Genomic DNA, 144,179 nt, shown 5'->3' on the forward strand with positions numbered 1-144,179 from the left:
GCCTAGAGCTGATTGCTCAATTACAATAACTCAGAAGGCTACAACTTTTAGGGAAGGTCTACTGCCTTACAAATTAATTACAATGAAGAAATACAAGAAATGAAATCTAAAAATAGAATGTAAGAATGGAAAAATGAGTTTCGGTTAAGTGCTTTTGCTCTATTTTGCCCTGTTTATGGTCTCAAGTAGCTACTAGATTAAGAATGCACATGTGGAATTGTTCTACAAATGATTCTTGATCACCACTCACTTGCATACAATCGCATCATTCCACCAAAAACATCATCCACACCAAGCTCATATACTAACAATCACAAAATAGATCATTTACTATGTCGGCTTGCTAGTATAATGTGTAGTCTCATGTCGGCTTGAGCGGATCCAAATAATAAAATAATTTGTCTATGTTGGCCCAATCACCCCAAACATGATTTAATACACCACAGTCACCGAAAATCTTCTAGAGCGAAAATTCTTTGTTCATCCTGAAATAGTAGTTAATAAGCTATCGATTAACATCCACTTATGGATAAGAAGAATTACAACCACTGGATCAAATCTCCATGAAGAGTTTCCATCAATGACAACCGTAGATCATTAATCAGCCATAATAAACTATGAGGAACCACTGCATGAGTGTTAATTTCCAACATGATTCCCTCCCATTCTCTCTCAATATCCACATTTGCACCCTCTTTGAGATAATGTTCTTGAAGTTGGGTGATATAGAGTTGAGGACTTTAAGGTAATTATTAACTTGGGGTAGGGTGAGCTAGTCAGATGGAAAGAGTCACATGAATGGCCTCCTAGAGGTTCAAAGGAGGATAGAAAGGCTCTAGCTAGGATATTGGCTGAAAGATTTTGTAACTCCTTGAAAGGGGAGGATATCCTTGGTTGGGGCCCCAACACTAAGGGGAAATATTCTGTGGCTTTAGAATATTTTATGTTGGATACGTTGACCTTTGGGAAGAGGAATGTTCAGTGGTGTAATCATGTTTGGAATAGACTGTCTTGGCCTAAGTGTAACTTTTTTGTGTGGTTAGTTGTGTAGAAGAAATTTTTCACTTGGGAGATCTATTTAAGAGGGGGTTTCATGGGCTTCCAATTTATGTTCTCTATCATAAATGTGAGGAGATCACCTCCCATATTTTCTCCCAATGCTCTTTTGCTAGGATGATATGACATCTTTGGTGAGAGGCTTGCAAGAATACTTGTATTCATGCCACCTCTTTGGTGGATGTTTTGAATAGTCTTGGTAGGCTCTCAACCAAGACTCCCTTCCTTCATATTTCTTGTGATATTGGACCATGTTTTAGTATTTGATAGCTATGGTTAGAGAAAAATAACAAGATTTTTTAAGAGGAATTTTTTGGTGCAACAAGTATGGTTGTGCATTATTCATATGGTCCAAGAAACTCTACAAGCTAACTGTGATCTTACTATGGACGTGGATCCTAGTGACTTGTATATTGTTAAGAATTTGGATATTTTTGGACAAAATCGTGGTGTTTTTTCTTGGAAGAGACATGTGAGGAGTTTCCATGGGAAGAAGAAGGCTCAGCGGGTTGGTGAGTGGTCCCCTTTGCATCCTATAGTTATTAAGATCAACACTAATGGGTCTTCTAGAGGAAATATTGGGTACGCTAAAATTGGAGGGGTTGGTAGAGATAGTGGGGGAAATATGATTTTCCTTTTTTCTATGTATAACGGCCAACTGAATAATAACCTTATGGAGGCCCTTGTTGTTCTTCTAGCTTTGCAAAGAGGTTGTTCTCTTGGATGGAGAAGGATTATTTGTGAGTTTGATTCCTAAGTTGTTGTGGACATGCTGAGTAAGAAAAAGTTTGATGACATGGAGTGGCATTTGGCCTTAGTAGGTAGTAAAATTCATAGTTTGGGGGAGTCTTTTGATGATGTTTATTTTTTCTATATTTCTGAGGAGTGGAATATGGGAGTTGATTGTTTAGCTAAGTCGGATTTTGATTTCCTATATGGATGGGATATTAAAGAGTGAGGCCAAATTCCCCTAGAATGTGCTCAAGAAGTTGAAGATATTATTAGGAAAGAACTGATAAATTAGCAAGACCCTTTCTTTGGTTTCCTTGATCATTGTTGCTTTTGTTTGTCCTACTTTTCTTGTCTTTTTGTCCCTTTGCTTTGTTATAGAATGAACTAGAGTTGGTGCTCTTATTTGCTTTATTTGGTGTTTAATTGAGAAGGGATTTGGTTATTCCTTGGGTTGGTGCCCTAAAAGTTTGTAAATCATTTCAATTGTGAGGTCATATTACGACAATAGATCCTAGTGACATTTCTCACTGTGGTTTTCCCAAACTAAGATGCTAGGAAAAATCTTGTGCTTTGTGCTCTTGTTGTTGCACCTTTTTCAATTTCAATTGAGGGAGCTCATTGAGTACCGGGGAAGTGGTTGCTTCATTGTTGGGCAGAAAATGTGCTTGTCTCACATGTTTGTCTCAGAAGAGTAGATGATGAGGAGTTTGTGGTGACTAGAGACAATCTCATGTAAATATATTTTGTCTTATATGGTCTCATGTTGTACAATGTCTCCACTAAAAGGAATTTGTAAGTTTAAACTCTAATATATTTTAACATTTGAATTTTTTAGTTCTTGAAAATTATTAGAAATTTCTGAATTTTGTCATTTATGGAAATTTGAGTCTTTACAATTTTTAATAAGTTGTCTTTATTTCATAACCTTCAACTTTAATCACAATTTTAAACATTTCTTTTAAGTTAAATTAGAATGATTGAGAATGATTTTCTTTACAAATATAAAAGCAAATTTTTTTCTTTACAAAAAGATACTTTTAAAACTAAATGTTAAAATATTTATTGTAACTATTATATTTCAAAATTGAATGTTTGTTTTAAAATTATAAAAGAAATAGAAAAAGAATAGTAATAAAAAAATGCATATTTATATTATATTTAAGGAAAAAATGTTTTTAATATATATATATATATATATATATAATGGACGAAGGGAAAAATCATGTATGAAATGCATGAAGAAAATAAACATGCATGAAATACATGAAGGTAGGCTTTTTAAAAGGGGGATTTTTCCAAATTAAAAGTAGGAGAGCATTTCATTATTTTTGCAACATACTTTCTTTTACTAACGAAAGAACCAGGAAAAAATTTAGAGAACACACTCAAGATTTGGGAGGCAAAAAGCAGAAAACTTGAAATACATAAAACCATACAAAGCCTCTATATGAAACACAATTTGTTCAGGAGAAAGGAAAACATAGATATTCAGTTAGACAACGAACCATGGAGGAGACAATGAGGAGGCATTGTTTGCAGTTCCTCGTCATGGAAAAAAATGAATATAGAGTGTGCTAAGAAGCCTTTGATAGGCATATCTGGAGGTCATTGATCCTTTACAACATTCTGTAATATAAAAATTAAAGTTTAATCTTGTACTTTTGCAATGTGATTATATTCGATTCATTACCCCTTTCCTTTGTAAATTGTCACTTTAACCAAAATCTCATTTACTTTTACATAGGAATGAAATTCGTAACCTTTCTTTGTCTTTTGAATTTGCATGAAAGTTTCTAAAGAATTTTTAATAAATCCATTTTGTGTATGATTTTTAAACCATCATAGTCCTTGAATCTTTCCCATGGTTTCCTATCTCTGGTTTTAAGGTGTAAGCACTAGTTCAATGGCCCATGGTGTAGGAGCACCTAGTTTACTTGGTGAATTTTTGAAATTTTGGAGTGAATGATCTTCAATTGGATAAATGAGTGAATAAAGGACCATTGGTAGGTACAAAAGTGTGTTTTGAGTTTATTTGTAGTTTGTTTGTCTCTAGTGTTAACTTTTTTTCTCGGTTTTGGCCAATGTTCCTTTGTAAGCCTAAAATGGCATCATTTAGCAAAATTGAGTAAAACTCCTTGTAAGGCCTCATAAGGATTTTGGACATATTGGTTTGATATTAGGGAACCATCCTAGGAGGTTTAGAGTGAGTAAATATGTACAAGTTTCAAAATTGCATGATGGAGCAAAAGTTGTTATGTTTGCTTGACAACGTTTTACAACTTTTGGAGCAATTTTAAAAGTCTTTTCAAATGATTGTAAAAGGGTTGGAAGATGCAAAGATAAAATTTTGAATAACAATTTGAAGCAATTTCCAGATTTTGCATAAAAACTTGTAATTTTCTTATAGCAGTCTGTTAGTCCCCCCTCAATTTTCATTCAAAATGTCTAAGCTTGTGGGTTGCCTTTTGTGTTTCTTTCGGGTCTTTTGTATTTCTTTGCTTTGAACTTAAGCCGTTGAACCTTTTAAAACAGTTCAATTGGTACAAGGTTCAAGGTGCATTTTGAGCAATGTTATTAGCGGTTTTCATCTCAGCTAAAGCAAGTGCGTTGTTGTTATGCATTTTGAAATTTGAACCCATGAACCTTTTGGTTTAAGGTTCAAAAAGTCCTCTTTGTGTGAGTCACGGCTATGTAATATTATATAAAGAGCAAGTGTAAATATGTTTAAGACGGTATTGAACTTGAACCTTGAACCAATTGTCTTTTCAGTTCAACGGTTCAAAGTTAAAAGTCCTTTGCTTGTTAGCCATGATTATTGCTCGTTCCTGATGTTGTTTTGAGTCATTAGTTCACTGTTGTTCATCCCAAATGAACTTGAACCACTGACCTCTTTGTGAGATGGTTCAAGGTTCAAAAGGTTCATTTCAAGTTGTTTCTAAAGACTTTGATGATGTTGGAGGTAGCACGGTAAAAAGGAATATTCCCGGCATATAACAATTTAAAATTATAAATTTCGAAAGTGATCACGAGGACATTAACTACTTGTGCGAAAGTGATGGGCAATTAAGAAAGTGTTAGGTTTTCAAGTATATCCCTGTTACTTCACACACTTGAATGAATCATTATGAAGTGTGTGAAGTTTTTCTCAGCTTTTTACTGTTTGTTTAAAAAGGATATATGAATTCATCTCCATAATTTATAAGGGTTGCAGCTACTATAATTGAGCAAATTGGAGGCGTGGAAGGTAAATTCAGCTCTACTTTCCTGAGAGGGTTTTCATGGATTCATGGTTGTAACAGGTAGGTTAAGACGATTTGCCCATACTGTATTTCTTTAGTTTTGAAGATTTATCAGTGTAGGAAGAAAATTTTTGGTTTGTTGGAAGTATAATTCCACCCTATTTTAGAATTGCTTAATTAAAGTTTAGGTACGCAGTATGAGGCCGATACTACCGAAACTTGGTCGAACGTCATGTTTAGTGAGCATATTACCAGAACTAAATGATACATCCTTGGATCATGCCAACTTAGGGGATTTCTTAGAAAGAACCAAGAATCCTGAAGCTGGTTCAATAATGGATAAAATAGTGAAAAGTGGTCTCGTTGAAGCCGCTACATTTCCACTTGCTACACTATGTCCAGATTTGGTAGTAGCTTGTATGAATAGGTGCATAAGAACTAGTAATGGTGAGTTATTCATTGGCATCAACAGGGAAACAATAATGGTGGCAATGGGAATTCCCCACAAGGAGTCATATGAGGACTGGTCAATTTGGACTTTGTATGTATAAAAGTGTAATTGCAAGAAATTGGCTCTTGAAAGTTCAAAAGGGTGGGTCAGGACTGCTGAAACCCCTTACCAGAGAGCACTTTATCATAGAAGTGCAGGACATTGTTATACTATTAAATAGGCTAAAGGGGAATTCACAATCCTTGTATTGGGAAGATTGGATACATTTTTATATTCAGGTGCTTTTATCAGGAGACATATATCTTGATTGGGCGCAGGTAATTACAGAGAGACTCCATGAAGGTTTGAGTAATTTTGTGGGCATATTGAGTTTTTATATGTCCTCTTATCTTTTCTACATATTAGCTTGTACAAGAGATTGGCATGGCTTGCTCAATGAACCGTGGGTGGATGGTATGAAGGTTTATGATTACTATCCCTTATTACAATAGTAGAAACATGTAGAACATATTGACAGATGGAATGGTGTCTTCGTAGGAAGACTTGCTTTTGAATTACAGGGTGATGTGAACAAGAGAATGTCAGATGAAGCGATGGAGTTGGTAAGTATATATGACAGTTTCTTCATTCAATTCCCTAGGTTCACCTATCTTAGAGTAGGTGGTTTTGAAGGTGAACCATTCAAGCTACCTAGATATGCCTTCGATAGCTATGTACTCATTGAGGTGAGTAGGCATCTAGCTCATATTGATAAAAAGATAGGGGCAAAAGGCGTGCTTGGAGTTGTCTTTCCTGTTGAACTTGGATACTATAGCTGTAAGTCTATGTCTGATGCTTTAAATTTGGAATTAGAATTTAGAAAGATGAACCTGTAGCCCTTTGTTGCCAGACGTAAGTTTGATAGGAGAGGCTATGTCATGGAAAACCTGAATGTAGATGGTCACTTTTGTCATTAACTCTAGTTGTAAGATTATTGTGAGAATTGTAGTGATGAACATTAAGTAAGGAGGAGACTATGGTCAAGATTTTCTCTTTAGCAGATAATCACCATGAAGCTTCCTATTAACGTATCTGGAATACAGGAGGAAACAAAGGAAGATTTTTGGATCCTGAATTCAACAAAAAGGTTCAAGGAGAGCCAATCCCTGAGATTGATTGAGAGCCAATCCCTGAGATTGATTGAAATAAAAAGGAAGATGATAATATTCAATCTAGGACTTTTAATGTTGTAAGGAGAGCTAAGAAGTGGTTGAGAGACCATAAATCTAAAAAAGGGTCCCTCGTGTCCTCTCATGACCTAAGAGTTGATTCACATACTGTGACTCAACTTCCTATTTCCTCTACTAATGAAATTGTTGATATTGCAGGTGGTTCAAAAACAATTGTTGAAAAAATCCAACCAAGAAGATAAAAAAGGTCACCGCCAGGTTCTTCAGCAGTCCAAGTAACTCGGTCAAGGAGCAAGAAAAATAGAAAAGAGCCAACATTGAACCAGATCATTGTAGACTTGGATCCAAGTGAAGAAGTTGGAGTAATAATGGATCAACAGGATTTGAGTAAACCCGTGGTACATGAAGCAGACATAGGTCAAGAAACAGAGGATGAATTAAACCCAATTAACACTATTGTTATGGTTAATTCGCCGAGTACTCAGAAAACTCATCCATCCAAAGTACCTACAAATACATCGCAATGGTTAGAATTTGTTGTTGGTAATAAACACAGTGTGGTACCAATTACCATTCCTATAGAAGAAATGGTTAGCAAGTGTTTTTGAAAGGTGTCCAAGCTGAAAAGAATCAAAACCCAGACAATACTTGAGGTAGATGAAGCAATAGGTCATTGGATAGTCGAGATAACCAAGCCTATTCCAGGTAGAGACTCAGACAAAGCTACTAAAGATGACTTCATAGTAGAGAAAATTGATTTGGGGGTTTTTTCGTGAGCTGTTGATGTCAAACACTTGGAGTCTTCTATGAAGAGAATAATTTATAGATCATGGAAAGACGAAAAAGATAAGAAAGAGTTGAAGAAGATCATCACCCAAATAGCTGAGTATATTAATGCCATTCATAATCCAAATCCTCAACCTTTGTCACAAGTGGCAGTATCATTTGATCCCAAATCTGGCAAATCAAAGGATGTTAGATCAAGTTCAAAGAAATAGAATGATCGCAGAGATTTTCAACGAATGGCTCGATCTCATAATACAACAAGGTTCAAACTATATTGTTAGTCTTGTAAAAGTATATGAGGACACTGTAATAGTGAGCAAGGAATTAGAATTGGAGGATAATGCTTGGGAGAAAGAAAGGACCAAATGGGTGGCAGTTCTTGCACAGATGAACATTATACAAAAAATCGGTATGATGAAGTTCTTGGTTGAAAAACCCGTGCAAAAATTGGATGAAAATGTATTGTATGTATCGAAGAAAAATGTGGAGTGGCAAAATTCAATTATCACACAGGGCCACAAGGAATCCACCAAGCTTTTAAAGGGATTGACCAATTTAATCGATACGATGCTAAAAGTTCTTAAATGCATTGACATTCAACCTATGAAGGATGATGGTCAGACAATCAAAGCTACTACAAATATGACAAAAATCTTCCACGAAAGGATACAGTTCATTAGGATGACAAATTCCTTGACTACGGATGATTTCTCAAAAGTGGCTAGGATTGAGTCTATGCTCACACTCTACTCTTCATCTGGAAGCACACAAGGCAAAGGCGACACAGGTTAATATGGGTAAGGAGGTCTAGAAGCAACAAATTCAGTATATTGGACTTGATACTAAATATTTTAAGTACATATGCCAAGCTAACAATATGAGAGGGGGGGGTGAATCATTCAAACTTAATCTTTCATAAAAACAACAAATTCAACCTCAATAACCTTGTCAGAAAAACAGTAAAGCATGCAGACCCATAAATAGATAAGATCACAAAACATATAACACCAAATTTAATGTGGAAACCCAAATAAGGAAAAACCACTGTGGGATTTTGGACCCACTAAGAAATATACTCTTCTAGAGTATGCTTGGTTAAAAGCAAATCCTATTAAAGAATACAAACACATTGCTAGATGTGACCCGGTTAAGGGATTTCCCTCAGATCTGTTAGGATCTTCACCTTGTTAGAAGCGACCTTGTTAAAGGATTTCAAAAACTCAATAAGAATGTCACCTTGCTAGAGGGTTTTACAAATAAGACTGTTAGGTCCACTTGGTTAAGAGATTTTTTGCTACTTCACAAAATAACAGTAATAAGAATATATCTGCAACTTCACATCTAAAAATGCTGAAGCAGATTCTTATTTGCTCAATACAATCAATTCATAGGAATTATCTTGTCCCTCTGCTGGGCTCTATATTTTGTTAACAAAATAGATCTTCAAGCTTCTGTGCTCGATAATCACTATGTAGCATCCCTGTGCATACACTTGCCCGCATACATTGTTTATCAATAATTTCCTATTTATAAACAATCTTCCAATCGCTTAATCTCCTTGATCACATTTCCCATGATCAATCATAGCCATCAGATCTTCAATCTTGACTAGGTTCAATGTATCCTTCGATCTGAAAATGTTTTACCTCACCTTGGAACTTGCATTTTCTCCTTGGAACTTGTGCTAGGGTATTGTGGTTTAATCTGAGTTGTAGATCTTCCTGCCACTCTTTAATTGCCATAGATCCTTAGCAATCTTCATACACGGCTTACCAATCATTTAATCAACTCCAGCTCATTAGCTTCCTTCATTAAATAATTCTTTTATTCATTCAATGCATTCTGTTATTACTCGGTTGCAACTCGATAAATACTAAACTTCACTCGATAGACATTCTGCCTTCATTAACCGATAGCGATAACCTTAGGTTTTACTGACTAGGTTCCTTAGGGTTTACTGACTAGGTTCTTTGCTCAGTAACATAGTATAGTATTAACCTTACAAACAATAGCATATGTAGGATATCAAAACAATCTAAACATCATGATCTCATCATTGTCTAACTCGGTAAAAGTTGCCCATTGAATAACTTATTTCTTCCCTTATTCATCACATTCTTTCTGTGTCTTTTACTGACATCTTTATACTCATCAAATCATACTTCTTAAGATATGGCAACATCATACTAAGTCAGAAAATCAATTTCTTGACATTAATGACAAAATAATAATATTGAGACAGTGAACATCCTTAATCAGTTGTATCCATAGTCATCAACAACCTTCTCAATATCCTTATTGAAATGTCAACAATCTCTCATTGTAATTGGAATGCCAACAATCTCCCTTGTCTGTTATAATGCCAACAATCTCCCCCTTTGGCATTGATGGCAAAACCAATTGATTTGACCTTATTGATTCTGAGTCATTAGTCTTCTCCCTAGTTCTGAAATGTAATCTTCTCCTTCGGTTAGTAGACTTCTCCCCCATACACTAGTCTTCTCCCCCTTTGACAACAATGCCAAAAAGTAAAGAACTAAAACATAATTTCTTCCGCTGAGAAGTGAATTCCTTGCTGTTATGTATCAACTCAGTCTCAGTCAGAGCATTTTGTCTTCAATCTGTTCCCTAGTATTGTTTCCTATACACCTTTAGAAAACCCCCTAAAGTGTGTAAATCAGCATCAACTCCTAAAGATATTCTGTAGAGTCATCGAATTGATGCTTTCACCGAACTCGGTCAGTGAATGGAAGATAGGGGTAGGACCCCTAATTGACTTCTGAGATACTCAAAAATGTCCCTTGGCAGTGGCTTGGTGAAGATATTTGCTATTTGTTCCTTTGTGCTAACATACTCCTACACCACTTTCTTCTCTTGAACTTCTTCTCTAAGATAATGATATTTGATAGAGATGTGCTTTGTCTTAGAGTGCATAACAGGATTCTTTGAAATGTTTATGGCACTAGTATTATAACAGAATATAGTTACTGGCTCAGTAACTTGCTCATTTATGCCTTCCAACAGTTGTTTGATCCATGCTATATTGGTGCAATTCAGTGCTGTAGCAACATATTCAGCTTCTGCTATTGATTGTGAAACACATCCTTGTTTCTTGCTAAGCCAACTCACTAGTCTTTCTCCTAAAAAGAACGCTCCTCCACTTGTGCTTTTTCTGTCATCAATGTTGCCTGCCCAATTAGCATCAGTATAAACTTTTAAATCAAAGACATTTCCTTTCCGATATATTAAGCCATAATCTTTAGTGCCTTTTAAGTATCTGAAAATTCTTTTGATTGCTGTCATGTGTGTTTCCTTGGGATCTGCAGAGAATCTTGCAACTATACCTATTGCATGTGCTATATCCGGCCTGCTGTGAACAACATATTGCAACTTTCCGATCATGGATCGGTAAAGTGTCTCATCAATAGATGCAGTTTCATCATTCTTTGATAGTTTACAGTTGATATTCATAGGAGTACTTACAGGTTTAGAATCCTCCATTCCAAATTTCTTCAAGATTTCCTTTATGTACTTGGATTTTGTAATGAAAATCTCATCCTTCATTTGCAGTATCTGTAAACCTATAAAATACTTTATCTCACCGATTAATGACATCTCAAATTCTTTGATCATTTCATTTCCAAAGCTTTTGCATAGAGAGTCATTCCCACAAAAGATAATATCATCAACAAATATGGCTGAGATCAGTATTCCATTTTCATCATTCTTCATGTACATATTGTTGTTTTCACTTGTTCTTATAAAACCAATTTTGATCAAATATGAGTGCAATCTCTCATACCATGCTCTACGTGCTTGTTTCAAACCATATAAAGCTTTGTTCAATTTACATACCTTATCATTATTTTCTCCTTCAACAAATCCTTCAGGTTGTTCAATGAAAACTTCTTCTTCTAATATACCATTGAGAAATGCAGATTTAACATCCATTTGATATACCTTGAAATTCTTGTAAGCAGCATATGCCAACAATGTTCTTACTCCTTCAAGTCTTGCCATAGGTGCAAAAGTCTCACCATAATCTATTCCTTCTTCTTGAGCATAACCTTTGCAAACTAGTCTTGCTTTGTTCTGAATGACCTCACCCTTTTCATTTAGCTTATTTCTGAAAATCCACTTTGTACCAATTAAATTTTTGTCCTTCGGTCTTGGGACCAGTGTCCATGTGTCATTCTTCTTGATTTGATCAATCTCTTCTATCATAGCACTTATCCAATCTTCACTTGTAAATGCCTCTTTCACTATCCTGGATTCAAATTCAGATATCAAACATGTGTTCAATCACATACTTGGTGCATGATTCCTTTTGACATACTTGGCTAATACAAGCTCGGTAGGCTCTGTATGATCTTCTTCATCACCCGATAACTGGGTATTCTCTTCATTTTCTTCAGCAATCTTTGCGGTAGGACTTCTCGGTTGAACATAGACAAATTCTTCGTAATCTTCTGGTTCTTTGGAGTTTCCTTCATCATTTCTTTCTACAAATTCAACAATTTTCACAGTTGCACTTTCTACTATTTTGTTAGATGATTTGATTAGACATTTAAATGCTTTGCTTCTAGTAGAATAACCTAGAAATGTTCCTTCTTCACTTTTCTGATCAAACTTACCAGTTCTATCATCTTTGTGTACATAGCATCTACTTCCAAAGATTTTAAAATAACCTACATTAGGTTTCTTGTCATACCAGATTTCATAAGGTGTCTTCAAAGTTTCTTTCTTCAGTTGTACTCGGTTTAGGGTGTAAACTACTGTGCTTATTGCTTCTCTCCAAAATGTTTGTGGAACTTTCTTTTCAATCATCAGGGTTCTGGCACAATCCACAATAGATCTGTTTCTTCTCTCAGCTATTCCATTTTGCTGTGGAGTTCTCGATGCAGAGACTTGTCTTTTTATACCATGATCATTGCAGAATAAGTTTAACTCATCAGAGGTAAACTCTCCTCCTCTATCTAATCTAAGAGATTTCAGTTGTCTTCCTATTTCATTTTCAACTCTTGCCTTGTACCATTTAAACATTTGAAAAGCTTCTGATTTTTCTTTTAAAAACATTACTGACATCATTCTTGAGTAATCATCCACAGATAATATGAAATATTTATCACTATAATAACTCTGAGCTTTCATAGGACCACAAAGATCAGTATGCACAAGATCTAAAATTCCCTTAGAAGTGTAGGACTTACTTGTAAAGCTTGATCTTGTCATCTTTCCCATCTGGCATGCTCGACACATAGCATTCTCAGGTTTTTCAAGACTCGGTAGACCTCTTAATCGGTGCTTTTTACTTATTTTGATCAAATTATCAAAATTTACATGACAAAACATTTTATGCCATAACCAGGTATCATCTATCTTTGCATATAGACACTTATTCTGAGTTGAGTCAAGGTGAAATGTGTTACCTTTTGTTTGTGTCCCGGTAGCAGCTAACTTTCCATGCTTGTCATGAACTTTGACAATTCCTTTTTGAAACTCTATTCAGTAGCCTGTGTTGTTTAGCTGTGCTACACTCAACAAATTGTATTTCAAACCTTCAAAAACATCATTACATTTAGCATTGTCAAGAAGTGTTATGGATCCTTTACCTCTTACCAAACATGGTGCATCATTACCAAATCTTACATAGCCTCCATCATAATCATCTAATTTAATAAACTTGTGTTTATCACCTGTCATGTGATGTGAATATCCACTATCTATGATCCAAGAATCATTAGTATTTATATGCGATATTAAAGCTTTTTCTTCATACCTTTCTTCATCTGATCCATCTTTAATAGCCACATAAACAACTTCCTCTGTATCAGTTTCATCTATTTTATCATCATTGGATTCCTCATGAGCTATCAGGCATGTCTTTTTATCTCTTCTCTTGAAGTCTTGGTGTCCTCTGTAATGATTATCTTTCTTTCTGTCATCTCGGTAATCTCTCTTTTCACTGGATTCTTTATCAGGACAATTAGAAGCCATATGTCCTATCTTATCACAATTGAAACATTTCAAAGGTAGCTTTCCTTTATACTTACCTTTTCCTCTCAGTAACCTTCTGGCTAATAGTGCTTCAAACTCTTCTTGCTTCTTGATTTCCTCATATAGTTTGTGTACCTCCTCCATGTTTTTGCAAAATATTTCACTTGCTCCACTGTGATTTCCTTCAGAGTACTTATACTTTCTATCATTGTAATCATCAGTTTCATCAATATGAAAAGAACTAAATGCAGATTCAACTTTATTTACCGATGACCCACTATTATCAAAGTTACTTAACTCAAATGCATGTAGCTTACCAATGGTAGCATCTAAAGAGACTGGTATATTGGGTACAAACCTCAATTCATTGATTACAGAGACTCGGATGGTGTAGGTAGATAGTAGGGTTCTCAGCAACTTACTTGTTACATCCTTTTCTTCAATGGTTCCTCCTGCTCCTTTGATTTGATTGACAATCTCCTTTAGTCTTGTACTGTAATGGGTTATGTTCTCACCTTCATTCATCCTCATAGATTCAAGTTGTCCTCTTAGACTATCCACTTTTTCTCTTTGAACATGTTCATCTCCACCATACACAGATATGAGCTTATCCCACATTGCTTTAGCATCAATACAACCTTCTAGATCATTGAACTTTGAGTCGGTTAGTGCAGATGTTATTTCAATCATTGCTTGAATATGTTCTTGTTTTGTTTTTATTTCTTCCATTGTCAATGGATAGGTGCTCAGTGTTACAAAATTATTCTCCAGATAATAGACAACATATTCTTCAATTCCTGATAAATGCAACTTCATCCTTTTCTACCATGTAGAGAAACTTGACTTGTTCAGCTTTGGTGCATCCCTCTTATACATCTTTGGATCTTTAACTCAAGTGCCTTTAAACTTTTTCTTCTAGAGTCCAAGGCTCTGATACCAATTGATAGTTCTGATACTAAATATGTTAAGTACAGATGCCAAGCTAACAATATGAGAGGGGGGGGGTGAATCATTCAAACTTAATCTTCCATAAAAACAATAGATTCAACCTCAGTAACCTTGTCAGAAAAATAGTAAAGCATGCAGACCCATAAATAGATAAGATCACAAAACATATAACACTAGATTTAATGTGGAAACCCAAATAGGGAAAAACCACTGTGGGATTTCAGACCCACTAAGAAATATACTCTTCTAGAGTATGCTTGGTTAAAAGCAAATCCTGTTAAAGATTACAAACACATTGCTAGATGTGACTCAGTTAAGGGATTTCCCTCAGATCTGTTAGGATCTTCACCTTGTTAGAAGTGACCTTGTTAAAGGATTTCAAACACTCAATAAGAATGTCACCTTGCTAGAGGGTTTTACAAATAAGACTGTTAAGTCCACTCGGTTAAGAGATTTTCTGCTACTTCACAAAATAATAGTAATAAGAATATATCTGCAACTTCACATCTAAAAATGTTGAAGTAGATTCTTATTTGCTCAATACAATCAATTTATAGGACTTATCTTGTCCCTCTACTGGACTCTATATTCTGTTAACAAAACAGATCTTCAAGCTTCTGTGCTCGGTAATCACTATGTAGCATCCCTGTGCATACACTTGCTCGCATACATTGTTTATCAACAGTTTCCTATTTATAAACAATCTTCCAACCGCTTAATCTCCTTGATCACATTTCCCATGATCAATCATAGCCATCAGATCTTCAATCTTGACTAGGTTCAATGTATCCTTCAATGTGAAAATGTTTTACCTCGCCTTGGAACTTGCATTTTCTCCTTGGAACTTGTGCTAGGGTATTGCAGTTTAATCTGAGCTGTAGATCTTCCTACCGCTCTTTAATTGCCATAGATCCTTAACAATCTTCATACACGACTTACCAATCATTTAATCAACTCCAGCTCATTAGCTTCCTTCATTAAATAATGCTTTTATTCATTCAATGCATTCTGTTATTACTCGGTTGCAACTCAGTAAATACTAAACTTCACTCGGTAGATATTCTGCCTTCATTAACTAATAGCGATAACCTTATGGTTTACCGACTAAGTTCCTTAGGGTTTACCGACTAGGTTCTTTGCTCAGTAACATAGTATAGTATTAACCTTACAAACAATAGCATATGTAGGATATCAAAACAATCTAAACATCATGATCTCATCATTGCCTAACTTGGTAAAAGTTGCCCATTGAATAACTTATTTCTCCCCTTATTCATCACATTCTTTCTGTGTCTTTTACCGACATCTTTATACTCATCAAATCATACTTCTTAAGATATGGCAACATCATACTAAGTCAGAAAATCAATTTCTTGACATCATTGACAAAATAATAGTATTAAGATAGTGAACATCCTTAATCAGTTGTATCCATAGTTATAAACAACCTTCTCAATATCCTTATTGAAATGTCAACAATCTCTCATTGTAATTGGAATGCCAACAATCTCCCTTGTTTGTTATAATGCCAACAGGGCTCCCCTATTTCCAAGTCATCCTGAGATTCTCGGCAACACATATAGAATGGCGTGGCATGCATAGTTCTACAGAAAAGATGGAAAAAATAGTGGCTCCTTTTGCCACGGTGGAGTCATGATCAATTAGGGGATGAGTTGTCAGCCTTTCTGTGGCTGTTACTTTAGTTTCTTTTGTTTTAAGCAAATAGTTTGTTTAACTAGTTGTTAAAGTGAAATTTTAGTTTTTATGTAACAAACTATGAGCTTAGTGGCTATTTAAGTTAGGCAGTAAGTTTATTTCAGGGTCTGGAAAAAACAGTGTTTTTTGGAAGGAACAAACAAAAATCTATTTTCTATGAATTTAAAAAAACTGGAATGACTAGTTATCAATGAAATGTTATGGTATGTAGTCTTTAAATTAGTGTGTTTGAGGAATTGGCGATCTCTGTTGAGAAATGTGCTAATGTGCATAATATCATTTTGTTATCAGTTATCCCTGTGTTTTTCTGAATTCATTGTTACCATTTTTTTTACAAGAAAAATTCATGGTGGATTGAGTTGTGCTGATCCCCCTTGTCCTGTGAGACACAAGAGAGAATCGAACAGTGTTCATACTACTATGCGTTTGTTTTGCTTTGAATTTATAAATTGAACGTGTGGGAAAATAGGAGTTTATGAGCTCCTAATTTGAAATAGGTCTTCAAAAATATATTCTTTCAGTTTTGAAAGCATTCTTTTGTGTTGATGACTGAATGCTAAAGCCCCCTTTTTTACGCTTTCTAGTTAAAAGTTTATTCATTTCAAAGTTGTCTGCATAAAAAATCATTGCAAATCTTATGAGGAGTTTCCCTCTAATGCAAAGGATGAATTTATAATTGGTTCATCCAATTGTTGGTTTATTTGTTTTCCTTTCATTAAGGGGTGTAAAGAGTCATATTATATTTCAAAGAAAACAAACATTGTAATTCCAAGAAAGGGGCAAATCTATTAACCAACAGATTTTTGGCGACTTTGCTGGGGAGTCGGATCACTAGACTGGTTGCCTAGTTGTAAGACTGGAGTCAAGATGATATACAAGGTCCCAAAGGTAGGAGGGAATAGTTGATTCTATTTTTCAGGAGTTACAAAACCTAAATTTTCAGCCCACTTTTTCATCCCAAAGACGAGAAAGAAGTAGACCTCCTTCTCCATCTCCTTTGATTCCAGTATCCTCAGTCTGTCAAGCTCTAGCCTTGCATGGTATTTATTTACCTAACATAATTAATACAACTCCTCTAAATATCATTCTCCCAATGGTAGTAAATAATCCCTGGGGGGCTACAGTAGGTCCATTGAACTTGGGTTTAAATTTGAATCCCTTACCCAAAGGAGCAAGATATCACTTGCCAAAATTTAGTGGTGATGGGAAAACCACTGTTGATGTGCACTTGAATGCATTTAATGTTGCCTGTGAGATAATAATTATTCAACACGAGGATGTTGTTGTGAGATTGTTTGTTCAAACACTAACTGGAGTGACTGTAGATTGCTTCTATCACCTGCCAAACAGTGTGATAACAAATTGGTAGGATTTGAGAACGAGGTTTGAGGCAAGATTCAAAGTGGCTAAGGATGAACACTCTCTTTTGGCTCAATTGGCTGAGTTAAAGAAAGAGATTCCAAAATCTATTAGGACTTTTGTAGAAAAATTTGATAAGATTGTACATAAAATTTCAGTCAATCAAAAACCCTCGGATGACAATATGAAATGTTTTTATATAAATTCCATGCCTTCAAAGATAGGTTTCTTGATCCGTAGGCAAAGAGTTGTAAACTTAGGTGCTACCAAAACACTCACAGTCGAGTTGGAGGATGATTTTATCATAATGGGGAAATAGAAAAGAGAAGTACAGATATGTAATGCTCAACCCTCTACTTCCTTAGACCTTGTAATCCAGAGACTAATGAATGATGTAATAACTCTTAAAATACAGCTACCTAAAGACAATACATCTTATTCATCCCCTTATCAAGACATTTCTAGAAGAAATGCAAATCAGTATTTGGGGATAGGAAATAAACCTTTACAATTACTTCCTATTCAACAAAGATTGGCTATTGAAGCTCCACTACCCAAAGGAAGTATGTGTGTTTTTCATCTTATTGATGAGCATGATGGTAATTTTTGTCCTAAAATGGTACATTATGCACAACTGCTGAATTCAAAAGAGATTTCAAATGAATTGAGTAAAGAGGAATCTCTAAAGCAACCTGGCGACTCTGAAATTCATTTCCTAGAGTATGAGTTAGATTTTGAAAGAGGAGGTGACATTTTGGTTACTTTGGAAGATCTTTCATGTGCTATGCTAACAAGAAATCAATAGAATATAAGACGTTAAGGTATACCTTCATCCCCTACCATGAATTCAAAGGGAAAATAAATTATTCCTAAATTACATAATAATGACCAAAAGCCTCAAGAGTTACCCTTTGTAAAGTCCATTGAAAAAGAAAGTTCTTTTGATATTGTTGAATTTTGCAAATCTTCTCAAATCTAAATTACACCTGCCAAGTATCTTAAATTGAATCCCAAAGAACTGGATAAATTGGTGAGATTTGTAAAATGAGACAATGTTATGCAAGATAATGAATCACAACGCTCAATAAATGCTATATTGTCTTCTCAGAAGGAAGTATTAGCTCAACCAAATGTTCCTAACTTCTGAGATCACTGCCCTTCAATTTGAATATGCTTTGTCCATTAGTGAGTCAAAACCCAAACCTTTTTATATATCATTATTTATAAATGGTCATAAATTGAATAATTGTATTATAGATTCAGGCTCATCAGATAATATAATGGCCTCTATAGTAGCCAAAGCCTTAGGATTATCCTTGACAAAAACCTTCGGCAAGTGTTATCCAATGGACTCAAATCAAATACCCCTATTAAGACAGATTAAAGATGCTCAAGTAGTTCTTTCCACTCACCCAAATAAAAGAATCAAGCTTACTATTCTAATAGCCAATATTCCTACTAGTTATGGGGTCAGTGCAAGAAGATGAGTCCACTTTTTGGCCAAAAAGTGGAAGTGTTTTCCCTGTTTTTCAGATTTTGTCTCACTTGAGCTTAAATTTTGAAACACTTAGAGATTGAATCTTGGAAAAAGTCAGTAATATAAAAGATAGCTCTCTAAGTGTACTTTTCAAATATATAATTTATTTTAATACCCACATAATAAAAAATAACTTTTTGAATGGAGTTCTAAAAACTATGTTTTAAAAATGCCTGTTTCAGGACCATACCATGCATGTGTACGACCCACACTTTTTGACACAATTAAAATTATTTTCTCAAACCGTTTTGGGAAATGGTTTGTAACACATTGAAGATTGATGAGCATATTTTTTTGTAATTTTTTTTCAAATATTTTTTTTTAATTAATTTTTTAATGGCCGTAATTATCTTTTTAAAAATTTGACGTGTACGACCCACATAATTTGACGTAAACTTAGCATTTTTTTAATTTTTATTTTTTTAAATTGAAAAGAATTTTGTGTAGATTGATGACATATAATTTTTTTTTCAAAATTCATTAAAATAAAAAAGTTATTAAATTAAGAAAATTAGTTAATATTTCAAATTTATGAACCTGATTTAGTATAAATTAAATGAAAAATAGTTAGAATAATCAATTTTTAAATTAATTTACATATTTAGAATCTAGACAGTATAATCTGAAATGGGTTTCAATTTCGTATAAAAATTCTCTGATTAGAGGCACGTAAACTATTTCATTTCATCATATTTGTGCTTTCATTCATGGAGCTTTGAATTTGCAGGTTCATGTTTCAGGTGTGGCCATCCCAGGCCTATCCTGGGCCTAATCCTGAGGCAAGAGGCGGGTTGTGAATTCAAATTTTGCATAACGGGGGCCCATTTCATTTTTTGCCCGTTAGATTTAACAACGGGCCCCCGTTTTAAAAACAGGGGCCCGTTATTTAAATAACAGGCCCCCGTTTCTAAATAACCGTTACTGTAAAAAAGAAGATAGATTGCATCGATTTACGACACTATCATTGAAATCCATACTGACAAAGATTTTTTACATCATTTGGCAGTACTTTTTAATATTTTCTACACGATTTTTTGAAGAACTCAGTAAAAAGATATTATTTTTTGAAGACGAGTTTGTAAAAATGGGTTCTAAGCAACGTCAAAAGAAAAAAAAGAGGACAATGACAGTGGACGAAATTCAAGCACAAAGAGAGAAGGAGGAAAAATGCCAAAGAGATCAAAGATCACAACAACGACAATTGAATAACACTTTTGAAGCATCTAGTTCAATGCAAGCACTTAATTATTAAGTCAATGAACAAACTACAACTCAATGAAGCTAAAAAAGTGATGCAAGCCTATTTTTAAATATCCCAATTCCTTTCGCTGACCTAATAATTTTAGTGGCAACCATTTTAAAATTTCGTATTAATCAAAGAGAATATTTTAGGGAAAAAATGCAGTGTTGGCACTTTATGAAAATAAAGGTTTTTAAGACTCTAGAGACTTGTTCATCACAATATTTTATTGTTTAATATGCAAAATTTTGAAAGATTTTGATATGTACAGACAAATTAAATTTTTCATATAATTAGAGGTGAAATAAATTTTGAATTCTACCTCAATGATTGAGGGGATCTTACAATTTTGACTTTAAATATAGCTTCATTTAAACTCTTTCATAAATAAACTAAAATAGAAGCTATAAAGAATTGCTAAATTCTAGCAATATATGTGTATGCAAGCAAGCATAAAAAATCAATAAAGGACTTAAACTATGAATTTCAAACCACTATGCTATGCATAAGTACCACCTTTAGATCGAGTTAAAGGATAATGTATAAAAGATGAAAGACAATAGTATCTCAGAAAGAAAACTCTTGTTGTAGCTAAAGGTTGATGGCTTCAAGATGGATTTGTGACCAAGATAGGATGTAAGGTGCTTAAATTGGCAACATAACATTGCATTACAAGAGTTCTTGAAAATAGCTCATATAATGATTTATTTATAGTCATGAAGGATAGAGGATTAAAGACTAAGATTGTTTTGAGAGATCAATGGAGTAGATTGATTGAAAGGATTGTGTGCACTAGAAGCTTCCAAGTGGCAACTTATGTTTGGTGCACATCAGGAGTTCATGATCCAAGAAATTTTTGAGGAAAAGGTCTTCTTAGGGGCGTATACACCAAGATGTTGTAAAAAAAGGTAGCGAAATGACCAAAAAAAGATAAACATGAGTGTGTTATTGGGAAATTCATTTAACGCAATTGAGGTCTTTTTTGTAGTGATTTTTTCTTATACTATCCTAGGCTTGTTTACACTATCGTATGTTCATTAGGACTATCGTAGGTTCATTAGGATTGTCCCAAGTTCATTATGGCTTTATTAGGCTCATTAGGACTTTCTTAGGTTCATTAAGACTACCCTACATTCATTAGGATCATTTGAGGCTCATTGGGACTATCATATGTTCATTGTGATTGTCCTAGGTTCATTAATTTAATTCGTGTGTTCATTAGGACTATCTCACATTCTCAAATAGCTTCAACTAATATCTTAAATTAACTATTTAAAAAAAAAAAAAGCTCCTTAACAATTTAATATTATATACAATCGAATATGATTTCAACTTCAAACCTTGTGCACCCTTTAAAACCAAAAGATGTTGTTAAAACCATTCTTCTAATATTAGCTTAATCATAACATAATCTAATAAATCTTCCTCAAAATATCTACCAACTTCAAATCATATATCAAATCTTTTATAATATAAATTACATTCTAGATATACCACTATACTTCTAAAGATATTCAAAATACTTCTTGGGAATTATATTTTTCAAATCTTTCGGATGTATATATAATTAGCACCCCATTTAGAAAACTCATTATCAATCAACATTATAAATCAAGAATATTTTTTATTTTGTATTAATGAATTATATATTTGGCATATTATCTTCCTTTATGAACCTATGTAAACCAAACTCCAATTTTAGTAACTTATCTAGCTTTGCTCTAAAATTGTGTCCATAATTGATCCTTTTATACCATCACATGACATAATAGGACCATAATAGGACCTTTATGCCATGACATGGCATAAACCTAAGCCTAAACTTTCATATCTAAAATTTGAAGAGTAATGTTAATTACTTTTAAGGTTATACTAATTTAGTGGTAACTTTTGTATTGCATAAAGAGGATTAAGAACAATTTAGGTACATATGTTCAGTTTTATTTCAATTTCATTTTTGAACATTTTTGTTTTGTTTCCATTTCATTTTCGATTTTTTGTTTGTGTCGATTTCGTTTTGTTAATTATCTAGGTTTGGTTTTGGTTTCTAAATTTGTTGATTACGGTTTAGGGTTAACTGTTCAAAAATATTTTAGATCAAATTCAAGAATTTACAAATATAAAAAATAATTTATTTATATACTACTATAAAAAGAAACTAAAATAATAATAAAAAAAAACTAAATAATACTTAAAAAAACAAGAAAAATATACAAGAAAATTATGAAATGTGAAAATAGATGACCGAATGTGTACCTGGGATAGTGGTGGAGGCTTGAAGTGGAAACCACAGCACGGGGGCCTGTTTTTGATCTCTTCTTGTCAACTTACTGTCACAGTGAAAATGAAAAATTGTCCAAAAAAATGGTAAAAATAGAATTTAAAAACGGGGGCCCGTTTTTTAAAAACGGGCCCCCGTTTTGTTTATAAACGGGGGACCATTTTTTAATAAACGGGGCCCATTTTGTGACAAAATGGGAACCCATTTTATTTAGCTTCGGCACCCCGTGACCTTTCGGCTCGAGAGGCCGAACCATTAACGGGCCCCCATTTTTTGAAAATGGGGGCCTGTTTTGTGGAGCGTGTTTTCCAACGCACAGACTTCCACGAATTTGTGACTCATTAGCTTGCACATACCCTATGGCATGTTATTAAGCTGTATATTCTGTAGAGACCTAGCGGGTGAGATAAAAATGGATTCATCTCAAGCCACAATTCCAATGGGGAAACGAGTCATTTTGCAGCCTGAACCTAAGTCTAAGTTCACTATTTTTCCTTCTGATGATCCAAGGGCACAAATTCTGTATCATGAATATCAATTTGGGAATTACATGATTTTATCAAATAATGAAATAGCAGGAGGTGTATCATGGTCAAAAGAAAAAGAAAATTTGTGGCTAATGGAGTTTGATGGAAGTTGTGCAGCGTCTGGTTCAGGTGTGGGAGTAGTACTAATCCCACCTTCTGGTACTCATATTCCTTTTTCTTTTAAATTGGAATTCAAGAACACAAATAATATGGCTGAGTATGAAGCTTTGTTATTGGGTTTAGCTGAAGCCAATAAAGAGGGAGTAAAACTTTTGTGAGTCAAAGGAGATGAGGAGTTGATTGTGAAATAGGTCAGAGGATTGTTTAATGTAAAAAATGAAAGGCTAACACATTACCGAAATAGAGTTTGGGATGAAATTGAAGATTTTGATGCATTTTCTATTGAGGCTATTCCTAGAGAACAAAATTCAAAAGCAGATTCATTAGCTGTATCAACTTCCTTATTGATTCTTGATCCTGAATTTGTTGATGATACTTATCATGTGGAGTTAATATATCGGCCTAGTATTCTTGATAATTCAAAATTTTGGTAAGTTTTTGAAAATGATAAATAGATTAATAATTTTATGTAGTTTGTAGGAACATTTGCTGCTACATATTTTGAAGGATCAGATGCAGAGTGTAAGGAATTTTCACTAGAATGGGCTAAGGATTTGATTGATGGAGTGATGCAATTAAAGGGGAATAAAATTCCTAAAGGATTGGTTTCATTAGAACGTCTTTTTGATCATTATGATACCTACAAGAAAAGTAAAAGTGATAAGGTTCCTGAAGTTCAAGATATTGGAGGCTACGAGAAAATTAACATTGGCACTGAAATTGATCCCAAATACATAAATCTGGGAAAATGTTGCACACCTATGGAGAAAGAGAGGTTCATTAGTCTCTTGCTGGAGTTCAAAGATGTTTTTGCTTGGTGTTATGATGATCTAAAGAAATTTAGGGATAAAAAATTTCAACATCACATTCCCTTGAAGCCTGGAGTAAGTCCTTTTCGACAAAAGCTTAGGAGTTTCAATCCTAAAGTAGTTGAAGCCATATTTCAAGAAGTAGATAAAATGTTGAAGGCTAGGATTATAAATCCCATCCATCATTCTACGTGGATAGCCAACATAGTTCCTATTTAGATGAAGAATGGAGAAATAAGGATTTGCGTAGATTTTAGAAACCCGAATCAAGCCATTTTGAAAGATAACTATCCATTGCCTACTATGGATCATACTTTTCAAATAGTTAAAGGTTCCCAAATGATGTCTATTCTTGATGGCTTTTTGGGTTATAATCAGATTAGTGTTTCAAAAAGTGATCAACATAAGACTGCCTTCATTACTCCCTGGGGCACCTTTGCTTATAACAGAATGTCGTTTGGTCTAATCAATGTAGGGGCGACATTTCAGCGAGCTATGGACTTATCCTTTGGTCATTTGAAAGATAATATAATTGTTATATATCTTGATGATTTAACTATCTTTTCAAAGAGGAGGAAGCATCATCTAAGAGATCTAAGACAAGTGTTACAAAGATGTCATGAACATAGAGTGTCCCTAAATCCAAAAAGGTCAGTATTTGGGGTGATAGAGGGAAAATTGCTTGGCCATATTGTCTCTAAAGAAGGAGTAAGAGTAGATCCTGAAAGAGTAAAGGTAATTCAACAACTAAGTCTACCATCTAGTAGAAATGCAGTTATATCCTTTTTTGGACAGGTAAATTTTCTGAGAAGATTCATTCCATATTTTGAGCTTCTACACGGATTTTGATGGCGGCCTAGATATATTGTAAATTTGATGAGTGAGAAACAAGCTTTAAAATGGAATGAGGAAGGAAAGAAAGCATTTGAATTGATAAAGGAGGCTATTGGTCATGCGCCTATTTTGCTCAATCCAAATTTTAAAAAGGATTTTATTATCTATTGTTATACCTCAGAGCATACTATGTGAGGGATTTTTTTGTAGAAGAATGAGGATAATGAAGAAGTTTCGTTATCTTTTATGAGCATTCCCTTGAAGAAACATGAATTGAAATATTCTTTGATGGAAAAAAAAGCATATGCAGTTGTGAAAGTCATAAAACAGTTAAGGTACTATATTATTCATTCCCATGCAGTTGTTTATGTACCTCACTCTGCAGTCAAGAGCATTTTGGCACAAGAAGATATAGGAATGAATAATAGGGCCTCATGGGTGTCAAACATTCAAGAGTTTAATTTGGATATTAAACCTACAATGTTGGTGAGAGGACAAGGTCTGTGCAAATTGATTGCTAAATGTAAGGATGAAGTAATAGAGGAATCACCTTTAGTTTTATTTGTTGGACTTCGGGATTCTTGGTTTGCAAATGTTGCATAATATTTGACCTATGGAGATTTCCCAATACATCTTACTTCAAAAGAAAAATGGAACTTGAGGTTGAAGGCTGCCAAATATGTCATTTTTAATGACGTATTATATAAAAGGGGTTTGGGTGAAACTTTCTTGCATTGTGTAGGTAAATAACTTCAAGAGTCACTGTTGAAGACCTTTCATGATGAAGCCTATGGTGGCCATTTTTAATCTACGGTAACTGCTTACATGATTTTGAGAAATTTCTATTATTGGCTAGGAATGTTCAAAGATGCATATGTATGGGTAGCCAAGTGTGAGAAATGTAAATTATTCACAGGTAAGCCACAACTTGAAGCATACTTGAAGCATTACCGCTTCGGCCAGTGATTGCGGATGAACCATTCAAACAGTGGGGTTTAGATTTTATAGGTCCTTTGACACCAACTTCAAGTGTAGGGCATACACATATACTGTTAGCTATAGATTATTTTACCAAATAGCTTGAATCTATTCCAGTGCGGAAAACGTCTTTTGAGGTTGCTTGTAACTTTCTCAAAGAAAATATCCTGGTTCAATTCAGAGTTCCTCTAAAAATTGTGGCTGATAATGCAACTAATTTCTCTTCTGCTAAGATTTCATTGTTTTTCTATGATCATGGGATATCCCTCACTCATTCTTCTAATTATTATCTTCAGGGGAATGGTCAAGCGAAATCTAGTAATAAAAATCTTATAAATATTATGAAGAAATTGGTGAGTGAAAATTTCAAGGATTGGCATAAGAAATTATATGAAGCTCTTTGGGAGGATCATACATCACCAAAAATAGCTATTGGGATGTCACCATTCAAATTGGTCTATGGTGTAGGAGCTCAAGTAACACTTCCTCTGGAGCTTGCAACAACTAAGTTACAGACTGTCATTGAAGATGTCTATTTTCAAGATTCTCTGGAAAAACAGATTATGCATTTTATGAATATTGATGAAGAAAAGTACAAGTTGGTAGATCAGATAACATAACATTAGATGATGGTTAAGAAGATATTCGACAAGCGAGCCAGGCCACAAAAATTCATGCTAGGTGATAAGGTTTTGCTCAGGGATAGAAGACGAGAGCCAAAAGGAGCACATGCAAAGTTCGAATCGCTATGGAAGGGACCATTTGTGATTCAGGAGGTAAAAGGTCCTAACTCTTTCAAAATTGCATATCAAGATGGTTATGCTCTTCCCCTGACCTATAATGGCCAGGATTTGAAACTATATCAGTTGTAATGAGAGTCCCTCATGGTCTCTATACATAATTTTTGGTTTGTTTAGTCTCTAGTTTCTTTTCTGTTGTTGTGTCTGTTTTGGTCTTTAATAAAGCCTGTTTGCGAAACCAGAGATCCTTGAGTTCATGTCTAATTCCCTTACAATCCTAGTCCCCAGTTACATCCGATGTTAGTGCCCCCTCAATTTTCATTCAAAATGTCTAAGCTTGTGGGTTGCCTTGTTGTGTTTCTATTCTTTCGGGTCTTTTGTATTTATTTGCTTTGAACTTAAGCCGTTGAACCTTTTAAAATAGTTCAATTGGTTCAAGGTTCAAGGTGTGTTCAGAGTAATGTTATTAGCGGTCTTCATCTCATCTAAAGCAAGCGTGTTATTATTATGCATTTTGAACTTTGAACCCGTGAATCTTTTGGTTCAAGGTTCAAAAAGTCCTCTTTGTGTGAGTCACGGCTATGTAATGTTATATAACGAGCAAGTGTCAATATGTTTAAGATGGTATTGAACTTGAACCTTGAACCAATTGCCTTTTCGGTTCAATGGTTCAAAGTTCAAAGTCCTTTTCTTGTTAGTCATGATTATTGCTCGTTCCCGGTATTGTTTTGAGCTGTTAGTTCACTGTTGTTCATCCCAGATGAACTTGAACCATTGAAGTCTTTGTGAGATGGTTCAAGGTTCAAAAGGCTCATTTCAAGTTGTTTCTAAAGACTTTGATGATGCTGGACGTAGCGCGGTAAAAAGGAATATTTTTGGCATATAACAATTTAAAATTCTAAATTTGGAAAGTGATCATGAGGACATTGACTACTTGTGTGAAAGTGATGGGCAATTAAGAAAGTGTCAGGTTTTCAATCGTATCCCTGTTACTTCACATGCTTAAATGAATCATCTCCATAATTTATAAGGGTTGCAACTGCTATAATCGAGCAAATTGGAGGTGCAGAATGTAAATTCAGCTCTACTTTCCTGAGAGGGTTTTCACAGATTCATGGTTGTAACAGGTGAGTTCAGACGATTTCCCCATATTGTATTTCTTTAGTTCCGAAGATTTATCAGTGTAGAAAGAAAATCTTTGGTTTGTTGGAAGTAGAATTCCACCCTATTTTAGATTTTCTTAATTAAAGTTTAGGTATGCAGTATGAGGCTACTACTGCCAAAACTTGGTTGGATGTCATGTTTAGTGACCATATTACCAGAACTAGATGATACATCCTTGGCTCATGCCGAGTTAGGGGATTTCCTATAAAGAACCAAGAACCCTGAAACTGGTTCAATAATGGAGAAAATAGTAAATGGTGGTCTCATTGAAGCCACTGCATTTCCACTTGCTGCACACTGTCCAAATTTGGTAGTAGCTTGTATAAATAGGATTGATGTTGGGAATAGGTGCATAAGAACTAGTAATGGCGAGTTATTAGTTGGTATCAATAGGGAAACAATAATGGCGGCAATGGGAATTCCCCACAAGGAGTCATATGAGGACTGGTCAATTAGGACCTCATATGCATTCTTCTCTGAGAAGAAAAGTATGTATAGAAGTGTAATTGCAAGAAACCGACTCTTGAAAGTTCAAAAGGGTTGGTCATGGCTGCCGAAACCCCTTTCTAGAGAGCACTTCATCATATAAGTGTGGGACATTGTTATACTATTAAATAGGCTAAAGGGTAATTCACACACCTTTTATTGGGAAGATTGGATGTATTTTTTATATTCAGGTGCTTTTATCAGTAGACAAATATCTTGACTTGGTGTAGGTAATTGTACAGAGACTCCATGAAGGTTTGAGTAATTTTGTGGGCATGTTGAGTTTTTATATGTCCTCTTATCTTTTCTATATATTAGCTTGTACATAAGATCTTAAATGCATTGACATTCAACTTATAAAGGATGATGGTCGGACAATCGAAGCTCCTACAGATATGAAAAAAATGTTCTAGGAAAGGATACAATTCATTAGGAAGATAAAATCCTTAACTACGGATTATTTCTCAAAAGTGGCCATGATTGAGTCTATGCTCACATTCAGTTCTGATCATTTGGAAGCACACAAGGCAAAAGTGACATAGGTTAATATGGATAAGGAGGTTTGGAAGCAACAAATTCAGCATATTGGACTCCCCTATTTCCAAGTCATCCTGAGCTTCTCGGCAGCACATTTAGAGTGGCGTGGCATGCATAGTTCTGTGGTAAAGAAGGAAAAACTAGTAGCTCCTTCTGCCATGGTGGAGTCATGATCAATTAGGGGATGAGCTGTTAGCCTTTCTGTGACTGTTACTTTAGTTTCTTTTGTTTTAAGAAAACGGTTTCTTTAACCTGTGGTTAAAGTGAAATTTCAGTTTTTATGTAACAAACTATGAGCCTGGTGGCTATTTAAGTTTGGAAGTAAGTTTATTTCGGGGTCCAGAAAAAACTATGTTTTTTGGAAGGAACAAACAAAAATCTATTTTCTATGAATTTCTGAAAATTGGAATGGCTAGTTATCAATGAAATGTTATGGTATGCAGACTTTAAATCTGTGTGTTTGAGGAATTGGTGATCTCTGTTGAGAAATTTGCTAATGTTCATAATATCATTTTGTTATCAGTTATCCCTGTGTTTTTCTGAATTCATTGTTACCATTTTTTTTACAAGAAAAATTCATGGTGGATTGAGTTGTGCTAATCCCCCTTGTCCTGTGGGAAATGAGAGAGAATCGATCAGTGTTCATACTACTATGCATTTGTTTTGCTTTGAATTTATAAATTGAACGTGTGTTGAAATAGGAGTTTGTGAGCTCCTAATTTGAAGTAAGTCTTCAAAAATATATTCTTTCAGTTTTGAAAGCATTCTTTTGTGTTGATGAATGAATGCTAAAGCCCCATTTTTTTACGCTTTCTAGTTAAAAGTGTATTCATTTCAAAGTTGTCTGCATAAAAATTCATTGCAAATCTTATGAGGAGTTGCCCTCTAATGCAGAGGATGAATTTATAATTTGTTCATCCAACTGTTGGTTTATTTGTTTTCCTTTCATTAAAGGGTGTAAAGAGTCATATTATATTTCAAAGAAAACAAACATTCTAATTCCAAGAAAGGGGCAAATCTGTTAACCAACATAGTCCATACTAGATGGATTGATCTTGGCATTGTTATTTCATGGTGGCTTATGATTCATTGTTGTGATGATCTTGGCATTGTTATTTCTTGTTTGCACTGCTCTCAGCCTGAGCAAAGGGATTAAGACCCTAGGGATGGATCCAACTTGAACTCCCATTGTGTTTTCTCAATGGCCCTTGAGATTCAAGTTATGGAGAGTGTGTATAGTATAAATATTTATTTTAATGTCGTGGAAGTTCCATTGAAGCAATTTGCTATCATGACCTAGGCGAGCTCTGTCATAGCCCGACTAGGGAACATGACTGTTGTTTGCATTATTACTTGTAGGGATGATCAAATTTTATTGATCCAAGTGTTTGGCATGGAATATGGTTTTATAGTAGAGCCTCAGTGTGACTAGGGAGGTGTGACAGGGTGTGGAGATCAGTAACCCCTATTGGTGAAAGCTCTTAATCCTTAAACCCTTAAAAAAGAGCCATTTTAGAGGTCGTACCTGTATGGACGTGTTAGAAAATATAACCTCCTAAAACTCAAAGAGTGTAAAAAAGGGCATTCAGATCACTAAAGCTTTTAGGAGGTCTTTTGGAAGTTTTGTGAGTAATTGAGAAAAAACCGTGAAGGTAGGGCTAAAAGGGGCTCATAGGGCTACTAGGCCTTGAAAATAGGAACTTGTGAAAGCGATGAAGAAATGAAGGGAAACAACCCACAAACCACATGTTAGGAGTTGTTACACCATCTCAACATACTCCTAGTCCTCTGCAAACAAAGGTTAAAGATTTGGCATCCTGGAGGTTAAACTTACTCTAGTGAGTTCTAGCCTTGATCTTGAGTAATTTGAGCAAACTAGTTGGTAGAGAGTTTCCCCGAAGAATTTAGGTGTTGTAATTGATTCAAGAGAAGAGAATGGTAAAAAAAAACATGGAAGCCCACTATGACACCTCTTCCTAACTTTCTAACCTACAAACCAAATTGCAACTCTTTTTGTGAGAACCTCTCTATCAAAGTGGTATCAGAGCAAGTTAAGATTTGGGAAGGAACCAATTGATGTTAGAGACTAAGTCAGTGGGTAAAAATAGCCTCAGGATGGTGACCAATGTAGAGTTATCCAAAAGAGTAGAAGACCAAGAGGAAGAGAAGAGACTCCTTAGGGAAAAGTTGCAACGATTGGAGAATAAACTAGGTGAAGTAGAAGACAAAAATGAGAATGTGACTATCAAAATCAATGAAGAAAATGGTAAAGAAGTGGTAGAAGAGGATGGCACACCTGGACCATATCCTATTTTTCCTAAAGAAGCTTTCCTTAAAGCCATCAAAGCCTTAGGAGGTAAGTCCCTAGAAGGAGTGTCACTTTTTTGTTGAAAAATGGAACTAAAAGTGGTCATGGAGTGGATTGAAGGGTTAGAGAATCACTTTGAATGTGATGGAATTAGTGAAGCATAAAAGGTGAAGGTAGAAAAATCTAGGTTGAGAGGATCAGCCTTGACTTGGTGGAAGTTCATCCAAGAGAAGATACAAAAGGAGGGTAAGAACCCAATTGCCACTTGGAAATTAATGCTAACCAAGGTGAGAGAAGCCTATATCCCTGAAGACTATGAAATTCAATTACACAAGAGGAGACAAAATTTGAGACAAAGAGAACTACATGTGAGCAGCTACACTGAAGAATTTCAGAAGTTGTGTTTGAGATCCAATTTGGTATAAGATGAAAACATCAAGGTTGTCAGGTACTTGAATGGTTTGCGGTGGAATATCCAAGAAGAGTTAAGTTTGGTATGTCCTATTACTATCCACAAGTGCTATCAATTGGCACTCAAGGTGGAAGAGAAGAGTAAAAAGAAACAAGAGTGAGGTAATAGAGGCAAAGGTAGGGGAGGAGATGGCAGAGGTCATAGAGGTAGCTATGGTGGAAGAGGTGTAGACCAAAGATCCCAAAGGGATTCCAAGTTGGTAGAGCAAAGTGGGGATTCCAATATCAAGAGAAGCTATATAGGAAGGGGATCTAGCAACTCTAATAGAGGAAGGTCTAATGGATTAGGAAGAGGGTCCTATTTCTCCATAACGAAGTGCTACAATTTCCATCAACTTGGACAACCGGCCTATAGATGCCCTGAGAAGTCTTCTTCATCCCAAGGATGTGAAAGGAGAGTAAGTTATATTCAAGAAGATGCAGTAAATGTGAAGACATCAGAAGTAAGATTAGATTCTAAGGTTGGAGAGAATCTCATGATGAGGAGAGTTTTGATCAAAGAACCGGTAAAGGAGGAACCTAGTCAAAGAAGATCCTTGTTTAGGATAGAGTGCAAGATCATGAGTAAAGTGTGTAGAGTGGGGGTGGATTTAGGATCCACTAATAACATAGTGTCAGAAGAAGCAGTAAGAAAACTCAAACTGCAAAGAATCCCACATAGTGATCCTTATAGGGTTACTTGGCTCAATAAGGCGCAACATGTTTTGGTGTATGAGAAAACTTGGGTGGAGTTCACCATAGGAGGCTACAAAGACAATATTTTGTGTGATATCTTTCCAATGGATGCATGCCACTTACTCTTAGGTAGGCCTTGATAATTTGATAGGAAAGCAATACACCATGGGGTAAATAATTCCTATACCTTTCAAAAAGATGGAGTTACCTATAAAATTCAGTCCATAGGGAATCAAAAAGAGATCAGATCTAAAGGTTCCAATGTGCTATTAGTTGGTGAGAAGGAGTTCATAAACACTCTCAAAGAAGGAGAATGAGTGGGGTATGCTTGTCGTGAAACCAAAAGAGGAAAAGAAGGACAAGAAGTTTTTTATTCTTGTTGAAGTGCAAAAAATACTCAATAAGTTCAAGGAGATCATAAGTGATGGAACACCTGCTACTTTACCTCCTCAACGAGCCATAAGTCATCAAATTGACTTCATACCCGAAGCCTCATTGCCTAATAAATCAGCCTATAAAATCACATCGGAGAAGAATAAAGAAGTGGCTAAACAAATCCAAGAACTTTTGGACAATGGTCTGATAAGAAAAAGCATCAGCCCATGTATAGTTCCCACCATTTTGGTACCTAACAAGGGAGGTACTTGGAGGCTTTGTACTAATTCAAGAGCCATCAACTTGATTACAATCAGATATAGGTCCTATTCCAAGAATCAAAGATTTGATGGATTGTTTAGGGGGTGCTAAGTATTTTACCAAGATAGATCTCAAGAGTGGCTACCACCAAATCATAATCAAGGAGGGAGATGAGTGGAATATAGCATTCAAAACAACAAAAGGTCTTTATGAATGGCTTGTTATGCCATTTGGACTCACAAATGTCCCTAGCATATTCATGAGACTTATGAATAAAGTGCTCAAGGATTATATTAGTAAATTTGTTATTCTTTATTTAGATGACATCTTAATTTTAGTAAGTTTAAAGAAGAACATCTTAAGAATACAGAGATTGTATTGAAGCAATTATGTAATGAGCAACTAACTATCAATTTGGAGAAATGCGAGTTCATGAAACAAGAGTTGGTATATCTTGGGTTTGTAATCTCAAATGGTGATTTGAAGATGGATACTTCAAAGGTGGAAGCCATAATCAGTTGGCCTACACCTAAAACAACAAGTGAAGTGAGGATTTTTCATGGTTGGGCACAATTTTACATGAAGTTCATCAGAGTGTTCAGTGAGATATGTGCACCTATGCTTGATACAATCAAAGGGGGTGTAAAGACTAAGTTTCAATGGAAAAAATAGGCACAAAAAGGATTTGAACTCTTGAAGACAATGGTGGCTACTCAACCTATTCTTTTTCTCCCAAGCATTGACAAACTCTTCACCATAGAATGTGATGCAAGCAACATAGAAGTTGGAGTGGTTCTAAGCCAAGACAACAGACCGGTTGTATTTTTCAGTGAAAAGGTCAATGAAGCCAAGAAAAGGTATTTTTCCTATGATTTGGAGTTATATGCACTTGTTCAATCATTTAGGAAATAGAGGCATTACTTATTACCTAAATAATTTGTGGTCTATACTGATACCATGCTCTTAGTTTCCTCAACTCCCCAAAAAAATTGAATCATAGGCATATCAAATGGGTAGAGTATTTGCAATATTATACTTTTACAATTAAGGATAAGAAAGGTCAATGGAAGAAGGTTTCTGATACATTAAGTAGAAGGTTGCTAATAGTTTAAGAAGTGCAGCTCAAAAGCATTGGAGTTGCTAGTTTCAAAGGGCTATATCAAGATGATGAAGATTTTGCTGCCATCTACATGGTTTGCCAAGAGTTTAGGAATCATTTTCATAGTGGATATACAGATTTTACTTTGCAAGATGGTGTTTTATTTAAAGGAGGACATCTTTGTGTGCCAAGAGGGTCCATGAGAGAGAAATTGATGCAAGAGAAGAACAATGGCTGCTTAAGTGGTCATTTTGGATTGAATAAGACTTTGGAACAAAACTGGATTTGATAGTATCTATGTTGTGGTAGATAGATTTAGTAAAATGACCCATTTCATTCCATGTAAGGTGACTCATGATGCTAGTCATATTGCTCATTTGTTTTTCAAGGAAGTCATTAGGATTCATGGTCTACCAATCAATATAGTGTTAGATAGAGACACCAAATTCATTGGTCATTTTTGGAAAACTTTATGGTAGAGATTGGGCACTAACTTGTCTTTTAGCTCAGCATACCATCCCCAAACTGATGGCGAAAAAGAGGTCGTAAATAGGAAACTTGGGAACCCTCTCAGATGTTTGACAAATGAGTATGGAAAATCTTTGGATTGGATCATCCATCAAGCTGAATTTGCTTACAATGACAATGTGAATAGATCAACTGGTAAGAGTCCTTTTGAAGTAGTTTATGGGATTCATCCAAGAGGTGTGTTCGAGCTTAGATAAATTGGAAGTATGGTGCAGAGGAGTGTCCACATGCTATTGACATGGCTCAGTACATGAAGTAGATTCATGAGCAAGTTAGGCAGGCTTTACAAGAAAACTCTCAAAGAATCAAAGACAAAGTGGATGAAAAGAGGCAGAATGTACAATTTGTTGTTGGTGACTTTGTAATGGTAGACTTGAACAAAGAAAGGCTTCAAAAAGGTGTCCCTAGAAAGCTTCAAATGATAAGGATTGGAACTTGTAAGGTCTTGGCTAAGTATGGGCAAAATGCTTATAAAATTGATCTACCCGGGGACATAGCTTTATCTCCTATCTTTAATGTTGTAGACTTGGTGCAGTACAAAGGCACACTTCCAAAGGAATGCAGTAGAGTCTCAGATATCTCTAAATCACTTTCAGACCTACCTTTGCCACCTCCAACCATGCTACACACTGAGAAGGTGTTGGATTCAATAATCCTTAAAAATACTAGGCATACCACCTATATGGAGCATTTGGTTAAGTGGAAACATCTTCTAGAATCTGAGGCCACTTGGGTACTTGAAGTGGACTTTCCAAAGTGTGGGATTTCCATCTCTTTAATTCCTAAAGGATTCACTTGACTTATTTCTCATTGGGGGAGTATGGTGCAGGTGCGCCTAGTTTTCTTGGTGAATTTTCACAATTTTGGAGTGAATGATCCTCAATTTGATCAATGAGTGAATAAAAGACCATTGGTATGTCCAAAAGTATGTTTTAAGGTTATTTGTAGTTTTTTTGTCTCAAGTGTTAACTTTTTTTCTCAATTTTGGCCAATGTGCCTTTGTAAGCCTAAAATGGCATCATTTAACAAAATTGGGTAGAACTCCTTGTAAGGCCCCATAAGGATTTTGAAAATATTGGTTTGATGTTAGGGAACCATCGTAGGGGTTTTAGAGTGAGTAAATACATACAAGTTCAAAAAATGCATGATAGAGCAAAAGTTGTCATGTTTGCTTGACAACTTTTTACAACTTTTGGAGAAATTTTTGAAAAAAATGATCAAATCAGTGGTTGGTTATGAGTGAATACGCATATATAATTCTTTTAAAATGATTGTAAAAGGGTTGGAAGATCCAAAGAGAAAAATTTGAATAAAAATTTGAAACAATTTCCATATTTTGCATAAAAACTTGTAATTTGCTTATAGCAGTCCATACTAGATGGATTGATCTTGGAATTGTTATTTCATGGTGGCTTAGGATTAATTATTTTGATTCTTTAGAAGTAATTGTACTTCTTCATTGTGTAGGTTTAGTGTTATGTTTGAAAATTTTCTTATTTGCACTACTCTCAGCCTAAGCAAAGGGATTAAGACCCTAGGGATGGCTCCAACTTGAACTCCCATTGTGTTTTCTCAATGGCCCTTGGGATTAAAGTAATGGAGTATGTGTATAGTGTAAATATTCATTTTATTTTCATTGAAGTTACATTGAAGAAATTTGCTATCATTACCTAGGCAAGCTCTGCCATAGCTCGACTAGGGAACATGATTGTTGTTTGCATTATTACTTGCAGGGATGATCAAATGTGATTGATCCAAGTGTTTGGCATGGAATATGTTTTTCTAGAAGAGCCTCAGTGTGAGTAGGGAGGTGTGACAGGGTGTGGAGATCAGTAAACCCTATTGGAGAAAGCTCTTAATCCTTAAACCCTTAAAACAAAGCCATTTTGGGGGTCGTACCTGTACGGACGTGTCAGACAATCTAACCTCCTGAAACTCAAAGAGTGTCCAAAAGGGTATTTGTATCACTAAATATTTTAGGAGGTCTTTTGGAATTGTTTTGAGCAATTGAGCAAAAACCATGAAGGTAGGGCTAAAAGGGGCTCATAGGGCTACTAGGCCTTGAAAATAGGAACTTGTGAAAGAGATGAAGAAATGAAGGGAAACAAGCCACAAAACAACATGTTAGGAGTTTTTACACCATCTCAGCATCCTCCTAGTCCCCTACAAATGAAGGTTAAATATTTTGGCATCTTGGAGGTTGAACTTACTCTAGTGAGTTCTAGCCTTGATCTTGAGTAATTTGATCAAACTACTTGGTAGAGAGTCTCCCAAAAGAGTTTAGGTGTTGGAATTGATTCAAGAGAAGAGCATGGTGAAAGAAAACATGGAATCCCACTATGACACCTCTTCCTAATTTTCTAACCTACAAACCAAATTGTAACTCTTTTGTGAGAACCTCCCTATCAACCCATAACCAATTTTTCTTTGGACCCAGTTCATATCTTAGGTATGGGAAAAGGTGAACAATCCATGAATCGGGCCTCTTAATACATCAAGATCTATATTTAATGGAATTAAATTTTCATGTATATTCTATCATATCTATTATGTCATAGCTCTCAAAATATCTTCTCATTCTTATTCAGGTTGACTTGCATTTAGTAGCTCATAATTATTATAACTATTATTCTTGATGAAAAGCATTAACTTCTCTAGTCTTTAAGTCTCAATGTTCTCTCTCTTTTTTTTTTTTTTGAAAAAAGGAGTAAAGATTTATTTAAAAATCACATAAATACAAAGAACAGGCCTTAGGCCCACCAAGACAACAACAAAAATGAAAAGGATCCTAAATGAACCACCAACACTACCACCACAAAGTCAAGTCACCATAACATTAGATCCGACCATCGGATTTCAAATGAAAATACCTTTATTAGTCTAAGTAATCTACAAACCTAAGAAAATATTCATTTCTCCAATCATAGAAATTTCAAATTCATTCTTCATATCATGAACAAATTTCTTGCATAAGCTTTCTTCTCCTCAAAAAATGATATCAAGAAACTGAAACACAAACACTCAATAAATAATTAGGGTACCTACAACTGAAACTAAAATACAAACACTCAATAAATAAATAATTACCTGCAACCTGAGTTGTGAGTGTGAAGTAAGGTACCTGCAACTGAAACACAAACACTCAATAAATAATTACAAGCATGGTTAGTAAATTGAAATCAAATGAAAGATAAACCTTGGCAAAGCGAGCTATCGCCTCCTAAGAGATGCGAGTGTGGATTTGCTCTCAGATCTAGATGAGCAATCCCAATGACTTGACTAAACCAAGATGGAGGATTTAAAATGATATGATGTGCAAGCTAGATAAATGCATGATTAAGTTAGATTGATCGAAGAACCTAATTATGCTAATGATATGCATTATTATGCTAAATGATAGATGCAATCAAGCTAGAAGATGATCAAATTAAGCTAAATCTAAGATGCAATAAATGATAACAATGATAAAATAGAATATAGAAATGATATCCCTATAATAACAATGCTTGAGATAGGATCCATTGTGATCCAAAATGGGGGATATTTATAGGATTTCCAAGGCCAGGGGTGAGGTGGTAGGAATTAACGGTCAAGATTGTGTCTGAAGATATCAAAGGTAAAATTTGAGGAGGTTGGACAAGAGGTTGGAGGGAGGGACACTTTTCATCTATGTGGTGACAAGTGTCAAGGAACCTTGCTCATAAGAGGGCAAGTGTTCAAGGGAGGAGACATGTGGCAAAAGTTCCATGTATCTTAAGGGGATTATATCCTACCCATAAGAGGTTAGGATACAAGAGGTTAGGATGTGCAAGAGGATAGGGTTAGTTAAACCAAGAATTAGGTGGAATGGGTTAGGTTAGGGGGTGGTTAGGTTAGGTGGTTAGAAGTTAGGAGGCATGTGGGGAATTTGAATTGAAAAATTCAAATAATAGGATTAACTTTCAACAACTCATAAATTGATCTGTTTTAATTAATTAGGGGATTAGAAGAAAGAATTAAATGGGTCGGGGATTAATTAATTTAGATTATTTAATCAAAAGGGACTATTGAAATGAACTTATTAAATAAATCCTTAGCTTTATTAAGAAGTAGGTGAATAGGAATTTAATCAAATTGCTAATGAATTGAATTAAATTGGGGAGGGGGATTAATTAAATAATTGCATATTTAATTAATTATCTTCAGACCATTTTTAGGTGTATACATTTTTCCCCTCTTCGAAGAGAGGTGTGATGACATGTTGATTCAAAGAATTCTCAATTCGATGATGTTGATGTAATATTGGTTTGATGGGATTCCCCAACCATTGATTTCTAAATTACGATATGATGATGCCCCCTTGGGAGATCAATTAAGATAATTGACCCTTGGAGTGTTTGAATTCTTCTAAAATTGATTTCCTGATAGATTATTAGTTGATTCCTGCCACTATGGTTGATGAAAGTGCGAGTTCTTCAATCACTTTGATGTGATGCTTGATTTGATGATTGATAGAGTTTGATTGAATTGATAAGATTGCTCAGATTGATAAGATTGATCAAAACTGATGAGATTGAGATCAAGACTATATCAGACAAACATTATCAAAGCATCTGGTTTTAGGAATGATATATCTTGTATAAGGCTTGATAGAGTGGATCAGATGATATGGATTGATAGAATTGATACGATTGATTTGATAAAGAACTGAAATTTTGTTGATATCCCATTGCTAGAAGATTCAGATGTGCTGATGTTGGTACATTCGTGGGAGTAGCATAAGATTAGCTTTGGGTCAACAACATCTAGAGAGAGATGAGTCATCATTCTGATTGTGTATACACCTATGATGATACATTGATGATTCTTGTGATAGATTTGGCCTAGGATAAGATGAGATTTTGTGATCCTATGCAAGAATGAAATTTGAGCTAAATGGAAATACAAATGGAAATGAAATGCAGTTCTATGATCAGACCAATCACTGGGTTATTGCTTTGTGGCATCATTGAGCGAAGTGAGTGCAAACATTGATGATATAATTGAACCATGATGACCTGAGCACTACTTTCCTAGATTTTGATATTGCAAGTTAGCACAAGCATCGAGGTATAATTGAACCAAGATGACATGAGTGTTGCTTGCATAAAACAGACAGTATTAACCATTTCTATATGCAAATAAAAAATGTCTTCGATGATACTCTGATGATCATGTCCTGAGACAAATTTGCACATATTAATGATTAATTTACAGAAATCAGACAAGAAAAATATCATGTTCCTTCCTTGTTCCTCTAGTCAAAGACATCTTGGAGTCACTCAGAAATCATGATAGCAAAAATCAAGATAGATAATTTTTTGATTAAGGGAAAATGGGTTTTGAGGGGACCGAAAAATCCATAGAGCAGGTTTTTAAAGGGACCCAAAACCCCCCAAATTTTTCCAGGATATGGAACATACAAAGAAACTTCTGCTGGAAAGATAGGAAATTAAAATTAATAGACTAAAATAGCAAAACTGGGTAGAACCTTCCAAAAGCCAGCACAACCAAAACCAGACAAAAGCCAACACCAAACCTACTGGCCTCACAACCTAGAACAATAGATAAAGTCGATAGACTCCGACATCCAAATATCAAGGTTTTTCCGGGATCCCCTACCCATATTCAAAAAAAATAGGTAGAAAAAGGCTAGCCTAGCCCTTCAAAACTGTCAGCATCCAACCAAAGATAAGAAAGAGGGTTTTGAAAGGATCCCCTAACCTTCGAATTGGGTTTTACAATGGCTCCCAAGACCACCAAAAACTGAACCATACCATGGGGAATTTGAAAGACACCCTTAACCTTTGAAATGGGTTTTGAGGTGGATCTCAATGCCACAGGTTTGATGCCAACACCCTTAAAGCATCCGATAACCGCACCTCCAACAGTAAAGCATCTATCTACCTCTATAGGATAGAAATACCTAGGCTGCACCACAATAGCTAGGTCCACCTCAATAGGAGGGAGGTTAACTCCAAAACCATCTATCTCCGCTGACAGAGAAGGAAGGGCCACCTCAATAAGGCAATCTGAACAAAACCCAAGTTGCAGAGAGAAGGTAGGCCAAGAGATCTTACATGCAAAAACACAACTCGACCCAAGGAAAACAACCCATCATTAGATCTTCCACCATGCTCCACGGCAAAATAGAATCCAAAATAACTAAAAGAAACCCCAAAGGGTCAGCTAAATCAATCAAAAGAAAGAGGGGAAAGGGCCCTAGAAGCAAACAATGAATCCCCACCGTCATGGCCTTAAAGCAGGGTTCAAGAATAGTCAATATCGCCGAAAGAAAGAACAAAGGAACATCAAACAATAGATCCCATCCCAAGGGTAAAAGGTAACCCAAGGGGAAGGGAGAGTACACAAACTCTAGGAAAACCCCATCTACAGAAGATCCATCTAGGTTCCAAATCAAAGGGAGGGCCTTCTGAAAGAAGCAACATATCAAACCACACCAAGCCCAGAGACAACAAAGGCAACCTCTATGAAGAAGGACAACATAGTGGAGGAGAGCAGAAAGGCAACCTAACCAACAAGGGTGAGTAGCTAAACCTGAAGGGGCACACCTCCAAGCGTAGGACACACCAAGATCTCCATCACAACTACCACCAACAGGCTCTAAAAGAAGGAGCAAAGACTGGCAACTGACAGAATAGAGACCAAGAGAGGCAACGAAACCATTTGAGATCCACGACAGACCATCATCCTCCACAACCACACCCACCTCCTCAACTGATCCATCACCATCCTCCCCATTGGCATTCCCTACAATGCCATCAATAAAGGAAACCCTACCAGACGACTCGCTCCCACCTGACGACCCGGTCCCACCCGACGAACCGCTCCCTCTCTCGCTCACCATCTAGGATAAAAAATAATCAAGATAGATATGTTGAATGAAAGTTTTAAAATCATTAGTCAAAAGATATCATCCATTGATATGTGTTTGATGTACTTAGACTGACATGTTATAGTTTGATGGTTGATAATTTGATCTAGTGTTCAATGTTGAATGTGTCTCAATTTTCGCTTGGCAAGTGTTGGCTAACAGTTGTTCTACCTGCTGGATGAAGCTCTAAATAATGAATTTTTTTGCCCCTAGCTAGGTTCAGGATTTTGCCCCTAGCCTAGAAACAAATTTATTATGATATACCCAATGATCCAAACCATGGTGAGAAATCACCAACAATGCCTACATATGTACAAAGGATTATTTATGGATATGAACAACATTGATGGAAAATGAAAGACAAGCTGAAGGATGCATGATTTAATAGATGGAAGAGTTAGTTGATAGATAGCGTCCGTTGCCAGGTTTTCACCATCTATTTCTATTGCGCTTTTTCTCATATTTGATTTTTTCTCTGTTTTCGCTATTTTCTGATTTTTTGATTTTGCACTGTTTTTGGATTTTTTGCTTTTCCACTATTTTTGGATTTTCTTTTTTTTTATTGCTTTTGATTTTTCTTCTTTTTTAGACATAAAATTTTTTTAGATGCATGCTATTAATGGGTTCTTCAAGCTAATCCCCATCTGGTGTTGATAGCTAATAGGCTCCTAGCCCAAATACTATTGTGACCATAAACCAACCCAACCCGTTTCATTCAAACTTCCCTTTCTTTTCTCGAGCTGATTGGTTTTGTGTATTTTCCTTTAGTACTAGTTCTCCAGCTTGAAAGGCTCTTGGTTTGACCTCGTGATTATAACTTCGGAACATTTTTTGCTGATACACCTTTAAATGATCAAAGGTATTTTGTCATCGATCATGGATCAATTCTAACTCTTGTAGTCTAGATACTCATTGTTATTCATCTAGGATAAGCCCTTTTAATGATACTTGTAGAGAAGATATCTCTACTTCTATTGGCAGTATTGATTCTAATCCATGGACAAGAGAGAAAGGTGTGGTACCTATTGGTGTGTGGATACTGGTACAGTAGGCCCATAGAGTAGGGTATAATTGAACTTGACAATCTCCACCAACATCATTCACTATCTTTTTCAGGATTCTCAAAATTATTTTGTTTGATGCTTCTACTTGTCCATTCCCTTTAGGATAGTAGGGTGTGGAGAATCTGTGTTGGATCTTGAATTTCTCACAAATCTCTTTTACATCCAGATTCTTGAACGGTCGCCCATTATCAGTGATAATGGTGATGGGTATGACATAGACACAAATGATGTAGTTCAAGATAAATGCATAAATTTGTTTTCCTCTGTATTTGTGAGAGGTACTACCTCAGTTGATTTTGTGAAATTTTTTGTAGCTACAAGGATGAATTTGTTACCATTGGATGAAGGAGGATGTATCTTTCCTACTAGATCAAGACCCCATTGGTAGAAAGGCAAAGATGTTGCCAAAGCATGTTGTTCTTGTGTTGGTGCATGAATTAATTTTCTATGGATCTAACATTGTTTGCATGTTTTAGGTGTCTAAAAAGAGTCTTGTTCCATAATTGGCCAATAATAGCCCAAGTGTATGAGTTTTTTTGAATGGGTAAGACCACTTGAATGAGTTCCACAAATGTCATTTTGGACTTCATTTAAGGCCTTCTTGTATTCTTCTTGCTCGAGACATCTTAAAAGAGTACCATCTAGATCTCGTTTAAAAAAGGATATCTGCGACAAGAGTATAATGGGAATATTGGTGGACGAAAGTTCTCTTTTGGTTATTTGAGAAGTTAGGAAGGAGGATATTATCTTTTAGGTATTTATAAGTTTGACCATAGTGGGAGGAATCATGCCCAACAAAGTGATAGATAGTTTGGGAATCAAGACATTTATATGCAGGGTAAAACAACTCTTCCACCAGGAATTCGTAATGCTCTTGATTTTCCTATGTCTGAGGTAGAGAAGCAACTATTGCCATGGTATTTTCTTCTTTGTTTTCATTCCTTGGAATCTACTCAAAATTTATTTCGACAAATTACTTCTTGACATCATCAACCATCTTCTTATAAGGCATTATCTTTTCATCATTTGTAACTTGATAATTTCCATTGATTTGGTTGATCACAAGCTGAGAGTCTCCAAAAACTTGAAGTTGTGTAATATTTTATTCTATGGCCATTTTGATTCCTATGACCAAAGATTCATATTCCGTTGTGTTATTGGTACATGGAAAGCTTAATTTGCATGCCTTTGGAATTATATAACTTTGTGGCGTGATGAATAGAATGCATGTTCCTAATCCATGTTGTGTATATGAAACATCAAAGTACAATTTCCATGTCTTCGTGGTGACTGTTAGGATATCAACATCTAGAAATTCAATGTGTAAAGGAAGATCATCTTGAAGCGGCGCCTCTGCTAGTTGGTCTGTAATGACTTGCCCCTTGATATCTTTTCTGTCCACATACTCAATATCAAACTTGCTTAGGATCATGATCCATTTTGCTAATCTTCCTGTTAATGCCACCTTGTTGAGAAAATACTTCAATGGATTCATTTTAGCAATCAACTTGATAGAGTGAGATAGTAGATAGTATCTCAATTGTCGAGAAGCAAACACTACCACCAAGCATGCTTTTTCTGTTGATGAATAGTTGAGCTCATATCCCACTAATTTTCTATTGATATGGTAAATAGATCATTCTCTTCCTTCATTATCTTGTTGTACGAGTAGAACTCCTAATGATACTTATGTGGTTGATACATATAGTAACAACTTTCCTTGAATTGGTGACATTAGGACTAGTGGTTGCATGAGATAGTCATTGATCTTGTTGATTGCTTCCTCACATTGATGGTCCCACTTGAAATTAACATTCTTGTGCAACAGATGTGTAAATGGTTGACAATTATCCGCCAACTGGGCAACAAATCTTCTAATTGACTACAGTCTTCCTTGAAGTGACCTGATTTGATTGATATTTCTGGGTGATGCCTTTTCCATGATTGCTTTAACTTTGGCCGGATCCACTTCCATACCTCTAGCTGAAATAATGTATCCCAATATTTTTCATAGAATTGACACCAAAGGAACATTTCTTTGGATTGAGCCTTAGATTGTATTGTTCTAACCGGTCAAAGATCTTTTCCAGTATTTCTAGATGTTCTTCTCTGTTGTATGATTTTGCCAATATGTCATCTACATATTCTTTCATGAATGTATGCATCATGTCATGAAATATCATTGTCATGGCTCTCTGATATGTAGCACTTGCATTCTCTAATCCAAATGGCATGACGTTCTAGCAGAAACTACCCCATGGACATGTGAAAGTTGTATTTTCTTGATCTTCTAGAGCTATTTGAATCTGATTATATCTTGAGAAACCGTCCATTAGAGAAAACATGAAATGTCTAGTAGTTAAATCCACAATGGTGTCAATATTAGGCAAAGTAAAGTCATCCTTTGGACATGCATTATTGCGATCTATGAAGTCTGTGCATATTCTAATACTTTTATCTGGTTTAGATACATGAACTATGTTTGATACCCATTGAGGATATGCTACAGGTTTGATAAATCCTACATCTAGTAATTTCTTTAGTTTTGCTTTGATAGGAAGAGCGATATGAGGATGCATCTTCCTTAATTTTTGTTTAACTGGTTTGGCTCCTAGACTGACAGTTAAGTGATGCATAATAAGATTTGGATCCAACCCTGGCATGTCTACATATGAATAGGCGAAATTGATTTGTCATTTTTTGATGAATTCCAAATATTCCTGCTTTTCTTGTTTTGATAGAGAAGTTGTTGGATCTAGAATCATTGGTTGCTCTGTTATCCTAATGTTAACTGCCTCTATTGGTTCAATCAATATGGATGACCTTTCTTGATAGTATTTAGGTAAGGTGTCAAATCTCCCATCTTCCAGAGCCTCGAGGAGGTTTTCACCATTAGATGCATCCTTTCTTTTTACTTTTTCTTGGTCTAATGGTGCCAATAAATGGTTTCCAATAGTAGACCTAATATTGTTTTGTTTATTTTCACTTTTGCGACTGAGAGATTTGGCACCCACTTGATTGGAAGATGCGTTGTTGAAATCCCTGGTGAAAGTTGTTGCAGGTTTGATTGCATTAAGATATAAGGATATGGCATGGTCATTAGGAAAGGTATCAATGACAGTATGTCTTTCATTTTCCTAGTCAATTAGTTCAGGATGGATTAGGGGTAAGGGGTCCTCAGGTTGAGATGCTTTAAAGGTATTAAGGGTCATGATAGAGATGTCAAAGTTTTCGATACTTATTTCAATGTCTAGAATGATATTCTTGTCAAAACGACCTCTCACAAGTAGCTCCTGATCGTCCTCGATTAAGTCCAAGTCAATCAAATGTGATTCTAATTCAAGTGGGCTAGTTCCTAACGTTTGTCTAGTATATGCATGAACTAGATCGACACCTACATCTTCTTCAATGAAAGTTTCTTTAGATGATTTTTGAGAATGATAGGAATCCCATTCCCATTCATTAGAATTTGTCTCACTTGCATCTTGCAATTAACAAATCTGTTCATATAGTGTTTGATTTGTTTCTTCTATTTTTCTTACTATATCTTTTCTTCTCTCATATTCAGTTTCCTCTGGGCTGATGTTGAGTTTTGTCAACCTTTCTATCATCTCTCCTTGATTTGTACCAACTTCTTGTCTGTTTTGATTAGGAGTTAACTCTACTTGGGAAGTGCCTTTAGTTTGTTTTTCCTGTTGATTATAAACTTTCTTCTTTTGTCATTTTATGTTTTCTTATTCCTGTTGTTTGGTAGATGTTTCTTCCCTTTCAATTGCAAGTTTCTCTTGCCTGTTATCATGTTCATCTTTTTGTTGCCTAGGAGATGTGTCCTCTTGTAGAGTAACTTGTCCATACCCTAAGCCTGATTTGTCTATAGCCTACTGAGTATGAGGTTGTATAGGTTCTGAGATACCTTCTTTTATTTTTCCTACAGGACCCATTCCAGTGTATCCCATTTTTTGAAGAATGTTAAATCCTTTTCCATATTTTTCTGTGGGTATTCTGACGTTGTTGATTTTCTTCATCCTTATATAGCCACTATAGAACATCTTTGTCTTTTGTTTTACTTAGATAACGTCCCAACACTGATAAATGCCATCAAATATTGGAAGATGTTTCACAATTGTTTGTTGTTTAAAGTTTGATGGTTTTCCATAAGATTTAGGAGAAAGCGGTAATTGTGACAGTGAATATTCTTTGTTCCCTCGATCTCTTAGATGCACTTTTTTCCATACTTGACAAAATTGAGGAAAATAATTTTTCCTTAGATTGTGTGTTTGAAGATGATGCCTCCCTATTATGAGGAAAAATGACCTCTTGAGCCAGTTTTAGATTACTACAGTACTAAAATGGATTTGAATCTGTTGAGATCATGATTTCCTGCCCATTGTATGGAAACTTCGGGCATTGATGATATGTTGATGGAATAGCTTTTATGTCATGTATCCATGGTCTTCCCAAAAGTATGTTGTATGATAAATCCAAGTCTATAACTTGGCATGTTGTGTCTTTCTGCAAGGGTCCCTCTCTGAAGGCTAATACCACAATTCCTTTGGAGGAACGCTCTTCTTCATCATTTTCTTTGATTGTGATATTTTCCAGGGATCAAATGCATCTTCAGAATAACCTAGACCATGAACAAGACTTAATGAGCAAATATTTAGGCCAGCTCCTCCATCTATTAGGACACATTTAACACATGTCTTATGAATGAGGACTTCAATATGTAAAGGAGCATTATGGGGATGTGGCAAGGACATGTCATCTTCTTTGGTGAATGATAAGTAGTGAGGGGTTATGAGGTGTCCCACCATGCTTTGGAATTGATCTACATCAAGATCTTTGGACACTGTCGTATCTACTAATTCTCTTTCTAGAATTTCTTTGTGTGTAGGTGAAAGCCTTAAATGTTCTAAGATGGATATTTGCATGCAAGTTTTCTATAGTTGATCCACTAGACTATATTATTTTGAAGTGGATGACATGTTAGTTGTAGGACCTATTGAACAATATATTTGAACTTAAAAATCTTCCCAAAGGCGTGAGAGCTAAAAGATCATTAGCCAAAAATATCATGTCGAGCATCTCAGAAAGAGTGTCACCGAAAGAATAGTTTCATCGAAATAAAGCATAAAGTGTAAAACAATAAGTTAAGATGACTTTGGCAAAATATCTCTTTCGGTAAATGAAAGAGACCACTCATCGATATTCCAGTTTCATCGAAAAGTGAAAGGCCAACAAAAGGTGAAGTCAAGGAAATAAAAGTGCCGAGGAGACTTAAAAAACATTCGTCAAAGAACAAATCTTATCGACAACAATATGTCGATAAAAACAGAGGGGTTTCATTGATAAAAAAAGGACATCGAAGAAAAAAGGATTTCAGAGGCTCACGTGAACTTTCACCGAAGAATAAAACTCATCGAAATATGATTTCGATGAAACTCATGAATAACTCATCGATAAAGATTTCATCGAAGAAAGGATGACTTCAGGGAGACTAGAAGATGGTTTTTCGACAAGGGCCATTCACTGATAAGGTGATATCAAGGAAAGTGAACTTTTGATGAAAGATTAAAGCATTCAATCGAAGACAAGGGTTTCATCAAAAACTTGATTCACAATCATTTCAGTTGAACAGTACTTCCCGCGAAGGAATTAAAAGCTCAAGTTGAGGATGTCACATTTGCAATTAAGTTTAAACATTTGAATAGCCGTTATAAACACAGAGACATTAACTATTGCATAAGTTGCTCACACAATTACAGCTGAATTGACCGAATTTTCATAAGAACCAGATTGTTGCCAAAAGACAGAAAGTTACGAGGAGTTAGCTGAAGTTCGTAAACAACAGTTAGAAGAGCTCGACAATTCTCCAAGTAAGTGTGATTTCTCACATTGATTGAAATTATGGAACCGTGGATGTGGCTTTCGCAGAACTGATTGATGTAATCATGGTAGTATACCAAGATGACTTAACTGCATACTCAAAAAAAGCTGATGATCATTGTGAGCACCTTGAAAAGATATTCAAGAAAGCCTTAGAATATGGGATTTCCTTGAATCCTAAAAAATGCCACTTTGGTGTCGAAGAAGGAAAGTTACTTGGACACATAGTATCCAAGGAAGGGGTAAGAATTGACCCTAAAAGGGTGGCAGCTATCAATGAGATTCCCATTCCCCGAACCATCAACGCCATCCAATCATTCTTGGGACAAATAAATTTTGTAAGGTTTATTTTAAATTTTGCAGACATAATAAAACCTTTAGTAAGGATGTTAAAGAAAGGAGCCCAAATAGATTGGACTGAGGAAGCAATCGACTCCTTTATAGCAATCAAAAGAGCAATTTCTGAAGCACCAGTATTAATCTCTCCAAATTTTAGCAAGCCTTTTATAATATTCTCATTCACCTCCTGTCACACAATAGGGGCAGTGTTGCTACAGAAGAATCAAGAAGGGTATGAGCAACCCATTGCATATTTTAGCAAGTCTTTGGGCCCCTCAGAAATAAAATATGAGTTGAATGAAAAGCAAGCTTATGCCTTGGTCAAATTAGTAAAATAGTTTAGACCATACTTAGTAGGGGTTGAAGTTATAGCATATGTTCCCAATGCAGCAGTGAAAGATATCTTCAGACAAACTGAGGTCATGGGCAGAAGATGTAAATGGATCAACCAAATACAAGAGTTCAACATTGAACTCAAAATTTCATGAGTTATCAAAGGTCAAGGATTGGCCAAACTCATGACAAGAACTGAGATTGAGGAGTCTTGTGTAAATCAAGTAGGGTTGGAAGAAGCCAACTTCAGCATTGAGAATACAGCATGGTACACTGATATCATGTATTACCTTAAGCACTTGAAATGTCCGGATGGTATGACTGATAATCAGAGAAGAACTTTAAAGTTGAAATCTGCAAAATATGTGATTGTCAATGGGGACTTGTATTGGAAAAACAGAGATGGGATATTATTATTGTGTCTAGATGACTACCAAGCAAAGAAAGTTCTTCAAGAAATGCATGATGGGGTTTGTGGTGGTCATTTTTCGGCTAGGACTACTACACATAAGATATTGAGAGCTAGATACTTTTGGCCATGTGTTTTCAATGACTCTTACAGATATGTCAGAAAGTGTGAAGCTTATCAAAAAATTTCAGGCAAAATGAAATATCAAGGATCACTCCCATTAAGACCAATGCTAGCTGAAGAACCATTTCAGCAATGGGGAATAGATTTCATAGGAGAGATATCAGAAAAATCCAGCGGAGGACACAGATGGATATTGGTCGCTACAGACTATTTTACCAAGTGGGTAGAGGCAATACCCACTAGACAGGCTACTAGTAAAGTGGTAATAAAATTCATAATGGAGAACATTATCACTAGATTCGGTGTTCCTGCAAAGACCATCTCAGACAATGGTATGTCCTTTAGGTCTAAGGAATTCAACATTTTTTATGAAGAATATGGCATCAAAATATCTCATTCTTCTCCTTACCACCCTCAAGGAAATGGGCAAGCTGAATGAAGCAACAAGAACATCCTAAAGATCATTAAAAAGATGCTAGGACACAACAAGAAGGCATGGGATTCAAAGTTGAGTTTTGCATTATGGGCAGATAGAATAACAGTGAAGAAATCTACGGGAAAGTCTCCATTTGAGTTGGTTTATGGCCAAAGAGCCAGATTGCCTCTGGACAATCTCTTGCCTGTACATAGATTCATGACTCAAGAAGGGATAGATATTGAAGATCCCTCACAAGAGAGGATGATGCAGTTAGTGGAGCTTGATGAAGTCAGAGCAGAGGCTCAGAAGCAGAATATCAAAATTCAAAATCAGATGAAGAGGTTGTATGACAAGAGGACAGCAGATAGGAAATTTTGTGTGGGTGATTGGGTTTTAATGTGGAATGCCAGGAGTCAAGACAAAGGCAAGCATGGCAAATTTGAGGCTTTATGGATTGGACCATATGTGATTATGGATAAAAAAGGAGAAGATTCCTACCTTCTACAAAATACAACAGGGGAGATCCAAGAATTGCCAGTACATGGACAATTCTTGAAAAACTTCTTTTCTTGATATATTCTATTATATGTACAGTAGATTAGGATCCACTTCCATTGTAAATACCATAACTTGTCAAAATGTATCCTCGCTAACCAGAGATTCTGAATTCTTGAAGACATACACAATATGCCTCCATCCTTACTCAGAGCCACTGTTGAACAATATATTTGAACTTAAAAATCTTCCCAAAGGCGTGAGAGCTAAAAGATCATCGGCCAAAAATATCATGTCGAGCATCTCAGAAAGAGTTTCACCGAAAGAATAGTTTCATCGAAATAAAGCATAAAGTGTAAAACAATAAGTTAAGATGACTTCGGCAAAATATCTCTTTCGGTAAATGAAAGAGACCACTCATCGATATTCCAGTTTCATCGAAAAGTGAAAGGCCAACAAAAGGTGAAGTCGAGGAAATAAAAGTGCCGAGGAGACTTAAAAAACATTCGTCGAAGAACAAATCTTATCAACAACAATATGTCGATAAAAATAGAGGGGTTTCATCGATAAAAAAAGGACATCGAAGAAAAAAGGATTTCGGAGGGCTCACGTGAAGTTTCATCGAAGAATAAAACTCATCAAAATATGATTTCGATGAAACTCACGAATAACTCATCGATAAAGATTTCATCGAAGAAAGGATGACTTCAGGGAGACTAGAAGATGGTTTTTCAACAAGGGCCATTCACCGATAAGGTGATATCGAGGAAAGTGAACTTTCGATGAAAGATTAAAGAATTCAACCGAAGACAAGGGTTTCATCGAAAACTGGATTCACAATCATTTCAGTTGAACAGTACTTCCCGTGAAGGAATTAAAAGCTCAAGTTGAAGATGTCACAACTACAATTAAGTTTAAACATTTGAATAGCCATTATAAACACAGAGACATTAACTATTGCACAAGTTGCTCACACAATTACAGCTGAATTGATCAAATTTTCATAAGAACCAGATTGTTGCCAAAAGATGGAAAGTTATGAGGAGTTAGCTGAAGTTTGTAAACAACAGTCAGAAGAGCTCGACAATTCTCCAAGTAAGTGTGATTTCTCACATTGATTGAAATTATGGAACCGTCTTCTTCTTCTAAAAAGAGTAGGAAAGGAAAGGAATTGAACCCTGAAGAGAAACCCAAATGACAAAAAAAGGAGGGTAGAGCTTTAGCTCAGGATCTGTTAGACCAATGCCCGACGTCCAGTGTGAGGTCCAAAAAAATCAAAAGTGAAGAGGAAGGGCTGGAAGATAGATTTGAACATCTAGGAGACATATGGACTAAAATTAGAGGACATGAGTTGTTCTTATTTGGTTACAAGAGAAGGGATGCTCCTGAGCCCGTGAGTAACTTGTGGAAGAGAAATTTAGGGAAATTGGCAGTTCCGAATGTATTTGTGGATGTCGAATTAATGAAAGCCCTAGTAGATTGTTATGATCCAAAAACCAAAACCATATGTGACTACCAAGGGATTTCTATGGTGGTAATTAACAAACAGACCACTGATATGGTGTTCGATCTAGACTGGGAGGTAGAAGAGAAAATTGACATACAGAAACTGTCGCAAGAGTTCTTCAATTTAGAGGACATCTATAGGACATGGAGACTACCCATTCACTAGCCAAAAGTGGGAAGGTCCTTAGTTCCTTTCAGTAAAGATGACAAGGTGCCTTTTGATGTCAACCAATTTCATCCATATTTCAAGTATACATACTATGTTGCAGCCCAAGTATTAGGCTTAGAGGCTCATCCTCTCATGGATATTGGGGTTATGGTTCTATGTGCTGATCTACAATCAAAAGACCCTAGGCCGTTTGACTATGCCACTTATGTTACGGAAGCCCTAAATCATGGGTTGGAAAAGTTAAAAGGAGACCTTGTAAATGTTCATTTCTCATTGTATTCCTTATTAATGCACATTATTCTTTATTGTGGACAAGAAATCAATTTCTGGTTAGACGATTTTAGCATCAGAGCTTATGATAAAAATGGTTTGAAGAAACTAGTCCAGTTGTGGGTTTCTGCATGGGATCAAAGATTTATGAACAACCAATATTGGCACTTTCAGGAGTATTTTGTAAAACCACTTAGTGCAGCCTTCGGACAACATAGAAATTATACTTTGTCTCCTGAAATCAAGAGATTCCTCAAGCCAAAAGACTTCTCTCCAGAGTCTCAAATCGATCACAACTAGGGTGATTGGTATTGCCACCTTAATCATATAGAAATTAGGGTATTTGGGTATGAAGGAAAGCCATACATGCTTCCAATTATAGTGCCAAACAGGGTGGCTAGTCTAGAGATTATAAGACAACTGTCTGCTGTTAGTGCCAAACATCTCACAGATTTTGGTAAACAATCTATTGTTCCAGGGTTATTGGTGTATTTTGATTTCATTGTTAAAAGTTCTAAAAGTTATCATTTACTTCAAAATAAGTTAGATTATTATGGCATGACTCTGGGTGATCCTAGAGAGAACTTTGATCCTGAGGGATATATAAGAGCTGCAAGGGCATCACAGAAACTGAAAGCTGGAATACATGTGGCTCAAATGCCAGACGATTTAATTAGGAACCTTGAAAGGGAAGAGGCCAAGGCTTTGAGAGAAAGAAGTGAGATGACTTGGGAAGCTTTCAAGTGGAAAAGAGCAAGGGGGATGGTGGATGGAGACCTACTTGGAAACCTCCAAGATCCTTTGGAGATAGCCAAAAAACTACTTCAGCATGAGGTAGAGATTATGCATAGAGTACCCCCACAGTTCCTCCATTTTGTCAACACTGAAAAAGATAGTAAACCATTGGCTCACATGTCACCGAAATCAGTTGCTAGTAGCATCCCTCCTGACTCCCCTAGAGAAGATTATCCCCCTGGTTTTGAAGCAGAGGTAGATGTGGACACTGGTGAATTTAATATTAGAGATATAGTTGATATAAGGATGACAGAACATGAAGACTTTGTTGCGGATGACAGATTCGCTTCTTCAAGAGAATTCCTTTCATTCTTATACCAGTACAAAGGGGCTCATGTGAGATGAAGTATGGCTAGGAGATCAGAAGAAGAACAGATGAGAAGGCTACAAGATGAGATAGATGCCCTCATGAAAGACATGACCCCTGAGAAAGGGAGGAAAATATTAAAGGAGGCTGGTGTTATCATCTTTTCAGGTTGGGATATAAATTCAGCACTTCTGTTTGATGGATTCTTGAAGAGGCAAGAACTAAATCAATAGGTATTGCCTCAAGAGATAGATAAATTGTTCATGGGCTCAAGATATGATCCCGATCAAAAGGCTCTCTTACAATGGGCACTGTATCCGGGAGGAAAAAGACCAATTATTGTGGATGTTGAAGAAACCTTTGGACACCTTATGATCCATCAAGTAGGAAAGACTGACGCTAGGGTCACTGCAAAATTAAACTTGGATGTAGCCAAATTAAATTTGGATCAAACAGAGTTTTTGGTTAGGGAAAACATTACCTATAAGGGTTTATATGAAAGAACTAAAGAGGAGAATCAGAGGCTACAAGCAAGGATATTCCAATTTGAGACAGGAACTCCTTTAAATGAATACGCTACATATCCCATAGGATGAAGCTTGGATGATGTCTCTGATGTTCTGTATTGGAAATATCAAGCAGAATAGGCTACCAAATAGGTGAGTAATATTCAACAAAAGATGGATAAATTGGTTAATGATATCATTGAACATAGGTTCAACACCATGCTCATACATGTTGAACATTATTGGAGGGTGTACACTGGAACCATAAAGGCATTAAGAGAGCATGAAAGGTTAAAAGCACGATTGCATGAAGTAATAAACAATGATGATGTAATGACGCTAGAGGAGAAAACAGAAGGAAATTTGTATATGGAGAATCATATTAAATACGAAGATGCGCTAAAAAGAGATCTTCAAGAATTGGATGATGGGAGCCCTATTGGAATGCCCTTGATTTATAAAGAGGGAGAATTAATATCTATGGAGGAATGGCGGAGTGAACTTATAAGCATCAAGGATCGGGCTCTGTCAAGATTGGATCGAAGCAAAGACATGGCCCCTACTGTCAACCAGATGATATTCGAATACATTTCACAGGGAGAAGAATTAAAGAAACAGAGCATCAAGATCAAGACTTTTAAAGAAGATGATTACATTCATCATTTAGGGATGCTTAATCTCTTTTTACTTAAGTTTGTTAGGAGTGTTCAAATTGACAATTAGTATTTCGAAAAGACACGTCTTTTCATAAATAGCTTTTCCTCTCATATATATATGAGAGAGGTTTCTTGTAATTTGTTTTCAAGAGATATTGTAGGAAGAAGACAGTAATATATGACAGCTTGTAAGTTTCCTGTTATACAAATTTTGATGGATACATAATGTAATCAGTCGTCTTTTCTTTGCATATGTGTTGTGGATTATTTCATTTGTTATTGGCAGTCACTTGTGATATTATCTAAAGGAGATAAGGTTATTCATATTCTTTGAGTGAAATTTATGTTGTATGTTATAAGGTTGAAATAAAAGTTCTACTTGCGAATTATAATTGTTCTTTCCAGTGCTTACTTGGATGGTCCCTTAAAGGTAGGGTTAAATTCATTCAAGAAACTTATGATATAGGCATTCAATTGATCTCATAAGAAATAGTAACTGACAGATCCATAAAGGGGTGGGTTTAAAAACTATCTCACAAGTTCACACAGTAAGTCCTAAGGAAATATAAAGACTCTGTAGCCCAGATAGCAAAGAAGGCACTGGCCATTTATAAGTTACAACTTATCACCATATTCATCACATTTTATTTTAAAACAATAGGAGTAATTGAGTAAGAAGCATAGAGTAAGTTGGCAATAGTGTATACATATAAAATTCTAAGCACAAAGATCAAATAGCCTTGAACTCGTCTGCTATATCTCCATCCTAGGAACTTATGCCATTCTGAGATAGGAGGAAGCCAGATCAAGATACTTAATCTGCTATAAAAGGCACTAGTCATTGAAAACAACTAGTGAATAGGTATACCCGCCTAGGTTCTGCAGAGCCTAAAGTGAGAGAGTTAGTAACCAAATAGCTTCACTCTATAAGTTGGCCAAGTCAATTGGAGGGTTTGATCATAGGAGTTGGCATTTCCTTAGAACCTATCCAATCTGTTGATTTGAGACCCAACAGGACCCAGAAAAACAACTTTGGCTTTGCTTCTTATGATAGCATGCGCAGGTTCTTGATGTTGTTTCTCTTTGACGATAATCACATTTACCACATTGTCATATGTATGAGCATAGTTCACCTTTTCTTTACCTTTACCATTATGCACTACTAATGATTCACCCTTCTCATAGTTAGGAAGCAGAGTTTTGAAAGTTGTGTGAGATTCGTTTGTCGTATGTCCATCCACAGTTATCACTCCATTATCAATCAAATCTTGGATGATATGTTTCAACCACTGACAATTATCCATTTGATGTCCTTTGTTTTGATGAAAATCACAATAATGATTGTCATTCCACCAAGAAGGTTTCACCTGGGGTTCAAAATTTCTTCCTTTTGGCAAGGTGATCAACTTGTTTGCAAGAAGCATCTTTAATACTGACCCAAGTGGTTCACCAATTTTTATAAATTTCTTGTGGAAGAAATTGTTGAAAGTTGATTTGTGGTGATTGTTGTTTTGTTGAGCCACTGCTGAGTGATTGGATACATTGAAAACTGATTGCTTTGGTTTTACACTATTGTTATCAACTATTCTATTATTGATGACATTTGATTTCTATTCTAAAATTTGGGCTTATCATTGGTGTTTTTTCTAGTATTGTTGTTAGGAGGATTAACTCCTTCTTTGCATAGCTTCAACTCACCCTTCTTTATCATGGCTTCCTCCATCCTGATTCCATTATCAATCATCTTTTCCTCACTTTGATGACATTTCATTTTTAGATAATAGCCCATTTGTTTGTTTAGGTTGTCAATGAATATGTCTATTTTCTCATATTCTGGCACCGTTTGAGGATATCATGAAGCCATTCGTGTCCATCTCTGTAGAAATGTCATGAAAGGCTCTCCACTCTTTTGTTTGGTATTAAATAGGTCTAGAATTGTGACCTCATGTTGTTTGTTGTAAGAGTATTGTGAAACTTATCCACCAACTATGCGAATGATATAATTCCAGGTGGAAGTTTGGAGAACCATTCCATAGCTAGTCCACTTAAGCTCTTTGAAATAATCTCATCAGGTATGTATCCTCATGCGAAAAATACATACTCATCATGCAAAATTCTCCTATATGATCTCAGGGATTAGTGCTTCCATTATATTTGTCATATCTAGGAGTTTCACAACCTGTAGGAAATGGTATCATGTTTAGTTTTTTGTCAAATGGGTAAGGACATATCTCTTGAAGTGAGTATCTTCAAACAGTTCCTCTCTGCATATCTTGAATATGTATTTGCAACATTTTTATTTGTTGTGTAAAAGCTATGAGAGGATTATCCACATGATTTATTCTTGTATAATCATGAGTTTGCATTCTAGTATGATCTTGATCTCTTCTTATATCATCCCGACTCTTTCTTGTGTCCTCATTAGATTTGGCATTTTTGAGAATTTCTACGTCATCCTCTTTGGGAATGAAAGTTTCCTCATTAGTTCTTGTATTATCAGAAATTGATGTGTTGTCCTGTTTGTGACTGGAAATCTCCTCATGTCATTCATTATCATGGAAAGGGTCACTTCTCCTTTTTCTTAAATTGCTCACATCAAAATCTTGGGGGAGTGTAGCACTATATTTTTCTTACATTAGGAAGTATTTTTCTTTTTCTCCCTCCAATATTTTCTCCATAAATTTATCGAATTTAGGATCTTGTTTGATTTCTCTGATATGTTGATCTTTTATGTTCTCTTCTTGTATTTCGCTTTGGTATGCCATGTTCCTATGATCTTCAGCTATTTCAAATGTTTCTATTTTAATTTCTGTGATCTTACATCTCTAAGCTCTAGTCAAAATGGGCATACAAGTGTGTTGGATGTTGTGTAGGGATTCGATTGTCTAAAAGGTTTTTTGATAAGTGACCAACTGTCAACGTCGATATGATAGAGTGATATGACATGAAAAGATAATTCAAGTATTTGTAAGTTTGTAAGTTTTTCGATCTTAGGATGGAGTGCAATGTAGATGATTTTGATAAGACCAAGTCCAATAGGAACAATATATCCTATGATATGGGATGTGGTTATCTTGATCAAATGTTGTAGTTTCGTGATAAAGGATGATAGATCCCGATGAGAAACTATGTTTTGAGTGATCAATTTATGAAAGAAGGTGATGATGCACTTTGAGATTTTAGATCTTGAACTTGTTGAAGATGAATACTTGAAAATCTTGGGGTGTCTAGTTCTAGAATCCATTTTGACAGAAGATTACTTAACCGAGTGAATCAAGAAGACAACCTAAGCACAAAATGAATGATATCATGTGTATGCGATCAATGTAAATTGACCAAGCAAACATGATAGATCTGAAAAAGACATGCAAGAGGACATCTCTGGACTGACAGAGACAAAACCTTGAACGACAATTTAGAAGAAACCATACGACAATTCGATAACAAAGAACCTCTGCTGATCTGACTCATATGATAGTTTAGACATAATAGAGCGATGAACTAGCTTTCTCATACGACAAACTAGGAAACTCGTATGACTTAGAGCAAAGACAAATATTTGACTCTGACATATTTTTGACCAATGATGTTTTATGTTTTGGTTGTGTTTTCTAGTTTTAAATGTTTCAGTTTTAGTGCCAAGGATGAAAACACAACAAACACGCGATATGATAAGTGACCTCAAGCACAACATTCTAAATCCTAAGGAAGTTGGCTGAGAGAGAAAACCTTTCCTTGCAAACTTAGATACACGCCCAATAGCTAATCAAAATAAGGCTGTTGAGTCTCACGCAATGGATTCTCAATGTCGTATTATCCAAATCCAAATGCTAATGGGGGCACAATATGGAAAGTGTCTTGGGAGAGTTACTATCTCTCTTTCACAAATATTATCCTCCTTTTGGAGGCAAACATGGTAACTTCTATCTTAGGGTTCGTAGTAAGGATTTCCGTTTGGAATTACTCCTTGCAGTCATGCAAGTGCGATTTAGACACATAGACCAAAAAGGTACCGAAACAAGAAGTAGTCACCCAAGTGTGATTGAGACCCTGAGGCACTACAAAATGTCTGATATGAGAGATCTCAAAAGAGAAAACTCAAATAATCTCATCCTCCGAGACTTTAATCCCGAGAGGCCTATTTTTTAGAGTGATTTGGAAAGCTTAGGTCTAGCTGTAATCACTTGGTTTGTTCTTACATGGTGATTACTTTATCCTACTATGACAAGCGCAAAAACCAATACATTAGTAATCACATTTTTTTTGAGTAATTGATTCTTTGGCCTGTGCAATCTTAGACAAAAGTTCTGCAGAAAACCATTTAGGTTGATAGAAAACTCACAAATAAACTAGGGTTAGCATTAGTAATAGCCAATTTTAAGCATGAAAACCCTAAAATGAACTTTGTTTACGAAAAGATAGATACAAAAATTCGTACAAGTTTTCTCACCTAGCAGTATGAGTATTCTCACATACCCATGCGAGTGCAGAAGAAACTCGTTCGGTACTAAAAATATACTTGTACAAGATTCTGAAGATAGTACGGCCATATATATGTGAGATTGAAGATTTGAAGATGCAAGAGGCCAAGAAATCAGCTTTCCTGCCCCACGGTGGGTGCTAAAATGTCATGTGTGAAGTAGGGTACCTGCAACTGCAACACAAACACTCAATAGATCATTACAAGCATGGTTAACAAATCGAAATAAAATGAAAGCTAAACTAGGGCAAAGTGACCTATTGCCTCCTAAGAGATGTGATTGTGGATTTTCTCTTAGATCTAGATGAGCAATCCCAATGACTTGACTACACCAAGACGAAGGATTTAAAATGATATGATGTGCAAGCTAGATAAATGCATGATTAAGCTATATTGATCCAAGAAGCTAAGTATGCTAATGATATGCATGATTATGCTAAATGATAGACACAATCAAGCTATAAGATGATTAGATTAAGCTAGATCTAAGATGCAATAAATGATAACAATGCTAAACTAGAATGCTAGACATGATATTCCTATAATAACAATGCTTGAGATGGAAACCATTGTTCTCCAAAATGGGGGATATTTATAGGATTTCCAAGGCTAGGGGTGAGGTGGCAGGAATCAACGGTCAAGATTGAGTCTGAAGATATCAAGGGTCAAATTGGAGGAGGTTGGAGAAGAGGTTGGAGGGATGGACACTTGTCATCTCTATGGTGACAAGTGTCAAGGAGCCTTGCTCATAAGAGGGAAAGTGTCCAAGGGAGGAGACATGTGGCAAAAGTGCCATGTGTCTCAAGGGGAGAATATCCAACCCATAAGTGGTCAGGATAAAAGAGGTTTGGATGTGCAAGAGGATAGGGTTAGTTAAACCCAAGATTAGGTGGAATGGGTTAGGTTAGGGGGTGGTTAGGCTAGATGGTTAGAAGTTAGGAGGCATGTGGGAAATTTAAATTAAAAAATTCAAATAATAGTAAATGGCTAATTAACTTTCAACAACTGATAAATTGATTTGTTTTAATTAATTACGGGATTAGAAGAATGAACTAAATGGGGAGGGGGGGATTAAATAATTTATATTAATTAATCAAACGAGACTATTGAAATGAACTTATTAAATAAATCCTTAGATTTATTAATAAGCAGGTGAATGGGGAATTTAATCAAGTTGCTAATGAATTGAATTAAATTGGGAAGGGGGATTAATTTGGCTAATGTGGGGGTTAGAGTTAGAATAAGGAGATAGGATTATGGGGGTGGCTCGTTTCTTCCTCTTATGGATGTAGAATTTTTCTAGATACAAAATTAAAAGGAGTGGAGATATTAATGCTAGAATAATGATGATATTTATCTATGCACCCTTTGTCCATGATGTCAATGATAAATGTAGCTATTGATATTGGGTGTCCATGCAATATTATATATGGCGTTTCCATCAATGGCAAAGGGAGAGTTTTTTGGCAATATGTGTTTTTATTGATGTTTCTATAAAGCTAATATTGTTATGTTTGAGGTATATGTTATATAGTATAGATGGTTGATAGTTGTAGTTTCTTTGGTGTGTTAATAATGATATGTAGTGAATTTATAGCATGAGGATTATGATGGTGTGGGTGTGCTCTCCTTGACCATAGCACTTCAGCTCCAATTTATGTATTATTTTGAATGTTTTCTATATGAGATGTGATATGTAGGAAAGAGTACTTAAAGTGTAGTGAGAATACTCCTCTACATTCCTCCACATTCGATAATTTAGTCTTGTCGATTTGGACATAAAATAATTTCTCTATGGACATTGCACTGCTATCTTTTCAAGTTCTTGTTGTTGTAGCTAGTGTAGATAGTGATTATTGTTTGCTAACAGTCTGGTTGTCTATTAGAATTGGATTTTATTGGTACGAAAAATTGCTTTGCATTTCACTGTAATGATGTTTTAGATGTTTCAAAATGGAGGGCACACTTGCTATTTTTTTGTTTTGGAAAGATAAAGTTAAGGTTAAATGTTCTAATTTTTAGACTGAATAACCTTCCCCTTGTCAGTCTTAAGGTGTGTTCAATATAGTTTGGCTAGCCACCACCACCACCAAGAGCCAACCATTCACTCCCACCACCAATGTCTAGGCCCACCCTTCTAGAACCCCATCTAGAGGAAAAATGTCCATTCTGGACTATTGTGTTCATTTGGGATCAATTAAATTTACAAATTGACATAACAAAATATTTGAGAAAACGAAAATAAAGCAAAATTTGAACTCACACACAATACCAAATATATATGTATATGAATGATTATAATAACAATTTTATAAGAATATATATATATATATATGAAATTGATAATGTTGGGGGTCACTATTTTCAAACTACTTTATACTATTCTATTAATATTTTATACCAACAAAACACACACAATTTTCAAACTAGTTTATATGATCTATATTATTGTATTAATATGTTGCATAAATCCCAAATAACTACTTACTTTATTAGAATTATGTTTCAGAAGCAACATGGTGGCCATGGACAGCGAAGAGAGATGCCACCAGACACGGTCCAATAGGAAAAATGAAAAAAAGTGCATGTTTGTGAGAGTTCTCATCACTTGTTCATTAGCTACTATAATAATATTCTTATGTGTTTGGTTTAAAAATTATCAAGATTTATTTTTAATGAGTTCATTATAATCATTCAATTTTACAATTTTAGAATTATATCTAGGTGCTTTCTGAACTATTTATACATACATGCATATATATTTATATATATTTAATATATACCTATACCTATACATATACATATACATATACATATATTTTACACTCATGCACTCATTTTTATATATATATACACACATGTATGTGTATGTGTATATATAGTGCATTTGGTTTCTTCTTAATTTTTGTTGCTAGCTCTTCTTTTGTCATAGGCTTTGTATTTGGGTTATTATTTTACTTATTTATTTTTATCTTCAATTTTTTTATTTTTTTATTTTTTTGTCTTTTTAGTAGCCTTTGATAACTAGCCATTTCATTTTATTATTTTTTGATTATTTAATATTATTATTATTATTTATTTTTCTACTCCTTGTTCCACATGCTTGCCCATCCTTCAATATTGGAATGAGCTATGCAATTTACCTTCTTTCATATCCTAACATTCTGTATACAGTATACATTCATTCTGATGATGGGTGTAATCTAAAATGTTGATGCAAAAAAAGTCACACAATCAAATCTAGAAAACAGTTAGATATTATTATGGATTGTGAAAAATATGATAATTTTAAGATGAATTATTTTGAAAAAATATTAAAAAATAATTGATATGATGAAATATGTACCAAATATATATATTAAAAATTATTTAAAAATTTAAAGTTATATATATAGATAAATTTAATAATATTAAAAATAATAATTCTTATACCTATGTTTTAAATGACATTGTGGAATCCCAATTGTAAGATTGGTACCTGAAGTCTCGTTTGAACAATCGTATGTTTTAAATGTTATACTAATGAAGCGGGTAGGGTTATATTAGATCTCTATTGTAGCAACAAATTCAACAAGTATTTTGTCAAAAATGCTCGGTTCGTCAACAGAAATCCACCTCTCAGATGGAGATGCTCCAGGTTTATATATACGAAAGTTTGGACGTCCGCAAAACAAAATTCGATCACGCCACACTGTGGCACAAACAGATCGGAAAATGTGTTGAGGGAAACGTTCCAATTCTCTCCATACATTTCCTTCCCAATCATATTGCCTTATTCCAGCAGTTCCATACACAACTAGTTGTCCAAACGCATTAAGAACAAAGGAACGTGAAGGAGGCATAGACATATTTATTATTGTTGTCCATACTCTTGTTGTGGGATCAAATCTTCGACATCCATTATAACCAATGACATAAAACATTCCTTCGATAAAAACACCCCTACAGGGGTACATCTCTTGGTTCATCTCAGGAAGAAGCTCCCATTTGTCTTCATCTACTTTATAAACTGCTGCTGCACGGAGTTTATTATTTATATATCCTTCATTTCCTCCTGCAATGTAAATCGATCCATCAGGTGAGGCACACCATGCAAACGAACCGCCGTGAGGTTTGGGGGTGGGAAATTCAGCACCATACTTCCATGTACAAGATAATTAATCATATATCACAAAGATTTGAGTAGTACGATATTCAAAGCCCAGCACAACAATCTTATGATTCACATTTATAATCTCAGTACAATGGCCATCGGATATAGAGGGAATACGAGAGAGCAGTTTGAATGATTGATCAACGGGATGGTAAATAGATATCTCATTAGAGTGGAGCACACATATATATTTCTCAGCTAGGCCAAACTTAATTCTATCTTGATAAAGCTGGGAACTTTCCATAATTTCTTTGGCAGGTTTCAACAACTGCTTAATCTTTGACTGGGATTTGTATGGTACTCTTAGTAAGATGTCTCGAAAGATTTGTTCAGGGAGTTCCTGCAAAATATCCATTATCAATTATTTCTTCTTAAATAAGATATGAAAGAGTTCCCTATGTCAAAGTCCAGAGTGTGGAAATTTTTTTAGAGAACTATATGAGTTATTTTGACACTTTATACTTGTAAACGCTTCTCCAAAATCAATGGCCACACCCTTAGGGAGTGCCTTTAGAATACATTATATATCATGTCAGCCAAACAGTATTTTAGAAAGTTACAAATTACTTAGAATAAAGTAAATTTCAATTAATCTATGTTAACATTTTAAACAAAAATTTAATCAATATCGTGTAATTTTTATTGAATCTTTATTTTGAAATTTTAATAAAAGAATATATTGATAAAAAATAAGAGAAATGATTAAAAATTTCAAAACTGTTATGCTCCATTAACTAATCAGGTTCTGCTCTATAAAGATATCTCCTTCTCAGTGACAATTTGCACAGGCGGTTAAGGTCGTGGATACGTATATCTGCACATATATTAATTTATTATATTATCTCTCTTCATTACTCTTTATTACTATTTTTTTTTTATTTATATACAGAACATTGGTCAGGTTTAGAGTTTTTTTATTATTCTGGTATTCAAATCTTTTATTTTTACTTGTGCTATTTGCCTTAAATGTTGGAAGATGATTCCTCTCCAAGCACCCATGCACAGTGATTACTGGTCAGTGGATTCCAGCTAGACGAGCTTCATAGTTCATAGAAAGGGAATGGGAGCTACACTCTCAAGGACGGGTAAAAAATTCTGCCTTTAAGTTCCTTTAACTTGGACTTACAAATTTGTAGTTCAATGGGCTTCCTTTCCGCCTAATATATATGGGCACATTAAAATAGATTTATTCACAAATTTATATCTACATTATTCTATTAAACTCAGTCTTATATATTTATATTTATTACTTATAAGAAGGATCTTTATGTTTTACTATGTGATTCTTATGTTATATATTGCAGAAGTCATAAAACCAAGTAATTTATAAAGGGAGAGAAATATTTCATAGCTACTAAATTTTATTTCACATATAGGTAGTAATTGTTTTCAATTTACTTTCTTGTCACTTACGTTAATAAGGAAAAAAGATTATTCTCTTAATAAGAGATTTTAATAACTACAAGGTTCAAAGATAAGAAATTACTTATTTGGGGTCACTGGCATATATTCCATCTTCTATTCACTGCATTATGTACTCAAATCATTTCAAGTTCTTCCATTTGTCTAATAAGTAAAATATATTTTCTTTAAAGATAATGTCTATATGGGATCTAGTCATATTGCTAAGCAAGAAGAAGCCTATCATATAATACAAGAGAATAGAAGAGAAAAGAAACAAAATGAACTTGACTATTTAAATAGGCTATAGGAAAATAAATATAATGTGAAATGAGGTATATTGATTGAAAAATTGTAAGAAACAAGAAATAAATAGGTACCATTTATAATGTATTACCCTAACATTCCCCCGTAATCATATCATTCCTTTAGATGTATCCCAAAAATTACTCAAATTTTACCTTGCGAAGAGGCTTGGTGAGTATATTGGCAAATTAAGAATCAGTTGGATAGTACTAAGGTGAATGAGGTGGTGTATCACATGCTCTTAGATGTAATAAGTTCAATCTCAATGTGCTTTGATCTCTCAAGGAAAACTATCTACATTATTGTTACAATATAGAATTGGTGGTATTCTATAGGAATACTCATATTGGCTAGAATGTCACATATCCAAATCACTTCACACATAGGTCCTCATATGGAATGATATTAAGCCTTAGTGAATGATAAGGTAAAAAATAGTTTTCTTTTTTTTTATCTATAAAATTTAAATAGATAAAAAATAAAAAATGTAGCCTCAAGTTAATTTTCTATCATTGATCTCTCAAATTGACACTTAAAATGATAGTCTTATGAAATTTTATGAACATGGGACTTGATTGAGTTTATGAAACAACATCCAAAATTTTAGATTTAGGCTCTTCAAAATTGTCAGGGAACAAAAAGAAAAGAGAAATAGTATAACAAAATAAAACTAGAAAACTATTCTTATGTGAAACGCCAATACTTTAATGAAAATTCACCCTTATAAAATCATAATAAAGTTTTATCTTTGCAAACATTCATGAGGAATTATAATAGTGTGGACATGAACCAATACCCTAAATATTTATCATAGAGCTAAAACTATATAACTTTTTTTTAAAATAGTGAAAATCCACAATTCCAAAATCATGAATGTGGAGCAACACATTTCATAGATCATTAGAACACAATTTAATATATTCAAACCCTTTTTACAAGTGAGATCTAAGATTCAAAATGGAATGCAAACACTTTTACTATTTCTCCTACTGAAAACTACTATTACTGAAAACTACTATTAGTGTTTAAATTAACCTCACTTTACAAATAACTAAGAAAAACTTATGTAGACCTATCCCCTTCTACTCTATGTAGATCTTGAGGCGATAAACAAAACCTCAATAAATTCCTCCCATGCTTCTTCATATAGAAATTGAAACTACTTAACTGAAAAATGATGATGGCTTCCCCCTTTAATGCGGGGCATGTAAGATGTAAACTTCTTCTAATAAATTCTAATTATAATCATAACAAGGGAGGAAAACTAATGGTGCAACTTTAAATTTGTGAAATACACAAGCACTTTTAAAAACTGCACCAATGTGACAAGTGTCATTCTATGCTTCAAGTACTTGTGAAGCTTTTATCTCTTTCTTTGTATTTTGATACATGAAGCTACTAAATGGCACTCAGACACAGCTTGAATGGGGGCTAAGAATTTGAATTAAATAAAACTTGCATGAGAGAAATGTGTTGCACACTCTTCATGAACTTTACATAGACAAATAAAAGAGGACCACTTAAAAAGAAGGCTATTGGGACCGACATGGAAACTCTATGAGATAAACATTTACATATTAAAACATTTTCTAGATTAATAATATTTTTAAAAGAGAAATTATTTAAAATTTGCAAACAAATTGTGCTTGATAATCTAGCTAGGTGAGTCACTGTAGAAAGCTCTCCCATCGAGGACTCTGATGTTTGAATATGACCCTTAAAATCCATTTGATCCTTTTGCTTGTTAAACAATAAATTCTTTAATTGATCATCTTAAAAGATTGTTATTTTAAAGGAATAGGAAACAAAGGCCTAGTTGGACCAATTGTTTGATGTGCCCTTTTTTTACATGACCATTGCAAATTTCTTACAAATTAAAAATTCATTTACCTTTAGTATTTTTATCTCATATTATTTACTCCTATCATTTGAAAGGTGTATTTATTTGCACTATATAGTGTTTGCATTAATATTTGTGAATCTACATCTCTGGGGAGATGAAAGAGACGATTTTCATCATAGCAACACTCACCTTTGCACTTAAATACTAAAAGTATATAATGAACCTAAGTGAATTCTTTAGATGCAAGACTTCATCCCTAATTTTATCTCGATTATAAAAATACAATTCTTAAATCATGGGAGAATGTTTGTGGCTATGAAATATAATTTATCTCATCTTTGAGTTGAGAGATTTATTGATCTCTTTTTTGTACCTCCTTCTATAACTATTGTCGCAAATTCACAGTTTAAAATAATTTTGTGAACATGCATTTGTAGACACCTAAAATTTTCCTAGTCTAATTAAATAAATATTTTATTTATTTAATTATTTTAGCCTAAGCCTTCTATTAATTAAATATATTTTTATATATTTAATCAATTCATTAATCCTCTTCGAAAGCAATTTCCCATTTAAATAAATATTTTAATTTATTTAAATTATCATTTCTCTAGATTAAATAACTATTTTATTTATTTAATTAATTCGTTAGATTTTTCCCTCCATGGCACTTGTCATTCATCTTTTAATTCCCCTTTAAAAACCTCTCTAATATTTCTAGGGAACTCTCTATAAAAGAGGATCCTTTATTTTTATCTATCTCTAATCCCTAATGAACTTATGACATAGAAACCAATCAATAAATCAAGTGTCTACACAAGCACAATCCATTATTTTTTGAGCTCTTGTGCACATATAAAATCTATGAGAAACCATAGTATCAAAGAAAGATAAATGAAAATAGGAAACAATGGACATTAAACCCTATTGAGCATGTGAGAGAATACTCTTCCATATTTGTTGTTTTGCATACTTTTAGGTTATTCATTGTTGTATAGTGGATTTCATTATAGAACTAGGGTTTTATGTTGTTAAATCATATTAGGTTTTAAAATATTTTAAATCCCAAATTTCATTGTATATCACATCATCTCTATAACTCCTAATTTTATCTCAGTGATAGTCTTTTCTTCTTTTAATGTGTCAATTAGAGCTCACATACCATCCAAATGAGCCCATAGTTTGTTCTCTATTATGGTTTCCTCTTCTTTCAAGGAATCTATCTAGGCTCAAGTTTCAATTAGCTCTATCTAGAAATTTGCATTCTTAGTGTACTAAAGTTGGAGTGTTTATTTTAAGACATGCCACTAAAGATCTATCATGAGCTAGTTAATTTTTGCATCTTTACTTTGATTCTCCAATTTCAACCTATTAATAATGGTCTTGATATTGGCTGGATTCTTAACTTCACTTAGGTTGAATCTAATATCATAGATGTAGTAGTCCTTAGGGTGCATTTGTTTCTAGGGCTTGATCACAGTAGGTTTCATATGCACAATCATAAATGATTTTTGTGTTAGGTCATAGATAGACCACATCTAGGGAACAACATACTTGTTCCCTCTTTCTCTCTTTTCTTCCCAATTGATTATATTTTTTGATAAAAAAAATTATAAAATGAAATCCTTGTGGGAGGCCATAAGCAATGTTCACTTGTTGTTGGGTAGCAACATAGATTGTAGACTAGGAAAACTGGGAAGGATTCCAACAAACAAAGATAAAAATTGATTTAGATGTGCATGACTTCGAGGAAAAGGAGGAAATCCTACATGAACACGATAAATAGAAGAGAATCTCTAGGGAAAGGTGCTCAGTTAGCCTCCTCGCAAAGCACAAAAAAGAGAAATTTGAAACAAAGGAGGCTTCCCTTGAGCATGCAGAGGTTTTTACCCATGAGGAAGATGATGATTCCTCAAATGATGATGCAGAGGATGATGATTTTCAAGAGGTAGAGGAGGAGAAAGTGAGTGAAAATTTGCCCTCTTCAATGGCCTTTGAAGATGAAGAAATGGTGTCACATTTTGAAAATTCCTCTATTGGCGAGGATGAGATCAATGCTAATCGGCTAAAAAGTGAGATTATTGGCCTTCAAGTTAAGGTCATGAATCTTGAGTCAAAGGTGGAGAAGTAAAGACGAGCTATAGGATTAATCGGGATTCCTTGAATTTCCTTTGTGTTATCATTGATGGGGTAATTTAGAAAGTGACCATGGAGTTTATTTTATGGGGATTCCTTGAATTTCCTTTGTGTTATCATTGATGGGGTAATTTAGAAGGTGACCATGGGCTATTTTATTTTATGATTGGTATGAAAAAATGAAAAAAACTTGAAAAATGAAAATCTGAAGAAAATAGGCTAAAAGATTTAAAATAAGTTCATGCAATATATTTTCATAAATATTCTATATTTTCTATAATCAAAATTGAATTTATTTACCTCATTTAAATATATAGTAATATCCAATTGTTTTATCATTCTACTCTTATTCAAATTTATTACATGTATATGGCTATGTCATAGTTGATTGTTTAAAAATATTGAATTGGTGGAGTTTGATCCATAATTTTTTATTGAAACCCATACGTTTGGTAATTACGTAATATTATTTATTATACCAATAAATTATAAAAATATATATGCTGACCATAACAACTTATTTTGAATAATTTTGATGTATAATTTTAAATTTTGAAGTTTGAAAAAAGAATTATATTATACTTGACTTTCTATAATTTTAAAAATATTTTTTATTTTGTACTTTGAATGACACTAAACTTTAATCATGTATTTAATAACATCTTCTAAATTGAAGATATTAAATTTATTAAAGTATAATTATTATACATAATAACATATTAAAATTATCTTAATAATATTAATGCTAACTTTAAACCTAATTGCAACCCTATCATTAATATAATTACTAATAATAACTTTAACACTAAAACTAACTCTATCTGTAATGCAAATTTTAATAAGATTTGTTGAAATTAAAATTCACTAACCCATATTTTGGTTCTAATTTCTACATATATGATAAATTGAATGTGCGCACTCCATCTTGGACAAAACCTTCTTCTATAAGACACATTAAAATAACTGTATATTTTGATTTTATGGGAGCAAGTTATGTCTCCTCTAGCAATTAGCTTATAATCTTACATGGATCTAGTACTATAGAAATTGTAATGGTCTAAGCTATCCTAAGATTTATGAGTCAAAATATGATTATTATCTTTGGGAAGAATTTTTATTTTCAAAATAATATTTAATTGGATGAGAAATCATACAAATAATGGCAAGATTATTGTTTTTTCAGTTTTGCCACATTAACTTGGATGATATTTTGGAATCATGCATGCCCCAATTGTAGATTTTCCCTTTGAAGAAGTAAAAAAAAAATCTCATCAAAATTATTATTATGTTATAATTTATTAGAAGAGCTAACAGTGTCTTAGGAAATATCCGGATGTGATAGTCCGAGAGTGTTGGTTGAAAAAAAAATATTATGAAAGAAATAAATGGACTCCTTTACATATTGATTTAGTGAAAGAATTTATAAGATAGTAGTAAATGACAATGGATACATATTAGTTGTGGAAGAGAAAGTATAATTATATAATATTGAAACAAGAATAAGTATGAAAAATATATACCATTATTTAGAATGTCTATAGATTTTATGAATTTATGGTGGCCACAATAATTTCTCCATTGCATTGTATAAATATATGAAAACCATAATTATTTGTAAAATTTAATATTTTGGAATATGGAGTTAGAATTATATTGTAATTGACTTTCTATGTAGTTTTACATTTTTATTTTTAAGCCGTACGTAAACTTAAATATAATAATTATTTTCACATTAATTAAATTTATTATACTATACATGCATATTAAACAACAAAGATATTTACAAACCTGAAACCCAAAATTCAACCAAATTAAACCCTTAATTGTAAACCAAATTGAATCCTAACCCTATCATTAATTCAAATTAAACTCTAACCTTAAATATAATTGAACACCAAACTAGATTAATTGTAACCCAAATCAAATCCTAACTGCAACATTAAATGAAATGTAACTCTAACCCTTAACCCAATTAGATGATAAATTAAATTTTTGGATATTATTTTATGGTATAAAGTAACAAAATTCAACCCACACCCTAACACTACATAAAATTGAATCCTTATTCTAAACATGATTCATCCTAAATGAACAGTAAACCAAATCATATAGGTATGCTTATGGTTAGTTTTAGGGATCATTACCAATTACAATTTCATTAGAATATATTATTAGGGTTAAACATAAATTAAGCTTACGAATCAATTAATTTCAACTATGATTCAATTAAATTACATCAAGGTATATCAATGCTTCAAATTTTTTAATTTAATAAAGCTAAATTTAAAATTTTACATATTAAAATTATTTTACTAAAGTTAAAATATGTCAATTAAAAAGAAATATTTAAAGTTTATTTGAATAATCATTTAAAAATAAATCATTAAACTTTTAAATTAATAGATGTTTCTTTGTTTAATTTTTTTTCAATTGGATTGCGGATGCTACTAGCTTATATATATGAAAACCAACATATATTGAGGCTTTAATTTTTTCAAATTTAATCAAACTAATTTTTTTAAACAAAAGGGTAAAAATTTATTAATCAAAAGAATCCATTACAAAGCACATAGACCAAGAAACTAGATAAATCCAAAACCCAAACATACAAGAATCAAGTCTCCCTGCACCTACCCATATGTCTACACATATCCTTTGTAAATAAATCCTACAGAGCCCTAGTCTTATCCAAGGGCAATTGATTCCAATCCTCCACCTCCCACTGACCAATATGCTCTGAAGCCCATCGATCCAAGAAATCTGCCACCTTATTCCATTCCCAAGGAACATGACAAAGGTGGTAGAATCCAAAGGATCAAATATCTCCAAAAAATATCTTGAAATACGAGTGAATTGCCAACCAACCCCCTCTTGTTGCTTGCCAGTTAACATATATACAATGATCTGAGAATCTGACTCAGCAATAATATTTCTCCAGCCTAAGAAGTAAGCCTTGTCCAAAGCATAAATAATAGTTATGCCCTCTTTCAAGTTATTGGTCTGATGTCCCTTGTCAAATGAGAAGAAGAATTAAACCACCCCATTGTTATCACTACTAACTTCCCCAATGCCAGCATACCTCAGATTGCCATGCGATGAACCATTAGTGTTTATCTTCAAAATTCCCAAAGGGGGAGGAGACCAACAACCACCCCTTCTAACCTTATTACTAGTACACGAAACATTCCTATAATGGAGGGTCCAACCCTAACTGTAATGCCCCGCCAGGAAACCCCGAAGGGATTAAGCCATAACACAAGAATAGAGTGCAAAATTTTATTTTATTTTTTTAAAGTTACAACACATAAGATGCAACAAGATATCAAAGATTCAGATTGCAAAGCGGAAGACTTCAACTAACACCTAGAGAGTTTCCCAACGAGATTACTTAAATTTCACAATTCACTTAACTCACACAATTAATCCAATAAGCTAACTATCTTAATAACTAGATAATTCATAATCAGAATAATTCCTTTCAAAAGAGGGAAATATAACTCACGAGCAAGGATTCATCCATTAAGATCCATTCATAATCTTCATTCAAGCTTTTCATTTAAAATTACAAACCATACATCTAACATTCTAATACACTAGGATTTCATCATAACATAAGAGATCTTTCCAAGCCTAGATAAATTCCTTAACAACAATTGAGTAAAATTCATTACTCTAAGTTACATTCTTTCATATTCCAACTCATAGCATTTCAAAAGATGATTACATACATACACCTACGATACATCTCATCTAAACCACTTACGCATTCGATCAATCATGGCATTCAAGAGATAACTGAATATAAGCATTTATAGTTAATTCCATTTATCCACTTAACCATTCTAACATAAGCGAAACATACATGATAAAGCTGAATAAAGGAAACATAAGAGAATACATCACATAACACCATAATGATCTCGAAGTTCACCTCTAAAGGGCTACATCTCCAGGTCTGCTCAACTGCAAGACCCCCTCTGATAAAATAATAAGGTTAAGAGTACAAGAGGTTACACTATACAATCTAGCCATCAAGGCGATACATAAGCAATATACAACAACCATATCGGTCCATTAATACATAAACGATCCTTGAAAAGAAACAGGATCCAGCTGAACATAATCAAAGCTAAAACAAGAGGTCCATGAGAGCATCCATAAAACCGAGCCATCACCACCCAAGGTCTAACATGAAACCGACACTCACAAGGGCAGAGACAAAAGGACGATTCACAAAGGTACTCCTAACAGGACAAAACGACAACACACTAGCGAACGTAGGGACAAGTGTCATCGCACGACTTGGTATGGATACCATGGCAAGTCTTCATAGGTCCCGGCCCCATACACTGGGTCACCCTGGCAACCTAATCCGAGCTTTCGGCCCATCCAAGCCTCATGTGGACCCACGCATCCTCTCGTGATGACAAGGATGGTAGTTTGCCATTTCAGGCCTTCTCACAGCATGTCGAGTCTATGATAGCACTCGTCCCATGTGTGAGGCACATTATCTTATTTAGAGATTACATTCTAATCTACTTAAGGGTTATCACTTATTAGACTCACTTTCGACGGGTTACCCAGTAGCCACTTTGGGCGCGGCCCCCAATCGAAAGCCACTTTCCCATACGACACTAGACTACACTCGGACGAACTCAAACCAAGGAATACACATGGTCAGACGAATGGAGTTCAAGAAGAGAGAAACAATCATCTGGTCAAACACGACTCAAAGGTGAACACTTACTGATGGTACTCTAACTAGAGACCTGACAAACTAAGGTCAACCATGAATCATCATTCGACTCACACATAGAGGATATGACCAACTATGACAACATTACAATACAACAGTCAACTCGGAATCGAGGACAGAAACAGGCACCCCAAATCATTTCATACGACAAGGACCTAACAAACAAGCACTCTTGCCATTTCATAATTAAAAGCGAATACAACAATAAAACTCGCAAGGCAACAGTCAGAAAGGCAATATCTTCTCAAATTGATTTAAACTTTAAAAACGATCAAGTTTTCTACAAGATCTAAATCAAATTACAGTTATCTACATCATCAAGGGTTGAGTTGTTCTTGGTTTTCTAACTCCTAAGGTTCAAAGCATAGAACAGGCAAATTAAGCCATAATGAGTTTTTAACCAATTCATATTAATAAATCTCAGACAACCATTAATCAAATAAACAAGGTATTTAATCTCCAATCAAAACATCAATAACATGCTGGTTCAAAACAAACCTCTACGGTTTCGCATTTTCGAACCCAGATGCATAATACGAATCACGAGATATAATTATAAAAAGAGGGTCTAAAAGGAGATAATCATTTCCAATAACATACTATTCTTCATTATTTTGTTTTTAAACAATACTACCTTAATCAGCGAAATGCTCTAACCAGCTAGAAGGTAAGATCTAGGTTTATTAGTCCAAGATTAGTCAGAATATAATCAACAATATTCAATTGCAAAAATCAACAGTTTCAGAACTTAATTAGGAAGAGGGCATAGGTCGAGAAATGGGATTGAATAATTAATTCACTTATAAACCCATTATAAGATTAATCCATATCTAATTAACATTTACCACTATATGCCACCTTAATCCAGATTAAAAAACTAATTAAACTTAACATTAAAAATACCCTCATTAAAATGATATATTATCATATGCATTTTTTTTTAACTACTAAAAAAAATACATTAAAAAAAATGATTTAATAATCTACGTTTAAACAAAACGCATTTAACAAAACTATGTTCTTTGCTTTTTAAAAAAAAAACGCGTTCAAAACAATGACAACGCGGCGGCCGTGCCCTAACCCTAGCTGAGGGAGAGGGGTGGCGGCGCTCGCGGTGGTGCCCGCAGGTGCCGCGGCGCCCTGCGGCCACCGCGGCCCCTGCGGCCACCACCGTGAGCCGCAGGCCACGCGGTTTGCGAGCAAAAAGGGAGGGCGTGCGGGGAGCAAGCGGGGGACGCGCGGGGGAAGGGGAGGGGAGCGGGTGGAGCTCCGCTCCCCGCTCTCCCAAACCCCGACCCACAGCTTAAACAAATAAAAATGCCCCGTCCGATAACAATAAAAACGCCCAGATTCAGTTTGCAACATAAATAAATTTTTCTTAAAACACAGTTCGAAAATGAAATAATAAATTTTCTTAATTTTCTTCGAAACACAGTCCGAACTCCCAAAACAAAAATGCCCAAAAAGGGTTTGCTGAAGTTTTCGATTTAAGAAGAGTTCAGATAAAATAAAGAACTATGTTATGGTATCCATTTCATTGATAATTTTCATTCTCCCCCAAGCACAATGGGATTCCAAACCACCCACACATCATTGAGCAATAACAAAACCTCAGATAAATCTCCAGCCAAATTCAAAATGGCCAAACAAGGAACTATTTTATTTTGAAATCAAATGGTTAAACAGAGCCTACCTGATCTCGCATTCCTGGCAAGATCTGTTGAAGAGTCCAAATCTCCAGCTCCCAAATCCTTGCTTCTCCATCCAAAATCCTCCAATTCCATCTCCAAAATATTTCTCAACCAAAAATCCTCCAAAAATGTCCATCCTCTCCAATTTCCCCAAATTTGGGTTATATGGAAGAGTTGACCCAAAATTTCTATTTTTGGAATTAAAAATTTTATTTACAAATAATTCACCAAATAATTCCTTTTCTCACTATACAACAAATTAAACTTGCTTTTTCAATTCAAAATTCGATTTCTCATCTAATCAAATTTAACCTTTCAAATTTCAGAATCCAACAGAATGCAATTATGACTATTGCGATTAATTACCAAACTTTCTTTTTCAACAGCATATATATAAATGCATTTAATATTCAAAATCAGTCATTAAAACGAACTTACTCCCAATTTAAAACAGGCAATTCATTAACAACAAAAATCGCATAACGAATTCTCAATCAATATAATCCATTAATCGTCAATGCACAAACGCATATATTTAATCAAGATAATTACTAAGGACTAATTAATCAATTTAACCAGTCACACCATGCATGCAAACCGAGGAGATCAACCAAACAGACGACTCGCAAACCCAAACAAAAGGGAATACCGACGACGACTGGCGATGCTCACTGGAGCACGACTAAGGTCAACTAGGGTCTTACGACCACCTAATCCAACTCTAAGGATTAAAAAGGTACACTCAAACCTGCAATCCAGGTGAAGACGAACCTCGCACTCATGCGACTTCGTACCTGAAATCTCCTGCAACCAAAGATCATACATGCATACATATATAATAACTTAATGAGAGCATTAGTCCGATACTAATATCACGAAATAGGGACACTGAATAACTTGCATATAACTAGTGAGAAAACCACATCAATAGCTATGCGTAAAATCGATCATCTAACTATAACATAATATTACGATAACTAATCAAGATTAAACCAAGGTTAGAGATCGATTATGGTAGGGGTACTACATTCTCCCCCCCTAGGTTCTGACTTACTCCTGGAAGTCGTAAGGCTAGATGGAGAACATGTCGTACGCATCAGCCCTAAAACTTATTCAAGAAAGATCAAATTGCACATAGAAATCTTTCCATAAATAAATGAAATATAATTGCAAAATCCTTTACAAATGCCATTATCCATTGGCAAGATACAACTAAAATCATACATTCCTTACAATATTCTAGGAATTATCCACAATCATAGCAAAGAAACAAGAATTTTCTTCCTTTCATTACACCAAATTAAAGCATTACAAGGAGGTAAACAACAATTACCATAATCATCTATCAAACATGACCAGAAAACATGCCATCATGATCAATTTCCTTTACCAATCCATCTTTATCATAAGATTTAATAACATAGAACTAGCTCAAAATATCAATTTCTACAGCCAAATTATCTTTCAATAAATAAGAGCAACATAAATAACTCAATTGGTTACACTTGCCAGGCATAAGAACACCTTTCCAATGACTATGTCCCATAACATAGTGACAAGTTAGCACAATTTACTCCATGATACAAATAATAACCATCCACATAACTGGAATGCGTAACAGAAAAGGCCACATGTGAGCATGTCTAATGCTGGTCAAAGGTAACATGCACGATCAGCATCTCTAAGCCTGATCTCAGAACAACAAAATGATCATAAAAATCCAATATCTCACTCAAAGGCTTGATGGTGCTAGGCACACCATAGCGGTGCTACCTTCCATACAAGACCTTTGTGAATATCCCTTGTTGTGTAAGGTGTTTAGCCTCCAAGAGATAGTCACCACTCATAGGTAGGTAGTGGATACTAGCTGCAAAACAGCCTCACATACCTCCATCCTCAAGGTTCCTTGCGTCTACTTCCTCGTATACACTCATCCAAGCCCATCTCCTACGTTCTTGGAGAGGAATTCACATTGCGACACAAGACTAGCATACGAAAACAACAATGATAAACCAGTTTAGCCACCAAAGTACAGAAGAATAAAGATAATAAATCCTCAATTCCAACAGTAAGGTAAGAAAATAATCCAGAATCTCAACACCAAATCAAAAGTGCAAAAGATCACAAGATCGTGGCTAAACCTTCACAGTCAAAGTAAAATAAATTGCTGGCCCACAAGGAAATAAAGAAATAATTAAAAGAAATTCATAAGTGCACATTACATCACTACGTGACTAGTAGCTAGCCACCAACGAGGAAGGAAGGAACAATCGTCTAGCTATCCTAGTAGCTCATCATATGGTGTGGCCAAGTCACACATCCACATGGCATGGCAGTGTGCACCTTGACATCACCCCGCATCACGTCGTCACGTGGCATGGCTCTACCCAATACCTAGCGGTAGGCCGCATGGAAATGTCTACTACATCCCGCATCGTGTCTCAGCACGGCATGGCAACACTCCAAGCGGACAAGGCATGCAATGGACGTATCCCGCATGGCAGTGTACCCCGCGGATAAGGCACGCGCTGGTCACACTCTGCATAGCGATGTTCCTAGAAGGATACTCGCCGTAAGCCAGAGGTATACATGGCTCAGGTCTACCCACAAGTCTACCAACACTAGTCAGTTGGCAACTTATGTAAGAACAATAACACGCCTCTCATGAAGACAAGGCAACAGATGCTCCAATAGAATCCAACAATATGCTCAAAAACTGTCATCTATATGCTCAAATAAAGGAGAGGAATAGGCTGGCACACATAAACCTATAAATAGATTCATCAAAAGGGAAAGTATTGAGTACACCTTTGATACAGTTTAGTAGTACAACTATATCATTCCTCGAAGTAGAGAAGCTAAAGTCGCTTTGCGCCGACATTACTCGTACGCCAATCCATACTATTCAAGGAACGGTTACTTCGAATACTACCCCTTAACATACCGAGTTACCCACAACCCAAGGTTTGGTACTCAGCAGGGAAACAAGTAAGCAACAACACATAAACAGTATGGTTTCCCATACTCATAAGTAACATACCCTCCATGGTTGATTACTTCACCAATCCATGGGCACATATAATAAGCACTGGTTTCTTACAATACACACAATTACACCAGCATTGGTTTAGTCACATATACGGGGAGTACTTTTCAGTACGCTAACATCTATACAAGGAAGATTTTAATTATGCTTTCTACATAAATAACTGAATCAAGTTTACTCTAGATTCAAATACTGAAATTATTAACAATTCACAATTACATAAGGAATTAACATCATTCCTATAGCTTTCTCGAATCTCACTAAGCATTCATAATTAAATTACTAGCTAAGCAAATTCATTTCTAAAGCTTAAGACTTTCATCTATCTCTATGAAGCCAAAAGCAAACACACAGTTTCACATGTTTTATAAGCATTCTATTTAAATCAATGCATTCTTCAATACCATTTCTAAAAATCTCATGATTAGGCAAAGAGAAGGGAAAGAGAGCTTGATAATCAAACTGTTTCCTACAAAGACACAAGATCAATCAAGATCACGCTATAATATTAAATTTCTCACTATAAGCCTATCATTTCAATTACACGGTTTTCATTTCGCTACCGTTTAGAAGGATGACAATCAGCCTAACAAAACATTTCCAATAGTTATGGTTGCAACAAGAGGTTCTAGTTTTCCAACAAAACAAGGATCAAGAGAAGCAATCTTTTCGATAATGCAAGACCTCATAAGAACACTCACTTATAATAATACAATATAGACACATGTCATAATTTGCAACCTATTAGAGAAGATCACATTACGATCAAAGATAAGCAAGAGCTATTACCCAATAACACATATTAATGCATGCACATCAAACAAGCTTTTCATTCGCACTTTCTAACCATATTAAGGCAATTACATATACCCAAAAGCAAGTTCAATGGAGCATTTGCTAAAATAATCTTCAATCAAACTGGTCTAATGAGACAAATAAGACAATCTTTCGGAAAACACATAAAACAATCTTTCAGAGAACACATTAATACTCTCTCGAAGCTACAATAACATGCTCCTTTTAACACTTCTACAAACCAAGCAGTTTCACATAATTCAACTATTCGCATAGCAATGCACCTTACTAAGGCAGAATTTAATCATGCTACTCCTACAACATACACATGGAGAATTCTTTAAACATACACATACAGTTTTCTCCCAATAACTGAAATATTTTTTTTTTTTTAAACCCATAGCCCTCTTAATAATCTAAAAACATAAGCGTCATAAAGCTCATACAAGGGTTCAAGAAGTCACACCCTTTTCTCTCTTGCAATGCGAAACTCAAATCAAAGATAATTACACATATCCTAATCATTTCAATTTCCAGAAGGAGAGAGAGAGGAATAGTGATGATCATTTAATTTTCTACAAAATAAGCATTCAATAATTGCCATACTAGTCCTTCAAGTGGACGACATTAAACTAGATCATAATCTTTAAACAAACATAATTCGCACTTTCAGATTCAAGATGAGCATGGACCAATCCAATTGGGTTAGTCTAAAGAGTACAACACTCAAAAAGGGAAGGTACATACGACTCTCTTTCCAAATAAGAGTAATCGTAGACCAAGACATCAATAAGCAACAATGCACAAATAAGCACTCAAACACCAACATCAAGAAGGCAAAAACAAGATGTGAACACACACGTCACACACAAGTTAAGGTCTGCTCAATCACTCACATGCAAAAGGAGGACAACCATACACATAAGGTCGATACACCTCACACAAATAGAGGGCACACGCGACACCAGAGATCCCAATGTTTGCAACCTGGCTCTGATACCAAATGTAATACCCCGCCAGGAAACCCCGAAGGGATTAAGCCATAACACAAGAATAGAGTGCAAAATTTTATTTTTATTTTTTAAAGTTACAACACATAAGATGCAACAAGATATCAAAGATTCAGATTGCAAAGCGGAAGACTTCAACTAACACCTAGAGAGTTTCCCAACGAGATTACTTAAATTTCACAATTCACTTAACTCACACAATTAATCCAATAAGCTAACTATCTTAATAACTAGATAATTCATAATCAGAATAATTCCTTTCAAAAGAGGGAAATATAACTCACGAGCAAGGATTCATCCATTAAGATCCATTCATAATCTTCATTCAAGCTTTTCATTTAAAATTACAAACCATACATCTAACATTCTAATACACTAGGATTTCATCATAACATAAGAGATCTTTCCAAGCCTAGATAAATTCCTTAACAACAACTGAGTAAAATTCATTACTCTAAGTTACATTCTTTCATATTCCAACTCATAGCATTTCAAAAGATGATTACATACATACACCTACGATACATCTCATCTAAACCACTTACGCATTCGATCAATCATGGCATTCAAGAGATAACTGAATATAAGCATTTATAGTTAATTCCATTTATCCACTTAACCATTCTAACATAAGCGAAACATACATGATAAAGCTGAATAAAGGAAACATAAGAGAATACATCACATAACACCATAATGATCTCGGAGTTCACCCCTAAAGGGCTACATCTCCGGGTCTGCTCAACTGCAAGACCCCCTCTGATAAAATAATAAGGTTAAGAGTACAAGAGGTTACACTATACAATCCAGCCATCAAGGCGATACATAAGCAATATACAACGACCATATCGGTCCATTAATACATAAACGATCCTTGAAAAGAAATAGGATCCAGCTGAACATAATCAAAGCTAAAACAAGAGGTCCATGAGAGCATCCATAAAACCGAGGCATCACCACCCAAGGTCTAACATGAAACCGACACTCACAAGGGCAGAGACAAAAGGATGACTCACAAAGGTACTCCTAACAGGACAAAACGACAACACACTAGCGAACGTAGGGACAAGTGTCATCACACGACCTGGTATGGATACCATGGCAAGTCTTCATAGGTCCCGGCCCCATACACTGGGTCACCCTGGCAACCTAATCCGAGCTTCTGGCCCATCCAAGCCTCATGTGGACCCACGCATCCTCTCGTGATGACAAGGATGGTAGTTTGCCATTTCAGGCCTTCTCACAGCATGTCGAGTCTATGATAGCACTCGTCCCATGTGTGAGGCACATTATCTTATTTAGAGATTACATTCTAATCTACTTAAGGGTTATCACTTATTAGACTCACTTTCGATGGGTTACCCAGCAGCCACTTTGGGCGCGGCCCCCAATCGAAAGCCACTTTCCCATACGACACTAGACTACACTCGGACGAACTCAAACCAAGGAATACACATGGTCAGATGAACGGAGTTCAAGAAGAGAGAAACAAACATCTGGTCAAACACGACTCAAAGGTGAACACTTACTGACGGTACTCTAACTAGAGACCTGACAAACTAAGGTCAACCATGAATCATCATTCGACTCACACATAGAGGATATGACCAACTATGACAACATCACAATACAACAGTCAACTCGGAATCGAGGACTGAAATAGGCACCCCAAATCATTTCATACGACAGGGACCTAACAAACAAGCACTCTTGCCATTTCATAATTAAAAGCGAATACAACAATAAAACTCGCAAGGCAATAGTCAGAAAGGCAATATCTTCTCAAATTGATTTAAACTTTAAAAACGATCAAGTTTTCTACAAGATCTAAATCAAATTACAGTTATCTACCTCATCAAGGGTTGAGTTGTTCTTGGTTTTCTAACTCCTAAGGTTCAAAGCATAGAACAGGCAAATTAAGCCATAATGAGTTTTTAACCAATTCATATTAATAAATCTCAGACAACCATTAATCAAATAAACAAGGTATTTAATCTCCAATCAAAACGTCATTAACATGCTGGTTCAAAACAAACCTCTACGGTTTCGCATTTTCGAACCCAGATGCATAATACGAATCACGAGATATAATTATAAAAAGAGGGTCTAAAAGGAGATAATCATTTCCAATAACATACTATTCTTCATTATTTTGTTTTTAAACAATACTACCTTAATCAGCGAAATGCTCTAACCAGCTAGAAGGTAAGATCTAGGTTTATTAGTCCAAGATCAGTCAGAATATAATCAACAATATTCAATTGCGAAAATCAACAGTTTCAAAACTTAATTAGGAAGAGGGCATAGGTCGAGAAATGGGATTGAATAATTAATTCAATTATAAACCCATTATAAGATTAATCCATATCTAATTAACATTTACCACTATATGCCACCTTAATCCAGATTAAAAAACTAATTAAACTTAACATTAAAAATACCCTCATTAAAATGATATATTATCATATGCATTTTTTTTTAACTACTAAAAAAAATGATTTAATAATCTATGTTTAAACAAAATGCATTTAACAAAACTATGTTCTTTGCTTTTTAAAAAAAAAACGCGTTCAAAACAATGACAACGCGGCGGCCGTGCCCTAACCCTAGTCGAGGGAGAGGGGCGGCGGCACTCGCGGCGGTGCCCGCAGGTGCCGTGGCGCCCTGCGGCCACCGCCGTGAGCCGCAGGCCACGCGGTTTGCGAGCAAAAAGGGAGGGCGTGCGGGGAGCAAGCGGGGGATGCGCGGGGGAAGGGGAGGGGAGCGGGTGGAGCTCCGCTCCCCGCTCTCCCAAACCCCGACCCACAGCTTAAACAAATAAAAATGCCCCGTCCGATAACAATAAAAACGCCCAGATTCGGTTTGCAACATAAATAAATTTTTCTTAAAACACAGTTCGAAAATGAAATAATAAATTTTCTTAATTTTCTTCGAAACACAGTCCGAACTCCCAAAACAAAAATGCCCAAAAAGGGTTTGCTGAAGTTTTCGATTTAAGAAGAGTTCAGATAAAATAAAGAACTATGTTATGGTATCCATTTCATTGATAATTTTCATTCTCCCCCAAGCACAATGGGATTCCAAACCACCCACACATCACTGAGCAATAACAAAACCTCAGATAAATCTCCAGCCAAATTCAAAATGGCCAAACAAGGAACTATTTTATTTTGAAATCAAATGGTTAAACAGAGCCTACCTGATCTCGCATTCCTGGCAAGATCTGTCGAAGAGTCCAAATCTCCAGCTCCCAAATCCTTCCTTCTCCATCCAAAATCCTCCAATTCCATCTCCAAAATCTTTCTCAACCAAAAATCCTCCAAAAATGTCCATCCTCTCCAATTTCCCCAAATTTGGGTAATATGGAAGAGTTGACCCAAAATTTCTATTTTTGGAATTAAAAATTTTATTTACAAATAATTCACCAAATAATTCCTTTTCTCACTATACAACAAATTAAACTTGCTTTTTCAATTCAAAATTCGATTTCTCATCTAATCAAATTTAACCTTTCAAATTTCAGAATCCAACAGAATGCAATTACGACTATTGCGATTAATTACCAAACTTTCTTTTTCAACAGCATATATATAAATGCATTTAATATTCAAAATCAGTCATTAAAACGAACTTACTCCCAATTTAAAACAGGCAATTCATTAACAACGAAAATCGCATAACGAATTCTCAATCAATATAATCCATTAATCATCAATGCACAAATGCATATATTTAATCAAGATAATTACTAAGGACTAATTAATCAATTTAACCAGTCACACCATGCACGCAAACCGAGGAGGTCAACCAAACAGACGACTCGCAAACCCAAACAAAAGGGAATACCGACGACGACTGGCGATGCTCACTGGAGCACGACTAAGGTCAACTAGGGTCTTACGACCACCTAATCCAACTCTAAGGATTAAAAAGGTACACTCAAACCTGCAATCCAGGTGAAGACGAACCTCGCACTCATGCGACTTCGTACCTGAAATCTCCTGCAACCAAAGATCATACATGCATACATATATAATAACTTAATGAGAGCATTAGTCCAATACTAATATCACGAAATAGGGACACTGAATAACTTGCATATAACTAGTGAGAAAACCACATCAATAGCTATGCGTAAAATCGATCATCTAACTATAACATAATATTACGATAACTAATCAAGATTAAACCAAGGTTAGAGATCGATTACGGCAGGGGTACTACACTGACAACCAGGTAAACCAACCTTTGCATAACCGCCTGATCACTATCATCCACAATGTCACACAAGTCATAATTAGACATGACAGTTTCCTACAAGCTACTCATATTATGCATCCATAATTCATGAATCAACATTCCTTTCCCTTGAAAAATCTGTCTATTACTTTCCAGCCAAATATGCCATAAAATGAAAGAAGGACCTATGTCCCACACAATTTGAAGAAATGAGGCTTTGACAGGAGTGAGCCCCACTTGGTCCCAGAACTCAAGAAAAAGAGAACACATGAAAGAAACCCTTTTGCTAGATATCCCACCAACAATTCCATATTTCCCCAGAGAAAGGGCAAAGGAAGAAAAGATGTGAAATACTTTCCTCAGTTTGGTGGTATAGAAAACACATAAAGGGACCAAGAAAACCTCTTTGTCTCAAATTATTCCATGTGAGGAAGTAGCTCCAAGCAACTAACCATTAAAAAAAAAAAAATTTAGGCCATGCAAATATATTCCATACCTTCTTCCACCATGAGATCTCTCCACACCCATATATTTATTTATCAAGTTCCTAATATCCCAAGGTGAGTGTACTTCCCCTTAGGGTTTGAGATCCAAGTGAGGCAGTCCCTTACTTCCAATGAGCTATAGGCTCAAACAACTAAGATACGATACAACCCTTGCCCATCCTCAATAGATCCTCCTCGAGGCCATTATCCTAGCCCTTTCCATCTAGTAAATTTAACTTGTCCATGCAACTCATAAATCTTATACTCTTACAGTTTACTCCATCCAACTACCATAAAAAATATCACATAAATGTCCCAGATGGGGATGAGTAGTTAGAATGGGAGGGAACTCATCCTAGGAATGCAACCAGAAAAGGGCATCAAAATCTTTGTTGCAAATCTAAAATAGACACTTCTTAATAAATTATAACCCTCTTTAAAGAGTTTTCCAAATCATGGATCCCTTCCCTTCAATGTCATATCGAGGAACATCACTACTTGCAACCCCATGTAGATACTTTAGATTAAGAATCTTGACGCAATCCTGATCTTGGAAGAAGCACCATCTCCAATAAAGCTTAGCCACCAATGCTTGTCCATTAAGAGAAGTTTGATGAAGACCGAAACCCCTTGCCTGCTTCGGTCTACAAAATGAAGTGGACTTAATGAAACTCTATTTCCTCATTCCTAAACTACCAGCCCAATGGAATTGGTGAGACAGAACATCAAGTTCTTGAATAAAACTAGAAGGAGAAGCCTGCACAAAGCTTCTATATAGAGGAAGAGCATGGATCATCAACTAAAGCAAGGTAATGTGACCAGCCACAAAAAGCTATCGGTTAGTCTAGTGGGACACTCTCCTATGAAATCTATCCAAGATATGCTGCCAAAACCCCCTAGGGACCGAACCAATGACAATAGGGAGGCCAAGGTAAATGAAGGGGAAATAACCAACTTGGAACCTGATAATTCCTGCAATCCTATTCTATATTAGCTTAGGAGTGTTAAAGAAGTAAATAGATGACTTATCTTTATTAATCCTTTTTTGTGAAGTAGCCAAATATATGGCCAAGGCCGATATAAATCTCATAGCCTCCCTAACCTTATCCAGACCCATCAAGGTAGTGTCATCTACAAACTACAAATATGAGTGGGGAGGAATTCTATTACTCCAATTCTAGCCCTCAATAATACCATGACTCACCTGAGAAGAGATAAATCACCCCAAACCTTCAGCCATCAAAATGAAGAGGTTAGGAGAAAATGGATCATCTTAGCATAGGCCCCGAGAGGATCCAAATAACTCAGATAGTTTCCCATTAATTAGCAATGAGAAAGAAGTTGAAGTAGCACAAGTCATGACCCACTGAACCCATTCTTGGCAAAAACCAAAAGTACCAAGAATTTTTGCTAGAAATGACCTCTTAACATGACCATATGGCTCTATCATATCAACCCTAATGAACATAGCCTTCTCTTTTAACTTTTCCATAGAATGAACAACTTCTATAGCACCAACCACTCCATCAAGAATTTTAATTTCTACCACAAAGCTCTCTTGCTCTTCCAAAATGAGAGGACCAAGCCATGGTTTAAGTCTCTCAGCAATCAATTTAGTGATCATTTAATAAACAACATTGCATAAAGCAATGGGCATAAAAAGATCCAAAGAGCCAACATCACCTCTTTTTGAAATCATAGAAGGGAAGGTAGCATTCAAGGCCTTCAACATCTGTTTGTTTTTTGAGATTTCATAACCACCTACAAGAGATCCAGTTTGACAATTTCCCAATATTCCTGAAAAAAATCTAAGGGGAAACCATTAGGTTCGAGGGTCTTACCCTTCTTCAACTAAAACACTTTTTCCAACTCATCCAAAGTGATAGGTTTGATTTAAATCTCATTTATTTAAATCGAGACCAAAGAAGAAATACAAGCAAAAAATAAACACTCCTCCTCATCAGCAACAAGGGGTATCGTCACTAAATAGTGTCAAAAAATAGCAGACCGCCTCTCTAGAAATACGTTTACTAGAAGATAAAAGGTCTCTATTTGCAGTCCTAAGAGAATCAATATGATTACCTTGTCTTCTATCTTTAACAAAATTATCAAAGAATACAATGTTGAAGTCTCCCTCCTGGAGCCAATCCACATGCGACTTCTGCTTCCAGAAGATTTCCTCCTAAACCTCATATTCCTTTAAATCCTTAACCTCTTATACTTAAAATATGAAAGCAATCCTTAGTGAGTCCCCAATCCCAAATAAGCCTTGTGATTTCATTCAATCAAGATTGGGCAGTAGCCTTGGCTGAAAGGACATTCCTAAAACAATGCCTTTTTCATCGCTTCAACATGTACTTCATAAATTGTACTTTCATTTTGTGAAAGACATTAGAATTATGTCCCCTTCTTGGTGAACTCCCAGAGAGAGACTTGTCCCCTTCCCAAAACCCTCATTTTATGGATTTTGAGAGGATATGTCCACTACATTGGTTTCCTTTAGAGTCAGAATTATGTTCATGGCACCACTTGCTTCTACCTCCCTTGAAGACAAAAGAGAACCATCTATTTCCATCCTATTATCCATACCTCCATCCAGAATATCCACCTGGGGGAAAATGGGTGGGTTATCAATAGGAGGCACTGGCATTGAATCTCCTGATTAGAAGGCATCCTGACAAGTGCTTCCTCAAACCTGTCCAATTCTTCAAGGATAAAAAACTTGTTGAACATTTCATCATTTTGCCTCTCTTTCCATGTTCACTTATGACCTCTACTTTTGTTTTTAGCTTTAACATGAGTGAAACCCTCCTTATCTTTTACCATTCGGGTCTTTCCTTTGTCTTGTTTATGAGGTTGATCAGTTGGCATTTGACTCGAAAGCTTAGTCGATCTAGATTTTGGACAAGCTCATTGCAAATGCCCATACTCATGACATAGACGACATCAAAATGACAAGGTTTTGTAGTCCACTTGTTGTATCCATGAGGACAACAGATGGATTTCTATAGAATCTAGTAATGGTTTACTCAAGTCAACTTCAACACAAATTCAGGCATAGGCAATTACCTTTTTCCAGTGAAAACCATGAGAGTTAGATCCAAACTAGAACTCGAGATGGTAGCTCCTTTGTAGGATTAAAACCCACATGCCACGGCTTCATGAAAAGCCCAACCTAATTATAAAAATAGGGACCCCTTCAAACACCTTATTTCAATCTGTCAAATTTGAGAAAACCACCAGGAAGTATTTATGACTATCATTATCTCCATTTCCCCTTTTGGATTCCATGTCGTATGAGCCCATGACTCCAAACAAGGAAGAGAGAATCGAAGCCCCATAAATTTGCATATAAGGACATGCTTTGACAAGTATTCGATAGCCTCGGTAATTGTCTCTCGTTGGATAACCAAAACTGTCCAATGATCACTTCGGGCAGGCACCTGTTTACCTTGGATGGTCGAAAATCACCCATTAAGGGAGGATTCACCTGCATGCTGCAGAAAAACCTGAACCAATGCCAACATTAGCATCCGATTTGGGAGGGCAAGATCCGCCAACCACTGCATCCCTAAAAGGTGACTTCAGAGTCAAAGAGCACATTGCATGCAGAGCCATGCAGCCTGAGAAGAATACACAAAACCAAGGAGAAAAAGACCCCTCTGCAAGATCCGCAGCACAACAAAACCCCACAACCTGAAGCCCCCCCAACAACTACAAACAAAAGAAAGGAAAAAATAGAGAAAGAAGGGTTAGGGTAACCCCGTGCTACCCCCGTACCACTTCACCCCCTCCATGCAACCACAACTCACCGCATCGACCTCCACGCCCCCCTATCTCATGCGTAGCCCCTCTCCAGTTAGCACCGAATGCAGGAAGAACAAAGGAAGGTGCGGCTAGGATTTCCGCTAGCCTGCACAAAGGAAACGACAACGCAATTTAATAAAACTAAATTATCAAAGAAAAATAAAAATAAAATTAAAGTCTCAATATATTTGGACTTTATATATATAAGATAAATTTACTTAAGTTGTTAAAATCAAATAAAAAATGTTTCCTTATATATAACCAAATCATGAGGTAAACTAACATGTAAATAATAAGTAAAGCCGTAAACATTGTATATGTTGTTTTCTTGTATACATTCTATATCAATTTTTAACATTTTATTTATTTATATTACATAAATATCTAATATTTTTTCAAACAATTTATTACTATATAGTAATTTGAATCTTCAACTTTCGGCTATACATTTTGATAATGACAATTACCATACCTTGCCTACACTAATATTTTTCTTGTATTTATGTTAAATTCATTTTAGAATTACATTCCTATTTACTAACTCCATTTAAATTTGATATGTTTCTTTAAAAATTGACTTTGGACTTGTTAGCTACCTATGTTTAGAGTTTTTGTTTAGACTTATTTTACATAGATTTTGAATAAATTTAAAACTTAGATTCTAAAAATAAATTTATCTTGCATCAAATCCATATTCCACCTAATTGTTAATAATCAATGCATCTATATCATTCCTTAGGTAATACATGATTTTAAATTTAAAATATACTAGCTTATATATATTTAATAATATATATAGAATAAGCCAAGAGATATCTTTCTAGAGGTGCCTATTTTTTTATTAATTTATCAACATTAAAGTGCAATAGGCCCCTCGCAGTCGCAACATGAATTGGAAGACATGACATAAATTAATTTCAAATTATGTATTGTTGTATAGGGTTAGGATTATAGTTAGAGTTTACATCATTGTTACGGTTAGGTTAAGGTTAGGGTTTATATTTACATCATTGTAAGGGTTAAGGTTCTGGTTAGGCTTAATTTTTAGGTATATGGTTAGGATTATGTCTACAATTATAGTTTATATCATAGGATTAGGGTTAGGGTTAAGGGTTAGGTTTAGGATTATAGTTAGGGTTTATATTATTGCTAGGATTAGGTTAATGGTTAGGGTTTAGATTTACATCATGGTTAGTGTTATAGTTAGTGTTAAGATTGTGGTTAGGCTTAGGATTTAGGGTTATGGTTAAGATTATGTGTAGAGTTAGGGTTTATACCATAGGGCTAGGGTTAGGGTTAGGGTTAAGGGTTAGGGTTAGGATTATAGTTAGGGTTTACATTATTTTTAAGGTTAGTTTAATGGTTAGGGTTTAGATTTAGATCATGGTTAGGATTAGATTTAGAGTTATGGTTGCGATTGTGGTTAGGATTAGGATTTATAATTATTCTTAGTTTTATGTTTAGGGTTAGGATTTCTATTATAATATTAGATTTAGCATTAGCATCATGGTTAGGGTTATAGTTATTGTTTGCATCATTTTTAGAGTTAGGTTAATAGTTAGGGTTAATCTCAAGGTTAAGATTGTGGGTACTGTGTGCAGGAAAAGCGGGTCAATAGAACTCAATATGTGAAAAATGGAGCTTTATGGAGCCTTGCCCACACACTCACAGGACTTCTTGGTGCAAACTATAGAGTAATGAAGTATCACTCAGCTTCCCAAGGTGGGTCCCATGGTTCTCTATCTTACACGGTCCCTCAAACCAATGTTTTTGCTCTCAGATCACTGAGCAAAATGGTTTAGGGATGGCAAATGCAAGAATGAGGGATGTTTTTTGTTGATTTAATATGAGATGCATCCTAAGCTATGCATGATTCTAGAAATGCAATAAACTAATTATAAGATGACAAGGTTAGTAAACAAACTATCCTAGCATACTATATTAGTTAATGATTTAAGCTAATGATAATAGAAATACTCTAAAATGCATATTAGATTAATTTCTATTTTAAAGAGAGGCTAAATGATGAGAATATATGAAATGAAAGCTTGAATGTATTTGAGCATAAGTATGATACTACAAACTTGGATCTTTAAAATGGAGGATGGAGAGCTCCATTTATAGCAAAAATAGGGAAATGGATGGCCAGGATTGAAAGAGTTAATCAAGGGCTAAGTTTGAAAGTTGGGAATCCATATTTGTAATTGGCACCAATGAAATGGTGACAAATGTCAACATAGGGTTGGGTTGAGAGAAGGGGTTGGAGACATTAAATGCCTGAGAAGACCTCATGGTCATCTAGAGATAAGGGTTAAGCTTAAGTTAGGCTTACCATTGGATTAAGTTTTAATCCCAAGTATAAACTCTTGTGCAAATGATTAAGAGATAATCATGGTCAAAGCATTGAAGGCTTGATGAGACCCTTGGGTCACATGGAGGTTGAGTTAAAAGAAATTCTTTAATCATGCTAGAGGGTTGAGTTAACCATTAATGGTTTGGAAGACTTTGGAAAATTAAGTGGTTGAAGCCTTTAAAGGTTTTCAAAGACTTTGAGGATTTGAGAAGTGACTTCCCTTTGTTTAGGGATGTGACAAAGTTTAGAAGATGGGTTAGGTTAATTTAGAAGTGATTAGAAGGGTCTAGAAGAATTTTAGGAAAAGGTTTTAGAATGCAAGTGGGAGATGTAGGAAAATGCAAGTGGATGGAGGGATAATAGGATTTAATTGAAATAAAGTTAATTTAATTCAATTTGGTTGCAATTTGGGGAAATTGAATAAATTAGATTTATTCAATTTAGGATAACTATTTAATTAAATTTGAATTTAATTAAAAGTGGATAGAAGGGATTTAATTGAATAAAATGATTTATTCATTAAATGGTATAGTGAATTTAATTTAAATAAATTGTGTAATTTACTTAATTTAAACAGAAGAATGTGGGAAATTTAATTAAATTTAATTTAATTAAATAGAGAAATGAACATAAAATATTCATTTAAGAATATGGTCATTTTTATATGTCTAGAGGTACACTTTGGATTTATGGTTATGGTTATGATTATGTGTAGGGTTAAGGTTTATATCATAGGGTTAGACTTAGGGTTAAGGTTTAAGGGTTAGGGTTAGGGTTATAATTATGGTTTACATCACTTTTGGGGTTAGGTTAATGGTTAGGGTAAAGATTGTGGTTATTCTTAGGATTTAGGGTTATGGTTAGGATTATGTCTAGGGTTAGGGTTAGGATTATGTTTATGGTTTACATCATTATTAGGGTTAAGTTGATGGGTAGGGTTTGGGTTTACAACATGGTTAGGGTTAGTGTTATATTATAGGTTTAGAGTTAGGGTTAAGATTATAGTTAGGGTTTACATCATTGTTAGAGTTAGGCTAATGGTTATGGTTTGGATTTACATCATGTTTAGACTAAAGGTTAGGGATAAGGTTAAGATTGTGGTAAGGCATAGGATTTAGGGTTATGTTTAGGATTGTGTCTAGGGTTAGGATTTATATCATAGGTTAAGGGTTAGTGTTAAGGCTAGGGTTAGGATTGCAGTAAGGGTCTACATCATTGTTAGGGTTTGAATTTAGGGTTTAAGGTTAGGGTTAGGTTTATGATTGTTCTTAGGCTTAGAATTTAGTGTTATTGTTATGATTATTTCTAGGGTTAGGATTTATATCATAGGATAAATTTACTTTTTTGCCACAGAAGAAATATTAATTTTTTTACATTTAAGGTCACTAATTATTAAAAGATAGATCAAGCAAAATTTAAAAATGCTATATTGAAATTAACTATAAGAGATATAAAGATAATGTAAATTAAGATATTCTAAATAGTTTATTGGTTTTTTAAATTAAATAATAAAAATGAACTATCCACTCAATAATAATTGTTAAGTGATTATAAAAACATATATAATGTAAAGAATTAAGTAAAGATTATGTGCTTAAACTAACACTTTTTTGTAATTTGCATATCTTAAGACAATAAGGTTTCAAATTTGTAATTTTTCTTATATATGTTGAACAAAATTGATACATTTCTAAAATATGTTAAAAATTTGTAAACTAACATTATAAATTCTTCAATTATGAGCATGGTATTGTGAGATTTGTTTGTATAATAGTAAAGATATAATTAGATATAGGGTTAGGGTTCAATTAGGTTTAATGCTATGGTTAGGCTTTAGTTTATTTTATTTTTAAGTTAAGGGTTTAATTAGGATTATTGTTCAATTTGGTTTAGGGAAAGGGTTCAATTTAATATAGTGTTAGGGTTAGGGTTTAACCTGGTTTAGTATTAGAGTTAGGGTTCAATTAGGTTTATGATCATGCTTCAAATTGCTTTAGTGCTAGGGTTAGAGTTTGATTTAGTTTAAGGTTATGGCTTAGCTCAATCATATTTATAATTTGGTTTTGATTTGATTTAGTGATCATAGGGCTAGAGTTCAATTTCAAGTGTCAAGCTTAAAGTGCAATAGGCCTCGAGAAGGATATCTCTTAGTTTAGTCTATATATATATTTATATATATATATAGCTAGGATTTAGGGTTTAATAAAACTTAAGATTAATGTTCAATTAGGTTTAGGGTTATGATATAAGAATGGTTAGTGTTTAATTAGTTTTAAGTTTACAGTAGGGTTAAATGTAGGGTTCATTAAGGGTCAGGGTTAGGGTTTAATAAGGGTTATAGGAAAAATCTTTGATTTATGGCTAGGATTAAAAAAAGATTAGTTATAATTCAATTAGCATTATGTTTTAAGCATAGTTAGGGTTAATACAAAGGTTAGGTCAGGATTGGGGTTCAATTAGAGGTAAATATTTGAGATAGAGTTAGTTAATTAGAGTTAGATTACAATCATGGTGAGTGAGCTCGATTATAGTTAGGGTAGGGATGAAGAGTTCAATTAGGGTTAGGATTCAATTAGAACGGGATTGAGGTTGGGGTTAAGGCTATATTAGTGTTAGGGTAGCCTACAATTAGGGTTCTTATTCTAGGTTATTACTTGAGATTACTTATGAGATTTAAATAAAATTAGTGTTAAGTTTAGGGTTCAAATAGAATTAGGGTTTGTACTAAACTTCAATTAGGATTCAATTAAGGTTAGAGTTAGTGTTACAATTCAAATTGGGTTAGGGGTTAAGGATAAAGCATGGTGTTAGGTTTCTAGTTGTATAATAAATCTTGGATTTAATTAGAGGGAAATCTATGAGTTAGGGTTAAGGTTATAGTTGGTTATATATTTTAATCCCAACACTACCTATAGTTAAATCCCTACCATAATCAAACCCTTACCATAATTGAAACCTAACTCTAACCAACTATAACCTTAACATTAGAGTTATAATTTAATGGAATAGAAATGTTACTTATGCCATGATTTAAGGCAAATATAGAATTTAATATTTTCTGATCATAAACCTAATTGAACCCTAACTCTAATACTAGCCATTAACCTAACCCTACCAATGATGTAAACCCTTACTACAATCCTAACTCTAACCCTTAACATTAACCCTTAACCTATGACATAAGCCCTAATCTTAGACATAATCCTAAATATAACACTAAATCCTAAGCCTAACCACAATCTTAACGCTATCCCTAACCTCCACCCTAATTTTTAGGTATATGGTTAGGATTATGTCTACGATTCGATTTTATATCATAGGGTTAGAGTTATGATTTGGGTTAACGATTAGGGTTAGGATTATAGTTAGGATTTACATAATTGTTAGGGTTAGGTTAATGGTTAGGGTTTGGTTTGGATTTACTTTATGATTAGAGTTAGGGTTAGGGTTAGGATTATTGTTAAGATTTACATCATTGTTAGGGTTAGGTTAATGGTTAGGGTTTGCATTTACATCATTGTTACGGTTAAGGTTCTAGTTAGGTTTTTTTTTTAGGTATATGGTTAGGACTATGTCTACGATTAGAGTTTATATCATAGGGTTAGAGTTAGGGTTAGGATTAATGGATAGGATTAGGATTATAGTTAGGGTTTACATCATTGTTAGGGTTAGGTTAATTGGACTAACAAATAATTTATTCTCAATTGATTTTTGAGATTTACAATTGACAAATAGAAAAAATAAAAACATTATGATTTAATTGAAAACTCTTTCTAATTTTTTATAGATATATAAGTAACATTTCTATTCCATTTCTATAGTTAGTACTAAATTATGGTTATATGATGATTCAAGTTATAGTTAGGGTGTAATTTTAGGGTTATAGTGAAGGTTAAAAGAAATGGAATATATTTTATGATCATAAAATATATAAGTAATATTTCTATTCCATTTGAGGGTTAGGGTTAGGGTTAAATAAGGTTTATGATCATAAAATATATAAGTAACATTTATATTACAATAAATAAAATATATTAGAGTTAGGGTTCAATTAGGTTTATGATCATAAAATATATAAGTAACATTTATATTCTATCAAATAAAATATATTAAAGCTAGGGTTCAATTAGGTCTATGATCATAAAATATATAAGTAACATTTCTATTTCATTAAATAAAATATATTAGAGTTAGGGTTCAATTAGTTTTATGATCATAAAATATATAAGTAATGTTTCTATTCCATTAAATAAAATATATTTAAGTTAGGGTTCAATTAGGTCTATGATCATAAAATATATAAGTAACATTTCTATTTCATTAAATAAAATAGAAATGATTGTCAGGATTAGGATTAGGGTTAGGGTTAGGATTAGGGTTATGATTGTTATTAGGATTAGGATTCAGTGTTATTGTTATAATTATTTCTAGGGTTAGGTTTTATATCATAGAGTTAAGGTTAGGGTTAAGGGTTAGGTTTAGGAGTATAGTTAGGGTTTGGATTTATATCATGTTAGTGCTAAATTATGGTTATATGATGATTCAAGTTATAGTTAGGACATCATTTTAGGGTTATAGTTAAGGTTAAAAGAAATGGAATATGATCATAATTGAAACCCAACTATAACCGTAATTGAAACCTAACTATAACCTAGGGTTTACATCATTGGTAGGGTTAGGTTAATGGTTAGGGTTTGGGTTTAGGGTTTAAGTTTAGGGTTAGGGTTTGGGTTTAGGGTTTAAGTTTAGGGTTAGGGTTATGATTGTTGTTAGGATTGATTTAGTGTAATAATAATTATTTATAGGGTTAGGTTTTATATCATAGGGTTAGGGTTAGGGTTAAGGGTCAGGTTTAGGCTAAATTATGGTTATATGATGATTCAGGTTTTAGTTAGGGTATAATTTTAGGGTTATATTTAAGGTTACAAGAAATGGAATATGATCATAATTCAAACCTAACTATAACCAACTATAACCTTAGCATTTGAGTAGTTAGTTCTAAATTATGGTTATATGACCATTCAAGTTATAGTTAGGGCATAATTTTAGGGTTATAGTTAAGGTTAAAAGAAGTGAAATATATTTTATGATCATAAAATATATAAGTAACATTTTTATTTATAGTTAAGGTTAAAAGAAATGTAATATATTTTAGGGTTCAATTAGGTTTATGATCATAAAATATATAAGTAACATTTCTATTCCATTAAATAAAATATATTACAATTTTTAGAAGGATGTTGTATATTGCTGTTCATTGCAATCCATCGTAACTACCCTCCGTAACCTCTTATTGCTGTTGAAAGAGCAGGGCAAATTGCAGCCCCGGTGACTATGAATATCCAGCCGTTTAGACCTGTACACTATCAAATCTTGTCCATTTCCAAGGTGTTTTATGATATGTTTCATAAATTTTGTCTTTCTTATGTAATGGAGTATCAAACTCGTACGTTGGTTTCCAAAACATATGAACAACAGTGAATAAACATTGAACATCAATAATAGAACATTTTATGACAGCAAGAATCTTTTTGTATATTTATTTGCTTGCCTCTTCTTGTGATTTCATTGGCAAAGTATTCTTTGGGCTCAATTACTCCCAAACATTATCCTTGGGTTTAATTTAACCATTGTTTCTTGTAATTAATTGACTCATGCTATCCATAACTCTTGATAACTATCTTTTTATCTAACATCTCGTGACAACATTTTCCTCTTGCTAGCTTTGCCTGTCATAACCCTCTTACTTGAATATTAAAAAAATAAAAAAAACATGTTTGACAAGGGAGTTACAAAAAATAATTCTTGATAAAATGGAAGAAATAAATAAATTGAAAACAAGGGAGTTACAATACTATTTATGGCATATTCTATTACAAATATTAATTGAAGAATCTCTATATTTTGAAAATTATTTTTTACGGATGGTGAAAGTTATTTACGTCTTCAAAATCTATAAATTAGGAGGATGTTGGGTGTATTTTACAGACTCCTTTTGGAGAGATTTTATTGAGTTTCATTTTTATGAATAGTTATAGTTTAGAAATTTTGTGAGCATGGAATACAAGTTAAATATTGGAAGTAGATTCTTTGATGAAATCTATATAGAATATAGGTGCTATAAATTGAGGGGGGGGAGATTGCTATCAAAATTATTGCAGGAATAAATTTGAAGAAAGGAAGTTGGAAGCATGAGCATAGTTCAACAGAGAGAAGGATTTGATCTCTTTTGTGAATCCAGGTTCTTTATGTTGTGTATTTTCAGATGCTAGTATTATTATTTTGTTAAAAGTGTTAAAATAGATATGTTTGTTTACAGAGAAGGATTTAATCTCTTTTGTGGATCTAGGTTCTTCCTTTTGTGTATTTTCAAATGCCACTATTATTATTTTAAAAGTGTTAAAATAAAATTATTAAATGCAAGTAAATTTTATTTCAATGCATGCAATTTCCTTTGGTATTAAATTTACCTATTTGTTTGAATAAAATCTGAATGCAAGTAAATTTTATTTTATTTCATGCAATTTTCCTTGGTATTTTTGAGGGGATTATTTGAATCCAGGATTATTTGAATCCATTACATGTTGAGTTAGATCTGAATGCATGTAAATTTTATTTGGGGTATTTTAAGGAGGATTATTGAATGCAAATACATTTGGAAACTGGGAGAGAATGGTTTATATTTACTTGGGTAAATAGGGAGAAATGGAAGAAAAAAAATGAACTGGTGAATAAAATTGTAATTTTCTTTCACTATTAAATTTCAACATATTTCTCTTAAGAATTTCCTTTAATATTTGTGAATACGTTTCTTTTTAGAAACTTCTTCCAACTTTAAATTTGTGAATGTGTTGCTGTAGAAATTTCTTCCAAAAAAAATAATAAAAATAAAAATAAAAAAATCTTCTAACATTAAAATAGTAATAATAAACATACTAATGATATCTTGCTATATAATATTTCTTATTTCTCTTTCTAATTAAAAATATGCTTTATAAAATAAAACAATATTTACACTTATCTTATTCTTCCAATTCAATTTATTAATGGTATTTTATTTAGTTGCATATAAAGATAAGAAAATAAATGAAATATTATAGTATCAAATAAATATTAGTATTTAAAACACAAAAATATGTATATAAATATATTTTAAGTTATACATGATTTAAAATATACACATTATAAGCAATAATTAATATTATTTTATTGCACATGTCCAATATTTTTAATTCAATATATGTATATATTAAATTATAATTATTTTACTTAAAAAATAATAATTAAGCTAGATTTATTGCAAAAAATAATACAATAGAAATATTTATAATTTGAGCATTTAATATTATTTGATATATATAGCAGTATTTAGATGAAAGAAAGAAAAGTGTTGATTTTACTAAGTTGAGAATTTAAATAAAACATATTGTTTAAAATTCAGCATGCAAATAATTAGTATTAACTAAATTGACTTTTTAATAAATTACTAAATTACTAAATTTAATTAGTTATGAACACAAGAAAAAGGATAGTTAATATTTATGTGGTTCAGCAAAGAAACATAGTTGATGAATCATTGGATTAAAGAGTTCTATTTAAGAAATACTTATTGATAAATTAAAAGAAATAGAAAGTAAACATGATTTTAAGAGAAAACCTATAAGATAAAAAAATAAAAAAAATAAAAATCAATTTGAATGTGGTTTTATTCATTTCCTGCAACTCTAAAATTTTAATTTTAAAAGACTTAATAAAGCAATATGATTAGAAATAGGGCTTTCAAAAAGTAATGACTATTTATAAAATTTATATTTTTGTTTTTAAATTTATTTATTTATTATCAGATTATCCAGTTGCTTGATTTTTGCATGAAAGTAATTACATCATCATTGAACACAAATTAAATTATATGCAAACAATTGAAGACATTTTTAGTAGCCATTTTCAGAGTTATAGAAACCTTCATTTCTAAGTAAATTAAATTTAATAGATAAATTTAGATTCAATGTGAGTAACTATTAAGTAAGTAAATTAAATGGTGTAAACCAATTTATTCATTTAAAATTAGTTTAGTATGAGTAAATAAGTATTTAAATATTGTGTCACATTTAAGATATCAGTTTTAGTTAAATTTTTATATGCAACCAAAACTATAATTGTATTAGTTTGATAAAAAAATTACATGATATTATCGATGATTTATTGACAATAACTACCTTGATGATAGAAAAAAGAAAACAAAAATTTCAAACAAAGAGATATACAATAACGTTTATTAGTAAAATAGTAGGAATTATTCCGGTTTTTTCAGGAGATTAATGGAACTTAGTTGTCCTAAGATATTGGGTCAATATATTATTGATCTAGTAAGCCTTATAAAGAAACCTACCCCCAAAAACCCCTTAGAAAGATAAATAATATCCATGAATAAGTTCTCTTTTAAAAATTAAAAAAATAAAAATTCCTTATACGTTGTAGGAGCAAATCATTAATTATTTGTTAAGGTTATCTTTTATAGGCAATAAATTTAGACTACTTTGTCTTATCAATTATATGTTGTGGAGTTATTTAGCATTTAGTTCTAAGAGTATGAAGGATTTAAATAAAGGAATCTAGAATCTAGATGAGTTTTTTAGTCGTTACTAATTTAAAATGTTTACCATGCATTTATATAGATATAGGTGTTAGCTCATTTTAATTAGCTTTAAGATGTATTTGAAGAAATATGATTTATAGAGTTTTATCTTTCAAATAATAAGGTCTTTTAGTATTAGTTGAAAAACAAAAGGAACTAGAGCATTTTCAATTCAATACGATTATTTTCAAAAGAGAAAGAAGAAAACTACCCTTCAACTATATAGTTAATTATTTAGTAGTTCCTACTAAGGAGATAGTACTCTACAAGTAAATAGTTTCATTTTCAAACTTTAATAGTTTCATTTTCAAACTTTATTCTGAATAATACCTGATGAGTAGATAATTCATTTTTGCATAGTTTCATTATTTTCAAGTATTTGAATTTGTTGCAAAGTAGTTAGACTAAGGTAGTAATTACTTTTATTATTACATTGTTTTTCTTCAAAAAAATTATCTTATGAGCAATTAGAATCATTTTGTAAGTTATTTTGTATCAGGTTCATTTCCAAGCTTCACATTTTCTTTTTCTTTTTTTTTGTGTCCTAAAGAAATAATTTATATTTTTAGTTATTTATTCAAGTTTTAAAGTTTAAATATTAAACAGATATTCCTTTAAAACAAATAATATCTTTCAAGTAATTTCATTCATCATGATAATATTATTATCCTCATGTAGTTGGTCTATTATCATAGTTTAAATACATAATTTGAATTATTATTATAGTTTCAATTATGAAACAAATAGTAATTTTAATTTAAATTTGATTTATTACAACAACCTTCTTTCAATTGAACATTATTTTTCAAGTGATTGAATTATTATTATAGTTTTAATTTTTAATCAAGTTCAATACTTTATATTAAATCATCATAGATTCATTTTAAAGCAAATAATACTTACAACAGAATTGATTTACCTTAAGTTTAAAAGTATTCGAGTGACTAGATCCTTTTTCATATGATAGAGTAAGTTTCATATTTCTTAGTTAGATAACTAAACAAGAGGAGATCAGCCAAAAAAACTTAGCAGTGTTCAGTATCTATGGTGCCTCTGGGATATTACATGTGGTATCAGAGTGAAGGTTCAAGTCTAGGCCTTGAGCTCACCTCAATTTATGCAATCTTGAAGAGTATCTTGGAAGTAGTTGGAGGTTGTAGAAGTGAATCGTTATATATTAAATCAAGAACTAAATAAGAAATTCAAATTTCAATAAGACCTAGAAGGTAAAGAAAGTGGAAGAGGAAAGCATACCGCCACTTCAAGGAGTCAAAGGGAAAATACATTGAACTAAAGGACTTTAGTGAAACATTTAAGACATTATGGTTTTTCCTATCAACTCACTAGAGATGGAGCTTGTTAGTGGACTAATACTAAGGAGAAAATGGGTATAAAAAGGATATAATCACATGAGATCATTTTATTCACCATTTTCATAAGAGGAGGCTATCACAATCATTCTTCAATGAGAAGGTAACATAATTCCATAATCTTTGACAAGGGGCTTTGACAGTTCAATAATATCGAAATAAGTTGCCAAATTGTTAAAGTGTGTACCTATCTGTCAAAAAAATGAGAAGTGTCAAATCAAAAAGTTCATTTTTGGGGGCTCAATACCAACTTGGGCTAGAAGTTGATGTGCATAGACTCGTAGGCATGAAGGAGGTATCTGAAAGAACAAGAAAGGAAGATTCAAGCCCTAGAAATAATGAGATTAAATTTTAACATGAATCATTCATTCAAGACAAAGCATGAATTTAAGAGAAATGCAAACTTCAACAAGAATCAAAAAAATAAATCATTTGAAAGAAGAACACCTCCTAATTAAACAAATTAAAGAAAAATAAAAAATGATAAAGTTATTTAATGAGTTTGATTCTGATGGATGATTGCTAACTTTATGTAAGTTCTATAAGTGCATTGGGACGATACAAAATCTAAGGGGGGGAGGATGTCATAACCCTCTTACTTGGAATATTTAAAAAAAACAAAAAAAACATGTTTGATTAATTTTGGATAAGGTTGGAATTGATCGATTATTTATTTATAATAAATTAAAAAAAATTTAAACCAATAAATCAAGCAAAACTCAAAAATTTATAAATGCATTAAATTAGATAATAAACTTGATTAAATATAGTAGTAGACTAATATATATAAAATTAATTTTACTAGGAAACCAAATATACATATATTTAAATATATATTATTTAGATTATAATATTAACTAGATGCAAGTAATTAATCTTAAAATTTAAAACAATAGATAAATACTTATACTTATTTTAATGCATATATTTTTATTTAAGAACATGGTGTAGGAGAAAAGAGGAAGGCCAAGACACATGGCATGCTAGAAGTGGAAATTTATTATTAGTATATCCTATGACAAGTGGAGAATATAATACTCATTTATTTTGGAAGGAATGAATTTTACAAATTAATTCTATGACAAGAATATCTCTATTCATGGAAATTTTATGACAAGGGAGTTACAAAAATAATTCTTGATAAAATGGAAGAAATAAATAAATTTACAACAAGGGAGTTACAATATTATTTATGGCATATTCTCTTACAAATATTAATTGAAGAATCTCCTTATTTTGAAAATTATTACGGATGGTGAAAGTTATTTACATCTTCAAAATCTATAAATTACGAGGATGTTGGGTGTATTTTACAAACTCCTTTTGGAGAGATTTTATTGAGTTTCATTTTTATGAATAGTTATAGTTTAGAAATTTTGTGAGCATGGAATACAAGTTAAATATTGGAAGTAGATTCTTTGATGAAATCTATATAGAATATAGGTGCTATAAATTGAGGGGGGGGGGAGATTGCTATCAGAATTATTGCAGGAATAAATTTGAAGAAAGGAAGTTGGTAGCAGGAGCATGGTTCAATAGAGAAGGATTTGATCTCTTTTGTGAATCCAAGTTCTTTCTGTTGTGTATTTTCAGATGCTGGCATTATTATTTTGTTAAAAGAGTTAAAATAGATATGTTTGTTTATAGAGAAGCATTTAATCTCTTTTGTGGATCCAGGTTCTTCCTTTTGTGTATTTTCAAATGTCACTATTATTATTTGAAAAGTGTTAAAATAAAATTGCCATTCTGTTTGAATAAAATCTTAAATGCAAGTAAATTTTATTTGAATGCATGCAATTTCCTTTGGTAATAAATTTGCCTATTGTTTGAATAAAATATAAATGCAAGTAAATTTTATTTCAATGCATGCAATTTCCTTTGGTAATAAATTTGCCTGTTTGTTTCAATAAAATCTGAATGCAAGTAAATTTTATTTTATTGCATGCAATTTCCTTTGGTATTTTATTTTATTTTATTGCATGCAAGTATATCGGAGTATTTAGATGAAAGAAAGAAAAGTGTTGATTTTTCTAAATTGAGAATTTAAAAAAAAACATATTGTTTAAAATTCAGCATGCAAATAATTAGTATTAACCGAATTGACTTTTTAATAAATTACTAAATTTAAAAATTGAATTAGTTATGAACATGGAAAAAGGATAATTAATATTTATGTGGTTCCAGCAAAGAAACAGATGAATTATAGGATTGAAGAGTTCTATTTAAGAAATACTTATTGATAAATTAAAAGAAATAGAAAGTAAATATGATTTTAAGAGAAAACCTATAAGATAAAAAAATAAAAATAAAAAAAATCAATTTGAATGTGGTTTTATTCATTTCCTACAACTCTAAAATTTTAATTTTAAAAGACTTAATAAAGCGATATGATTAGAAACAGGGCTTTCAAAAAGTAATGACTATTTAGAAACTTTATATTTTGGTTTTTAAATTTATTTATTTATTTTCAGATTATCTAGTTGCTTGATTTTTGCATGAAAGTAATTACATCATCATTGAACACAAATTAAATTATATGCAAACAATTGAAGACATTTTTAGTAGCCATTTTCAGAGTTATAGAAACCTTCATTTCTAAGTAAATTAAATATAATAGTTAAATTTAGATTCAATGTGAGTAACTATTAAGTAAGTAAATTAAATGGTGTAAACCAATTTATTCATTTAGAATTAGTTCAGTATGAGTAAATAAGTATTTAAATATTGTGTCACATTTAAGATATCAGTTTTAGTTAAATTTTTATATGCAACCAAAACTATAATTGTATTAGTTTGATAAAAAAATTAGATGATATTATCGATGATTTATTGACAATAACTACCTTGATGATAGAAAAAAGAAAATGAAAATTTCAAACAAAGAGATATACAATAAGGTTTATTAGTAAAATAGTAGGAATTATTCTGGTTTTTTTAGGAGATTAATGGAACTTAGTTGTCCTAGGATATTGGGTCAATATATTATTGATCTAGTAAGCCTTATAAAGAAACCTACCCCCAACAACCCCTTAGAAAGATAAATAATATCCATGAATAAGTCCTCTTTTAAAAATTAAAAAAAAAAAAATTCCTTATACATTGTAGGAGCAAATCATTAATTCTTTGTTAATGTTATCTTTTATAGGCAATAAAGTTAGACTACTTTGTCTTATCAATTATATTTTGTGGAGTTATTTAGTATTTAGTTGTAAGAGTATGAAGGATTTAAATAAAGGAATCTAGAATCTAGATGAGTTTTTTAGTCGTTACTAATTTAAAATGTTTACCATGTATTTATATAGATATAGGTGTTAGCTCATTTTAATTAGCTTTAAGATGTATTTGAAGAAATATGATTTATAGAGTTTTATCTTTCAAATAATAAGGTCTTTTAGTATTAGTTGAAAAACAAAAGGAACTAGATCATTTTCAATTCAATACGATTATTTTCAAAAGAGAAAGAAGAAAACTACCCTTCAACTATATAGTTAATTATTTAGTAGTTCCTACTAAGGAGACAGTACTCTACAAGTAAATAGTTTCATTTTCAAACTTTATTCTAAATAATACCTGATGAGTAGATAATTCATTTTTGCATAGTTTCGTTATTTTCAAGTATTTGAATTTGTTGCAAAGTAGTTAGACTATGGTAGTAATTATTTTTATTATTACATTGTTTTTCTTCAAAAAAAAGTATCTCATGAGCAATTAGAATCATTTTGTAAGTTATTTTGTGTCCTAAAGAAATAATTTATATTTTTAGTTATTTATTCAAGTTTTGAAGTTTAATTATTAAATAGATATTCCTTTAAAACAAATAATATCTTTCAAGTAATTTCATTCATCATGATAGTATTATTATCCTAATGTTGTTGGTCTATTATCATAGTTTAAATACATAATTTGAATTATTATTATAGTTTCAATTATGAAACAAATAGTAATTTTAATGTAAATTTGATTTATTACAATAGCCTTCTTTCAATTGAACATTATTTTTCAAGTGATTGAATTGTTATTATAGTTTTAATTTTTCATCATAGATTCATTTTAAAGCCAATAATACTTACAACAGAATTGATTTACCTTAAGTTTAAAAGTATTCGAGTGACTATTTCATATGATAGAGTAAGTTTCATAATTCTTAGTTAGATAACTAAACAAGAGGAGATCAACCAAAAAAACTTAGCAATGTTCGGTATCTATAATGCCTCTGAGTTATTACATTGTCCCTAACTCATGACAGATGACCGCTTAACTAACACCTATGCACTCTATTTTTCCTCTGTTGGGGTGCCCATTGACTGTCACCAACCACCAGTTAAATCCTAAGAAAAAAGGCTTCCCCCTTCAATCTGGTTTGACTCATCCATATCAGCAACACGTGCATGCTCAGACAATTCTGTCAGAGTATCAAGCTTCTTATGAGAATTCATGTACACACACATGAAATAATGTAAGAAATCATGACCCTAACATTAGCCTACAACCACTTATCACGATAATGTTTTAAATTTCACATTTATCTATAATCTCAGGTCTGATTCAAGACAGCTCTAGACCCTTTGATCCTTTAAGGAAGGCCTTGTCTAGTTTAATGTCAAGAAAACGTTAGTCCAAACAGTTATGCAAATATCAAATAGCTACTAGAAGGCAACATATTAACATTAGCTGTGAACAGTTCACATGATTGAAAATTCGTCAAATTATATAGAGTTATTTTCACTCTTGGTCTTGCTTTATACTTGCAATGCTTCTCCAGAGTCAATGACCACTGTTGTACAACCTCTGTTCGTTAAGTCAGCTGGTGAGCAAAATATTTATGACAGAGAAGAAACAAATACCAGCAGTAAATAATTGCAGAGATATAAAAAACACAACTTAAAAAAAAATGAGAAGAGTTCTTTGCTTTCACTGCACACACAAAATCTTTATTACTGCTTACAAATAATACAAAGGTCTGTACATATAGATTTGAGCACCTCTAAAAGTATAATTCATAGCATGTGAAAAATCACTATTCTCCATTAAAAAACGTAGCATGCATTATTGCAAAAAAAAGCTAAACTAGTGCATGTGTAGTTTAGTTTTCAAAGCTAAACTAGTGCAAGTGTAGTTTTCAAATTTTCCATATTTTATGCTTTGATTCATATGTTTCCAAATGTGAGTGAGGAAAATAAAAAATATCATTTTAAAATACGCATAACATACAGAAAGTGATGGAAAAGGCACATAACACGAAAAGAAAATTGATAGAAAATGTAGGGAGGGATATAATTTTAATATTATTTCTTTTTGAGGTTTTTGTTTTATGTTTTATTTTAGTGTTTAGAGATTATTTTCTTTTATTTGATTTTATTATGTTTAAAATTTTAACTTTACTTCAAATTAAAATTGTGGGGATTAAAATTAAGATTAAGATTAAAGATGAAAATAATTAAAATTATTTATAATATTTTTAAATAATTATAATGAGAATTACATTTGAGATTGAGTTTATTCTTACAATTATAAAGATTAAGTTACAATTATATTTTTTTATATAATGAATTTCTCACCAAGGCCCTTAATTTCGACAACGTCACCAAGGTCCTAACCAAAGACATTTAACACAATTAATTTCTTAAATCATCAATGTCACATGGCAAATTAATCACTCAATATTAATTAAATATTTATTTAATTAATTAAATCATTCCAAGTAAATCATTTTAAACAATTATCTTATTTATTTTAATTAAATATATTTTGCATATTATTAAATAAATAAATTTGCCATTAAATTATCAAAAGAGGAATTAATTTGAAAAATAAATAAAAATTGTCATAAATCTTCAAAAAAGGAAACAAATCAAGAAAGAGGAATTGGAAATTATTATCACAAATCTTCAAGAGAAAAGCATCCAATCACATCAATTCACTTGGATTGTGCTCCCTCTTGGAAAATATTGACCGCTTATCATCATTTGATCTCAGTCGTTGGTTTCTTTTTGAATTTTCTATAAATTCAGGTTCCCATCTCTCATTCTAAAAATTCTGGAGAATATATTATTATTATGTTATTTTTGCTCTAGATTCATTAAGAATTTGCATTGAGATATTGCATATTAGGTATTTCATATTGCTTAAATCAAGTTAGATTAATCTTGGATCCATTTAGCTCATATTCATGCTCATATAGATTTAAAAATCCTTCATTTAGGTATTGTCTAGTCACTAGATAGCTTAACAATCTGAGAGAAATATAAACTCACATCTACTAGAAGGCAATAGTTCACTTTGTAATGGTTTGTTATTCATTGATTATTGATTTACCAACCATACATCTAATGACTTATTTGAAGTGTTGTGTATTCTAGATATAGATATAGGTCCACTTTTTATACACACATTTTTGGAGCCCATCGTGGGGCTCAAATCCATGACTACAATATTTCTAATTTTTCTTGAAAAAATTTAAAGTTTGTTTTTTATAACTAATAACATGTGTTGAATTTGCAAATAAAAATATTTCTTTTTGCTTGTTCTTCTGTGACAGTCAAAAATTGTCTATGTTTGGAAGGCATAACATTTTATTGAACCGTTGGATCTAAACAAAGTTTTGATATGTTCTTGAAAACCAAGTTCTCTATAATTTCACCAAAGAGATTTTCTTAAACATTTCTGGTTTCAAAGTTAGGAATGATAGAGTGCAGTACTATCATTTTACTTATTCTTCCATGACAGTAAAACATGGTCTCTATTCAGAGGGCATAGCTTTTTATTTAACCGTTGGATCTAAACAAAATTTTAATATGTTGTGTAAAACCAAGTTTTCCATATTTACACCGAATAGATTTTCCTAATTAGCTCTGGTTGAAACGTTATAAACGACAGAGTTAAGTACTATCAAAACTATCATAACTAGGATAGTCATAAAAATAGAAATTCTTGTTAGATTAGTTTAATTTACAGCTTGCATGCTAGAATTTTCTTTTGATGAATTTTTTTTATGTTATTTTGGAAACTAATCTTGGGCTTTTAATGTTTGCAGGTCTGCTTGACAAAGAATTCAATCATTAAACATACGCTTGCCAAAGATTATAAACTCGAACTACTGATATAAACTCGAACTACTGATATCTTAATATTTTTAGGAACACTTCAATTTATATAAGGGAAAGAACTTTGTTTTATATTTTTTTGGGAAAAATCTAGAGTAGGAGAGTATTCTCTTGTCCATTTGGACACTTAGAAATCTAGACCTTGAGGTTTTTTCTACTAGAGTTTGAGATCTATTGATACCTTTAGAGGGCCTGCCTCCTAAGAAGCCCCTAAGGCTTGGTGAGAGGGGATGACCCAAGTGAGTCCGACCAAAGCCAAGAATCCAGCTCACTATAATAAAATGCTTCTAGGGTGAAAGTCCCAGTAGACGAAATAATCGGTGGCACTGCTTCATTTATGAGGAGTGTCTCATGTTGAGAATCTTGTAGGACCTCATAGTCTAAATCACGCTTGCATGATTACATGGTTTCAACATCTTGCTGGGTTTGTATCTAAATAATGCTTGCGTGACAGTCAAGTGGTCCTTCCAAATGGAACCCTTACTAAAAACTATAAGATAGAGGCTACCCGATTCACTTCCAAAAGGGGGATAATCTTTGTGCAAGAGAGATAGTAACTCTCCCAAGACACTTTCCATATCGTGTCCCCATTAGCGTTTGGAGTCAACTAATACAACGTTGAGAATCCATTGCATGAGACTCAATGATCATATTCTGATTAGCTATTCGGTGTGTACCTAAGTCAACAAGCAAAGATTTTTTTCTCTAAGACAACTTATGTAGGGTTAGCATGATATGAATGAATTATTATACATCTTGCGTGTTTTATGTGTTTTCAAACCTGAAACTAAAACTGAAATACTAAAACTAGAGAAAATAAATCAACAACTCAGTGATAAACTTTGTCATACAAATTCCTATTCTTGTTAGTCAAAACAATGAAACCTGCCCAGATCAGTCTACAAGGGGCATAAAACTGGACATCATCCTCCTGAGCCTAAACAATCTTGATAGTGTACCCCTGCCATTGCGTTGCACGATTTTGTCGATCATCTCTCAGCTAGTTCAAACAACATCTTATCAAACCTAAGTTTACTTAGATAATGTCTTACATAGGATAGATCATTCTTGAAACCAAATTGGATCTTATTTACTTCACTCAATTACTACGTTAAACGAACGACTAGCTACAATTTGATCTTGACTTCTGCAACACATCTAGCTCTTGGTCCCGTCGGTTGTAAATACCTATTCTAACTCAAAGGTATTTTTTTGTCATTCATGGATCAATTCTAACTCTTGTAGTTTAGATACTCGTTGTTCTTCATCTAGGATAAGGCCTTTTAATGATACTTGTAGAGAAGATATCTCTACTTCTATTAGTAGTATTGATTATGATCCATAGACAAGACAGAAAGGTGTGGCACCATTGGTGTGCAAATGCTGGTATGGTAGGTCCATAGAGAAGGGTACAATTGAACATTCCAATCTCCACAAGCATCATTCACTCTCTTTTTTAGGATTTTCAAAATTGTTTTGTTTGATTCTCCTGCTTGTCCATTCCCTTTAGGATAGTAGGGTGTGGAGAATCTATGTTGTATATTGAATTTCTCACATAGCTCTTTTACATCATGATTCTTGAATAGTCACCCATTATCAATGATAATGTTCATGGATATGCCATAGAGACAAATGATGTAGTTCAAGATAAATGCAACAATTTGTTTTCCTGTGTATTTATGAGAGGTACTACCTCAATCAATTTTGTGAGATATTCTATAGCTACAAGGATGAATTTGTTACCATTGGATGAAGGAGGATGTATCTTTCCTACTAGATCAAAACCCCATTGACAGAAAGGCAAAGATGTTGCCAAAGCATGATGTTCTTGTGTTGGTGCATGAATTAATTTTCCATGGATCTGACATTGTTTGCATGTTTTAGTTGTCTAAAAAGAGTCTCGTTCCATAGTTGGTGAATAATAGCCCAAGCGTATGAGTTTTTTCGAGAGGATAAGACCACTTGAATGAGTGCTACAAATGTCATTTTGGACTTCATTTAAGGCCTTCTTAGATTATTCTTGCTCGAGACATCTTAAAAGAGTACTTTCTAGATTTCATTTAAAAAGGATATCCACGACAAGAGTATGATGGGAAGATTGGTGGATGAAATTTCTCTTTTGGTTATTTGAGAAGTCAAGAAGGAGGATATTATCTTTTAGGTGTGTATAAGTTTGGCCATAGTAGGAGGAGTCATACCCAACACGGTGATAGATATTTTGGGAATCAAAACAGTTATATGCAGGGTAAAACAACTCTTCCACCAGGAATTCATACCGCTCTTGATTTTCCTGTGTCTGAAGTAGAGAAGAAATTGTTGCCATGGTATTTTCTTCTTTGATGTCATTCCTTGGAATCTACTCAAAAGTTATTTCGACAAAGTACTTCTTGACATCATCAACCATCTTCTTATAAGGCATTATGTTTTCATCATTTCTTTGATACTTTTCATTGATTCGGTTGATAACAAGATGAAAGCCTCCAAAAACTTGAAGTTGTGTAATGTTTCATTCTATGGCCATTTTGATTCCTGTGACCAAAGCTTCATATTCCACTGTGTTATTAGTACATAAAAAGCTTAATTTGTATGCCTTTAGAATTGTATAACTTTGTGGCGTGATGAATATAATACATGTTCCTGATCCATGTTGTGTATATGAAACATCAAAGTACAATTGTCATGTATTTGTGGTGATTTTTAGGATATCAACATCTAGAAATTCAATGTGTAAAGGAAGATCATCTTGAAGCGGTCCCTTTGCTATTTGGTCTGCAATGACTTGCCTCTTGATATCTTTGCTATCCACATACTCAATATCAAGTTTTCTTAGGATCATGATACATTTTTCTAATCTTCCTGTTAATGCCACCTTGCTGAGCAAATATTTCAATGGATCAATTTTAGCAATCAACTTAATAGAGTGAGATAGTAGATAGTGTCTCAATTTTTGAGAAGCAAATACTACTGCCAAGCATGCTTTTTCTATTGATGAATAGTTGAGCTCATATCCCACTAATGTTCTACTGATATTGTAGATAGATAATTCTCTTCCTTGATTATCTTGTTGTGCGAGCATAACTCTTAATGATACTTATGTGGTTGATATATAAAGTAACAATGAGTTTCCTTGAATTGGTGACATTAGGACTACTGGTTTCATGAGATAGCCCTTGATCTTGTTGAATGCTTCCTCACAATGATGGTCCCACTTGAAATTAACATTCTTGTGCAACAGATGTTTAAATGGTTGACATATATCTGCCAACTGAGTCAACAAATCTTCTAATTGACTGCAATCTTCCTTGAAGTGACCCGAGTTGACTGATATTTATGGGAGATGCCTTTTCCATGATTTCTTCAACTTTAGCCAGATCTACTTCCATACTTCTTGCTGAAATAATGTATCCCAATAGTTTTCCCAGAATTGACACCAAAGGAACATTTTTTTGGATTGAGCCTTAGATTGTATTGTTCTAACCAGTCAAAAATCTTTTTTAGTATTTCTAGATATTCTTCTCTATTGTATGATTTTTCGAATATGTCATCCACATATTCTTCCATGAATGTATGCATCATGTCATAGAATATCGTTGTCATGGCTCTCTGATATGTAGCACCTGCATTCTTTAATCCAAATGGTAGGACGTTCTAGCAGAAAGTACCCCATAGACATGTGAAAGTTGTCATTTCTTGATCTTTTAGAGCTATTTTAATTTGATTATATCTTGAGAAATTGTCCATTAGAGAAAACATGAAATGTCTAGCAGTTAATCCACAATGGTGTCAATTTTGTAAGGAAAGAAAGTGTGGAATTCGCTTCCCTAATGTCAACTTTCAGAGGAGAAACAGACTAGTGTAGACAATATTTCCACATTTACTGAATATGGCACGACTAAGAAACATACACAAAAAACAAACACAGAGAAATAACACATAGAGTTAACATTGGAAAACCCTTTCGGGAGAAAAACCCACCACCAACAAATGATCGACTTTATTAACAGTATGCTAAAACAATAGAATAGAGTCTCATCTGCAGAGTTCCTTTTCTCTATTACACAGTCATTCCAGACATACAAACAATCGGATCAAACTCTTCACATAACACACAACAGCTCTTAGGCTTCCATTACCAACTGGATTACAGTCGGCATCCAAATACTAACGCTTCATCGGTTCATCAGAGTAACTGCACCAATGGCTCAAAGTCTAACCATTTGCCTGCGTCGGTCTGCATTCATGAAAAATAGTTATCCCACATGCAGTAGAGAACTGGGTCGGTCCATATTCATTTACACTGACGGTCTCATGTTTATTGTTCGAGAGTCAATCTTTTGGATCTCAGTTTGACCTCGCTCTCACAGTTGGTCTCCGCTCCATTGGCTATTGGCACAACATTCAAATGGTAAAGCTAATGGTCCAATGATACTTGATCGCCTTAAGGTGACTCCATCGGGTCACCAGTATAACTCTCCAAAAGATACTCCGATCTTCGATGGCTAGGAGTGGTCTCCATTGGGACATCGGAACAAGAGCATAACCACTATCCCGACTGCGTTCGCTCTATTGGCTATCGACAAAACATTCAAATGGTAAAGCTGATGGCCCGATGATACCTGATCACCTTAAGGCGACTCCATCGGGTCACTGGTATAACTCTCCAAAAGATACTCTGATCTCCGAAGGCTAGGAGTGGTCTCCATTGGGACATCGGAACAAGAGCATAACGACTATCACGATCTGCATTTGCATCCTGACAAGATGATTTCATCGAGTCATCAGAACACAAAGAAAAACACAATGCCGATGAGTGAAACACTCTAAGACCAGGTAGAGCTGGCTCATCAGGACATCAACATGACATTTAGAATGTCAACCCGATAGTCGATATGCGACCCAAACGCCAAAAGGTGACTTCATCGGATCATCGACATATCTTTGCATGAGTCATTTCGATAGCTGATATGCAACCTGAATGCTAAAAGGGTGACTTCATCGGATCATCGGCATATCTCTCCACAAGTCATTCTAATAGCCGATATGCAACCCGAATGCCAAAAGGGTGACTTCATCAGATCATCAGCATATCTCTCCACAAGTCATTCTAATAGCCGATATGCAACCCGAATGCCAAAAGGGTGACTTCATCAGATCATTAGCATATCTCTCCACAAGTCATTCCGATAGCCGAAGTTACCCCGGACTTCATCGGGTCATCGGGATGACTTCAAAACTGTTATTTCGATAGCCAACAGAGAAGAATACATTGGCAAGAGTCATGCCGATAGAGCTCACAAAAGACCTTCATACTATTTCATCGACAAGACTTAACTTGATCAGTATGGACTTATTGTCAAGTGAATTAGAGGCACATATTCCAACAAACTTCCACTTGACGAGGAATTCACTGGACCCAGATACCATTCCAGATGTTACTTACAGGCATGGGTACGAAGACCCATATAATTCGAACACCACCTGAACTTGTGTGTGCTCACTGGTTTCATCAAGGCATCTACAACATTTTCCAGAGTGTCTACCTTGTTAAGATAAACTTTTCCATCTTCCACCATGTCACGTACGAAATGGTACTGAACATCAACATGCTTCGACCTGGCATGAAAAGTAGGATTCTTTGCCAAGCATATGGCACTCTGACTGTCACTCCAGACTTCAAACTTCCCTGCATTAAAACCAATGTCAGAACTCAAACATCTAAGCTAGACTGCTTCTTTGCAAGCATGTGTGGCTGCCATGTATTCTGCCTCTGTAGTGGACAAAGCGACTACAACTTGCTGCTTGCTCATCCAATTAACTGCTCCACCATTCTAGACAAAAACATACCCATTGGTAGATCTCCTACTGTCAATGTCCCCTACCCAATCAGAATCTGTGTAACCACAAATGCTGAGAGTTCTTTTTGAACCCCTCAGATTACCATGATAACATAATGCAAAATTTGAAGTACCCTTCAGGTATCTAAACACTCTCTTTACAACATCCCAGTGTGATCTCCTTGGATTCGACATAAACCTGCTAAGTACTCCCACTGGTTGGGCAATGTCTGGTCTTGTACAAACCATAGCATACATCAAACTACCTATAGCACTTCCATAAGGTACATATTCCATGTCTTCAATCTCTTTTGGAGATTTCAGACTGTCCAACACAGACAACTTAGTTCCCTGGAAGATGGGAACAACCTGTGGTTTATAGTCAGACATATGAAACATGTCAAGAACATTGGTTATGTATTTTCTTTTGCTGAGCCAAAGTTTCCTCTTAGACCTATCTCTTTTGATCTCCATTCCCAGAATGTAATTTGCTGGTCCTAAATCTTTCATTTCAAATTTCATACAAAGCTAAGATTTTAAATCTGAGATCATACTTTTTGTGTTTCCTATGAACAACATGTCATCTACATAGAAAGCTATGATAAGAATCCTATCACCATTAGTTTTGTAGTAAACACAATGATTAGCTTTGGATCTCACAAATCCCAAGGACAAAACAAATGTATCATACTTTTGATACCACATTCTGGGAGACTATTTCAGACCATACAGAGACTTCTTGAGTTTGCATACCAGATGTTCTTTACCTTTTTCCACAAAGCGCTTAGGCTGGGACATATAAATTTCTTCTTCAAGATCACCATGAAGAAATGTTGTCTTCACATCCATTTGCTCAATCTCCCGATCATATGCTACTGCAAGTGACAAGAGAAATCTAATATATGTCAGCTTAGCTACAGGAGAAAAGATTTCCCCATAGTCAATACCTTCCTTTTGCGAATACCCCTTTACAACCAGTCTTGCCTTATACTTTTCAATGCTGCCATCTAGACCATACTTCTTTTTGAATACCCATTTACAGCCTATAGGATTTCCATCTTTAGGTAGTGGAACCAAATCCCAAGTTCCATTTTTATCCAATGATGACATTTGATCATTCATGGCTTCCAACCAAGAATCTGAATCAGGCATTTCAATTGCTTCTTTTACAGTCCTAGGCTCATCAGTATCTACAAGTAACGCATAAGCACAATCAACATTCAACATAGAGTGACTCTACTTATTAGGTGTATACCTTTCAGGTTGTCGCTTCTCTCGAGTAGATCTTCTCAACTCTAGTGTTGAGGCTTCTTGAGGTTCACCTGGAGGCTCATTATCATGTTCTTCTTCAAAACTACTTGAATTGCTTGAACTCTCCTCATCTTCAGGTATCTCTGGAGATTCTTCTTTAACTAGAGGTACTTCAACCTCAGCTTCTCCTTTCTTTTCTATTTTATGATCTAATGACATAGGCTTCATCTCATGAAAAATCACACTTCTGCTGAATAAAACCTTACCAGTCACTGGATTCCAAAGTTTGTATCCTTTCACACCAACTCCATAGCCAATGAAAATACATTTTATCGCTTTATTATCCAACTTAGATCTATTCACATCAGGCACTTGAGCATATGCCTCTGCACCAAAAACATGTAGGTGCCTTAAAGAAGGTTTCTTACCAGACCATGCTTCCATAGTTGTTTGGTCAACCAATGCTGAAGTAGGAGAACGATTCAGTAGGTAACACAATGTAGTAACTGCTTCAGTCCAAAATGTTTGTTCCAGTCCAGCTCCACTCAACATGCTCCTTGCTTTCTCCATTAGAGACTGATTCAACCTTTCAGTGACTCCATTTTGTTGTGGAGTGTAAGGTACAGGCTTATGTCTTTTAATTCCATGATCAACACAGTATTTGTCAAAATTTGTACTACAAAATTCACCATCATTGTCTGTTCTTAAACATTTGATCCTTCTCCCAGTCTGATTTTCAACAAGGTTCTTAAACTCCTTAGACTAACTGAACACTTCTATTTTACTTTTAAGAAAGTACACAAATGCCCTTCTTGAATAATCATCTACAAAGGATACATAGTATTTAGACTTAGACAAAGAAGGTACATCCACTGGACCAAACACATCAGAGTGAACATAATCCAGAATAGTAGAAGACTTATGAGAACTAGAATAAAACTGAACTCGATTATGTTTTCCATAAATGCAGTGTTCGCAGAAATCGAACTCAAAACTACAATCATCAAGACCTTCAACTAGATTCTTATTCTTCAAGGCTTTTAAACCTTTTTCACCTATGTGGCCTAACCGGTTATGCTAGAGCATTGTTTTCTCAGTAGGAAGTTTAGCTTCCAATTTTGCATTATGCACCCTTATAGTTGTCTTATCAGACTTTTCAGAAGTTACATTACAACATATAGGTTCAGCATTTAACTTATACAGTGTACCAATGCGATCACCCTTTGCCAAAATAATGGAACCCCTAGTCATCTTGCAACCACCAGACACAAAAGTAACTTGAACTCTAGCATCATTAAGTTTACTCACAAAGAGGAGGTTTCTTGCCAGACCTGGTATATGAAGAACTCTATTAATCCCCTTCACTCTACCATCTGGAAACTGAATTTTGATTCTGCCTCTCCCTACAATCTCCAATGTAGAATCACTAGCCAGATATACCTTTCCACCAGCATATGGTTCATACTTCAATAACCATTCCTTATGGGACGTCATATGGAAAGATGCGCCATAATCTACTAGCCAGGTGTCATCTGAGGTAAGCACTGCCAGGGCTGCTACAAAAGCATCAGCATCACTCTGAGAAGACTCAGTGTTAGAATATTTCTTCTTCTTCTTCTCCTTCTTGCAATCCTTTCGGATATGCCCTTTCTCCCCACAGTTCCAGTACTTCACCTTTGACTTCTTGCCTGGAGATTTAAAACTCTCTCGAGACTTGGACTTCTTTCCTTTCTTCTTGTCTTTGTCCTTCGATCTACCTCGAATAGAGAGTGTATCCTTTATCGTCTCAGAAGACTTCTTTCTCATTTCTTCTGACAAAAGAGTATTAACCATAGTATCCATCTTAAATTAGGACATGGTACTACCAATAGCCATCACTAAGTGTTCCCAAGAGTCAGGCAATGAACACAACAACAACATGCAACGTTCTTCTTCCTGAATAGACACACCAACAGAAGTTAACTATGCAAGAACCATGTTGAATGCATTCAAATGGTCTACTAATGGTGTCCCTGCGTCCATCCTCAGAGAGTACAATTTCTTCCTCAAGAAAAGTTTATTCACCAAGGATTTGCCCTGATAAATGTCACCCAACTTTTCCCAGAGAAGATGTGCAGACTTCTCCTCATGGACGTTTAACAAAACAAAATTAGCCAGACATAGCCTGATTAGACCACTTGCCTTTCGGTCGGCTAAATCCCAATCTTCTTGCTTCATGCCTGAAGGCTTAGAAGTTGCAGTTATAGCACCCCAGAGATCTCTGTCGACCAACAAGTCTTCCATCTTGAGTTTCCAAAGTTCAAAATTGGAACCATTAAACTTCTCCATGTCTATGCGTCCTGAAGTACTCGCCATTTCAATCTGTAAAACAAGTAGACACTTTGTAAGACTCCCACTAAGATAGAATTGACACAAAAAACCAACCCAACCCAACAAGGATAACAAACTGGGACAAGCTCTGATACCACTTATAAGGAAAGCAAGTGCAGAATTCGCTTCCCTAATGTCAACTTTTAGAGGAGAAACAGACTAGTGTAGACAATATTTCCACATTTACTAAATATGGCACGAGTAAGAAACATACACAAAAAAAAAACACAGAGAAATAACACACAGATTTAACATGGGAAAACCCTTTTGGGAGAAAAACCCACCACCAAAAAATGATCACCTTTATTAACAGTATGTTAAAACAATACAATAGAGTCTCATTTGTAGAGTTCCTTTACTCTATTACACAGTCATTCTAGACATACAAACAATTGGATCAAACTCTTCATAGAACACACAACAACTCTTAGGCTTCCATTACCAACTGGATTACAATCGGCATCCAAATACGAACGGCTCGTCGGTTCATCAGAGTAACTGCACCAATGGCTCGGAGTCTAACCGTCTACCTGCGTCGGTCTGCAATCATGAAAAACAGTTATCCCACATGCAGTAGAGAACCGGGTCGCTTCGTATTCATTTGCACTGACGGTCTCATGTTTATTGTCCAAGAGTCAATCTTTTGGATCTTGGTTCGACCTCACTCCTACAGTTGGTCTCTACTCCATCAGCTATCGGCACAACATTCAAACGGTAAAGCCGATGGTCTGATGATACCTGATAACCTTAAGGTGACTCCATCAGGTCACCGGTATAACACTCCAAAAGATACTCTGATCTCCGATGGCTAGGAGTGGTCTCCATCAGGACATCAAAACAAGAGCATAACCATTATCCCGACCGCCTTCACTCCATCGACTATCGGCACAACATTCAAACAGTAAAGCCGATGGCCTGATGATACCCGATCGCCTTAAGGCGACTCCATCGGGTCACCGATATAACTCTCCAAAAGATACTCCGATCTCCGATGGCTAGGAGTGGTCTCCATCGGAATAAGAGTATAACCATTATCCCGATCTGCATTTCCATCTTGACAAGATGATTTCATTGGGTCATCGGAACACAAAGAAAAACACAATGCCGATGAGTGAAATACTCTGAGACTAGGTAGAGCTGGCTCATCGGGACATCGACATGACATTCAGAATGTCAATGTGATAGCCGATATGCGACCCGAACGCCAAAAGGCGACTTCATCAGATCATCGGCATATCTCTGCATGAGTCATTCCGATAGCCAATATGCAACCTGAATTTCAAAAGGGTGACTTCATCGAATCATCAACATATCTCTCGACAAGTCATTCTGATAGCCGAAGTTACCTCGAACTTCATCGGGTCATCGGGATGACTTCAAAACTGTTATTTTGATAGCCAACATAGAAGAAAACATCAAGAAGAGTCATGCCGATAGAGCTCACAAAAGACCTTCATACTATTTCATTGGCAAGACATAACCCGACCAGTATGGACTTATTGTCAAGTGAATTAGAGGCACATATTCCAACAAATATTAGGCAAAGTAAAATCATCCTTTGGACATGCATTATTGAGATCTCTGAAGTCTGTGCATATTCTGATACTTTTATCTGGTTTAGAAACATGAACTATGTTTGATACCTATTGAGGATATGCTATAGGTCTGATAAATCCTACATCTAGTAATTTCTTTAGTTTTTCTTTGACAGGAAGAGCGATATGAGGATGCATCTTCCTTAATTTCTTTTTAACTGGTTTGGCTCTTGGACTGACATTTAAGTTATGCATAATAAGATCTGGATCCAACCCTGGCATGTCTGCATATGAATAGGCGAAATTGATTTGTCATTTTTTGAAGAATTCCAGATATTCTTGCTTTTCTTGATCTGATAGAGAAGTTGTTGGATCTAGAATCATTTGTTTCTATGTTGTCCTAATGTTAACTACCTATATTGGTTCAATCAATATGGATGACCTTTCTTGATAGTATTTAGGTAAGGTTTCAAATCTCCCATCTTCCAACACCTTGAGAAGGTTTTCACCATTAGATGTGTCCTTTCTTTTTAATTTTTTCTTGATCTAATGTTGCCAATAAATGGTTTCCAATAGTAGACTTGATATTGTTTTCTTTATTTTCACTTTTGCGACTAAGAGATTTGGCACTCACTTGACTAGAAGATGCGTTGTTGAAATCCTTGCTGAAAGTTGTTGCGGGTTCGATTGCATTAAGATATAAGGATATGGCATGGTCATTAGGAAAGGTATTAATGACAGTATGTGTTTCATTTTCCTATTCAATTAGTTTAGGGTGGATTAGAGGTAAGGGGTCCTCAGGTTGAGATGCTTTAAAGGTATTAAGGGTCATGATAGAGATGTCAAAGTTTTTGAAATGTATTTTAATGTCTAGAACGATATTCTTCTCAAAACGACGTCTCACAAGTAGCTCCCGATCGTCCTCGATTAAGTCCAAGTCAACCAAATGTGATTCTAATTCAAGTAGGCTAGTTTGTAGCATTTTTCCTGCATATACATGAACTACATCAACACCTACATGTTCTTCAGCTGATTGTTCAGAATGATAGGAATCCCATTCCCATTCATTAGAATTTGTTTCACTTGCATCTTGCAATCTACAAATTTGTTCATATAGCATTTGATTTGTTTCTTCTATTTTTCTTACTATATCTTTTCTTCTCTCATATTCAGTTTCCTCTAGGCTGATATTGAGTTTTGTCAACCTTTCTATCATATCTCCTTGATTTGTACCAACTTCTTGTTTATTTTGATTAGGAGTTAACTCTGCTTGGGAAGTGCCTTTAGTTTATTTTTCCTGTTGATTATAAACTTTCTTCCTTTGTCATTTTATGTTTTCTTATTCTCGTTGTTTGGTAGGTGTTTCTTCCCTTTCAATTGCAAGTTGCTCTTTCTTGTTATCATGTTTGTCTTTTTGTTACCTAGAAGATGTGTCCTCTTGTAGAGTAACATGTCCATACCCTAAGCCCGATTCGTCTATAGCTTGCTGAGTATGAGGTTGTATAGGTTCTGAGATACCTTCTTTTCTTTTTCCTATAGGACCCATTCAAGTATATCCCATTTTTTGAAGGATGTTAAATCCTTTTCCATATTTTTCTGTGGGTATTCTGACATTGTTGATTTTTTGTTGAACTTCTTTATCCTTATATAGCCACTCTAGCACATCTTTGTCTTTTCTTTACTTAGATAATGTCCCAGCACTGATAAATTCTCCATCAAATATTGGAAGATGTTTCACAATTGGTTGTTGTTTAGAGTTTGATGGTTTTCCATAGGATTTAGGAGAAAGTGGTAACTATGACAGTGAATATTCTCCATTCCCTCGATCTCTTAGATGCATTTTTTTCTATACTTGACAAAATTGAGGAAAATAAAATATCCTTAGATTGTGTGTTTGAAGATGATGCCTCCCTATTATGAGGAACAATGACGTCTTGAGCTAGTTTTAGATTACTAAAGTAATAGAATGGATTTGAATCTGTTGAGATCATGATTTCTTGCCCATTGTATGGAAACTTCAGGCATTGATGATATGTTGATAAAATATCTTGTATGTCATGTATCCATGGTCTTCCCAAAAGTATGTTGTATGATAAATCGAGGTCTATAACTTGTCATGATGTGTCTTTTTGCAAGGGTCCCACTCTGAAGGGTAATACCACAATTCCTTTGGAGGAACACTCTTCTTCATCAGATGCTTTGATCATGATATTTTTCCAGGGATCAATTGCATCTTCAGAATAACCGAGACCATGAACAAGACTTAATGAGAAAATATTTAGGCCAACTCCTCCATCTATTAGGACATGTTTAACACACATCTTATGAATGAGGACTTCAATATGCAAATGAGTGTTATGGGGATGTGGAAAGGACATGTCACCTTCTTTGGTGAATGGTAAGCAATGAGGGGTTGTGAGCTGTCACACCATGGTTTGGAATCGATCTACATCACGATATTTGGACACTGTCATATCTACTAATTCTCTTTCTAGAATTTCTTTGTGTGCAGGTGAAAGCCTTAAAAGTTCTAAGATGGATATTTGGACAACAGTTTTCTATAGTTGATCCACTAGACTATATTGTTTTGAAGTGGATGACATGTTAGTTGTAGGACCCAAAAAAACAACTTTGGATTTGCTTCTTATGATAGCCTGAGTAGGTTCTTGATGTTGTTTCTCTTTGATGATAATCATATTTACCACATTGTCATATGTATGAGCATAGTTCACCTTTGCTTTACCTTTAACATTATGCACTGCTAATAATTCACCCTTCTCATAGTTAGGAAGTGGAGTTTTGAAAGCTGTGTGAGTTTCGTTTGTGGTATTTCCATCCAGAGTTATCACTCCATTATCAGTCAAATATTGGATGACATGTTTCAACCACTAATAATTATCTATTTGATGTCCTTTTTTTTGATGAAAATCACAATAATGATTATCATTCGACCAAGAAGGTTTAACCCAGGGTTCAAAATTTCTTCCTTTTGGCAAGGTAATCAACTTGTTTGTGATAAGCATCTTTAATGCTGGCCCAAGTGGTTCACCAATATTTGTAAATTTCCTATGAAAGAAATTGTTGAAAGTTGATTTGTGGTGATTGTTGTTTTGTTGAGCCACTACTGAGTAATTGGAGAAATTGAAAATTAGTTTATTTGGTTTTACATTATTGTGATCAACTATCCCATCATTGACGACATTCGATTTCTATTCTAAAATTTGGGCTTATCATTGGTGTTGTTGCTAGTATTGTTGTTAGGAGGATTAACTCCTTTGCATAGCTTCAACTCACCCTTCTTTATCATGACTTCCTCCATCCTGATTCCATTATCAATCATCTTTTCAAAACTTTGATGACATTGCATTTTTAGATGATAGCCCATTTGTTCATTTAGGTTGTCAATGAATATGTCTATTTTCTCATATTCTAGCACCGTTCGAGGATATCATGAAGCTATTTGTGTCCATCTCTCTAGAAATGTCATGAAAGGCTCTCCACTCTTTTTTTTGGTACTACATAGGTCTAGCATTGTGACCTCATATTGTTTGTTGTAAGAGTATTGTGAAAATTATCCACCAATTATGTGAATGATATAATTCGAGGTGGAAGTTTGGAGAACCATTCCATAGCTAGTCCACTTAATATCTTTGAAAATAATCTCATCAGGTATGTATCCTCATGTGCAAAATTCTCTTATGTGATCCTAGGGATCAATGCTTCCATTATATTTGTCATATCTAGGAGTTTCAAAACATGTAAGAAATGGTATCAAGTTTAGATTTTTGTCGAATGGGTAAGGACATATCTCTTAAAGCGAGTATCTTCTAATAGTTCCTCTTTGCATATCTTGAATATGTGTTTGCAACATTTGTATTTGTTGTGTAAGAGCTATGACATAACCATGATTTTGCATTCTAGTATGATCTTGATCTCTTCTTATATCATTTCGACTCTTTCTTGTGTCCTCATTAGATTTGGCATTGTTGAGAATTTCTACATCATCCTCTTTGAGAATGAAAGTTTCCTCATTAGTTCTTGTGTTATCAGGAATTGATGTGTCATCCTATTTGTGACCGGAAATTTCCTCATGTCATTCGTTATCATGAAAATGGTCACCTCTCCTTTTTCCTAAATTGCTCACATCAAAATCTTGGGGGAGTGTAGCACTAGATTTTGCTAACATTAGGAAGTTTTTTTCTTTTTCTCCCTCCAATATTTTCTCCATAAATTTATTGAAATTAGAATCTTGTTTGCTTTCTCTGATATGTTGATCTGTTATGTCCTCTTCTTTTATTTTTTTTTGGTATGCCATGTTCCTATGATCCTCAGCTATTTCACATGTTTCTAATTTCATTTTGTGCGATCTTACGTCTCTGAGCTCTAATCAAAATGGGAATACACTTGTGTTGGATGTTGTGTAGAGAGTCGATTGTATAAAAGGTGTATTGATAAGTGACCAACTGTCAACATAGATATCATAGAGTGATATGACATAAAAAGATAATTCAAGTATTTGTAAGTTTGTAAGTTTTTTGATCTATGGATGGAGTGCAATGCAGATGATTTTGATAAGACCAAGTCCAATAGGAACAATATATCCTATGATATGGGATGCGGTTATCCTAATCAAATGTTGTAGTTTTGTGATAAAGGATGATAGATCCTGATGAGAAACTATGTTTTGAGTGATTAGTTTATGAAAGAAGGTGATGATGCACTCTGAGATTTTAGATCTTGAACTTGTTGAAGATGAATACTTGAAAATCTTGGGGTGTCTAGTTCTAGAATCTATTTTGAGAGAAGATTACTTAACCGAGCAAACCAAGAAGACAACCTAAGCATAAAATGACTAATATCAGGTGTATGCGATCAGTGTAAATTGACCAAGAAAACATGATAGATCTAAAAAAGACATGCAAGAAGACATCTCTAGACTGATAGAGGCAGAACATTGTGCGACAGATTAATAAGCTTCAGATGACAATTTAGATAGTCCCATACGATAGAGATAAAACCTCATACGACAATTTAGAAGCAACCATATGACAATTCAATAACAAAGAACCTCTGCTGATCTAACTTGTACGACAATTTAGACATAACAAAATGATGAACTAGGTTTCTCATATGACAAACTAGGAAACTCATACGACTTATGGTAGAGAAAAGAAAAATATTTGACTTTGACATATTTTTGACCAATGATGTTTGATGTTTTGGTTGTGTTTTTCAATTTTAAATTTTTCAGTTTCAATGCCAAGGATGAAAACATAGGAAACAAGCGATATGATAAGTGACCTCAAGCACAACATGCTAAATCCTAAGGAAGTTGGCTGAGAGAGAAAACCTTTGCTTGCAAACTTAGATACACACCCAATAGCTAATCAAAATATGGCTATTGAGTCTCATGCAATGGATTCTTAACGTCGTATTATCCAAATCCAAATTCTAATGGGGGCATGATATGGCAAGTGTCTTGGGAGAGTTACTATCTCTCTTGCACAAAGATTATCCCCCTTTTGGAAGTGAATAGGGTAACTTCTATCTTAGGGGTCGTAGTAAGGATTTCCGTTTGGAATTACTCCTTGTAGTTGTGCAAATATGATTTAGACACATAGCCCAACAAGGTACCGAAACAAGAAGTAGTCACCCAAGCGTGATTGAGACCTTGAGGCCCGACAAAATGTCTAATATGAGAGATCTCAAAAGAGAAAACTCAAATAATCCCATCCTCTGAGACTTTAATCCCGAGAGGCCTATATTTTTAGAGTGATTCAGAAAGCTTAGGTCTATCTATAATCACTTGGGTTGTTCTCACATGGTGATTACTTTTTCCCACTATGACAAGCCCGCTAAAGGTATTCAAATCTCAAACATAGAAGCGCTTCAAAGGTCAGGATTTTTGATTGTCCATATGGACAAGAGCATACTCTCCTACCTTTTAGATAACTTCTCAAGCATAGAAAACAAGATTGTTCATTTACCATTAGCAAATTAAGTGTTCCTAGAAAACCTTAATAAGACACAAAGTTTGATTGAGTTTCCTTAGGCAATCTACAAAACCAATACATTAGTAATAAAATTTTGTTTTGAGTAATTGATTATTTGGCCCATGTAATCTTGGAAAAAATTTCTGCAGAAAACCAGTTAGGCTGATAGAAAACTCACAAACAAACTAGGGTTAGCATTAGTAATAGCCAATTTTAAGCATGAAAACCCTAAAATTAACTTTGTTTATGAAAAGATAGAAACAAAAATTGGTACGAGTTTTCTCACCTATTAGTACGAGTATTCTCACCTACCCATATGTCTACACATATCCTTTGTAAATAAATCCTTGAGAGCATTAGTCTTATCCAAGGGAATTGATTCCAATCCTCCACCTCCCACTGACCAATCTGCTCTGAAGCCCATCGATCCAAGAAATCTGCCACCTTATTCCATTCCTGAGGAACATGACAAAGGTGGAAAAATCCAAAGAATCAAATATCTCCAAAAATTGTATTGAAATACGAGTGAATTGCCAACCAATCCCCTCTTGCCGCTTGCCAGTTAACATATCTACAATGATCTGAGAATCCAACTTAGCAATAATATTTATCCAGCCTAAGAAGTAAGCCTTATTCAAAGCATAAATATTAGTTATGCCCTCTTTCAAGTTATTGGTCTAATGTCCCTTGTAAAAGGAGAAGAAGAATTGAACCACCCCATTGTTATCGCTACTAACTTTTCTAATGCCAGCATACCTCGGATTGCCATGCGATGAACCATTAGTGTTTATCTTCAAAATTCCCAAAGGGGGAGGAGACCAACAACCATCCCTTCTAACTTTATTACTAGTACACGAGCCGTTCCTATGAGGGAGGGTCCAACCCTGACAACTAGGTAAACCCAACCTTTGGATAACCTCTTGATCACTATCATCCATAATGTCACACAAGTCATAATTAGACATGATAGTTTCCTGCAAGCTACTCATATTATGCATCCATAATTCATGAGTCAACATTCCTTTCCCTTGAAAAATTTGTCTATTCCTTTCTAGCCAAATATGCCATAAAATGAAAGGACCTATGTCCCACACAATTTGACAAAACGAGGCTTTGACAGGAGCGAGCCCCACTTGGTCCCAGAACTCAAGAAAAGATAACACATGAAAGAAACCCTTAAGAAACACTTTTTCCAGATATCCCACCAACAATTCCATATTTCCCAGAGAAAGGGCAAAGGAAGAAAAGATGTGAAACACTTTCCTCACTTTGGCAGTATAGAAAAAACATAGAGGAACCAAGAAAACCTCTTTGTCTCAAATTATTCCATGTGAGGAAGCTGCTCCAAGAAACTAACCATTAAAAAAAATTAAATTTAGGCCATGCAAGTATATTCCATACCTTCTTCCATCATGAGATCTCTCCACACCCATATATTTGTTTATCAAGCTCCTAATATCCCAAGGTGAGTGTACTTCCCCTTAGGCTTTGAGATCCAAGTGAGGTAGTCCCTTGGTTCCAGCTACAGGCTCAAACAGCTAAGATGTGATACAACCCTTGCCCATCCTCAATAGATCCTCCTGGGGGCCATTATCCTATCCCTTCCATCTAGTAAATTTAACTTGTCCATGCAACTCATAAATCTTATATTCCTGCAGTTTACTCCATCCAACTACCATAAAAAATATCACATAAATGTCCCAGATGGGGATGAGTAGTTAGAATGGGAGGGAACTCATCCTAGGAATCCAACCAGAAAAGGGCATTAGAATCTTTGTTGCAAATCTAAAATCGACACTTCTTAATAAAGTATAACCCTCTTTAAAGAGTTTTCCAAATCATGGATCCCTTCCCTTCAATGTCATATCGAGGAACATCACTACTTGCAACCCCATGTAGATACTTTAGATTAAGAATCTTGATGCAATCCTGATCCTGGAAGAAGCACCATCTCCAATAAAGCTTAGCCACCAATGCTTGTCCGTTAAGAGAAGTTTGATGAAGACCCAAACCCCCTGCCTACTTTGGTCTACAAAATGAAGTGGACTTAATGAAACTCTATTTCCTCATTCCTAAACTACCAGCCCAGTGGAATTGGTGGGACAGAACATCAAGTTCTTGAATAAAAATGGAAGGAGAAGCTTGCACAAAGCTTCTATATAGAGGAAGAGCATGGATCATTGACTTAAGCAAGGTAATGTGACGAGCCACAAAAAGCTATCGGTTCGTCTAGTGGGACAGTCTCCTAAGAAATCTGTCCAAGATATCCTGCCAAAACCCCCTAGGGACCGAACCAATGACAATAGGGAGGCCAAGGTAAATGAAGGGGGGAGAACCAACTTGGAACTTGATAATTCTTACAATCCTATTCTATATCAGCTTAGGAGTGTTAAAGAAGTAAATAGATCACTTATCTTTATTAATCCTTTTTTGTGAAGCAGCCAAATATATGTCCAAGGCCGATATAAATCTCATAGCCTCCTTAACCTTATCCAGACCAATCAAGGAAGTGTCATCTATAAAATACAAATATGAGTAGGGAGGAATTCTATTACTCCAATTCTAGCCCTTAATAATACCATGACTCACCTGAGAAGAGATAAATCACCCCAAACCTTCAGCCATCAAAATGAAGAGTTTAGGAGAAAATGGATCATCTTAGCACAGGCATCGAGAGGATCCAAATAACTCAGATAGTTTCCCATTAATTAGCAATGAGAAAGAAGATAAAGTAGCACAACTCATGACCCACTGAACCCATTCTTGGCAACAACTAAAAGCACCAAGAATTTTTGCTAGAAATGACCACTTAACATGACCATATGGCTCTATCATATCAAGCTTAATGAACAAAGCCTTCTCTTTTAAATTTTCCATAGTATGAAAAACTTCTATAGCACCAACCACTCCATCAAGAATTTTAATTTCTACTACAAAGCTCTCTTGCTCTTCCAAAATGAGAAGACCAAGCGATGGTTTAAGTCTCTCAGCGATCAATTTAGTGATGATTTTATAAACAACATTGCATAAAGAAATGGGCCTAAAAAGATCCAAAGAGAAAACATCACCTCTTTTTGAAATCATAGAAAGGAAGGTAGCATTCAAGGCCTTCAAAATCTGTTTGTTTTTTTGAGATTTCATAACCACTTGCAAGAGATCCTATTTGACAATTTCCCAATATTCCTAAAAAAATTCTAAGGGGAAACCATTAGTTTTGAGGGTCTTACCCTTCTTCAACTAAAACACTTTTTCCAGCTCATTTATTTAAATTGAGACCAAGGAAGAAATACAAGCAAAAAATAAACACTCCTCCTCATCAGCAACAAGGGGTATCCTCACTAAATAGTGTGGAAAAATAGCAGACCACCTCTCTAGAAATACGTCTACTAGAAGATAAAAGGTCCCCATTTGCAATCCTTAGAGAATCAATATGATTACCTTGTCTTCTATCCTTAACAAAATTATGAAAGAATACAATGTCGAAATATCCTTGCTAGAGCCAATCCACGTGTAGCTTCTGCTTCTAGAGGATTTCCTCCTGAAGCTCCTATTCCTCTAAATCGTTAACCTCTTATACTTAAAAATGAAAGTAATCCTCAGTGAGTCCCCGATCCCAAATAAGCCTTGTGATTTCATTCAATCGAGATTGGACAGTAGCCTTGGCTGAAAGGACATTCCTAAAACAATGCTTGTTTCATCGCTTCAAAATGTACTTAACAAATTGTAGGCATTTTGTGAAAGATATCAGAATTTTGGTATGATACCAAAGCACCAATTTTCTTGTTGTGTTAGAAGGAGCATACACATTAGTGAGAAGATTGACCTCACCAATATTCAAGATAGAAGTAGTTAAAGTAAGTGCAGATCTATCTGAAATACACCACAATGGTACAATCTTGCATGAGTCCCAAAAACAAGATGGTCCACCTGACTTGCCAGCTACCCCAACATACTGACATTAACCTCTATTCTAGATCCTTGGAGCAAGGTTCAACATATTGTCCACTGTCATCTTAGTCTCCTTGATGAAAACTACATTAGGAGAGTGACATTGAATCAACTTTCGAATAGCCTTTTGTCGAGGGATGCTATTCATACCCCTAGCATTCCATGAGATAACAACCATTTTTAAGTTGACTTAAAATGTGAACCAAAGTTCTTCACAAAACTCGATACAACCAAGGTCTCCCCAATTAACAACTTTTTCCTAATCTTTCTCCCTTCTTCCTTTAGAGGTCTTCTTCGGATCACTCTTCTTTAGAACTTTCTGGTGAACTCCCAGAGAGAGACTGGTCCCCTTCCCAAAACCCTCATTTTGTGGATTTTGAGAAGATATGCCCACTACATTGGTTTCCTTTAAAGTCAGAATTATGTCCATGGCACCACTTGCTTCTACCTCCCTTGAAGACAAAAGAGAACCATCTATTTCCATCCTATTATCCATACTGCCATCCAGAATATCCACCTGGGGGGAAATGGGTGGGTTATCAGTAGGAGGCACTAGCATTGAATCTCCTGATTAGAAGGCATCCTGACAAGTGCTTCATCAAACCTATCCAATTCTTCAAGGACATCAAACTTGTTGAATATTTCATCATTTTGCCTCTCTTTCCATGTTCACTTATGACCTCTACTTTTGTTTTTATCTTTAACATGAGTGAAACCCTCCTTATCCTCTGCCATTTGGGTCTTTCCTTTGTCTTTTTTATGTGGTTGATTAGTTGGCATTTGGCTTGAAAGCTCAGTCGATCTAGATTTTGGACAAGCTCACTGCAAATGCCCATACTCATGACATAGATGACATCGAAATGACAAGGTTCTATAGTCCACTTGTTGTATCCATGAGGACAACAGATGAATTTGTCAACTTCAACACAAATTCAGGCATAGGCGATTACCTTTTTATTCATCATCTATGATATGGACCCACCGTCTTCTGAAACAATAAAGCAATTGAATGGAAAATATGATGTCTCCAAAATTCCACTGAAAACCATGAGAGTTGGATCCAAACTAGAAGTCGAGATGGTACCTCATTTGTAGGGTTAAAACCCACATGCCACGGCTTCATGAAAAACCCAACCAAATTATAAAAATAGGGACCCCCTTCAAACACCTTATTTCAATCTGTCAAATTTGAGAAAACCACTAGGAAGTATTTATGACTATCATTATCTCCATTTCCCCTTCTGGATTCCATGTCCTATGAGCCCATGACTCCAAAAAGGAAGAGAGACTCGAAGCCCCATAAATTTGCATATAAGGACATGCTTTGACAAGTATTCGATAGCCTCGGCAATTGTCTCTCGTTGGATAACCAAAACTGTCCAATGATCACTTCGGGCAGGCACCTGTTTACCTTGGATGGTCGAAAATCACCCATTAAGGGAGGATTCACCTGGATGTTGCCGAAAAATGAACCAATCCCAACATTAGCATCCGATTTGGGAGGGCAAGATCCACCAACCACTGCATCCCTAAAAGGTGACTTTAGAGTCAAAGAGGGCATTGCATGCAGAGCCATGCAGCCCAAGAAGAATACACAAAACCAAGGAGAAAAAGACTCCTCTATAGGATTATGTGTAGGGTTAAGGTTTATATCATAGGGTTAGACTTAGGGTTAATGGTTAAGGGTTAGGGCTAGGGTTATAGTTATGGTTTGCATCACTTTTGGGGTTAGGTTAATGGTTAGGGTTAAGATTGTGGTTATTCTTAAGATTTAGGGCTATCGTTAGGATTATGTCTAGGGTTAGGGTTAGGATTATGTTTATGGTTTACATTATTATTAGGGTTAAGTTAATGGGTAGGGTTTGGGTTTACAACATGGTTAGGGTTAAGATTATAGTTATGGTTTACATCATTGTTAGAGTTGGGCTAATGGTTATGGTTTGGATTTATGTCATGTTTTGGCCAAAGGTTAGGGATAAGGTTAAGTTTGTGATAAGGCATAGGATTTAGGGTTATGTTTAGGATTGTGTCTAGGGTTAGGATTTATATCATAGGTTAAGGGTTAGTTTTAAGGATAGGGTTAGGATTTATATCCTCTAAATATCATTCTCCCAATGGTAGTAAATAATCCTTGGGGGCCTGCAGTAGGTCCATTGAACTTGGGTTTAAATCTGAATCCATTACCCAAAGGAGCAAGAGAAAACTTGCCAAATTTAGTGGTGATGGGAAAACCACTGTTGATGAGAACTTGAATGCATTTAGTGTTTCCTTTGGGATAATAGTTGTTCAACACGAGGATGTTGTTGTAAGATTGTTTGTTCAAACACTAACTAGAGTGACTGTAGATTGGTTCTATCACTTGCCAAACAATGTGATAACAAATTGGCAAGATTTGAGAATGACTTTTGAGGCAAGATTCAAAGTGGCTAAGGATGAACACTCTCTTTTGGCTCAATTAAAGAAAGAGATTCTAGAAAATACGAGGGATTTTGTAGAAAAAATTGATAAGATTGTACATAAAATTCCAGTCAATCAAAAACCCTTGGATGACAATATGAAATGTTTTTCTATAAATTATGCCTTTAGAGATAGGTTTCCTCATCCGCATGCAAAGAGTTGCAAACTTAGGTGCTTCCAAAACAATCTTAGTTGAGATGGAGGATGATTTGATCACAACAGGGAAATAGAAAAGCGAAGTACAAATACCTAATGCTCAATTTTCTACTTCCTCAAACCCTGTAATCCAGAGACTAATGAATGATGTAATAACTCTTAAAAGACATCTACCTAAATCCAGTACATATTATTCATCCCCTTATCAAGACATTCCTAGAAGAAATGCAAATCAGTATTTGGGGATAGGAAATAAACCTCTACAATCACCTCCTATTCAACAAAGATTGGCTATTGAATCTCCACCACCCAAAGGAAGTATGTGTGTTTTTCATCGTACTGATGAGCATGATGGCAATTCTTGTCCTGAAATGGTGCGTTATGCACAACTACTAAATTTGAAAGAGATTTCAAATGAATTGAGTGAAGAGGAATCTCTAAAGCAACTTGGCGACTCTGAAATTCATTTCCTAGAGTATGAGTTAGATTTAGAAAGAGGAGGTGACATTTTGGTTACTTTGGAAGATCCTTCATGTGTTGTGCTAACAAGAAATAAACAAAATATAAGACCTCAAGGTATCCCTTCATCCCCTTCCATGAATTCAAAGGGAAAATAAATTATTCATAAATTGCATAAAAATGACCAAAAGCCTCAAGAATTACCATTTGTAAAGTCCATTGAAAAGATAGTTCTTTTGACATTGTTGAATTTTGCAAGTCTTCTCAAATCCAAATTACACCTGTTGAGTATCTTAAATTGAATCCCAAAGAATTGGATAAATTGGTGAGATTTGTAAAAGGAGACAATGTAATGCAAGCTAATGAATCACAATGCTCAATAAATGCCACATTGTCTTCTTAGAAGGAAGTGCCGAGTCAGCCAAATGTTCATGAAGTGACTTCTGAGATCACCGCTCTTCAATATGAAGATTCTTTGTCCATTAGTGAGTCAAAACCTGAACCTTTTTATATATCATTATTTATAAATGGTCGTAAATTGAACAGTTGTATTATAGATTCAAGCACATCGAACAATATAATACCCTCTATAGTAGCCAAAGCCTTAGGATTATCCTTGACAAAAAACTTCGGCAGGTGTTATTAAACGGACTTGAAACAAATACCCCTATTAGGACAAATTAAAGATGCTCAAGTAGTTCTTGCTGCTCACCCAAATAAAAGAATCAACCTTACTATTCTAATAGCCAATATTCTTGCTAGTTATGGCATGTTATTAAGCCGTACATTCTATAGAGACTTAGGGGTGAGATAAAAATGGATTGGTCTCAAGTCACAATTCCTATAGGGAAACAATGAGTCATTTTGCAGCCTAAACCTAAGTCTAAGTTCACTGTCTTTCCTTCTGATGATCCAATGGCACAAATTCTCTATCATTAATGTCAATTCAAAAATTTCATGATTTTATCAGAAAATGAAATAGCAGGAGGTGTATCACGGTCAAAAGAAAAAGAAAATTTGTGGCTAATGGAGTTTGATGGAAGTTGTGAAGCATCTTGTTTAGGTGCGGGAGTAGTACTAATCCCACCTCCCAGTACTCATATTCCTTTTTCTTTTAAATAAGAATTCAAGAACACAAATAATACGACTGAATATGAAACTTTGTTATTTGGTTTAGCTGAAGCCAAGAAACAGGGAGTAAAAATTTTGCGAGTCAAAGGAGATGCAGAGTTGATTGTGAAACAAGTCAGAGGATTGTTTAATGTAAAAAATGAAAGGCCAAAACATTACCGAAATAGAGTTTGGGATGAAATTGAAGATTTTGATGCATTTTCTATTGAGGCTATTCCTAGAGAACAAAATTCAAAAGCAGATTCATTAGCTATATCAGCTTCCTTATTGATTCCTCATCCTGAATTTGTCGATGATACTTATCGTGTGGAGTTAATATATTGTCCCAGTATTCCTAATAACTCAAAATTTTGGCAAGTGTTTGGAAATGATAAATGGATTAATAATTTTATGCAGTGTGTAGGAACATTTTCGCATACATATTTTGAAGGATCAGATGTAGAGTGTAAGGAATTTTCACCAAAATGGGCTAAGGAGTTGACTGATGGAGTGATACAATTAAAGGGGAATAAAATTCCTAAAGGATTAGTTTCATTAGAAAAAAAATTTGATCGTCATGATGCCTACAAGAAAATTAAAAGTGATAAGGTTCCTGAAGTTCAAGATGTTGGAGGCTATGAGATAATTAACATTGGTACTAAAATTGATCCCAAATACATAAATCTGGGAAAATGTTGCACACCTATGGAAAAAGAGAGGTTCATTAGTCTCTTGCTAGAGTTCAAAGATGTTTTTGCTTAGTGTTACGATAATCTAAAGAACTTCATGGATGAGCATCACATTCCTCTGAAGCCTAGAGTAAGTCCTTTTCGACAAAAGCTTAGGAATTTCAATCCTAAAGTAGATGAAGCCATATTTAAGGAAGTAGATAAAATGTTGAAGGCTTGGATTATATATCCCATGCATCATTCTACATGGATAGCCAACATAGTTACTGTTCGGAAGAAGAATGGAGAAATAAGGATTTGTGTAGATCTTAGAAACCTGAATCAAGCCAGTCTAGAAGATAACTATCCATTGCTTGCTATGGATAATATTTTGCAAACAGTTTCAGGTTCTGAAATGATGTCTATGCTTGATGGATTTTCGGGTTATAATCAGATCAGTGTTTCAGAAAGTGATCAACATAAGACTTCCTTCATTACTCCCTGGGGCACCTTTTCTTATAGCAGAATGCCATTTGGTCTAATTAATGTAGGGGAAACATTTCAACAAGCTATGGACTTATCCTTTGCTCATTTGAAAGATAAGATAATTGTTCTATATCTTGATGATTTAACTATCTTTTCAAAGAGGAGAAAGCATCATCTGAGAGATCTAAGACAAGTGTTACAAAGATGTCATGAACATAAAGTGTCCCTAAATCCAAAAAAGTCAGTATTTGGGGTGACAGAGGGAAAATTTCTTGGCCATAGTGTCTCTAAAGAAGGAGCAAGAGTAGATCCTGAAAGAGTAAAGGTAATTCAACAACTAAGTCTTCCATCTAGTAGAAATGCAGTTAGATGCTTTTTTGGATAGGTAAATTTTCTGAGAAGATTCATTCCAGAGTTTGGAGAGACCACTAGATATATTGTAAATTCAATGAGTGAGAAACAAGATTTTAAATGGAATGAGGAAGGAAAGAAAGAATTTGAATCAATAAAGGAGGCTATTGGTCATGCACCTATTCTAGTCAATCAAGATTTTAAAAAGGATTTTATTATATATTGTTATGCCTTAGAGCATACTATGTCAAGTATTTTGTTGCAGAAGAATGAGGATAATGAAGAAGTCCCGATATCTTTTATGAGAATTCCCTTGAAGGAACACAAATTGAAATATTCTTTGATGGAAAAACAAGTTTATGCGGTTGTGAAAGCTGTAAAACAGTTCAGATACTATATTCTTCATTCCCATGTAGTTGTTTATGTACCTCACTCTGCAGTCAAGAGCATTTTGACACAATAGGATATAGGAATGAATAATAGGGCCTCATGGGTGTCAAAGATTCAAGGGTTCAGTTTGGATATTAAACCTACAAAGTTGGTGAGAGGACAAGGTATGTGAAAATTGATTGCTAAAAGTAAGGATGAAGTGATAGAGGAATTGCCTTTAGTTTTATTTGTTGGACTTCAGGATTCTTGGTTTGCAAATGTTGCATACTATTTGTCCTATGGAGATTGCCCAATACATCTTACTTCAAAAGAAAAATGAAACTTGAGGTTGAAGGCTGCCAAATATGTCATTCTTAATGACGTATTATATAAAAGGGGTTTGGATGAAACTTTCTTGCATTATGAAGTTAAATCACTTCAAGAGTCACCGTTGAAGACCTTTCATGATGAAGCCTGTGGTGGCCATTTTTAATCTATGATAACTACTTACAAGATTTTAAGAAATTGCTATTGTTGGCCAGAAATGTTCAAAGATGCCTATGTATGGTTAGCCAAGTGTGAGAAATATAAATTATTCACAAGTAAGCCACAACTTGCAGAACTACCGCTTCGGCGAGTGATTATGGATGAACCATTCAAATAGTGGGGTTTAGATTTTATAGGTCCTTTGACGCCAACTTCAAGTGTAGGGCATACACATATACTGATAGCCACATATTATTTTACCAAATGGGTTGAAACTATCCCAGTGTAGAAAATGTCTTCCAAGGTTGTTTGTAACTTTCTCAAAGAAAATATCCTGGTTCGATTTGGAGTTCCTCTAAAAATTGTGGCTAATAATGCAACTAATTTCTCTTCGGCTAAGATTTTATTGTTTTTCTATGATCATGGGATATCCCTCGCTCATTCTTTTGATTATTATCCTCAGGGGAATGGTCAAGTGAAATCTAGCAATAAAAATCTTATAAATATTATGAAGAAATTGATGAGTGATAATCTCAAGGATTGGCATAAGAAATTATATGAATCTCTTTGGGCAGATCGTACATCACCAAAAAGAGCTATTGGGATGTCACTATTCAAATTGGTCTATGGTGTAGGATCTCAAGTAACACTCCCTCTGGAGATTGCAACAACTAAGTTACAGACTGTCATTGAAGATGTGGGTCAGTGCAAGAAGCTGAGTCCACTTTTTGGCCAAAAAGTGGAAGTGCTTTCTCCGATTTTCAAATTTTGTCTCATTTGAGCTTAAATTTTGAAACACTTAGAGATTGAATCTTGGAAAAAGACAGTAATATAAAAGATATACCTCTGAGTGTACTTTCCAAATATGTAATTTATTTTAATACTCACATAATAAAAAATAACTTTTTGAATGGAGTTCTAAAAACTATGTTTTAAAAAATTTTGTTTTAGGACCATACCATGCATGTGTACGACCCACACTTTTTGACACAATTAAAATTATTTTTTCAAAAAATTTTGGGAAATGGTTTGTAACACACTGAAGATTGATGAGCATATTTTTCTATATTTTTTTTTATTTAATTTTTTAATGACTGTAATTATCTATTTAAAAATTTGATGTGTACAACCCACATAATTTGACGTAAACTTAATTTTTTTTTATTTATTTATTTTTAAATAGAAAATAATTTTGTGTTGATTGATGACATAATTTTTTTTCAAAATTCATTAAATTAAAAAAGTTATTAAATTAACAAAATTAGTTAATATTTAAAGTTTCTGGACCCAATTTAGTATAAATTAAATGAAAAATAGTTAAAATAATAAATATTTAAATAAATTTACATATTTAGAATCTAGACAGTATAATCTGAAATGGGTTTTAATTTCGTATAAAAATTCTCTAATTACAGGAACGTAAACTATTTCAGAAGTTCATATTTGTGCTTTCATTCATGGAGATTTGAATTTGCAGGTCCATGTCTCAGGTGTGGCCATCCGAGGCCTATCTTGAGCCAAGTGGTGGGTTTTGGAATCAACTTCCACAGAATGGGGCCCTGTTTTAAACATGGGGGCCCGTTCCTTTTTTTGACCATTGGATTTAGGAACGGGCCCCCGTTTCTAAAATGGGGGCCGGTTCCTAAATAACTGTTACTGTAAAAAAAAGGAAAATTGCATCAATTTACAAAACTATCATTTAAATCCATACTGACAAACATTTTTTACATCATTTGGCAGTACTTTTTAATATTTCTTACACAAATTTTTGAAGATCTCAGTAAAAAGATATTATTTTTTTAAGAGGAATTTGTAAAGATGGGTTCTAAGCAATGTCAAAAGAAACAAAGGAAGACAATGACAACAGAGGAAATTCAAGCACAAAGGGAGAAGGAGGCAAAAAAACAAAGAGATTGAAGATCACAAAAATGACAATTGAATAACACTTTTGAAGCATCTAGTTTAGTGCCCGTTGTAGATGAGACCATTGAAGAGATCATGATGGATGCAAGAAATGTAGAACCAAACATGGTTATGACTGTTGATGCAAATTTTCATGTGCATGCGAATCCTCGTATGTTTTTAAATCCCCAAGACTATGATGCCAATCAAATTGCTGGTTTAAATGAAGCTGGATATAAATTTCATACACCAATACGAAAAGAAATAAAAATTGAAAATATTAAACCACCCTCTCTGAAAGAAATTGAATGTAATTTGTTTACTATTAATAGCAATGTGCTAGATAATCTTAATTGGTTAGTTTGTTGGAGACAAATCTAAACACATGCGAACAGATTATATAAACAATTTTTATATAATAAAAAGTTAGGATTCCAATGTCAATTAATGCTACAATTAATTAAAATGTTAAAAATATGTAAAGTCATGAAAAAATAGGTATTTATGCAAAACCAAAAGGAAAAGATGAATCATATAAGCAAGTTGTATCTATTGTTTCGAGTGCCATCGATTCTATCAGAAAAACAAGTCGATCTAAAGACAACAATGCAACATGTAGAGTTATAACAACTGCTATAGTTGGCAAAACAATTGTTAGTAAAAGAATGTTAAGTGATATAAGTGGCTATTTGAACTTACATCATAGAACCTTGTCAAGAGAGGCCAAAAGAAGAGATGAAATTGAAATTGATCCACTAAACCATTGTTGGAATTTTAGTGGTAGACTTCAAAGGTCGGACATGAAATCAAATGATGAAACTAAACAATTAATTAGAAAATTTTGGCATGATAACACTAGAGTTTCATCAAATGCTAGAGATGTTTTAAAGTTAACGGTGGGATCAAAAATTCATGATCCTCATCCAAAACATCTTCTTGATATGACTCAAATTGAATTCTTTAAAAAATTTAGTGATGAATTTGTGTTAATGAATTTACGAATTAGTCAAAGATCATTTGAAAAATGCAAACCCTGGTATGTTAAAATCAATAAACAAAGATTATCTTGTTGTTGTAGAGCTCATTTTCAGTTTTGTTACTATTATGATGTTTTTTGATATATACATTGTATGTTGCATGGTAATGATCTTGTGTAGGATTGTGGTGTTTATGTTCCACCTGAAACTATAAAATATTTTATTGCAAGTTTATTTTGTAAACTACCTAATGAACAATTATTTCTTTCCAGTTCATGCATTTATGGCCGTTACAATTTATGTGGGAACTATTATTTGATAGGTGAATGTTTTCATGAACATGTTTCATCTGAGTTTGGACAAAAACTAGTTGATGTTAGGAGATTTAAAAATATAGAATACCCTCTAAAGGATGGGAAGATGGGGAAACGTTTAGAATTAATTACATAACAGAATAATGTGAATGCATTTATCAGTGAGTTTAAAAGTCATATTGTTCCAAAATATGTGAAACATTCCCAACATGCCTGATGGCTTGATGGATAGTTTCGCATATGCAAGAACATAGTTCCAGTTGGAACAATAGTATCAGTTGTGGATTTTGCAGAAAATTATACTCTAAAACCACAAGAGGAAACTCAATCACAATACTACAACTCAGTGCAAGTGGCCATATTTGTGCACATTATATATAGACATGACCAGGACAGTATAGAAGATAAAAAAAAAATTTTGAGGGAGTGTCAGTTCTATGTTAGTGATAATCGATTACACTTGTCAGAGTTTATTCAACATTGCTTTGAGGTATTGCATGATAATCTTAAGGAAAGAGAAATTGACATGAAACAACATATGATATGGTCAGATAACTACACTGGACAATTAAAAAATACAAGAATGTTTTATTGGCTATGCAAAGTTCACAAGATAACCAATGTCCAAGATTTATGGAGTTTTTTTGAAGGGGACATGATAAAGGGGAACACGATGGAGCTGGTGCTTGTGTAAAAAGAACTGTTGCTAGAGAACAATTGAAATTTAAGGATGCAGTGAAATTCAAAAATGCTCGTGCAATTGTAGATTGGTGTAATTCAAAGTTGTCAAAAGGATCAACTGAGAACTCTACAATTCGACGTTTCTTCTGGTTGGTAGAGGAAGATAGTATTCCTATTCGACATGATTGCAATACCATCATTGGATAAGCTAAATGGAATTCGTTTAAGAGTTCTAATTCAAACACATGGACTATATTCACAAGGTAGCTTGCTTGCTTTTATCAGTTTTGTGTTTACGGAGATTGGGAATTTTGTGAGAATAAAGAATGGGTTGAAGAATAGCAACAAAGATCATTGACACCCATAGATGCAAATGATCTGCATGAAAGAACTGATGAAGATATGGATCAGATGTTTGCATCAAATGACTATGATCACATTTCAGATCTTATACAACAAGGTAAAATTGTTTTTGAAATTTGTTTTGATTTATTAAATAGTACAAATATATGAAATCTTATAGTGTATATTTTTGTTTTTATTTCTCATTAAATATTGAAATAATTTTTTTTGTGCACAGGACATGTCTATGTTGTTGTTGCAGTAGAGGACAATGAAGAGGGGACAGAGTATTGGTTGGCTCGATGTGTAGAGCCAAAACATAAGCTAACCACTCCTCGAGTAGATGATGATGGTTATGACTATCCAACAGGATCTATGGTTGTTGTTGGCACTTAGCTACACAAATATCTAACAAGAAAGAATGGATTGCCCGCATTTGAAGATTATGAATTAGAGAAGAAGATTATACATGACTCGCATTTGGTAGTGGCAACTAATATAAAATTGGATAGATATCATGGTAGGCCTGCTAATAAACAATTATGGACTCTCTCTATGGAAGAGAACGAGACAATTATAGATGCTTTGCAAAAGAGAGAGGATGCATATGGTATAATAGAATGAATATCAAGTAAGTTATAATTTGAACCCTTAATCCACCTCCCTTTTAAAAGTCATGATGCATATTTTATATAGCATTTTAAATCATGCATCATAATTATAAAATCTAATCTAGTAATGTATGTTTTATGTTGTATTTTAAATTCAATGCATCCTCATTATAAAAACTAATCATATGTATTTGTTTTTTCCAGGTCTCTCGGAGTAGACTTGGCCTCAATGACTGCTATTGTTTGTGCATACTTTATGTTGTATTTTGAGAGATATAAAACCTTATTATTATAATTTAAATAGACTATTTATTTTATTTTAGATAGGTCTTCTTGATTACACTTTGTGTAATATACGTAAATGAGAGACTATTGGTAAAATTTCTTAATGAGATAATTATGTCTTAATCAAGTTTTATTCAATATATTTGTTTTGATACTTTTCTCTTATCATCATTATTATTGTAATGGTAATTATATATTTGATTATATATTTTGCTTATCTATGATGATTAATACTTTTTAATTTAGAATATGTTATAATTATAAGATATGTTTTGATACTTTGGTCTTATCATCATTGTTAGTTCATGATGTACATCTTTAGTTTATCTAATCACAAGTTATTTAAATAAAATTCCAAAAATAAAATTTCAAGTCCACACAATCCATATAATATCTAATCCATATATAAATCTGGATGATAACATGATGAACTCCACATAATAATTAACGTGCACAAAATATATGAAGTACGCACAAAATATATACGATCTAATCCTACTATGCAACTATACATATATATAAAGTATTTGCACGTCGAAGACAATATATAGAATGTTAAAAAATAATTAGACATGTAATAAAATGTGTAAAGTCCATAAAAAAGTACATATCATATAAAATAGTACATGTACATCATATCAGAGCCAAATAAATAGTAAAATCTAAGTGCTATCATCAATAACATCTCATGGTCTCTTCTCCCCAGGACGTTGACCAAATCCACCCGTCTCATGTTATACAAGGAAAAAATATATTAAAATACTTGAAATTAACTATTAAAAGAATCATTTATCAAATACAGTTGGAATTCATAAATTAAGTTACAAACTTACCATATGTGTGCACACATAAACTCCAGTAACTTGTTCTGCATGTACTATATGCTCAATAGTTGTGCCATCCTGTATACAAGATAAGAAACATGATATAACGAACATGAGCACATACACATGTTTATTTTTTTATTAAATAAAAATGAACATTTATAATTTTATTTTAAAATAATCATATAATAAAATATCATACATAAGGTTTCTCATCAGATCCTCTAGCAGTATCTTGTGCAATATCAACACCAAATGTAGTGCTAGCTAAGTCTTGTACAAGGTCAAATTCAAAGTGTCCAATTAAATATTAAATTAAGAGTCAAAATAAGATCAAATTAAGTATTACATATTAAGACCTCAAAGGATGTTGATGTGCATTCAAATTGGCTCTGATAAAAATTATGAGGATAACCTATCCTGATAGTAGTGTCCACCCGCAAACATGCATTTAATGAAATCATATTTGTTGAACATATATATGTTTATTAAATAATTTCAAGTTACAATGTTGTAAGAGTTCATATTTAATTTATGAATTCTAAGATACATATCATAGATGGTGTCACAGTTGTCACACCCTCTTCTCGATGTGATGTAGAGGGTCCCTCATGACCCCAATCCTGGAGAAAGAAGTATTCGATGTATCAACATGAAAATTTATATAGTATACGATGATAACACATTAACTTAAAAAGCTAGTACAATGTCTAGATAGAAATTGATACTATACCCCATAAGGTGTGTCGAGCTATGTTCCAGTAGATGCAATATTGAATCTAATATTAGGTGTAGTCCTTATCTACATAAACCAAATTTATTTAATGAAGTATTAGATTGTATATAAAAAAAAGGCATGCACTTAATTTATACCTATATTTAATGAAGCATTTAAAGATTGACATGTACATGTATATATATCTATACCTGCTCAATATGATCATCAAAGCAAAGAAAATCCATATATGATGTCATCATACTATCATCTGCTGCATCATGCTCAGCTGGAACTGAAGTAGATCCTAGATCAGCAGTATGACCTACACACATCTCATGACAACTCAAAAACATATGTGGCATCCATCGAGGAGTGGATGCAATGTGATCAACTTGCTCACTCAGGTTACTTGTGAGGGAAGTCAAAGCATCTAATGTCGAAATGAATGATGTATTCTGCACATCTGCAGGAATTTATAGAGCAACAAGTGGAACCATGGGTGGATCTGGTAGGGGATTATTACTCTGTGCCCCTAATCTATGCTATGGCATTCCACGACCAACACCCTAGAATGACTTAATATAAAAATAATTTGGTTTTTGGTGCATTACAAACTCACAATATAATTTCTTCAAAAACTTTAAAGGGACCTCATAATTACGATGTGGTGGATAATCAAAAACATCCACCATCTATCCCAAAAGTGTCTAGCCATTTCTGGATACACACACCACCTAATTGAAGTTCTTTTTTGGTTAGGTTGCATTGGTTCTCTTGTTTTTGGGTTAGTAAAATATGGATATAAATGAGCTTTGGTTATTTTTAGATTAGTGATTTTCCTATAAGTTAAACCATCGACATAAAAATCTAGCAACTCTTGTCGTCATCTATGAAATTGATCTAATTGAGAATCAACAGATCTAATTGACTCGACAATAGTTTGCATTGATTTTGCAAACTCTAGAAGATGGGGTGGCATGATTGGCTCATTTTGGATAGCAGTAATATTTTGTTCAATCACTTGTAGGTTTTCATTAATTCATTCTCTTAAAAGAATTTCATCCAATCTAGAGGGTGGAGGTGGAGGTGGAGGAGGAGGGGGTTCTTGTGGGGGATTTTCACCAAATAATTCATCTATGTCAAAGACATCCATGATAACAAAGAGCTCCTGCATATATAAAGATATATACATGAATTATATACAACTCTATGTCAAAGAAGAATCTATTTTAGTTTTAAAAAAAACATTTATAAATAGTAACATTTCTATGTTATTGAATGAGATACACATGAAATATAATATTATATTCAACTTTAAAAAATATACATGTACATACTATCGAGTCTTTAAATATAAAATTTGTGCACAAAACTGAATAAAAACTTTCAATGAAACTTCATAAATCTATTGTATATTCAATTTAATGCATTCCTTTCTTGTAAAATGAATCAACTATTAAAATCAATATAAAATATTTCATACATCAACTTGTAAAAAAGTTAAATAAGATCAACATATGGTCAAAATAATGGTGATGTAGTACACATCATATAGGCAAAAGTGACCATGAAATTAAAACAAATGGTCCAACTTGACATCAATGAGTATGATCAAATATTTCTTGTAGGATTAGTAGGATAAGTAGGTTCATTAGCAAAAGACTCAATACTTTCAAATGAAGTGTGATAGGATCAATATGAAGGATGGGATAGAAAAGAATAGTTAGGATCAAAAGTGATCAATGATTTGAAGCTCAACAATGGTGCAAATATTCAAATATCTAAATTATTATAACATGATAAGTATGATATCTAATTTAAAATATTTAAT

Source organism: Cryptomeria japonica, chromosome 7, assembly GCF_030272615.1.
Source record: "Cryptomeria japonica chromosome 7, Sugi_1.0, whole genome shotgun sequence".
Lineage (NCBI taxonomy): Eukaryota > Viridiplantae > Streptophyta > Pinopsida > Cupressales > Cupressaceae > Cryptomeria > Cryptomeria japonica.